The sequence below is a fragment of the Eleutherodactylus coqui genome, chromosome 11, assembly GCF_035609145.1.
Source record: "Eleutherodactylus coqui strain aEleCoq1 chromosome 11, aEleCoq1.hap1, whole genome shotgun sequence".
NCBI lineage: Eukaryota > Metazoa > Chordata > Amphibia > Anura > Eleutherodactylidae > Eleutherodactylus > Eleutherodactylus coqui.
In genome coordinates, this window is record NC_089847.1 from 75,662,512 (window position 1) to 75,806,690 (window position 144,179).

General features: G+C 44.9%; 1 protein-coding gene across 2 annotated transcripts; it reads left to right on the forward strand.

Annotated features, from left to right (window-relative positions):
- The first annotated feature begins 14,548 nt into the window (after positions 1-14,548).
- On the forward strand, positions 14,549-75,397 carry CTCF (CCCTC-binding factor). Of its 2 annotated transcripts, XM_066582655.1 has the most exons (12): positions 14,550-14,681; positions 43,603-43,766; positions 53,258-54,038; positions 60,946-61,116; positions 61,529-61,662; positions 62,220-62,340; positions 64,445-64,594; positions 67,402-67,562; positions 68,931-69,113; positions 69,831-69,978; positions 72,340-72,519; positions 73,959-75,397. In XM_066582655.1, exons 3-12 carry the CDS (start codon positions 53,267-53,269, stop codon positions 74,141-74,143), a joined length of 2,205 nt encoding a protein of 734 aa, XP_066438752.1. In that variant the 5' UTR covers positions 14,550-14,681; positions 43,603-43,766; positions 53,258-53,266; the 3' UTR covers positions 74,144-75,397. The 2 variants fall into 2 exon arrangements, with proteins under 2 accessions (XP_066438753.1, XP_066438752.1); XM_066582656.1 differs by lacking the exon at positions 43,603-43,766 and having other exon boundaries at positions 14,549-14,681.
- The last annotated feature ends 68,782 nt before the right edge of the window (positions 75,398-144,179 follow it).

Here is a 144,179-nt window from a genome sequence, read left to right on the forward strand (position 1 = left end):
AGTATGGTTAACTTAGCAGCCCAAGCAAAGATGAAAAAATAACTATTACAGGAAAAAGGGCAAAAAAAAAACGGGAATTTTTCTTACCGATAATCCCCTTTCTTCAAGGCATCATGACAGCATACACCTGGAGGTTGCTCACCTGCTGACTTGATGGGACAGGAAGAGGCAGAACATAAAAGGCACCTCCCCTCCACCAAACACCAGTGCGTTCCAAATAACCACAGTGACAGTATACTTAACCAGAAGGTGTGTTTTTATTGGCACCACACACCTTAGACCAAGAAATCATAAGCATACACATTACCTCATGTGTTAGATAAACAAGGGTAACCGTGTTGATGCCTTCAAGAAAGGGAATTATCGGTAAGAAAAATTCCCGTTTTCCCTCCGACATCACGAGAGCATACACCTGGAGGAATACCAAATAACTGGCATGGGCTTTTTTAGGGAGGGATTATTGCTTGAAGCACCTTCCTCCCGAAGGTTGCATCCTCACTGGATTTTAATGTCCAGCCTATAAGGTTTAATAAATGTATGACTAGAAGTCCACGTGGCTACGTTACAAATCTGTTCGATTGAGGCCAGGAAAATGCCACCGCCCAAGTAGAGTGGGCTTTCAAACCCTCTGGGGGAGGAATGCCCTTGGCCTTGTAAGCCTCCTGGATGGCTCTTCTGAGCCACCTGGCTATTGAATCTCTACAAGTGGCCTTCCCTTTGGCCTGCCCCTGAAACTGAATGAAAGTTTGTCAGTCTTTCTGCAACTTTCCGTTGCCTCAAGGTACGCTAGTGCAGCTCTTTTAACGTCAAGATTATGGAGCCTCTGTCTAAATTTTAAAAACGAAAAGGAGCAAAGGCTGGAATGACTATTGGCTGGCCTCCGTGGAAGTCTGACAAGACTTTGGGTTGGAGGGAAGGGTCTAAGGAGAATACGATCTCATCGGGGTGCATAGTCATATATGGGGCCCTTTGCGAAAGGGCCTGGATTTCACCCACGCACATAGCTGACATAACTGCCACAGGGTGGGCTACCTTGTACATCAGCAAGGCGACGGATAGGTTTTTAGTAGGTGCAAACGGGAAGGGGGGGGGGGGGAAGAGAAAAAAAAAAAAAATTCGCCGAAGGCCTGAAGGACTATAGTCAGATCCCAGGGGGGGGGGGGGGGGGGGGGGGGGGGGGGGGGGAGGCGCCGTAAGCCTTAAAAATGGATGCAGTCTACTCGCCCTTCTAGGAAATTTCCTGATCCCCTTGTGCTCAGCAAGCGCGAGATCAAAGAACGCCCTCAAAGCCACTACTTGGGCTTTGAGGGAATTTGGACTCAACCCTTTATCCAGGCCTGCCTGGACGAAATTTAAAATTTTTACGAATGTCTGATTGGATGTTCTGACCCATCCATTCTGAGAATTTTTTCCCAACTTTGGAATAAATCTTTTCCGTCGAGGGCATAAGGCTCTCGCAATTAGTGGAAACCCCATTAGATGATAGACCCTTTTCTAAGAATTTTACCCGTTCAAGATCCAGGCTGTAAGCCTGAACTTGTGAACCTCCGGGTAGAGAAGAGGACCCTGCAGCAATAGGTCCAGTCTTGGCGGAAGATGGAGAGGCTCTCCCACTGACAGATCTCAGGAGAGGAAACCAAGGTCTTTTGGGCCAATAAGGCGCTACTAAAGTTACTGACAGCCTTGGCCGCAGTAATTTTCTTAGGAGGAGCGGAATCAGGGGTAAAGGGGAAAAAGCGTAAGCGAAGTCCCAAACCCAGGGGTGAGAGGGGGCGCCCGTGCCTAAGGCTTGTTTCTCCGAGTCTCGGGAAAAGGGAAGACGGCACTTGGTATTTGCGCTTCACGTAAACAAAACTATTTCGAGTACCCCCTATTTGTCCCGAGTAGGCTAAACACTTCGGGATGGAGTCCCCACTCTCCTGCGTCCACTTTCTTCCTGCTTAGAAAGCCCGCGGCTGAATTCTCGGCTCCTTTTATATGGAAGGCCGACAGTGACGTAGTTGTGAGTTCCGCCCATTGAAGGATCCTCCCCGCCAAATGCTGAAGTAGAGGATTCCTGGTGGTACCCTGGTGGCGAATGAGTGGAACTGCCATCATGTTATCGGAGAAGATCCTCACATGCTTCATCCCTAAACGGTTTGCAGGCTACGTCGGGTTTCCCAAAGCTCATTACGTTCTTTAACGTTAGATAACCTGGATCTCTCATGAGGGTCCTATGTACCCTGTATATGGCCACCTTCAAAGGTGACCCCTCACCCTCTGGCGCTGGCATCCGATATCGCGGGGTCCCCATTGAAAGGTTGTCTGAGGACAACTGCCAGCGGAGTGAAGATCTAGCCCTAGTGGAAATAGGGATTTTCCTGTCAAGTGAGGACTGACTTGTCCCCATTCTGGAGGATAAGTGTCTAGAGATCACAGCTGTCGAACTGCGCCCAGGGAACCACTCCAATGCATGAAGTCATTATCCCCAGGATCCGCATCGCCCCTTATTGAAACTGTAGATTTTTTATATAGAGCAGAACATTCTCTAGATTGAGCTGTTTCCTTAGAGGAGGAAGGGACGGACATTGGAGACAAAAATCCAAAATGACTCCCAGGAATTTTTTCCTGGTGTCCAGATCCATGTTGGATTTCAAATCATAAGTGATCCAGCTCAGACCCTTAGATAACTGAAGCGTGGACCCCAAGTGTGACCTCAGAATAGTGAGGGAATCTGCCACCAGCAGGCAACCATCTACTGAGCTATGCCCCCTTTCAGATGGGTGACGATGATAATCCCGCGATTGTGCAGAAAGGCTACCATTTCAGTCACCCCTTTGGAAAAGATCCGTGGAGCAGAGGAGATTGCAAAGGGAAGGCGCCATTCTCAGCGCAAATTTAGGAACTTTTTGTGAGTTGACATAATTGGGGATGTGATAATACTCATCCTTTACGTCAATCGTAGCCATACTGTTATCCCTACCAATCAGGGGGGTTGCGGTTCTGATAGTCTCCATCGGTGGGAGCCATCTGGTTGGGAGCCAGAAAGAGAGGGGAGTAAAACCCTTTCCCCCCCATTCCCTCTTAGGGATGGGGATAACTGCACCGAGATCCAGTATGATCTGTTCACCCTTAAGTAGAGCCTGCTCTAGGGTTGGTGACTGGATGACTGCCGCGGCGGAACCAGAAGCCCGTACTTGGACCCAGGCCCACACAGTCCCCCGAGGTTAAAATGAATCTATTTGGAGGGCGGGATTCTAGCTCAATCTTGTACCCCTCCGCCACCAGGCCTGCACTTGTGGGATCGATTCCTATCCTTAGGATCGTTTCCCAGCGTGTGGTAGGCACCGTCAGTAGCTATGTTTCTCCAACTAGTGCACAACTAAACTAATCTTCTGCTCACCAGGCATGAAGATGCAGGTTGAGGGACAACAGTAAGAGCCTTACCCCTTCCTCCGGTCTTTCCTTTCCCCACGTACGTTGTAGACGAGGGACATGGAATGAAGGCGCTTTTTGCGGAGTCTGATGACTAGCTGCCCCGCGGGCTCCGAAGCGGACCATAGAAGCTAACCCAGTCAAACCGCCATAGAGGGAGCCACCAAGGTGGCCGCAATATTAGCTTTATAATGAGACTGGACATGGACCAAGCCTTACGCATGGTCATGTCTACTTTGTTGTCCATGGAGTCCTTTAAGTGGGACGTATCCTCAGAGATGGTACCCAGTTCTTTTAGACACCATAGAGATAGCTGTGTCAACATTTGGCATCTCCTCAAGGATAGCCACTTCATTGTCTGCAAATAAAGGACGCTCCGAAAATTCTTTAGAAATTAACGGAGCTTGATCCACACAATTCCAATCATTAAGGATTAATTGTTTAAGTGTGGCGTTTACAGGGAATGTAGATTTACGTTGTGGAAGCAGACTTGCAACATGACGTCCTGCACAGTGCAAGGTTTCTCTGTTAGTGTTTTTTCGAAAACGAGATTTTTTCTCCCCCTGCGACACTTCCCCTAGATCGAATTCTTCCACCATGTCAGAGTCGGACTCTAACACTGCCGGAGCAGACCTTCTTGTGGCCCCTAAGGGCCCTGGTTGGAGGTCCGAGAGGTAGGACTGTTTCTTCACGGACAACCGACTGGATTTCGGACATGGGGGAAGATTTTTCTACCTGCAGAATTTTCACTGAGCAGGAAGCGCATAATGTTTTAGAATAGGAGTCGTCAAGTTTTGCTAAGCATACTGGACGCTTTTTACTTCTCCTCCTAGCCTCCCTAGGTTTTTGAGTATCCCTGTCGTACATGACAAGGGAGAGCTCTGTTAGTAAGGGAAGTGTAGTGCAGGTGTCTGTAGGTTGGCCCACAGGACCACGTACAGTTTGGAGATTCTCTGGGTCCTCTTTTGGCCGACATCCTGCGCTTGTGGGATCCATTCCTGTCCTTAGAATTGATTCCCAGTGTGAAAAGAAAAAACACCAGCCGACTTCTCCTGGTGCAGGGGCTTTAAATTTTCAATCTGGCGCCAAGCCGCGCCAGGCCACGCCCCCTTTGTGTGCTCCATCGAGGCCACGCCCTCCTGCGGAGCGTCTGGCGTCACACTACAGCCGGGACCCAGAGATGGCGGCCGCCGCCTGGTTGACGGCCGTGGTGGTGCCGGAAAGTCCGTCCTTGGACCCAGGCCCACGCAGTCCCCGGTTCACACCCAGATGAGGTACTTCCCACTGGGGCAACCGGGGCTGCCAGTAGATGATATCTTAGAGATGGCGGCCGCCGCCTGGTTGACGGCCGCGGTGGTGCCGGAAAGCCCGTCCTTGGACCCAGGCCCACGCAGTCCCCAGTTAGCTCCCAGATGAGGTACTTCCCACTGGGGCAACCAGGGCTGCCAGAAGAGATGCCGCCGCTCACCGGTAAGTCATGGAACCTCCGGCATGGGACAGCATCGCTGGAGCTCTGCCGCTGCTGTCCTGGACAGGAAAAGCACTGGTGTTTGGTGGAGGGGAGGTGCCTTTTATGTTCTGCCTCTTCCTGTCCCATCAGGTCAGCAGGTGAGCAACCTCCAGGTGTATGCTGTCATGATGTCGGAGGGAAAGAGAGATTCTATTTTGGATCCCAAAGATATGGTCGTTAAGGTGTCAGGGTAAAATTCTAAGTACAGCACCAATCAGGCCCACCCCACTTGCCCCGCTGCCGGCGGTAAGAAGAAAACACCACACGGAGGTCTGGTATCGTTCCTCACACGGGGACATGACTGCGCTTCGCCTTTATTACAGATTACATGAGATCTTATACCCTTTGGTCTCATCACTAGCAATGGGTGATGGGCTCATTGGCTAAAATTCACAGCATAACCATATATGGGAAGTCCGGATTTCCGGCCTGAGACAGTGAAAGTTCAGATGCATAGTTGAACATCTTGATATGGCGCTTCTGGGAAAACGGCCAAGTACACGCGGCCTTCGTCTGGTTCTTCTTTGCTGTACATTTTGTCTTCGCCTGGCAAGGCCTTTGGAATATCTGATGTAAGGCGACATATAAGTTTTTCTCATTTTAGCTTTGAATAGAACTTGCATACAGGTATAAAAGCATAAAGAACATATGGCAATATATACATATACCCTCACAAAGGGGCAAAGAGAGGCTATTACGCAAGCAATCTTTTGATAGGTTTATCTATCTGTTTTCCCCTTGCTGTTTTTCCACAAAGAAGAAAAAATTTCTTTGAAAAGTATGGCTCTGCTGCGGCACCTGCCAGCTTCAGATAGTCTTCTAGCTATGAGGGCCACAGGCACACTACGCGTGCCACCAGGTGGCTACTATAATGGTTTCTAGAAGCCTACATGCAGTCTTCTTCCGATTTTTATGGAAGCTTGCCAGCCTTTTACAAAGCTGCTCCTTTCCACTTTAGCTGTTGAATCTGTGACTCTAGTATCACAGATATCAGTTCTACTAGCTGAATCTTTGTATAATATTTTCCCTTTAGTGTAGAAAGTAAGGAACTGCCGCCCTCAGGGTGCTTATAAATACGGGCTCTTATTTGCTGGTCTAGAAGGACCCGGCTGGGGTTAGAGACTAGTTCTCTGACCGTCTGGCGGAGATTACTTTAGCTCCGCCATGACTAGTCTTCCCGCAGCCTTGAGTATGGATTTCCATCATACAAAAAAAAAAAGCCAGACAGGTGATTGCTATTATATCAATCATATACCATAAGTTTCTATTCCAGAGACCTATTCACCATGGCTTTGCTGTGGAGCTTCATCCTGCAACAGCAGGCGATTGCCATTATATCAATCATATACCATGTGTTTCTGTTCCAGAGAACTACTTACCATGGTTTTGCTATGAAGTTTCATCCTGCAACAAACAGGTGATTACCATTATATCAATCATATACCATGGGTTTCTGTTCCAGAGAACTACTCACCATGGCTCTGCTATGGAGCTTCAGCCTACAATAACAGGTGATTGCCATTATATCAATCATATACTATGTTTCTGTTCCAGAGAACTACTCACCATGGCTTTGCTGTGGAGTTTCGTCCTGCAGCAAACAGGTAATTGCCATTATATCAATCATATACCATGACATTCTGTTTCAGAGAACTATTTACCATGGCTTTACTATGGAGTTTCATCTTGCAATAGCAGGTGATTGCCATTATATCATATACTATGAGTTTCTGTTTCAGGGAACTACTCACTATGGCTTTACTATGGAGTTTCATCCTGCAATAGCAGGTGATTACCATTATATCATATACAATGTGTTTTCTGTTTCAGAGAACTATTTACCATGGCTTTACTATGGAGTTTCATCCTGCGATAGCAGGTGACTGCCATTATATCATATACCATGTGTTTCTGTTTCAGAGAACTACTCACCATGGTTTTACTATGGAGTTTCATCCTGCAATAGCAGGTGATTGCCATTATATTGATCATATACCATGAGTTTGTAGATTTCCCCTGCTTCCTCCATGCTGTCCATAGCATTAGGAGGAGATGCAGCGCTTGAATCCCGTAGGAAACATTCAAATCCTCTACTTTGAATTTGGCGCGCTGATGCCACTAGAGTGCATCCATCATCACACACAGTGCAGCTCTGCATCCCCTCGGAGTCAGCTGCTAGTCACCGGGACCTAGGCGCAGGATGCAGAAGCATTTGCCGCAGTTCCCATATCTTCATGGGGACGCTGCCGCAGCGTGCGTCTATTTGCATATGATGCGGCGCCGTGTCATCACTGGGAGCCGGCCGCCGCTTTTCTTAGGTTTTGTTGCTCATCTTTAACTATTTTTGTAGTGCAGTCTGAGCAAAAGGGTCTCTTAGCGTTATCGTCCATTTTTTTGACGCACACCTTTTTATCCTCTTTTTTTCCCTGTTTAGTTTTTAATGCTTCCTCCTATAAGGAGAAGCCATTACTAATACCAGGTGTGAAAGCCATACTCACAAAAATGTTCCCATTTTTTTTTTGTCCAGGTGGACTACTTACGGTTGAACAATCCCTTTTTCTCCCTCAGCGCTGTCCATGCAGAAAAAGGAGCCTGGGAACCATGAAGGAGGATTTTTCCGAATGGAATTTTAAATTTGGCGCCTTTATGCACCAGCGCTGACGTCTGGCGTCATCGAGCACGACGCGGCGCAGCTCCATGCCCGGAAGCCGGCCGCCGGGGAACAGGAGCGCAGAGAAGGCGCACCTGCCGCTCCCTCCCCTCCGATGGTGCCGACGTCCGGATGGAGCCGTAGAACTGCCTCCCCCGGCCGGATACCCCGCGCCCTGGGGAGTAGCGCTATGCAGCCCGCAGCCTCCATCCACAGCACGGAGAACTCCCTCCTGTGTCCGTTTGGGACAGGAAGACACTGGAGTCAAGCGGTGGGAGGTGGCCTTTTAAAGAACTCCTCTTCCTGTCCCAAGGATCACAGGCGGAGCAACCTCCATGTGTGCTGTCAGGATGGACGAGATGGAAAAATTGACTCCCAATAAATAATCCCCTCCCCCCATCCTTTTTGGCATTCCCTAAGTCTTAAATAAAATCAATAATGTAAACTGTGTGTTATGTCCGATGACAGGGGTAATTAAGGAGGCCCGGTTGGGATGGCCACATGTGGCAATAAAATCGGTATCCCTCCTCCTCTCATTTTTTAGGGGGATATTTTAAGAAAATTGTAGATCAATGTATCAGTTAATTGTTTTTCTATTAGATAGTAGACTAGAAAAATATAGCATAATGCTAGTATAAGTAGTGAAGGGGTTAAACAAAACTTTTTCTATACCACTGCATAGTAGACAGACAGAAGAGAAGAGTCTCCCATACCCCCCTTGAATTCCTTTTCACTGAATTCATAACGGTTTCATTGTATGTTACAGTTACACCTCGAAAGGTGTAAAGGCCCATTTAGACAACGATAATCGCTCAAAAGATGTCGCTCAAGCGACTTGAGCGAACATCGTTGTTTCATTTACAGTGCAAGATGATCGCTCAAGATGAGGGATCACCTTGCACTGCCAGCGAAGGATGCAGAAGACAAGCAGTGTTCACGCTTGTCTTCTGCATACAGCTTTTCCCCCGGTCCAAGCGCCCAGCTGTTATACAGCCAAGCGTTCGGAGCGGAGGATGCAGAAGACAAGCGGGGTGTCCCCGCTTGCCTTATGCATCCAGCTGGTCCCCTGCTCCGAGCACCCGGCTGTTATACAGCAGAGCGCCCGGAGCAGAGGATGGAGAAGACAAGCGGGGTGTCCCTGCTTGTCTTCTGCATCCAGATGTTTTCTGCACGGAGCGCCAAGCTGTTATACAGCCGAGCGCTCCGTGCCAGGTATGGAGAACAAAGCTGGACCGCTCTGTTCTTCCTACCCCGCCTGTCATCAGGGAGCGGGATACAGCTGAAACAATAGTATCAGCTGTATTCCTGATAAGGCTCATTGACGTCTTTCAGTAGGCTGAAAGACGACGATTAGCGACGGGGTAACGAAAACGGCACAATGTCAGTATAGTGTACGGTACATATGTAGAACTGAAGGCATATGTTTATCCTTGTCTATAGTTCTACATATGTTCAGTACGCTGTAAAATTCTCTTGTCTTTTATTGTGAAAATTTCAATAAAAATTGATTTAAAACAATGTCAGTGCAGTTACACACAACAATCATCACTCAAAAGACGGCTTTTGAGCGATAATCGTTGTGTCTAAATGAGACTTTACTTAAGCTACAACTAAAATGTTTAACATATCATGTATTCTTAATAATCTTGGTGGTAGATACTTCTCCTGTGATATCATTTATAGTATATAAACCACATACACCTTAGAATAAATTAGAAATCATTTGATACCGCAACAAGGCTGGTGTGATTTGTATTTCTCACGTTCTCGGGACTTCTTGTAAATTATGTATTACAGGTAGCAATCTGAATAATGTGGAATTTGCTTGCGGATCCCAGCTGTGAGCCTGGCCGTGACCCTGCATACAGCCACATAATGTAATGCGCAGAACTGCGTAATCACACAGGCGGTCATGCGTAGTACACCTTTTTTTTTTTATTTTCCGTGCAATGTAGCCCGTACACAATTTAGCTGCGTATGGGCTACGGGTATATCCACAGCCATGGAGCACAATGGGTTTTATGTCACGGATATCCGCGGTAAAATACAACATGCTGTGTTCTGTTTTCTGCGAGTGGATTACGTTATGAACCGCTAATGTGAGCGGCATTGTATAATCCAATGCATTTGATTGTTCCGCAGATTACCGCGGATCAAACGCATGTGGAATCCGCAATTTCAATCCGGTCGTGTAAGACTGGCCTAAGGTAGATCGCTACCTTTTTATCTTGGGACTGAGGACCACTCATTGCTCCAGGCTGTCGGCGACCGTTGGTTTCCGGAAGCAAGAAGATTTTAAATTTCCTGGGCTTCCTGACTCGTGCGCATGTGTCCGGCATTTTGCTGACGGGCACATGAACAGAAGTCGGGGAAGGTCCGTGGAGGAGTATTGTATCGGGGTTCAAATGTGGAGGTCTCCGGTAAGAAGTTTCATCTCCTCTCACCAATCGCATTGGTGAGGGAAGATGAAACTTACACTTTAAAAAAAAAAAAACTTTTACGTGATTGCCATTATTCATTGGATAACAGTGATCACGTGACCAGGTACCACATACCACGGCCCCCCATGACATCCACAGGATCTCGGCAAATTTGTTAGCGAGGAGCAGGGAGATTTTTAATTTCCTGGGAAATCCTTGACTTTTGCGCATTCGAGCGCCATTATGCAGACAAGCATATACGCCGAAGCTGGGAAAGGTCCAAGGGAGCGTAGCAAGCTTGAAATATAAGACCTACTCTGAACACAAGTCCTAGCTGCAGTAAAAAAAAATATATAAATATATAAAAATAAAAAGTTTAAAAAGTTAAAGTTTTATCTCCCCTTATGGATCGTATCTGGTGAGATGAAATTACATAACTAAGGTCCCCGGATTTGTCTTACAATGGGATCTATATCCGCAATCCTTACCCTGGCTTTGGCGCATGCGCCCGTCGGCAAAATGTCAGACGCATGCGCAAAAGTTGAGTATTACCCAGGGAATTTTAAATCTCTCTGCTCTTGGCTACCAAAGGTAGTCGACAGCATGGAGATTTCATGGGGGACCGCGGTGAGCGGTTCCTGGTCACGATTGCTGTTATCCAATGAATAACGGCAATCATATAAAAGTTAAAAAAAAAGAAGTTTCATCTCCCCTCACGATACGATCAGTGAGAGATCAAACTTCTTACCGGAGGCCTCCATATTTAAACCCCGACGCGATCATCCTCCACGGACTTTCCCCCGATTCTGCACATGCGCCCGTTGGCAAAATGCCAGACACATGCGCAGGAGCCAGGGAGGGCCTGGGGAATTTTAAAATCGTCTTACTCTCGGCTATCAAAGGTAGCCAAGAGCCTGGAGCCTGGAGCAGTAACCGGTGGCCTTGTTAAGCGGGTCCTAGTCACATGATAAAAAAGTAGCAACCTACCTTAGGCTGGTCTCATGACTGGATAGGAATTACGGATTCCACATGCGTTTGATCCGTGGTAATACCCGAATCAATCAAATGCATTGGAGTACGCAATTCCGCTCACATTAGCAGGTTGGAATTACATAATCCACTAACAGAAAACAGCATGCAGCATATTCTATTTTACAGCGGATATTCGCAACATAGAGCCCATTGAGCTCAATAGTCGTGGATATACCCACAGCCCATTCGCAATTACATTATGTACAGGTTACTGGTACCCACATCATCGCTAAGCGACGGCACAGGAAATACAAACAAAAAAGGTGTACTGCACACGAACGCCTGTGTGAGTACGCAGTTATGTGCAGTAAATTACGCTGCCGCAGGCAGGGCCACAGCCGCAATACGCTGCTCTCCTCCGCAAGCGGATTCCACACACAGCCATGTGAACCCAGTGTTATTCAGGACGCTATCAGTAATACGTAATTTACAAGAAGCCCCGGGAATGAGAAGTTAATTACATAGGGGTGCACTTACTTTTGCAATTAGTATTGAATAATCAAATTGTGACCCCTTTACTTTTCCCATTTAGGACCTAAAAAATGCTCCTGCCAAATTTCATGTTGTACGACATCTGGAAGTTAGAGAATTAGATATGGTACATTACACAGGGTGCCAATACATTTGCACTTAGCATTGAATTTACAAGTTGTGACCACTTTAGTTTTCCTATTTAGGATCTAAAGAATGATTATGCCAAATTTAATCTTTGTACAACATCGGAAAACTACATTACACAGGGGTGCTAATACTTTTGCACTTAGCATTGAATCATCAAGTTGTGACCCATTTACTTTTCCAATTTAGGACCCAAAGAATAGTCGTGCCAAATTTCATGTTTGTACGACATTGGGAAGTTAGAGAATTAGATTGAGTACATTACACAGGGGCGCCAATACTTTTGCACTTAACCGAAAAGTTACATTACACAGGGGTGCACTTACTTTTGCAATTAGCATCGAATAATCGAGTTGTGACCACTTTACTTTTCCTATTTAGGACCTAACAAATGCTCCTACCAAATTTTATTTTTGGTATGACTTCGGGAAGTTGGAGAATTAGTGGATGGATATATATATATATATATATATATATATATATATATATATATATATATATATATATATAAAAAATAAAATGCCAAAAAGGATGAGGGGTAGATTGTTTTAGGAAGTCCATTTTTTTCTGCACAAGTGAACAATCGGGCCTGGAATTTATTCAGTTTTGAAATCCAATGGGTGTTCCCTGCGTTATATTATATGTCCTATAAGTATGTACAGTATGTTTGCAGTTGAAAATGTGAAAAAAATGACAAGTTTTTTCAAAATGTTCCCAATTTTGGCGCTTTTAATATATACAAATTCTGTCTATTTTTACCGCCTAAATGAAGTACAACATGTGGCGAAAAAATAATGTCAGGATCACTTGGACATGCAAAACCTTTACGGAGTTATTCTATGTTAAAGTGACATGTCGGATTTCCACAATTTGGCTATGGGGCTAAGGCGCAAGCAGGCTTGGTCACTAAGGCCTCATGTCCACGGGCAAAAGAAGAATTAAAATCCGCAGCGGATTTTAACTCTTCTCCCGCACGCGGATCCGCACCCCATAGGGATGCATTGACCACCCGCGGGTAGATATAAATACCCGCGGATGGTCAATAAAAGTGAATAAAAAAAAATACAAATATGGAGCATGAAAAAAAATGGACATGCTCCATTTTCGTGCGGGTCTCCCGCGAGGACGGCTCTCGCAGGCTTCTATTGAAGCCTATCAAAGCCGTCCGGATCCGCGTGAGACCTAAAATAAGAATAAACTTACCCGCAGTGGACCGTGCAGATCTTCTCTTCCTCCCGGCCGGATCTTCTTTCTTCGGCCCGGCAGATGTGCCCGCCGCTGGCGTGCTGAGCACATCCGCCGGCCGAAGTAAGAAGATCCGGCCGCGAAGAAGAGAAGATCTGCCCGGTCCACTGCGGGTAACTTAATTCTTATTTTCAGTCCTCACGTCCGCGGGGGCAGGAGGGACCCGCTCCGGATTCTCCATGGAGAATCCGTAGCGGGCCTGATTTTCCCCGTGGACATGAGGCCTAAGGGGTTAAGTGAACTATTCTTCTGCCAGTAGTTAACCTAAACATTACAGAATCTAGACCACCACAACAGAATTAAATTAAGCGACTTTGCCAAAAAACCTTTTTTTTTTAAACAAACTTTACTCTCAGATAGAAAACAACTTGGATTATTTTGAGAAACGAGCTTCTTTGTTTCTGTCGATCACCCAATCATCTTCACATCTTTAGCGTATGAACTGCAGTCAATTAACAAGGAAAAGGAATCTCGGTGATACGGGTGAAAAAAGCACCGTCTTGACGCTTAGCAAGTCAGAAAACTTCATGACAATAAACAAAAATGCATGACGATCATTAAATTCCACGACATTCCAGGTTTCCCATGATGCGTATGAACCCTAATCCAGAGTGCGCCCAGGGTACGCACCTGATCGGGGTTTCCACTGCATGTGGTTAGGGCACCACGAACCTGGTCCAAGGTTCTAGTCAAGGCCTTGATTTCACACGAGCGTCTGCGCATTTACGCTACGTTTTTGTGGCATGGACATTGCATGTTTTGCTGTACTTTTTGCACACAGCTGCGTGCACGGACGCTCTCCGCCGTAGACATGGCCAACTAGTTTCAGGACTTCTTTTTCCCTGTGCAAAAAGAAAATAGAACATGTAGCTTGTTTTTTAGGCTCCGGCTGCGAGAATTCTCGCAGCGGGACCCAAGCCCCTGCAGAGAGAAGCGTACTCACCCGCTTCTGCGGCTCCAGCTGTTTGATGTGCCGGCTGCTGGCGCAGACTGGAGCCGGCGAGTGACATTTCTGTGTGGGGCTCTGCAGACAAATCACGTCCGTCTGCCTAGGATTGCGTTTCCTATGGCAGCGCCCACGGGCGGAAATTCCGCGGGAAGCAGCACCTGTTCATTTGACCGCATTTATGCACGTTTTAAAGTTCGAGCAAAAAAATTAAATGTCGGCATGCCCTATTCGCAGGCGCAAGTAGCACATATACATGGCGGGGTCAGATATATCAGATAGCACATAGATGGCATGTACACCCCCCAGCAACTACATGGTCCATGCTGCCTACATGTTAGACCCCGCAGCAGCCCTGGGATCAGTAGAGCACTATACACACAATGCATACACACTTCTGCTGCTGCTCACTGGCATGGTATCTCCTGAAGCCGCACTATGAAGCCTACAGCTCCATCTGCTTAACAGCCCTTCCCCAGCTGGCGCCCGCCGCAGTTACCACACGTCCTCCACAACGTCACCACGTCGCCTTTCAAATTTGGCGCTCAAACCCCTCAGCCGCCTCACAGCAGTAACTTCTCTCCCCAGTCCCTGGGCGATTATGTAAATTCCCCTCTGTTGCTGTCTGAAACTACAACTCCCAGAATCCTCTCCGGCTCCGCCTCAACTACGCATGCTCTCTAACTGATTATTCCGCCATTTTGTGAAGCAGGGGTTGAGAGATTAAACCGTGAGCTGGTTATCGTCTGGCGCCTCCGTTCTGCTCTAGGTCGGTTTTTCTCGGTCTGGATTATTCCAATCTGTCCAGAAAGCAGAAAAAAACAGAGAAAAAGCTGCTCTAGGGAGGTAAGGAGAGCGAGAAACGCGATTTTGCAGGAGCTTTCTCCGGCCTCTAGGTGTCACGATGGGGCTCCGGTCCGGGCGGCGGATGGGGGTGTTTGTCTCCCTCTATCGTTATTTGTATTTTTGTCAAAATGTCTGCAGCCCGGGCCTAAGGACATAATCAGTGCAGCAGCGTGGGGCGCTGTGCTGCCGCCTGGGCTGGGCTGCCGCTCGGCGCGCTCTGGGCCTGACCTCCATTTTCCCTTCGGCTGCCTTTCTCCTGTTTTGCTCCGTGCAGCCAGCTTTAGCCGCAGCGCTGGGAGGACGCGCCGGCCGCAGACAGCTCGTTATGGCGAGGACTCCGCTCGCCGCTGATAGGACTGTGTGCTCGGCGGGCTTCCCGCGTCTTCTACGCTGCCGGCCGGCGGCTCTTACCGCCCTCAATGTATGAGGGGGAACCCTGCCTGTGGTACCGCGCGGCCCGCATCATCTACCGTCTCTAGCGCTACCGCCGCCTGGTAGACGGCGAGCTGCGTACGGGACTAACGGCGCCGGCATGAGGGGCGGGAGAGGCGCCGGGGTGCGCTCGGGCTGAGAGCCGCTGTCCGGCCGGTGTCAGCCGGGGTTCTTAGGAGATAATATTCCCGCGCACAGCGGCCAATCACAGCGCAGCTCTCACTCTCTCAGCAGTTGGAGCCATGAAAGCTGCGCTCTGATTGGTTGCTATGGGCAACACATGATTTCGTGTGGCGTTTGCTCTGTGTCCGGGCCGCTATTATTGTAGCTCGCTGCTGGAATTCTATGCATACGTTTGTGTTTGCATCTTAAACTGCTGCAGATTGACCTGCTTCCGCCGTGGATCCACACACGGATTTACCCCCTGCGACTGGAAAAATCTGCCTGCAGAATTTTGACGTGTTTCCACCTCAAAAAGTGATTTGCTGCCATTACTTCACGCTGAAATAAGGATTTTCAGATTGATGGGGCTAAATCAGCGTGCGGCTCCGCAGCAGAAAGACGTGGATTTCATATGGAAAACTCTATGGTGACGGTGTGAACGCAGCCTTGTACGGCCTGGCGACGTCTATACCCGCTTCTGTGCTGCGAAGAGCCGTGGAAAGGAAATGTGCGTTCAATACAATACAGCTGGAAACTGTATATTTGTATAACCGTGTAGCTTCACCCCCCCCCTTCCCCCCTCACTGCAAACTTATTCCAAAAATGCTTATCTGAAAAAGGGGGAAAAAATACTTTTTTGGCACAAATGGTCATAGTAGCTGAGCTGGAGGGGCAGTCGGTGGTCTGTCAGGCGCTGGTCATGTGACAGATCCGGTGACCAGGAGAGCGCAGCTGTGACTGATGCCTGAGCTGCAGGAGTATCCGTTCATGTGGATGTACCCTAGGGCCTCATGTCCACAGGGTTAAAATCTGCAGCGTTTTTCCCGCACGCGGATCCGCTCCCCATAGGGATGCATTGGACACCCGCTGGTAGATAAATACCTGCGGATGTCATTTTTCCCTTCAGGTGTGGATCTGCGTGCGGGAAAAAATCCGGACATGCTCCATTTTAGTGCGGGTCTCCCGCAGGCTTCTATTGATGCCTATGGAAGCCGTCCGGATCCGCGGAACACCCATACCATAATTAAAACTCGCCTGTCCTGGACGCTGCAGGTCTCCCTTCCTTCCCGTCCGGTTCTTCTTTCTTCGGACCGGCGCATGTGCGCGGCACGCTGCTGGTGTGCTGAGCACATCTGCTGGGCCAAAGAAAGAAGATCCGGGAAGGAAGGAAGAACTGCAGCGTCCCGAGAGGTGAGTCTATTATTTTTTTGGCCTCATGTCCGCGGGGCAGGACGGATTCTCCATGAAGAATCCGCGGCGGGCCTGCTTTTACCCATGGCCTACAAAGTTTGGCACCCGACACGTCTCGTGGCACACCTGTCCTCCGCTTTCACATGGGCAAGAGAACCGCGTGAGACTCGTGTTGTGAGACGCATGAATGAGCCCGTTCTTCTGTATAGGGGTCATACACATGTGATGTTTCCCCGGGAAACCAATCGCACCGCGTTCTATTTGTGTGCGCTATCGCATCTCCCGCTGTTGTTAGGGGGGCCGGTGGCAGCATCGCACCACCTGCTAGGTGCAAACAACGACAGAAACCACGCGTTCCTATGCTGCGGCGGAGGATCGCTATTTCCCTGAAGTGAGGCGGGTTTTATTTAGATAAACTCCTCATATCGGCAAAATTGCATGTTGGCGACTGCATTATTGGGCTGGGATTCGCGGATGGATATCGCACGCGCCTGTGTGATAGTCTAATGTAAGGTGTGTAACACAGGCTGCTGGTTGTTGTACTCGCTGCTGCCCTCACTCTAGTTTTGGGCTACGGTCACTGATGTGGCATCTCCTCCAGAAGCTATGCAACATCTTACATTCTACGCCGGGCATAAGGCTTGGATTGCCCAAACTCCATATGTCTTCTAGGAAGCGTTGTCAGAAGTTGTACTGATGTGTGCTTTAATAAAGAGTGAATGTTTAACCCCGGTGTAACCCACATGTATATTAGGATCACTACAGGCTGTGTGCTCCTCCTTGACTAATAACACTGCTGGGAGGAGTAGGCTCGGTGTAGTGTCATCTGTAGACCCTGCTGGGGCTTTACTGCTCCAGTCACATTAGCCTTGTACAAGGTTGCATAGGCCGCACCAGTGAAATTGCTTTTTGGGAGGCCAGATCCTGGAAACCTTATCTGTTCCCCTTTTTTGTAGGCCTCACGTGTATTTTGGCACACAAAACAGATCATCAGTACGGTGCAAAAGTTTTGTGGGGGGGAGCAAAGTAAGAGCTTTCCAAACTAGAAGTGTTAGGCTGCCTGTCCACGGGAGGATTTGAATTGCGTTTCTCCACTCGCGGCCGGCAATATGCAGCATGCCTCAAATTTACTGCGATTCTCCACGGTCAGCCTATCAGATGGCTGACAGCGGAGATCCGTCTGCCGGCTCCTGCTCCCGGGCGACGGAGGTTCGCCGCAGGATACCCCAACGCCCGTGAACAGGCAGCCTTAAAGGCTCTTTTTAGTTTAGTTTTTTTTTTTTTGTCAATTAACAAAACGAATCAACGGAAGAGAAATGTAAATCGCACCTATATTTGATGCGACCACCGTTTGCCTTCAATAAAGCATCCATTCTTATACGTACACTTGTATAGTTTTTGAAGGAATTTAGCACCTCACACATCTGTGGATGTAGGTGCTCAAATCCTTCTGTCTTCATGTAATCCCAGACTCACTTGATGAGATCAGGGCTCTGTTGGGGCCATGTTATCTCCAGAATTCCCTTTTCTTCTTTAAGCGGGAGTATCTAATGGGATAGTATATTTGGGGTTTTTGGCCTGCTGCAGAATCAATTTGGAGTCGGACACCTTCTATTTTTGTGGAGGAGGAGGAGGAGGAGGAGGAGGAGGGGGGGGGGGGGGGAGAATCTTATTTTGCAGTATTTTTTTTATTCCTATACCTGCCCAGAATTACTACATACTGTGTATGGGCTCTTTCCCACGGATGGATTTCCACCGTGTTGCCCGCATCTATTAGGTTCTATTGAACCTAATAGCTCAGTGCTCACGGTGCGGAATTCCATCGCGGAATTCCGCGCCGTGAAATCACCCGACCTCACCCGCGGCGTGCTCTATTTGCCGCGGGTGTACGCGCGGCCGGCTTCCATTGCAGTCAATGGAAGCCGTCCGTCACGCTATCTTCCACTGTAGCACAGCGGAAGATAGCGGGAAACCGCTTCCCCGCCAGCCGCGTCATGTGACGCTGTGGGCGTGTCATATGACGCGGCCTGGCTCGTCACACGCTCTTTTGCACATGCGCGCCGAAGCATCATGCGGGACGGAAGACGCTGGATCCGGTGGTAAGTATTGGGGTCTCTCGGGGCGCTGTGACAGGCTTTGCCGCGGAATTCCGCGGTGGAGCCCGTCATGGCCGTGGGAAGCCGGCGTGTGTGTGTGTATTTTTTTTTTTCTAAAACTTTACATTGTGTTTAAAAAAGGAAAAAAAGCACCTAGAAGTCACAATTGAATGACACTTTCTCTGTGTGATTGTAGCTTTGATGTGAGTGATTACAATATCGGAACAGATGTAATTTATTGCAGAAAACTGAACACTTGAAGGGAGGCTCTAGTACCCTGTTGTACCGCCTCTAGCTTGGATACAATGTGAGATACAGCAGGCATGGAGGCTCTAGTACCCTGTTGTACCGCCTCTAGCTTGGATACAATGTGAGATACAGCAGGCATGGAGGCTCTAGTACCCTGTTGTACCGCCTCTAGCTTGGATACAAGATGTGATACAGGCGAGCATGGAGGCTCTAGAATAAGCCAAAAAAGAAATATAGGCTCACCTCACCAGCGGTATCTTCCAGTGTTGCAGGGAGATCTGAGATTCAACAGGAGCTCCGTCCTCAAGCAGCCAACGGCAAACGGCTAAATTCCATATAAATAAAAATAGAAGTGGAGAGGAGCTGCTACCGTTAAAAAAAAATTTCATTCTTTATTAAGTAAAAAAAGCATACAGCTCACAGGTTCGCGCTGAACGCGTTTCGGCTATAGTAGCCTTTATCAACAACCTGGAGGCTCTAGAACCCTGTTGGGCCGCCTCTAGCTTAGATACAAGATGTGATACAGGTGGGCATGGAGGCTCTAGTAAGCGCTGCGGAATATGTTGGCGCTATACAAATAAAGATTATTATTATTAGTACCCTGTTGTCCGCCTCTAGCTTGGATACAAGATGTGATACAGGCGGGCATAGAGGCACACAGGTTCCATATGGTGTCCTGCCTCATATTGGTCCACATTTGCTGTAACTGAGCCTCTAGATCGTGCAAATTCGTAGCCTGTCAAAGTTGGTGTCCCAGATGGTCCCATACATGTTCTATTGGTGATAAATCTGGTGACGGGCAGCCACAGAAGTGACAATGTTGTGGGGACATTCCTATGACACCCTTGTGTGTGCGGCCGAACATTATCCTGCTGCCTCTTGGAAGCTGCCATGAGGGGGACACACGTGGCTACAGGATTTCCTGAACATATCGCTGAGCTGTCATTGTTCCTCATACCACTACTAGGGGTGACCGACTGTCATGTGCGATGGCCAATAATTTATGCTGTTGCCCTGTTCAAATGGGTGGGGGGGGGGGATTCATATTCATAGTACTGGGCTCCTCATATGGAGAAGAGAGGCCTTATGGGCCCCCTAAGGCTCCTGGGCCCAGGTGCAAGCGCATCCTATATAGTTATACCAGTGGTGTTTAAACTGCCTGACAAGGGAACGAGCCAGCGCTGATTTCTATGCCATTTGAATGATAAACAAGAACCTCATGATTCTCATTGTCTTCCCGTCGTTACCTGTGTTTAAACTAAATGATCGCTCAGTGTACACACAGATTGTCATAGAGCCCTGGTTTGCTCCGGACTTCCATTAGTTTTGCTGGGACTGCCGAGGATAGTTCAGACTTGTGAAAACCCCTCTGAAAATACACTATTAAGGGTATGTTCAGACTTTTCGGAATTGGTGCATATTTTCCGCTGTGAAAAATATGCACCAAAAACCGTGTCTTTATTGTATCTTCACTATTGGTGTGGATCCACAGCAAACTCCACTCCTTCAATTAAAGGGTAAAATCAGCTGCATATTCACATCAAAATCCACACCAATATTCTACATGCGAACATGCTTTAAAGGGGCACCCCTGACCTTCCACAGAGGTTTTTGGGTTTTTTTCTTACACCATTCCAGTGGAATGTATTTTTATTTTGAGTATTGGGAATGACCTTTTTAAACTTGTGAATTCAGACTTACAGGAAAACAAATTAAAGCTCATTGTTCAGCAGCTGGTAAGTCTGACGGATTGTTGGAGTGTGCAAAGTGATGTGAATTTGGCCTTGGAGAGTGACTGGACAACAGATATCCCACCCTCATGTCTCCTAGACCAGTGGTTCTTCACCTTTTGCAGCCCAGCACCCCATTTAGGTATTGGGATGGTGCCCAGCCCCCTCCAAGCCTTACTAGTTTAAACCCAGTCCAAGTTTACCTTGTTTACAAAGTTAAAAGTACAAATTAAAATACTGAATACATTTTTTGGAAAGTTTGATGTTTAACAGATTAGCATTAATTGTGAAAACATTTCTCTAAAAATTACCAAAGAAGTATTTTAGTCAGCTAAATTTTAGCTGTTAAAATGTAGGTGCTAAATATTCAAAACAGGTTAATTGTGGATACAATAATAGGTTTTACTGCAGAAGATAATTTTATTTTGTGGAAGCAAGCAATAATACCATCCTTAATTATCGATCGATAATGCAAGATGCACCTTAATGGTCAGAAAACTAATTAAGGTGCAAGAACAATAAAATTCGACTAATAATAATATTTGCCACAATCAATCTGTGTCATTAATGGCTGCCTTGGGCTGATGAGCGGATGCCAATTTCGCGATATCTGGTTCTATCTTCGTCAACCGCAGTCTCAAGTCGCTCCTTACACATCTGAAGTTTGTTTCTCGCTTTTGTTAGGAGCTGCTGAAGCCCCTCTCCACTAAGTACTTGGATGGAAAAACTTAACGCGGGCAACTTAACTTCCTGCCATAGGATAGGAATTGTTCAATTTCAGCCAAAAACATTCATATTCACATTGTTGGAAAAGTGCTTGGGCTTCACTATCGTGTTTCAAGTCGATCAACTGCTCTTGTAATCTGGGATGAACTTCTCCTGTGTCTGCTGAAAGTGGATTGAGTACCCACGTTGGTATTTCAAGGGTACATAGATTATGAAAGCTAGTTTGCATGTCTCCTTTGACTTGTTTGAGATGTGAGCAAAAAACCTCTAAGTCTGCATCTTGAAGTTTGTCTCCGTCTTTGTGTGCAATTTCTTGAAGACTCTGAAACTTGCGTTGACTCAGGTTTTTGGTATGAAAGAAGAGATTATATAACTTTAGCCTTAATGGAATTCATTTTGTCTCCTTGTAGCTTTGTGTTGACCTCCTTGAGTTTGTCAAATACTCTGTTTCCCTGAAAATAAGACAGGGTCTTATATTGATTTTTTTTTTTTTTTTTGCTGCAAAAGATTTAACATTTTTACATGTATAGCTACCTGGGCACTATTTCAATTGACTCTCTTCATTAACCGTAAATGGGGCCTAATTTTGGAGGTCTTATAGTTAAAGCAACCTCAGAAATCCAGAAAAATCATTCTGCATCCTCAGATTCTGAAAAATCATGCTAGGGCTTATTTTCAGCAAAACTGGATATGTCTGCGAGAAAGGCCAACGTCAAGATGTCTTAGTTCGATTGCATCACAAAGACTTGGGTCAATCGGCCAAAGAAACTCGACTGTCAAAACGTTATTTTTATATAGAGGAGCCTTTCATGTCGGTTACATTTTTTGGTAAACAGTTTCTCCATTACCTCTTCAATCTGATTAATGAAACAAACGTAAGCTGGCAGCAATGCTTCACTGTCTCTAACCGTTGACTTGTCAATCTGCATTACAAATTCTGTGTTCTTTAACACGTCCAAAAGCGTTTCTTCCACATCAGCAGCCGTCTAATCAATACGTCTTGAAACAGTGTCATTACTCAAAGGAATTGACTTCACCATGGCACACTAGTCAGGCCCCAGCATAGTACTGACAATCTCTAACTGCGGGTAACACAAGTGTTTCCCCGTTAGTATGTGATTTGCCACATTGCGCTGTTAATAAAGAGACTTTATAGGAAGCAAGGAGGCCTTTGTCAGTATTGAGAGCAGATTTTCCAAATAGCTTGCCTGTGGTGGTGCGGATTTTGATGCGGAAATGCTGTGGCGCTGACTTGCAGCATTTCCACTATATGTGACCGTACCCTTAGGCCGCCTGCAGACGAGCGGGTCGGATCCGGCAGCGAGAAATCTCGCCGCGCGATCCGACCCCAGAGCCTGCAGGGGCGAGCGCGTACTCACCCGCGCCTGGCGGCCCCGGCTCTTTGATGTGCCGGCTGCCGCGCAGCCGGCGCATGCGCAGACCGGAGCCGGCGGCCAGGTGAGTGCGTGCTCCGCACAAAATTAGAACATGCCGCGGTTTGTTTGCCGCGCGAGATTTCGCGCGGCCAAACCGCGGCCGTCTGCATAGGAGTGCGTATTGTAATGCACTCCTATGCAGACTTTCAGCGGCGGAAATCCCGCGGGAAATCCCGCGGCGGGATTTCCGCTCGTCTGCAGGCGGCCTTAAAGTGGTTATAAATGTGATCACTTATGGCCCTTTTACATGGGTTGACAGTCGGTAAACAACTGCACTGTTGCTGACATCACCACTAAAGGCCCATTTAGACACAATGATTATCGCTCAAACGCCGTCACAGCGTTGAACGGCAGCGGAGCACACCCAGGAGACTACTGTCAGCGGGTCCAGCTGATCGGGGGGACAGGAAAAGTACGTGTGGGGCGGGGGTGAGTCTGCCAGCAGGGCTGGCTGATCGGAGGGAGGGGAGGGGGGCAGGAGCTGCAGGTGTGGGGGGTGCGTGCCAGGGCTGAAGACTCACACGGCTGACAGTCTGCTCACTTTCATACTGCAGGAGCCGCTGTCCTAGTACTATGCCAACTGTCTGGCTGCTGCAGTTGGGCCTTGTCTGGTGCATGATGTCGTCTTCGGTAACCTGTGTGCCTGGCGTTGGCCCTTGTTTCCTAGGCGCCTCAGGACTTGCTCCAGCAGCTGGTGAGGGCGCTCCCTTGTCAGTGAGACAGGAGCACTGCAGCCAATCCACAGCTGTGGGGGATCCCCTATCAGTGAGCCAGGCCTACCCATTTCTCCACCACTAGTTCTGGTGGAGACAAGATACACCAGTACCTATGTCAAAAGTATTGAACAACTTATCCCTTCCATTAATGTGGTGGGGGTGAGGTTGATGAGCCAAGTAAATGGGGAAAGACTTGAGGCTTTTCCAGTCTATCTGATTAGTAGCAAAGAGATGTGTCCTTACAACAATGATTACAGCCCACGATACCTTCAATTCCTAATGGTAAGAGACCGCTTAAAAGACTGATGCAACTAGAGCCGATACAGATACAGCACAGTAAGGATCGATGGACCAAACCCTTTTACTAAGTGGAAGGCCTTTTATACAGCTCAGTAGTGAGGAGAGAGGGCAGTTAAGCAGGTTGCTTGGTTACTGGACACCCACTTTTCAATTGGACCACTTTTGTGAAAATCGTAAATATATATATGCCCCTCCGTGGACGCTGGCATACAGTGCTGCAGCCAATGATAGGCTGCAGTGTCATGTTCTTGACCTCCTAGTATCATGACGCTAAAGATGTGAGTGCCTATATCAGTAGTGCAGCCTTTCATTGGCTGCTCAGGTGGTCATCTGATTTCGTATGGCATAATCTGTCACTGGAAGCTTTGAGGCTCGAGCGATCGATCTCAGCGTTTGTGGAGAGGTAAATATCTGTTTATTTTCACACAGGGTGTCCTATTGAAAAGGGGTTGTTCAGTAATCGGACAACCCCGTTATTGTTGCCTTTCACTCTTATGGTATGGTATTTGAGAAGTATGAGGGACACTGTGTAGATTAAGGGTATTTCAGTGTGCCAGTTGATGAAACTAATGATATAGGTTTCTCAGGTCACATTACGTTGTGTTTTGTTAAGGTGAACTTGATGTTTCTGTGGAATGTTGGTTCCTCCTTTCTGGCTAGGGGCCTGCGAGAACTCTTCCTTGCTGCTGGTTTTTGTTAGTGTTTAATCCCTCAGTTTTGTCTGGCATGTCTCTGGTTTAATAAAAGAAATTAAGATCATTAATAAAAAAAAATTATTGGTCAGTTGGGGTCCCACTGCTGAGACCCCCACTCATTGCTAGAACGAGGGGGCTGCATTACTTACCTGAGCAGTGTGGTCTTGCTGCTTTTCAACTTCTGGCAGTTGAAGTCTTATCTGCATAGGTTGTAGAAAGTTCCATACGCTCCTATGCAACCTTCTTCAACTGCTGGAAGTAGCCCAAAATCTGCAATATCAGTCAAGGAGACGCAGCACTCGGGTGAGCACTGCAGGTATTAGTGTATCTTGACGCCACCGGAAGCTAGGGGGTTTGACGGGGAACGCCCCTCTCACACCCCCAGCTCCCGATAGGGTGAAAAGATGTAGGTGCCAGCTGCACACTGTTCATTGCGTCTTGCCGGCAGTGGTGGCTTAGGGTGAGGCTTACTTTTCCATGTAGCCTTACAATAGCATATGCAAAAAAAAACAAACCCCTCAACGTAAGGTAACAGGGCCGGCAAAAAGCAATGTAGAGCGTGCACGTGTGACTCTTAGCACTGCTTGTTTGTTTTGGGTCCCGCCCGCAGGGAGGAGGAGGACTGATTAACAGACGGCGGCTGCCTCTTCCTTTCAGGCGAGCGGCTACCTGCTGCGAACATCATGGACCCTATGTGCTCCCTTAGGGAAGCTTCCCCTGCGCAGAACCTAATGGCCATGTGTCGCCGCTGACCATGCTGCAGCGGTCCCGCGGCGCACTCTAATCCCTGCTCTGCTGCAGCAGTGTGCGTCCGCCCGGCTGTCAGTGTCTTTCCACCGGCGCCGGGCTGTCCCTGCTGCGGCCATTATTAGTACGTGAGATGGTGCGCTCCACTACTGGGCTGCAGGACATCCGGACTACTTAGAGAATGTGTCGGCACCGTCGCTGAGGATCCTGCTCCGGTCCCACATCGCACTCCCATGCTTCCCCCGGGTCTGACAGTGCCACCTGCCGCCACAATGCCCTCCCTGCTGCGCCCGGCCTCAGTAACTTGCATGGTCGAGGGGGACCAGCAATAGTGTGCTGCAGGATAAGGTGCCTCACTGCTTAGTAGCCCCAGCAGCGGCCGGCACTGCATGCCTTTTGCACACCTTTCTTTAGCCTTTCAGGACCTACTGACTTGGCAGCTGTGCAACCAGTCAGGGACAGGGGGCGTTACCCCCTGTCAATCTTGACTCCACCAGGACTTCCTGGTGGCGTCAAGATACACTAATACCAGCACTGCAACCCCCTTAAGTCACTTGAAAGTGTAGTTAAAAATTGTTTTCGAAATGTAAAAATTTGGCACCTACTTTTTTTTTTTTTTTAAGCTTAAAGGGGTTGTCCCGCGAAAGCAAGTGGGTCTATACACTTCTGTATGGCCATATTAATACACTTTGTAATGTACATTGTGCATTAATTATGAGCCATACAGAAGTTATTCACTTACCTGTTCCGTTGCTAGCGTCCCCGTCTCCATGGTGCCGTCTAATTTCAGCGTCTAATCGCCCGATTAGACGCGCTTGCGCAGTCCGGTCTTCTCCCTTCCGAATGGGGCCGCTCGTGCCGGAGAGCTGCTCCTTGTAGCTCCGCCCCGTCACGTGTGCCGATTCCAGCCAATCAGGAGGCTGGAATCGGCAATGGAGCGCACAGAGCCCACGGTGCATCGTGGGTGAAGATCCCGGCGGCCATCTTACTAAGGTAAGTAAGAAGTCGCGGGAGCGCGGGGATTCGGGTAAGTGCTGGACGGTTTTTTTTTTTTACCCCTGCATCGGGTTTGTCTCGCGCCGAACGGGGGGGGGGGGGCTATTGAAAAAAAAACAAAAAAAACGTTTCGGCGCGGGACAACCCCTTTAACCCATTCCCGCTGCAGGGCGTAAGTTTACGTCCTGGGAGCGGGGTACTTCCCGCAACAGGGTGTAAACTTACGTCCTGGAGATAGTGCGGGATCACATATGATCCAGCGCTATCCCGCAGCGGGAGCCGGCTGTCAGTCACAGCCGGCGTCTCGCTGCAACAGTGGGGGGACATCGGAGATGCGCCCACCACTGTTAACCCCTTCCCTGCCGCGATCTAAGTAGATCGCGGCAGGGAAAGAGTTCACAGAGGGTGCGCGGCTCCCTCTGTGTCTCCGGCCGGAACTCGCGATGTCATCGCGAGAGCCCGGCCTGTCACCATGGCAACAGGACGCCAGACACTGGCGTCCTGTATTGCCTATGCCTGAGATCGCTGTATGAGCGATAAGGCATGGGAGAGCAGTAGCTCTGCCATGCCTTATGACAGCGATCATCAGGGCAGTGATTAAAGTCCCTCAGAGGGACACAAACAGTGTAAAAAAAAGAAAGATTTAAAAAATGAATTAAAAAAAGAGTAAAAAAACAATTTTTTTATGCTTTTTCTCAGATTAGCATAAAAAAAGGTAAAAAAAAAAATAAAACCCCACATACAACCCCTCATGGAGAAACGATTGCTAAGATCAAGTGAGCTTGATTTTTAGGGTGCCCCACACCCATTTACATGCACCGATTATCGCTAAAACGATCGCCGATAAGCGAAGTTTTAGTGATAATCGTCAAGTGTAAATAGGCCTTAATGCTAGAAGTCTGACCAATCAAGTAGACAAACTGGAAGTAGAAGAAAACTATAGTGGGAGTAACAGAGACCTGGATAGATGAAAGCTGTGACTGGGCGGTAAACTTGAAGAGTTAAGGCCCGTTTACACCAGCCGATGATCGTTTTAGCGATAATGTGTGCATGTAAATGTGCGCCCATCATCCGCTTTTTGGGCCCTGCTAGCTGATGGTTAAATTCAAGCTGACCTAAAAATCGTCCCTCACGTTTATCAGTGGTTCTCCACGGGGAGTGCTGATAGCATAGTTTCCCCGTGGAGAACAAAGGATCTGAGCTCAGATAATAGCCTTGGGCTGTTAGCTGCATTCAGTGAAGACTTCATTTGCACACCTTATTGGTACTTACCTAATAGTTTATGCGAAATGCTTGCTCAAGTCTGCTCAGAACGGATTATAAAAACCGGAAAGGTGGAGGAGTTTGTCTTTATGTAAAATCCTGTTTGAAGCCCACATTACAGGAAGATATGTGAGGGAGATGAACATGTAGAGATACATTGAGGGAAAAACAAGGAAAGCGGAGTTCTATCAGCTTAGAGCTCTCACACCGACCGCTTTTTTACGTTGATTTGCACGGCATCCTGAGCGCCGCAATAATTGCGGTACATTACTCCCATCCAATATTAAAAAGCCTACAAGCTTTTTCTTGCACCACACTTTGACCCCTTTGTGTGACCTTTGGATGATTTTGGTGTCATTAGATTTGGTACATCCTCACCACTGCTGTAAAATGATAAAATTTGATACATTTACTGACCTGTCAGGCAAGGTCAAAGTTCCTATGTTAAGTCTAGCGTTGCTAAGTGACGTTCATATCAAGTGTTTACCAGTTTGACTGTTGACATGTCGCCAAAATGTGGAAGACCAAGCCATTCAAGGGGTACGATCAGATTGAAGTTGGTACACTGAAAATGTAGTTTGTCCTGAATTCCTTGCCAATTAAAATAATCACTTAAAACATTTACAGCCATCTTCCTAAAACTTTATGTTCGCATAGTGAACATCAGGTTAACCTAGTGGATTTCAATGGGGCCTCGCAGACCTGCGTTTGAATGCAGCGTTTTTAATGCTATTTTCTATCAGGTCTGTTGTATTTTTGCGCTTTTTAACGCACCTCATCACAATGATGGGGCGCATTAAAAAGGACTGATTTCTGAACGCATGTGTGACAGTGGCCTTAACCTTACAATAAGAGCACAGACAATAAATGGGAAACCTCTTAAATACTTACTGTGAGTGGTTCATACCTTACAAGAATAAATGTTTTTCTCCTATTCCTAACCCTATGTGGCTCAATAACAGATGTAAAAGGAGCAATAAAGAGCAAACGTTTAAACTACTAAAACAAGAAGTCAGCAAAGAAGCACTAAACTTATAAAGGAGAAAAATTATGTAAAAATCAGATAAAAGCAGCAAAGATGGAGACAGACATTGCTAAAAAGAGAAAAACTAGCCCTAAACTATTTAACTATATTAAAGGGGTTTTCCAGTGAGAATACTACTGATGATCTATCCTCAAAATAGGTCATCAATAGTTGATCAGCTAGGGTTTGTCGCTCTGGTCCCTGACCTCTCAGCTGAGCTGGCGCATGCTATAAGCGCTGCAAATACAGAGGTCTGGGCTGAAGCAGCAGAAGTCTTTGCGCCGGCCTCTGTGTAGTGACCGTCACTTGTAACTGCAGGCACGGCTCTCATTGAAATTAATGTAAGCTGTGCCTGCAGTTACAAGCGCCAGCCACTAGACAGAGGTCCGCGTGAAGACTTCAGCTCCGACCTCTGTATTTGGGGCGCTGATAGCATGCACCCGCTCAGCTGATCGGTCGGAGTCCCGAGCAACAGACCCCAACTGATCAACTATTAATGGCCTATCCTGAGGATAGTTGATCAATATTATTTTACATTGAAAACCCCTTTTAATAGTAAAAAGATTAATACTGAGTGGCCCTTTTAATAAATAATGTAGGAGAAATTGTAGAGTGTGATGAGGAAAACAAGTTATCAAATCTATAAAATGAAATGTCAGATGAGATGCAGAGTGATAAAGTACACTCTCTCCACTAAATGTCACCAGTCTTACCCAGGTAAAAGTGCAGTCTTAGGCCGCCTGCAGACGAGCGGGTCGGATCCGGCAGCGAGAATTCTCGCCGCGGGACCCGACCTGAGAGCCTGCAGAGACGAGCGCGTACTCGCCCGCGCCTGGCGGCCCCGGCTCTTTCATCAGCCGGCGCATGCGCAGACCGGAGCCGGCGGCCGGGTGAGTGCGTGCCCCGCACAAAAATAGGACATGCCGTGGTTTGTTTGCCGCGCGAGATTTCGCGCGGCTAAACCGCGGCCATCTGCATAGGAGTGCGTATTGTAATGCACTCCTATGCAAACTTTCAGTGGCAGAAATCCCGCGGGAAATACCGCCGCGGGATTTCCGCCCGTGTGCAGGCGGCCTTAAAAAGATTAAAATGGACAAATTGCTGGTTCCCAGTTGCATACACCCCTGGGTTTTAAGGGCATTAAGTGATGTGATGGACTGTAACTTATTTTTATGTGAAGGGGACTCTATAGTTACTGGCTCTGTTCCATTATATTCACGCATTACCAGTGTGGTGCTAATATTCAAAAAGGGGCTAAAAAGTGAACCATGAAATAACAGGCCAGTAAGTCTTCTATTGTGGGTTAAATGTTTGAAGGGTTTCTAAGAGATGCTATCCTGGAGGACCTCAATGAAAATAGCTCTATAACTCAATATCGGCATGGGTTTATAAGCGATCGCTCCTGACCAACCAACGTGATCAGCTTCTACTAGGAGTAAGTTCTAGACCGGGAAGAGTCATTGGATCTTGTGTATCTGGACTTTTCCTAAGCATTTGATACCATGCCGGATAAAAGGTTGGTATATAAAATGAGAATACTTGGTCTGGGTGAGAATGTGTGTAAGTAACTGGTCAGTGATAGAAAGCAGAGGGTGGTTATAAATGGTACATGCACTGATTGGGTCACCGCTACTAGCGGAGTACCACAGGGGGCAGTATTGGGCCCTATTCTTTTTAATATATTTATTAATGACTTGGTAGGAGGATTGTGCAGTAACACAATGTCTTTACAAACTATGTAAAGAAATTAACACGAGAGAACGTAAAGCAGTTGTAAGAGTATTTAGATAAGCTGGAGGCTTGGGCAGAAAAGTAGCAAATAAGGTTTAAGGCTGCTTTCACACGGGTGACAGCACTACAAACCGCATGTATGTGAAGCCCATGCTTTCCAGTGGGTTCTTTCACATTAGCTATGTTTTGTAGGCTGCTACATTGCAAGAATACAAAATTGTGGCATGATCTATACAGCCATAATTTGTGGCGCTTTTTTTGTTTTGTCTTTTTTTTCTTGTAGCCCGTGTTTCCCTATGGAGCCTCTTTGTTCATCGCATAGCATGAACTCTCAATGCAATTTTGGCATTAGAAACTATTAACTTTCTCCTGACAAAATCGCACAATTTTATGGTTTATGAAAATCGCAGGTAGCAGCCACTGCACTACAAAATCATGCGTACATAGCAGTAATATCGCAGTGATTTTGTAGCAGCGATATCGCTGTCGCCCGTGTGGAAGAGGCCTTAACACTAATAAATGTAAGTTTCTGCACATAGGCAGGGGGAATATATGTCACCATTACACACTGAATGGGAAACACTAACATGGAAAAGGACTTAAAGGGGTTGTCCCGCGCCGAAACGGTTTTTTTTTTTTATTCAATAGGCCCCCCGTTCGGCGCGAGACAAACCCAATGCGTGTGTTAAAAAAAAAAAAAGCGGATAGTACTTACCCGAATCCCCGCGCTGCGGCGACTTCTTCCTTACCTTGCTAAGATGGCCGCCGGGATCTTCACCCACGGTGGACCGCAGGTCTTCTCCCATGGTGCACCGTGGGCTCTGTGCGTTCCATTGCCGATTCCAGCCTCCTGATTGGCTGGAATCGGCACACGTGACGGGGCGGAGCTACGAGGAGCAGCTCTCCGGCACGAGCGGCCCCATTCACCAGGGAGAAGACCGGACTGCGCAAGCGCGTCTAATCGGGCGATTAGATGCTGAAATTAGACGGCTCCATGGAGACGAGGACGCTAGCAACGGAACAGGTAAGTGAATAACTTCTGTATGGCTCATATTTAATGCACGATGTATATTACAAAGTGCATTAATATGGCCATACAGAAGTGTATACCCCCACTTGCTTTCGCGGGACAACCCCTTTAATTGGAGCAACCAGTGTCAGACAGCTGCTGCCAAGGGCAAATGGGATCATAGAGTGCCCTCTGATTGGGAAAATTGGCTGTTTCCTCATTAAGGTTCTCTTTACCCCCCACCCCCTTCTCCCTCCTCTGGATCAACATTAGGGTTTAATAGGCTGAACTGGATGGGCATAGTAACATGGTATGTAAGGCTGAAAAAAGATCTGTTTTAGGCCGCCTGCACACGGGCGGAAATCCCGCGGCGGGATTTCCCACGGGATTTCCGCCGCTCAAAGCCTGCATAGGAGTGCATTACAATACGCACTCCTATGCAGACGGCCGCGCGAAATGTCGCGCGGCAAACAAACCGCGGCATGTCCTATTTTTGTGCGGGGCTCGCAGAGATACGTCACTCACCCGGCCGCCCGCTCCGGTCTGCGCATGCGCCGGCAGCCGGCACATGAAAGAGCCGGGCGCGGGTGAGTACGCGCTCGTCTCTGCAGGCGCTCAGGTCGGGTCCCGCGGCGAGAATTCTCGCCGCCGGATCCGACCCACTCGTCTGCAGGCGGCCTTAAGTGCAGTGAAATGGAAATAAAACTCAATTGGGGCACCTGTATTTATGCTGTACATACGGTAGCAAAAATTACATAACTTTATTCTGTTAGTACAATCATGACTATGCCAAAGTTTGTATTTATTTTTACTCCTTTTAAAGAATCTCTAGGGGGGAAAAAATGTTGCCATCCTGTGACTACCATAACTTTATTTTTGGTTTATGCAGCTGTGTGAAGTTTTGGGTTCTTGCAGATCGACCTATATTTTCTAATACCATGTTAGTCCATGCGATTGGAGTTCTCTGATCGCTGCTGCTGTAGTCAGGCATCCGCTATCAGGCAGCCAAAATCCGCTGTGTGGAGAGGGCTCAGCTCCCAAGCCGCCACCATACAAACCCTGCACATATACAGCTTGTCGCCAAGAGGTTAAAGGGGTTTTGTCATTGAAAAAAAAAATTCTTTACTCGCCTATTCCTCCACAAGCAGTCTCCTTACTGCATCTTGTCCTCCCTGAGCTTCTGCAGTGCCCCTGGTCTTGTCACCTCCTGCTGGCTGGCTTGTTATGGAGCCGGAATCCCTTACATTCTTCCCGAGGCCAGTGAAGGTCACATCCCTTCACTGGCTAGGAAAGAATGCTGATCTATTGCAGAGATGGCACGCATGAGCAGTCTCTGCAATAGCTCGGCACACCCCGTGCTGGGCTGTGAACTGTGATGTAAAGTACATTGCCGGGCAGGAAGGAGACAGCCTGTGAATGTACATAACGTCACAGGAAGCAAATGAATCTGCCAGCTGGAGGTGAGGTGAAGTTCTGGTAAGAAGACTGACGGGGGAGAAATGGGTAAGTATAGAATTTTTTTTTTTTTTTTTTTTGCCTTGACAGAACCCCTTTAACTACATATGCTGACTGCAATCACAATTCCTCCACCTGCATTTTGCAAAAAAGTAACTCTGCATGCAACTGTATACGGTGATGCTTAAGTGTCTAGTTACATTTTTTTTAATGTTTTTAAAAGAAAATCGTACCACCATGTATTTTTCAAAATTAAACTTTCATCTGCGAACTGGCTGTTTACTGTGAATGGAATTGGTCTGGTCGTAATCTGCTTTGTCTCTATTCACTGTGCAATATGTAAAAGCGCAGGAGCGAACAAGCACCCTACAGTCCCGTGAAAAAGCGGCTTTACAGCCCACATGGCATCGGGAAGTGTTAATGCTTACTGACGTCTCACTAGTGCTGAACCCAGAATCCTCCGCCTGGTTTTATTTCACAACGTTGTGGCCTACTGTACTTCATAGGGGTGTTGTGCTTTCTGCAGAGTGGAAGGCAGTTCGGGCTTAGTGCATAACATGACGGCATTTACAGTGAGCAGTCATGGTAAATCCAGACTTTAAAAAAACGTGAAACTACATTGCTCAGTGGATTAGAAATAAAGTAATTCCATAGAATAAAGTCATAATGTAGTTTGGCTAATAGGAAAGCATATGCATGAGGCACAGTGTGAAATCCGATTTCATGTACAGAGACCGCGCACAGTACATTAGATCGGTAATATACTACAAATAGAAGGTACTGGGACAATGGCCATCAAATCAAGTAAAAGGGTGTCAACTCACAGAGGCCAGATCTTTCAGGAGAACCTCTGTGCTATACATGTTTGTAGGGCAGGAATGAGTGCATACTGCTTATCCCACTGGATTAGAGTAGGAGTATGATTGAGTGTCTGGCTAATAGCCTCATCTAAAATAGGCACTCGTGCAGAAGCATTTGTTGGACTTGGGACAGATGTGGAAGGTCAAATATATGAACTTTGTGGGGGTCAGGGATATAAGTGAGCCCACCTGTCATACCCTTAAAGAAATTACCTGAGCTCAGAAGCCCAGGATCTGAGGTCACTGCCTAATGAGGTGGTAAAAAGGGTAGTATTGTACCTTGACGCCACCGGAAGCTAGGGGGATTTGACAGGAGGAACACCCCCAGCTCCCGATTGGGTCAATCCGTAAAGGTCCTAGCAGGACAGTGTGCATAGATTTGTCCCACCACTGCTGCTGTAGCCTTAGACTGAAGGTTACTATACTTCTTAGGCTTACATTAGAATCTGTAAATGCTGCGATGTTACCGCACCAACATTCCAGCATTTACATGTCATTATGTAAGGCTAAGTAGTCTAGTTATCCCTCAGGCTAAGGCTGCGGAGCTGGGACTAAATCTATGCAGACACTGCAGCCTGTGTGCTCAGTCCTGCCCCTCATTAGTGTCATGCTTGCTTACGCGGACGGCCGCTCACTTCTCCTTCCCGTCTGGCATTTGTGGCATGCCTGCTCCGCGCCCGCCCGCTGACCTCTCCGTCCCTGACGCCGCTTCACGTCTCCATCACAGCTAGCGCCTGTCATCTCTGTTCCGCCGGCCTCATCAATTGGTCGGTGATGGGCGCTCGCGGGAAACCACTGTGACTTCCGTACAGTCAGATGTGGTGAGAGGGTTCCGTGTCTAGGCCGCCGGGTAAGGCACTCGGTCCTGGGGGATCGTGGCTGCAGCACAGGCGCCGGCCGCTCTATGCCTTTTGTATCACTTTTTTTGTGTCCTTGCAGGACCTGCAGGCCAAGACACTGTGCAGCCAATCAGCATCAGGGGGTGTCACCCCCCCCCTATCAATCTTGGCTCCACCAGGACAAAATTGTCTGTCTGAACAGTATCTAGCTAAACTTGCTGTAGACAAGCATGCCTGGTGTAGAATATGTAATTGCATAAGCTGTTATGGGTAAGGGGTGCCTTCACACCGGCAATAAAATAAATTGCGAGTGAGTGAAAACGCAAAATTATGAAACCCGTGCTCTTCAATAGTTTCCTTCACATTTGCAATGTGTTCACTAGTGATGTTGCGAGAGAAAAAAATTGCAGCGTGCCCTACCTTTCTGCATTTTGCAGTTTATCTCCCATGTTTCTGCCTCCTTTTTATCGCATCGCAAAGCATTAACATGCGTTTTTAACATTAGTCCTGTTGACTTTCACGTAAAAGCACGCAAATGTACAAGAATCGCAAGTGGCAGCAATGTTACGAGAAAAGCAACGCTGACACTCATTGTGGGGAAAAGTGTTTTTTTTGTTTTGTTTTTTTCCCTCCTTCTGGCAATGTCTCGATCGGCCAACAACTGTAGATCTATGGGGATCTGCTGTCCAGAATCCCTACGAGTTGGCTATCTTCTGAGTTCGGTGCCTTTGGGCTCAGAGTTGATTTCTGTGGGATCTTGGCAGCTTAGTTTCCCCTGCAATGGCCAGGTTTGGTATTGCAGGCCAAGTTGCCATTGAAGTAAATGGGAATTTTGCCTATAATGTGAAATCTGGCCACTGCAGTGAGAACAGAGCTGTCTGTTTCCTGCAGAAATTGGCTTTGTGCATGAACACACTGGCCCAGAAAACGGCAGATTAAGTAAAGGTCCTGGGCAGTGGAGACCAACCAGTCAACTATTGGTGGCCTATTTTGCGGCTAGGCGCATTAATAGTTTGCAACTAGATCATCTGAAGTGACCACCTAGTCCTGGTGAAACAAACATTACTGTACAACTTTTCTGTCCACCTGATGTACATTGTAGTCTAAGACACTCCATATGAGCAGCACTTGCCAATCAAAGCAGTGTGTAGTGTCTTAGGCCGCCTGCACACGGGTGGAAATCCCGCAGGATTTCTGCCACTGAAAGCCTGCATAGGAGTGCATTACAATACGCACTCCTATGCAGACAGCCGCGGTTTGGCCTCGCGGGAAACAAATTGCAGCATGTCCTACCCGGCTCCGGTCTGCGCATGCGCCGGCACATGAAAGAGCCGGGGGCGCGGGTGAGTACGCGCTCGTCCCTACAGGCGGTCGGGTCCCGCGGCGAGAATTCTCGCCGCCGGATCCGACCCGCTCGTCTGCAGGTGGCCTTAGACTTAATGCTGCATACTTAGGCGCAATTTATATGAGGTTGTTAGAGAAGCTGTGTGGCCATCTTTGTCCAGGCATGGAGGGTTGCTTTAAATTAATGCCTGCTAAACCTAACTTAGCAGAAGGTATTAAGGAGGGAAAACTAATCCTTCAACTCCTGAAATATTTTAAGGCTAGTAGAGGATACTATTTGGCCCAGTTAGAAAATACCATACGTCTGAAACGGGTAATACATTGGAAAGGTGAAATTTAGGCAGTGTTTTTTCACCATAGTGGAGTTTACAGATGAAATTCAGGATCCCCAAATTGAGTCTAGGTCCTGGCCCATTCTTGTCTAGCCTGTCAGGAGGTTATTGGTACTCTGTGCTTGTTAGGGAGAGTTGTTACTCTACCTTTTACCTAGTATTGCGTGTATATGGATAGAGTGATGGGCTGGCAACAATATATACACTACTGGTCAAATGTTTTTGAACACCAACTTTTTCCAATTATTTTTGACATTAACACATTTCAAGTCCTGCAAACATGAAGAGGTTCAAAACGAAGTTAAAAACAAAAAATATGAAACTTTTTAACCTGAAATGCAACAATAGTCTGAATTTATGGTTTTAACCAAAATGGCTTTTTTCAGGGAACACATCAGGGACAGCATAGAAGGCAAATTGTTTTGAAATTGGATGCATACTATTCCTAGGGGTGTCTCCACTTTTGTAGATTACTTTCAAACCTTCTAATTCTATATATAGCCGGTGTTGGAATAGACTGCATTACAACACCCAGTAGGGCAGGATTTGGACTGTTTGGGTTTTTTTTTCTGCTCCTTGGGACCGAGCACATTGCCATCATAATGGCAAAAAAACCAAACCTGATTTTTATTACTGTAAAATCCATTTTTCTACTCCATTGGTGGACACAACAAGACATTGGGAATAACTGCTCAGAAGAGGCGGACACGAAGTACAAAAGACTGTTACTCCCACCAGCTATGTTCCTCCTGCAGACAGAGCTAAATCAGTTTGTACTTTAGTAGGAGAAATACAAATTAACATGACCTGAAATACAGACCGTAATAAGGGAACAAGGGTGCTGTGTAGGATTCAGAAAAGACTAAGGATCCCTGCTGGAAAGAAAACCAGAGCCCATGAAAAGGGAGTTATTGGGTGGGTACTGTGTCCCCTCCTACAGGCGAGAAATGGATTTAACAGTAGCAAACTGTTTTCTCATTTGTCGTTGGGGGACATGGCAAAGACTTTGGGCCATTCCAGAGCAGTACCCAAGGGGTGGGTAAAAGATGAGTGTGGTTGGTATGCTGGCACCTGCTTACCCATGTGACCAGAAAGGATAGCATTATGTAGAACATAGAAAAAATGCTAAGCCTTGGAAGTGCCCTTATGGCCCAGGTGGCCGAAGACCTTGTCATTCCATTAGAGCAGAGTTTCTCAACTCCAGTCATCAGGAACCCCCAGCAGGTCATGTTTTCAGGATTTCCTCAGTGTTGCACAGGTGATGCTGGAGGAGTTAAGAAACACTGCATTAGAGCGATGGCATTTGTCAGTTGACATCTACCAAGACTGATGCCCTTGGCCTTCAGTTGGTATGCCCTGCCAAAAATCAGATGAAGGCAAACAGGAGAACAGTACACTGGAACATAGAAGAAGATGGGATTACTTTAGAGTGGGAGGGGAGGCCGGGCGGATTATGTATGCAAGCAGCTTTCTGAAAAACATTACAGCTCAGATTAAAGTACCAAGAAAACCCGTAGACCCTGTAGAAGGCATCTACGGTATGAGCCATGCCTTGCAGAGGATATCTGAGAGAAGGGACAAAACTCTACCTACGAGAATGCTGAAGGGCAGGCAGAAAAACCAAAGCAGCAAAAGTACAGTTTCATCTGTCCTGCTAATGGCCAGAGCAAGTCAAGATTATGGTAGAATTGAATGTTAAAAATGGCCTGCTATTTCTCAAGAGAAGAGCTCACCCTCTGAGCTACGTCTGATCTTGATTGCAAATGTTGACCATCTAGTCTACTCCTATCATATAGCAGGATACTGGACAACTCTGATGTGACCATGACTTCATCGGTGGTTCTTGGATTACCTAGTTGGGCCATTAGTGTAGCATCGTTCAGACTCAGACAAGCAAGAAAAGGGCAGTGGGGTGATGTGGTAGAAGGAAGACTTAGTTGCAGGATGATTGGGATGGAATTTGGTGGGGGGGATTGTGCCTTGAGGACAACATGTCAAATGATAACTGTTGAAAGGAACCAGACTCCTTGACCTAAATACTGAGGCATTAGAGAATAATGTTTTTTGTTTGTATAGTGCCAACTTGTTCTGCTGCACTTTCAGGTAATTTATTTATTACACCCCCCACCACCACCACCGAGCTGGGTACTCCTTTTACAGACCTCGGAAAGATGGAAGGCTGAGCCGACCTTGAGCCAGCTACCTGAACCAGGCGGTGATTGAACTTGCAACCTTCAGGTCATGCGCGAGCATTTCTGCTGCCTTAGGGTGCATTCACACGAACGTATATCTGCTCGGTTTTCACGCCGAGCCGATATACGTCGTCCTCGTGTGCAGGGGGGGGGGGGGAGGCTGGAAGAGCCCAGGAGCAGGAACTGAGCTCCCGCCCCCTCTCTGCTTCCTCTCCGCCCCTCTGCACGATTTGCAATGGGGAGAGGCGGGACGGGGCGGGACTAATTCACGGCACTTAGCCCCGCCCCCGTCTCGCCGCCTCTCATTGCAAATAGTGCAGAGGGGCGGAGAGGGGGTGGGGAGGAGGTAGAGGGGGGGGCGGGAGCTCAGTTACTGCTCCTGGGCTCTTCCAGCCTCCCCCCCCCCCCCCCCCCCCCCCTGCACATGAGGACAACGTAGATCGGCTCGGCGTGAAAACCGAGCCGATATACGTTCGTGTGAGTGCACCCTCAGGGTTACTCTGCGTCACACAAGGCAATGCACCTACCAGTCAAGATATTTAGTAGAGCCTAGCTATCCAGAGGAGGGACAACACTCATTGGACTTCACATAACAGCCACCAGTAACAAAACGGTGACGATAATAATCGCTCAGTGTGAATGCGAACAAAGCACTCACTTGTCGTTTGATTGTTTAAGCTCACTTTTCAGTCAGCTTAAAACCTTGTTGGCTCGCTGGCTTCTCGTTTCATGTCAACGCCCAGTGCTTCCCATAGGCGGTGAAGCGCTGAGTGAGAAGCCAGCAGCAAGTCTTTCTGTGTAAACGCTCTGCACGAGCGCTGACTACCTTACTGATGAGGTCAGCGCTTATGCAGTCCTTTTCCCGACTGTTGGCCCGTGTAAAAGAGCCTTTACGGAGAACAATCACATTTGGCTATTTAGTTGCTGATGACAGAAATATATGATTTACTGTGGGCTGCTTAGGCCTCATGTCCATGGGAGCCTGTGCCCCTAGCAAGAGGACATTACTTACCAGTGGGGATCCACTGCATGGCTTTGCGGATCTTTCGTCTTCCCCTCTATGGATGTGGGCGGGCCACAGTGGAGTGGAGATTTTTTTTTTTCTTCCTGCGGCATGTCTGCAGTGTCAGCAAAACCAATCCACATGCTTAAATTATTTTGCGGGCGCCCATGTTTCCACAAATCAAACCCACCCGTGGACATGAGGCCTTAGTGTCGTCAATGCACGGCGCAATAAGGGAGGGCAGTCTCTCACCAGGCGAACATATTAATCAGAAGGCCTTAAGCATCTTCAACTGGTGCTACCCAGACAAGCCTGTTAAAGCCCCGCAGGAAACTGTTAGCGTGGCATTAAAGGGGTTGTCTCGCGCCGAAACGGGGTTTTTTTTTTTCCCCCATAGGCCCCCCGTTCGGCGCAGGACAACCCCAATGGATGTGTTAAAAAAAAAAAAACACATATTACCCGAATCCCCGCTCTGTGACGTCTTCCTTCTTCCTTCACCAAGATGGCTGCCGGGATCTTCACCCACGATGCACCGCGGGTCCTTTCCCATGGTGCACCGTGGACTCTGTGCGGTCCATTGCCGATTCCAGCCTCCTGATTGGCTGGAATCGGCACACGTGATGGGGCGGAGCTACGATGACCAGCTCTCCGGCACGAGCGGCCCCATTCACCAGGAAGAAGACCGCACAGCGCAAGCGCGTCTAAAAACGCCAGAAGAAAGCGAAATTAGACGGATCCATGGCGATGGGGACGCTAGCAACGGAGCAGGTAAGTGAATAACTTCTGTATGGCTCATATTTACTACACGATGTACATTACAAAGTGCATTAATATGGCCATACAGAAGTGTATAACCCCACTTGATTTCGCGAGATAACCCCTTTAAGTCAAGCCTTTCCTGGCATAGACTCATAGAATGGTAGAGTTGGAAGGGACCCCCCAGGGCCATCTGTTCTAACCCCCTGCTCAGTGTAGGAGTCACTAAATCATCCTAGAGACAGTAGCAAGGCTGTGCAGCCTTGGCTACTAGGTAACCGACAATTTCCAGAGCCTAGTGCAGATATTCTGACTATAGAGGAAATCAATAGTTGGTTAATATGTCATGTGTATGACCTGAACAACATCTGCGGTCACACACACCTCTGGAGGGGAGTAATAGGCATATGCTACACTAGCCATAACTACTGTTCTGTGGGAGAGGTTACTGTATGCTGGCTGCAACAGAATAACCAGGTCAAAGTTAAGCAGCAGAAGTAGAACCTGTTCTGCAGAAGGAGGAAATGAGCAGTCTGCTTCTCCTAAGATATTGTTTGATATCGGACCATGATAAAATCATGTTAAATATGGGCTAGTTTTCAAAAATACTCAAATACATCCAAGACTGATAGTAATGTACAATAATGCTTTTATGGAAGAAATCTGAAACTACGTGATGTCTGTCCAACTGTTATCATGGTTTATAGACTCTAGCTGCCACACGGTTATCTGTCCTATGGAATGTAGTACTGTGTCAGATACAGCACATAGTAATGCAGATAATACTCCATAGTTGATGTAATATCACTGCCTGTTGCTAGCAACCATGTCCTACAGAGTCTAGCAGTAATACAGATGCCCATTGTATGAAGGTGGTATGTCACTGGCAGATACTTAAAGGGGTTGTCCCGCGAAACAAAGTTGGGGTATACACTTCTGTATGGCCATATTAATGCACTTTGTAATGTACATTGTGCATTAATTATGAGCCATACAGAAGTTATTCACTTACCTGTTCCGTTGCTAGCGTCCTCGTCTCCATGGTGCCGTCTAATTTTCAGCGTCTAATCGCCCGATTAGAGGCGCTTGCGCAGTCCGGTCTTCTTCCTTTCTGAATGGGGCCGCTCGTGCCGGAGAGCGGCTCCTCGTAGCTCCGCCCCGTCACGTGTGCCGATTCCAGCCAATCAGGAGGCTGGAATCGGCAATGGACCGCATGGTGCACCGTGGGTGAAGATCCCGGCGGCCATCTTACTTAGGTAAGTAAGAAGTCGCCGGAGCGTGGGGATTCGGGTAAGTACTGGCCGTTTTTTTTTGTTTTTTTTTTATTCCTGCATCGGGTTTGTCTCGCGCCGAACGGGGGGGCTATTGGGAAAAAAAAAGAAAAAAAACGTTTCGGCGCGGGACAACCCCTTTAAAGCTCTATGTAATTGGATGTCTAGCAGTCATGCATTGATTACCCCTATGGATGAGGAATGGGGCGGCATTTGCTTGCAATCACTGCATAATAATTTCAGACACGCAATCTAGGAGTAATGTCATTCTTCCTTCCCTGGAGGAGGCAGTGAGGCTGCTTGACGCTTGCATTCATTTCTGTATCAGGCATGATAGGCAGAGTAGCAAAAATAAGTACTTCTGTAAAAAGCGGTAACAAGGCAGCCTGACACTTGTAGTCACTCCATGTCAAGTACAGAGTTCAGTGTTAACGAAAGTGTTCCTCCTGTGGAGGGGATAGTGAGGCTTCCTTACTGGTCCATGCCCTACAGAATCATGTCAACTGCCGCGTCTACTTTAGAAGGTATGATAATATGGCGGCCTAATAGCTGCATTTAGTATCATGACGAACACCGCATTCAGCTGTCGTGTAATGACGTGGAAGTTGAGGGAGTTAAGTGCATACCATGACTGCATAATCAGGATTGATAGTGTCACAGCACTAGTTATTCCTTTGGATGGGTTAATGAGGTGGATAGTGCTTGTCATAACTGCAGTCATAAGAGCTATGGGATGTCGCCAGTCTAGGATTATTTCTCTTATGGAAGGGGGTAATGAGGCAGATATTTGCCATCACTGCATAATCTGCCTCATAGAGGCTCGCAGTATTGTAACGTCTCCTCTAATGGAAGGGGGCAATAAGGCATGCTTGACTCTTACCATAACTGCGCGATCTGTCTAATACATAGGCTCGTAGTTACTCCTATGGAAGAGGGGTAATAAGACAGATGCAAGCTAATGCAGTGTAGCCATAACAGGCGTAGTCTCACTGTGCAGCAATTACTCCTCCTACAGGTAAAGTACACCTGTAGTACCTTCACAGCATGCTCATCACAGCAGCACCTCTGTCCTAAGACAGCGGCTTTTCTCACTGAAGCATTAATTATGGATGGCTTTCCCCCTCCCATGTACTGCATTTACCTCGAGGGGGGGGCTAGACATGGGATTGAAATGAAGAGTTGTATCGGAATGGATTTTTTTTTCCCCACAGTTTTCGAAAATTACCTTCAAAATTCTGTATCATATCAGGTTTGTTTTACAAATGTGAAAATTACAAAAAAACGTAATTTTCTATTTTTAATGACCTTCATGTATGACAACGTTTGTAATGTGTGAAAAATACAAACATACCTAACATTTACCACTTGGCTCCCCTTTAAATTTCCTCTTTTTGGATTTTCTTTGGTATTCGTCTGTATAGTCTCTCCAACATCCAACAATATTCGGCCATCATGTGTGTGGTCCACTTTCCCTGTTATTTCTTTTCCATCACTTTAATATCCTGATAAAAGCGCTCGCCATGTTCTTCCGTAAAATCACCAAGATTGTCAGGAAAGTCGTTTAAATGAGCATGAAGATGTGAACTTTGACGCTCCTGTTACAACCAAGCAGTTTATAGGACTCCAACATCTCGTCAACTAAAATGGTGTAATTTGCAGCCTTACTGTTCCCTAAAGTTTTCTGCCACATTTCTGAATGCAGTCAATGCTTGCAATTCACACTCACTCATGGTTTTTTCGAATGTTGTCCGCCATTAATTTTTGTATCTGTGGGCCTATAAAAATGTCAGCATTGATTTTTTTATTTCTTTCCCTAGAAGTGATTGATTGGAATCTTAACACTAAGGTACTGAAAGCATTTACTGTTCCTGCCGTTTTGAATCTCCTCACTCACTGTCTAGGTGTTCTCCCTAAGGAGAAAAGATAGCGTTTCTGACCCCTGTCCCAGGCCTCTCACTAGCAAAGCCAGACTCCTACTGCACACTGAGGAAGGGCAAATACCCTGAAACAGCTGTTTATACAAGCCTTGTAACAATGACTTGGAATTAAAAAAACAGAGCCAGACTCCATGTACAAAGAGTCTGACTTTGGCTTGAAGGAATGCTGCCTTACAAATAGATGTCACTGTGGAGGTATTATTCCATTTCCCTTATTTGCATATTACCCAGAGGAGCATAAATGTCCTTCTGAGTCTTCTCGCTCAGTCTATATGCTCTCCCTAAGAAGAAAAGATAGTGTTTCTGATTTGCTTAAAGCTGTCATAAGTTGCTTCATTAAGCCTGGTCTTATGTGTAACAGTAGCAGCAGTATTTTCAAAGGATCAACCAGTGGAAGTGAAACAATGTTTTTTTTTTCTTTTCTGCCAGGTGTGAAGGTACTTCTGAATGGCCACTGCTTCCAAACCCATTCATACAAAAAGCAAGTAAATTTGGTGCAGCCTGCTTGTCGGCCGAGAAATATTGCAATCGCCTTGAAATCCCCGCACGCAGGCTATTAATGACGCTTGTACTGCACACTTTCTAGCAGAAATGTAAGGTTTTCGTATGTCTCTTTCATAGTGACAGAATGTGCTACTGGAATGGATGGATGTTAGTATTGTGTAATAAAACACCTTTTAAACTGGATTTGCTGGTATCTATGAACAACCTCCACTCTCCTGAATTGTAATTAATGTTGTAGTGTTTCATAACTGCCGGAATGTCTCGATAATATACCAAACCGTCTTCCTCAGCAAAAAATCCTAAAGCAATTCTGCTTCTTGGTGTCCGTACCAAGAGAATCTTGTATTGGGACACAGTAAATTCTTTTCATGAAGTCCTGATCCTGGGGTCTAATTTAGACACAACAATTATCAATCAAAAGATGTATTTTGAGCGATAATCGTTGTGTGCATTTACAGGGCAAGGTGATCACTCAAACGTTGAGCGATCACCTTGCGCTCCGAGAGGGGGATGCAGAAGACAGCCGGGGCCGCTTGTCTTCTGCATCCAGCTGTTCTTTGCTCAGAGCGCCCGGCTGTTCTGCATCCTCCGCTCGGCTTTATAAGACAAGTGGGGCCGCTTGTCCTCTGCATCCAGCTGTTCTCTGCTCGGAGTGCTTGGCTGTTATATAGCCGAGCGGGGCATGCAGAACATATATGGACTGCTATGTTCTTCATACCCTGCCTGTGTTCAGGGAGCGGGATACAGCTGAAACAATAGCATGCTGAAATACAACTATCAGCGACAGCTTAACGAAAACTGATGTTGGTGCAGTTACACACGATATTGCTCAAAATACGGCTTTTGAGCGATAATCGTTGTCTAAAATGGGCCTTAAGAACTCTGATGCGTCTTAAGGTAAATTCAGATCACAATTTAATTCAGTTGATGCTGGGTAAATCTCACTGGGGTCTCATCCTCCATATTGTCTGGTTGATACATCTCATGACTTGTATCACCATCTGAATTGATGTCTGTTGGGGACTTGACATTAGACAGGGTTGTATCCATCAATTCCTGAATGGATTCACTATAGGGCACTTGTGTCATGGCAGATGGCATATTGGGATACACAATGTTCCACTTACTGGTACTGGTATAGCCCACAATCTTCACTGTGCAGAAGTAGCAGTCGTCACTGTGACTTCTTGGCTCGCGCCACACCTTGGGTACACCGAATGGCATTGATTCCCTTTTTCTACTTTTCCAGTTCCTCAGCCCCTCCACACAGCACGCGTTGTTCTGATCTGCTAGTTTAATCCCGAAGTATTGAAAATGAGCATTTTTCACGAAAGGCATAATAGTTTGCCTTTGTTTTCCTGTCGTATAACAGCCACATGTAGCAAAATATGTCTGGATGATTGACACAACTACATGAAGCCATTGTACACGGCACGAAGAAACAAGCGAAGGGTCACTATAAAGAAGGGAGAGTTGGCGTGAGGTATGAGTCCTACCGGAGTGCCAAGTTTACCTTCATGTTTGGAGTTTGTGAGTGCGGCAAATCTTGATGCGATACAGACAAATCAATTTCATTTTCGTAATCAGTTATGTATTTGTTTATCTATTTCTTGCACCTTTATTCTATCTCTCCAGAGAACATTTTCACAAGTTACAAACGTCATATATCCGTGTCATTAACCCCTTAGTGACCACCCTATAGTGTTTTTATGTCCTGCAGCTGCAGGACGTGTATGGAGGGAGGTAGCGCCGCTATCTCCCTCCATACAGCGCGGGCGTCAGCTGTTTATTACAGCTGACAGCCGCGCTCAGCCGATCGCGGCTATTAACCCTTTAAATGCCGCTGTCAATTCTGACAGCGGCATTTAAATCCCCTGAACGCTGTTTGGGGGTCCCGCACGGCCCCCCTGCGGTGAGATCGGGGGATCCGTGCAGGTGTCATGGCAGCCGGGGGCCTAATGAATGGCCCCAGGGCTGCCTTAGCAGACTGCCTATCAAGCCATCCACACAGGGTGGCTTGAAAGACTGCCTGTAAAAAAGCAGTATGATGTAATGCTATAGCAGTAAGTCATACTGCAGGAGCGATCAAAGCATCGCATGTTAAAGTCCCCCAGGGGGACTTCAAAGTAAAGTGAAAAAAAGATCAAAGTTTTTTTAAATTGTAAAAAAAAAAAGTTATAAAAGTTTAAATCACCCTCCTTTTGCCATATCAATTACTAAAAAATCTAAATCATAAAATAAAAATATGTATTTGGTATCGCCGCGTCCGTAAAAGTCCGATCTATCAAAGTAGTGCATTATTTTTCCTGCACGGTGAGCGTCATCCGGAAAAAAAAAAAACCCGCCAGAAATACACTTTTTTTGTTACCCTGTCTTCCAGAAAAAATGCAATAAAAAGCGATCAAAAAGTTGTATATATTCCAAATTGATACTATCGGAAACTACAGGACATCCCGCAAAAATTGAGCCTTTGTACAACTACGTCGACAAAAAAATAAGTTATTGCGCGCACAAAATGACCGCAGAAAATAATTGAAAAAAATTAAATATCTTAAAAAAACATACAAGTACTACAGCAAAAAAAACACTATAGAAGTTTGGTATCGTAGTAATCGTACTGACCCATAGAATAAAAATATCAGGTCGTTTTTGTTGGTTTGTGCGCCGTAGAAGCAGGACGCACCGAAAGATGGTGGAATGTCGTTTTTTCCCCCCATTTCTCTCCTCTAAGAATTTTTTAAAAGTTTTTCAGTACATTATATGGTACAATAAATAGTGCCATTGAAAAATACAACTCGTCCCGCAAAAAACAAGCCCTCATACAGCGACGTCGATGGATAAATAAAGGAGCTACGATTTTTTTTAAAGGGAGTAGGAAAAAACAAAAATGGGGGAAAAAAGCCCGGTCACTAAGGGGTTAAATTAGGTTTGGGGGGGGGAGGGGTGTTTTTTTTTTTGGTTTTTTTTTTTAATTTTCACATTTTCATGTTTTGTGAAAAAAATCTGACGTGATACGAAAATTTGAAGATCGTTTTTGGAATCTGCGGAAAAAATCAATTACAATACACCTCTTTTGGAACAATCTTTCAGTGTACACACAGCATATGCTTAGGCATTACCTCTATGGCTAATGCATGACGGCAGTAAAGGTTACCATGGTCCTTTTTATACCCTGAGGACGTGAGGGCTGACAAACTTGGCCAGTGACACTCTGGCACTCGGTGTGTTGCTGACTGGTCCTGTCTGAGGGCTTCCTATGTCCTTTGATGCTGGGGCCTGCAGAATTGGGAGATGGGGGAGGAACACCACTAAGGACAGACCATCAGCATAGGGAGATCTGAGACTCTGATGACTGGTTCTCTGTGAAGACCTACTGTGGCTGCTCCTATGGACATGGCTTAGGCCAGTCTCACACGAGTGGATTCCAAAATCGCCGTCCGCATGTATGGATACGCAGGCATTGACTTTCAAGGTGTCACTCGCACTTGGGTGTAGGAACTGTGGATTCTGCGAGCGGAAGAAAAATAGTAGCATGATTTATTTTACAGCAGTTTCTGCATGTCTGCACTCAATTATCTCTGATCCACAGTGCATATGCAATTAATGTTGTGTATGGGACAGACTTGTACGCACGTTGCTAGGAGACCAGATAACAAACGGTATAAAGAAAACAGAAATTTGTGGGCAGACAATGCAGGACAGAGTCTGGGGGGCATCACACCATCCAGCCTGCATCCTCTGCTTATTTTTCTGCGCTCTTCCTCTAGGAGAATAAATGTGTTTTAGTTTTAAAGTGGTTTATACTACTTCCATAATAAGCCAGCCGAGCCCAGAGAGCAGTATCCGGGTCTGAAGTCTCAGAACATCTCTAACCACAACAGGGGAATATCTCCTGGGCGGATAGACAGGTGTTTCCAGGGGGTTGGGCTACTTACTGATGTCATTCCTTGCTTGTGTTTGTTCTTCCACGCGGACAATACGCTGTCATACGCAGTACATTCGTGTGGAAAACCGCAACCATACGCAATATTTTCGCGATCATTTTGCATGTCTTCCACTGCTGATATCCGCATGCGGAATCCGAACTGCTTGATTGAGCCCGGTCTTGGGAAGGCTGTTGGGCACAGGAAGATCTGGGACTCTGTCTCAGATAACTAGTTCTCTGCAGAAGGCTTCTGTGAGAGCAGTTAGCTGGGGAGGTCAGACTTTGTGCTGAGGGGGGTAGAGCATGACATGACTTGTGTATTTCAGGGAGGAAGTCCCCATCCTCTATATCCTGTGTAGGACTTAAATTACAAGTGCATGGCTGGTGCTGCTAGCTGTGAAAAGAGGGGCAGGAGAGAACTCCCTAACCCCGTTACAGGTGTTGGAGGAAGATTGGGGAGCTGCCCAGGAAACGGAAGACCCCAAAAAACGCTGCCACCCCCAGTGTTTGCGGTCATTGGACCCGATTCATGAATTATGAATACAATCTTCGAAGAATATGGTTTCCTGTTAACACGGATGAGGTTCACTAATTAACTTAAAGTTTAATTCTCAAATAGCAGTGCCTTTTTACAGAAAAATACAAAAATGATATTACAAGATAATCAGCAAGAGATTTTCATAATTCCTAAATTACATTTTTTCTTTGTCTCGAGCGAACGACCTTTGTTAACTTTTGGAGCCAAAAGTTATTCGTTCTGGCTAAAACCAGCTACAGAAGGGGGAGGAGAACTCGCTGGCTCTTGAAGGGCCAATTCCTGTGGTTATCTCCTACGGTAAACATTCCCTAGCTCTGGTCCAGCAAGGCCTATAGGACATAAGAGAACCCCTGGGGGAGTGTAACAGCCTTTGCTGAACTCTACTTCAAAGGTATTTAAGCACTCCGCTTTCCTGAATGCTTAAAAGCATTTAACTCTTCCACCTACAAGCTACACCGCAGTGTTGCAAAACCACGTGGGACTGAGGTAGTCGCGTCCCCCTGCATGGCCTGACATAACAAAGGATGCTGAGATGCACACAGAATGTCTCACAGGCTACAGCCTCCACATCACAATATATATCTCTCTGGTATTTATCTCATCTAGTAAGAGCAAATTCAAGGGGAAAGGATGTCACTCCACTTTACTAGTGTCCTGAACGGCAGCTGATTGATACTGGACAGCTGGGGGGACACTTTAATGGTGGATGTAATACAAAGAAATCAATAGTTGTCCTATTGTAAACTATTGATGGCCTATTTTTTTGCTATCTGTAACAAATTTGCAGGAGTCTAATATGTGGGACCCTCACTGATTAGCTGTTTCCTGGCTGGTGTGCTCCTGCATTGAGCTGGTTTCTGCAGGAAGCAGACAGCTCTGTTCCTACTATAGTGGCCTGGCTTGGTATTACAGGCAACGCTTTCATTAATTTCAATAGGAAATTCTAAACCATTAATGGCCTATATGCAGGATTACCTTCTTTTAAAGGGGCAGTCTACATTTAAACACAAATTTAAAAAAAACAAACTTAAAACAAGCTGTTCATGCCATAAAATAAAGCAATAATCTCCTTCTCCCTAAGTAAACAAAGTAGCCAGACAAAGGAAGTCAGGTTACTGCCGCAGCATTGCCATTTGTGACACTGTGGCATTTGGTTGCAATGGTCAGTTGACTTCTGCTGCCAGTTCAGGCTGGGAAGGCCACACGACAAAGCACTCAAACATTGTGTGGTGTACCTGTACGAGTTGCTGTATTAGTAATAACTATGGGTTTATGCATATCTGTAGAGGAGAGCCAGCATCTTTTCATATTTATCCCTATGTTCAAAGACAGGCTGGCTCCAGTAAAAGATCTGATGATTAGTGGCTTCCTTGTAAGCCTCCCGAAACCGTAGATGTATATGTAGGCAACGCACAGCTTTACTTAGTCTTTACTAGGGAAAAGGCCAATCCAGTATGGGTTCGACTAGATTAAAGGCCCTTTTACACAGGCCGACAGTCTTTTAAACGACTGCACTGGCTCGTGCAGAGCAATTTAAACAGAAAGACTTGCCGCTGGCTCATTGGCTTCTCATCACCTCTGTGCAGTCAGCACCCCATCTTTCAAAAAAATTAATTTCATAAGTTCTGGATGCACCCCAAAAGAGTTCTAGAGTTCCCAATTAATTTTAAAAATAGTTCTAGCGAATTAAGCAAAAAAAATCAACAAATGTATCTCTGGGGTGCTAACTTCCAAAAATGATATTACTAAATCAGTGAGAACTTTGTAAATATGGGTTCTAGAGCTTCGAGCATTCAGAGTTTTATTCAGAACTCTTGAGGTGCTACCCAGAACTCTTACAATATCGCGGGATTTCCCCAAAAAATAATTTTTACACAACTGAAATTTTTCGATCTGGGATCTAAAAATCAGCGAGAACATTGTAAATATGGGTTCAAGAGCTTCGAGCATTGAGAGTTTTCTTCAGAACTCTTGAGGTGCTACCCAGAACTCTTATAAGATTGCGGGATTTCCCCCAAAAATTTACACATAACTAATTTTTTGATCTGGGTAGCACCTCAAGAGTTCTGAAGAAAACTCTTAATGCTCGAAGCTCTAGAACCCATATTTACACCGTTCTTGCTGATTTTTAGATGCCGGATCAAAAAATTTCAGTTATGTGTAAAAATTATTTTTTGGGGAAATCCCGCGATTTTATAACCGTTCTGGGTAGCACCTCAAGAGTTCTGAAGAAAACTCTTAATGCTTGAAGCTCTTGAACCCATATTTACAATGTTCTCGCTGATTTTTAGATCCCAGATTGAAAAATTTCAGTTATGTGGGGGGAAATCCCGCGATTTTTTTTATTTTTTAAGAGTTCTGGATAGCCCCTTAAGAGTTCTGAAGAAAACTCCTAATGCTCGAAGCTGTAGAACCCATATTTACAACGTTCTTGCTGATTTTTAGATGCCGGATCAAAAAATTTCAGTTATGTGTAAAAAAAAATTTGGGGGAAATCCCGCGATTTTATAAGAGTTCTGGGTAGCACCTCAAGAGTTCTGAAGGAAACTCTTAATACTCAAAGCTCTAGAACCCATATTTACAAAGTTTTCACTGATTTAGTAATATCATTTTTGGAAGTTAGCACCCCAGAGATACATTTGTTGTTTTTTTTTTTTTTTTTTTTTTTTTGCTTAATTCGCTAGAACTATTTTAAAAATTAATTGGGAACTCTAGAACTCTTTTGGGGTGCATCCAGAACTTATGAAAATTAACTTTTTTGAAAGATGGGGTGCTGACTGCACAGAGGTCTTCTCGTCCGCTTCTCACTCAGCGCTTCCCATAGATGGGAAGCATTTACACAAAACGTGAAGCCCCCGAACCAGCAAGGTTTTATTTAAGCTGACTGAAAGGTCAACTTAAAGGGGTTGTCTCGCGAAATCAAGTGGGGTTATACACTTCTGTATGGCCATATTAATGCACTTTGTAATATACATCGTGCATTAAATATGAGCCATACAGAAGTTATTCACTTACCTGCTCCGTTGCTGGCGTCCCCGTCGCCTTGGCTACGTCTAATTCTGATGTATTCTTGCTTTTTTAGACGCGCTTGCGCTGTGCGGTCTTCTCCCTTCGGCTCCGCTCGGCAGCATCGGCGTTTTGGCTCCGCCCCCTTGTACACGTCATCACGTAGCTCCGCCCCATGACGTGGCCGGTTCCAGCCTCCTGATTGGCTGGAATCGGCATGTGACGGGGCGGGGCTACGCGATGACGCGTACAAGGGGCGGAGCCAGAACGCTGATGCTGCCGAGCGGAGCCGAAGGGAGAAGACCGCACAGCGCAAGCGCGTCTAAAAAAGCAAGAAGAAATCAGAATTAGACGGAGCCATGGCGACGGGGACGCCAGCAACGGAGCAGGTAAGTGAATAACTTCTGTATGGCTCATATTTAATGCACGATGTATATTACAAAGTGCATTAATATGGCCATACAGAAGTGTATAACCCCACTTGATTTCGCGAGACAACCCCTTTAAACAAAGTTAGTGAATCCTGCCCTGAGCAGGGGGTTGGACCAGATGACCCTGCAGGTCCCTTCCAACTCTACTATTCCATGAAGAAGTGAGCATTTTTCTCCCCCCACCGCATTCTCTTAACGATTCTCACTTAAATTCGTTGGGTTGAATGAAATTTGAGCGATTTAATCAATATGCGTAAATGGGCCTTAAGAGTTACCCTTAATCTTATCAACTGGGACAAAGTCCTGCAAAAATAAGCATACAGACTATGAATGGGAAATTTTTAAAGCATATTCTTAAATGCTCACTTGGAGCGGTTCATAACTTACAGGAATAAAAGCAGATAAAGGCAGCAAAGGGAGACACTCATTGTCAAAGAGTACAATTGACCTTAATTTGTTCTTTAAATTTGGAACTTTTTTTATTTGAATATTTAAAATGTTTAGCCTTTTAAAAACCTGTCGGAAAAATTGAGAGGATAAAGTGGAGAAAGCAAATCTATTAAATGGTGGAGAAAAACTGGTCACAGAGGATGATGAAATGTCAGATGAGATGCAGAGTGATAAAGTAAACTCTCCACTAAATGTCACCAGTCTAAATGTCACATGGTTTTATATTTAAAGGGAACTTGTCACCTCCTTACAGTGCCATAAACAAGTCATTTGTTTTTTTTTGTTTTTTTTTTAATAATTGCCCGCGCCCTGTTTTCTACAATGTCCCCCTACTAAAGGTCATACAGTGCACAAAAATCGGATGTTTCAGAGTCCTGAGGACACGTTCTCGCAAGTCCGCCATGTATATTTCTTGGGTGTGGAATCTTTAAAGGCGGACACCTTGGGAACCAAAAAACGAGTGTGTATTTAAAGACCAAAAAGGTCTCAACCAGCTCCCTGTCACCTTCCCTAATCGCTCTAACTTGGTTTATGGTGCTGTAGAGAGGTGACAGGTTCCCTTTTAAGGACTTTATAGTGACTGGGTCTGTTCCACTGGATTGATAAATGTGGTGCTGATATTCAAAATGTGAACCCTTAAAACTACAGGATGGTAACTCTTCTGTTGTGGGTAAAATGTTTGAAGGGTTTGAGGTACTCCAGGATGCTATCCTGGAGTACCTCAAGGAAGATGGCTGTATAACTCCGTATCGGCACAGGTTTATGAGGAGTTGCTCCTGTCCAACCTGATCAGCTTTTACGTGGAGGTAAGTTCTAGACTGGACCGGGGAGAGTCACTGGATCTTATCTCGGCTTTTACAAAGCATTTGGTAGTGTCGTGTAAAAGGTTGGTAAATTTGAGAATGCTTGGCCTGGAGGGAAATGTGTGTAAGTAACTGACAAGAGTGGAAAGCAGTGTTTATTAGTGGTACCTACACAGATTGCGTCGCCATCACTAGTGGGGTACTACAGGGATTATTACCGGGCCGTATTTTTAATATATTAACAACCTTGTAGGATTGTACAGTAAATGTCAATATTTACAGATGAGGATTAACATTGAGAAATGTAAAGTTATGTGCATGGGCAGAGGAAGTACATGTCACTTTTACACCGTTGTACATATGCACATAATGCCATCAATGTCTCCACTTGGTTTTTGTTTCATCTGAGTTTTCTTTTCCCCTCTAGTTTGTTACGATGGAAGGAGAGATGGCAGAAGCCATTGTTGAAGATTCTGAATCGTTCATGAAAAGAAAAGAAACAAAGACTTATCAGAGACGTAGAGAGGGTGGTGCGGACGAAGATGGCTGCGTTATGGTGCAGAGTCAGACAGATGTGAATGACGTGTCTAGTGATGTTAATAGCAATGTGCAGATGGTTATGATGGAGCAGCTGGATTCTACAATACTACAGATGAAAACTGAAGTTATGGAAGGTGTAGTTCCCCAAGAAGGCGATTCTACAGTGGATGATACACAGATTATAACCTTGCAAGTCGTAAATATGGAGGAGCAGCCAATTAATTTAGGAGAACTCCAGCTTGTTCAGGTCCCAGTAGCTGTTCCTGTTGCTGCTACATCTGTGGGGGAACTTCATGCAGCATATGATAATGAGGTGACCAAAGAGGGTCTGACAGAAGGAGAGCCTATGATCTGTCACACGCTGCCCCTTCCAGAGGGTTTCCAAGTTGTTAAGGTTGGAGCAAATGGTGAAGTGGAAACACTAGAACAAGCAGAACTTCAATCACAAGATGAATCGTGGCCAAAGGATCCAGAGTACGCACCACCCATCAAAAAAACTAAAAAAATAAAGAAAAGTAAACTGCGCTACACAGAAGAAGGCAAAGATGTTGACGTTTCAGTTTATGACTTTGAAGAGGAGCAACAGGAAGGACTGCTCTCTGAAGTAAATGCAGAAAAAGTAGTTGGAAACATGAAGCCGCCTAAACCAACAAAAATTAAAAAGAAAGGTGCTGTAATTTTAATTTATGCTCTTTTTTTATTATTACAAAGTAAAACACCAGAGTCAAAGGAATGTTATGTTTTTCAACAGTTTTGTTTTTTTTTTTTTTTACTAAAGTTCTAACTAATGCTGTACTATGTTAAAACTAATGTCACAATTATAATGTACCTCCAATACACTAATTATACACAAAGCACACAGATTAATGGGTCTATTTAATCTGTCCAAGTTTCATACTTGTAGCTAATCTGATGTGTATAGTGTGGTGATTTAAAGGGGATATTCCAGGACCTCCTAACTTTTTTTTTAATTTATTTTTTTTATTTCCTTTTGAGGGCCAACAAAGTGCTGACCATAGGCTAGCGACCCAAGTTGGTATTGCAGGCATGGCCAACCTGAGCCACTGTGTTGTGGTTGGCGCTTTTGGCTTCCTGCAGTGACAGCGGTCTCGGTAATCAGTTTACAAGTGGGGATACCAGCTGTGGGTCCCCGCTGATCATCTATTGATCACTTGTAGGTCATCAATTTAAAAAGACAACCCAAAGTCCCGGAATACCCCTTTTAAGGTCTCCTCCCCAGTTTAGTAGTGTAATGGCTTAAATGGGTTGTACCAAGGTGGTATCCCTTGCCTATATGCCCTGTTATGCCTTAGAACATCATAGTGGGGTCACTTGTTTGGGACACCCCTCTTTCAAGAACGGAAAGCAGTTCAGTTAGGGTGGCTACCATCCTAGCAGACCACCTGCTGACCTGGTACAGGAAGGCGTTTCATGTAAATAGCTTCCTGTAATACTTTTTCCCTATAGCAGTTGCTGCAGGGAAATATTATGCTGGCCACAGCTTTCCATGTCAAAATCTGCTTTTTGCAGTGGGTGCTGAGAGCAGGACTCTGAGCGATCGGCTGATTTACCATAGCCCTGCATTCTCCAGCATTGTGCATATTGGTAATAAGCCATTAGGGAATTACATTGTTGGCACTTGCCTTATACTTGTACATTTAAACATGCATTGCTTAAAGGGGTTGTCCCGCGCCGAAACGTTTTTTTTTTCAACCCCCCCCCCCCGTTCGGCGCGAGACAACCCCGATGCAGGGACTTAAAAAAAAAACCCGCACAGCGCTTACCTGAATCCCCGCGCTCCGGTGACTTCTTACTTACCGGTTGAAGATGGCCGCCGGGATCTTCTCCCTCGGTGGACCGCAGGGCTTCTGTGCGGTCCATTGCCGATTCCAGCCTCCTGATTGGCTGGAATCGGCACGTGACGGGGCGGAGCTACACGGAGCTGGCATCCTGCACGAGCGGCCCCATTGAGAACAGAAGAAGACCCGGACTGCGCAAGCGCGGCTAATTTGGCCATTAGACGGCGAAAATTAGTCGGCTCCATGGAAACGAGGACGCTAGCAACGGAGCAGGTAAGTGAAAACCTTCTTATAACTTCTGTATGGCTCATAATTAATGCACAATGTATATTACAAAGTGCATTAATATGGCCATACAGAAGTGTATAGACCCGCTTGCTGCCGCGGGACAACCCCTTTAATTTTTAAAGTACTACCCCTTCAGTTGAGTGGATTTGCAGGGCTGTTGCATGGTGAAGCCCATCTACGCCACCACAAGCCGGATATACTGTTAATTTCCAGCATTCTGATTTTTCGTTAACCACCCCAGTGTCACAGAGCACTTCTCATTTATATATGCTATTATGCCTAATATAAATTTTTCATTTAGCACCTTAGTGGCCAGCCATGTGACTTCAAGGACTGTCATCAAGGGGCCTTGGGTTAGGCTGCTGTACCACCATAGTTGCATAGTCTGAAGCTGGCACAGGAGGCCTGGGCTGGCAAGAGCTGGAGCTTGCTGTACGAACAGCTGGTCTCCTTATCGAATTGCTGGGAGTGGTGAAAGCTCTTATCCGGACTGTTTAACCTCTCACACACTGGAGTCAAAAATGACCTTGGCATGCAAGTGGCTTAGAGGGCTCCCTGCAGTTGTTGGGTTGCTATGGTAACTGAAGGCTTGATCAAGGCCTCCAGGTCTGTTATGTACGACAGCCTATAAGAAAGCTGTTAAAGGCATACTACATAAGTAGTGCAGTATTTGCATCATCAAATTCCCTTGAGAGACAAAGTGTGTGGTTAAATTCCACACAATCCGCTTTTATGGAAATAATAAAATACACTTAATAGGTATCACTACGTTCGTAATCACCCAAACTATAAAAATGTAGTTTTCCCCAGTATTAATAAAGTAAACATTAAAGGTCAGAATTGCTGTTTTCGTTCATTCTCCTCCCAAAAAACAGAGAAAAAAAATTGAGGACTTGCCTGTTGTGGGCGGCCCGACCTTCCTGGCAGACGGTCACACCTGTGGTCCCCGTAGACCTGATGCAAAAACATGAGTAACAAGAACACAAACTTCATCGCAAAAGGGTGTATAGAATTGTGTCAAATGAACAAAACTGGTACGTACTTAAAGGGTGAGGGGGGGGCTGAGATGCCCGGACCCCTTATAATCCCCCTTATAATCGGTGTTATAAGGTCTTGGTTGGTTTTCCAGGAATCACTTGATCAGGTGAAAACTGCCAAAAACGGACAGTGCAATGTGTTTTGGAGTATAGTTCTCCCTTCTCAAGCACATAAAACTACTGAGGTAATATATCGAGAGAGGTTGCGTGAGGGATGGCTGTAATCGCTTTGGTGAGAAACATGGCACCCAAACTTGTTTTACTGTAAGGACGCCAACATCAAGCGTGCAGCACATTGACCTGATGCGTGCGCATCGATGGTGGGCGCAACCACACTATTAATATTTTAGATGTACTTTGATTTGAACAAGACAAACCATGCACTAAAACCAAAAAATAGTCCAAATAACATTCTAAAAACTTAATACGAAAAAGTAAAGGTGAAGGTAAAAACAACCAGAATCTAAACTGATTGTTATGCAAATTATATGAAATGATAAATTGGATCTGGGGTATTGGGTTTAAATAGAAATAAAAATATAAGTGAAGTCATATATACAAAGGGAGTCCTATATGAAAAGGGACCCTCGCATTATAATATAGATAATATGATAAAAGGTATAAACTGTGTAGTAAAATAAAATCATTTCATATAGACTAGCCAGGAGATATTGGGAAAAAAACAAGTTAAAAAATAATATAAAACCTTTTAAAAAATTATAAGTGTTATAATTGTAAAGACATTTTATATATAAAACCCGTAAAACACAATTGAGAGTAAACCTAATGAGATTGAGAAAATGATGAAAGGTAAAAAATAAAATGAGATCGCGGGGTGCCATGCGGTTGCCATAGCAGCCGGGGACCCTCTGAAAGCCTCCAGGTCTGCAATAGCAGATTGCCTATCAAGCCATACCTGGTGGTATGGCTCGATAGACTGCCTGTGAGATCACAGTATAATTTAATAAACTTTTTTTAAACTCCTTTTCTCCCCTCCCCCTCTCCTTTGTGTAACTTGCTGTGCTACATTGTTTGCGGAACTCCTTTTAGAGTTTTGGAAACGCCATAGCCAAGCTGCCTATTAGATTGGTAATTCCATCAGGGTTGTGTATAGCCGAGATGCGAACACTCCTTTTAAAAACAACTTAAACTGGTTTTCTAGGCACAGCTTTCACTGATGTTAATGGGAACTTAGCACTGGTAACTGCAGACGATCTGTTGCTGCTCAGTACACTGTTTTCAGGTACCCACTGTCAGCGTCAGCAACTGATCATCTGATGTCCCAAGTGGCTCATTATTAAGAATTACCTAAAAATAACACCTTTTATAAAGATGTCTGATTTGAAATTCACTCTTTAAATTCTGGAGCCAAATTATTTAAAACCAACACAAATGGGCGCCTGCTCTCCCCGGCGCTGCAGACTATCGATTCTTCCAGTCTCCGTTGACAGCAAAAGTCAGGTGACCGCTGCCTGCCAGTTGCGAGGTCACAGGGTCACCGTTCTGAACTCCTGACATCTCAGTGACCTTGTGGACTCTTAGCCCTCATGTCCATGGGCAGGTCGGATACTGAGTGCGGGAGCACACAGCGAAATCTGACCCTGCATACCTGTGCAGGCAGGCAGCAAAGTCTGTGCAGACCGATATACTTACACAAAAAAAATCTCCTGATTTAATTGCGGACTGGCCGCATATCGGACGGCTTCCACTGACGTCAATGGAAGCAGTTCGTGCCGGAACTGTACTGAAATGGAGCATGCTGCGATTATTTTTCTCCCGGACCGAAAGGTCCGCAGTTCAAATTCTCATGCTTTCATTTGTGGATGCCCATTATTAACTATGGGTGGCTTGATTTGTGGATCTCCTGTTCGGGTGTCCCACGCAGATTCAGCAAATCAAATCTGCCCGTGGACATTGGGCCTTAAAGGGGTTGTCCCGCGCCGAAACGTTTTTTTTTTGTTTTTTTTTTCAATAGCCCCCCCGTTCGGCGCAAGACCCCGATGCATGTTATATTAAAAAAAAAAAACCGTCCAGTACTTACCCGAATCCCCGCGCTCCGGCGACTTCTTACTTACCTTAGTAAGATGGCCGCCGGGATCCTCACCCACGATGCACCGCGGGTCTTCTCCCATGGTGCACCATGGGCTCTGTGCGCTCCATTGCCGATTCCAGCCTCCTGATTGGCTGCAATCGGCACACGTGACGGGGCGGAGCTACAAGGAGCAGCTCTCCGGCACGAGCGGCCCCATTCGGAAGGGAGAAGACCGGACTGCGCAAGCGCGCCTAATCGGGCGATTAGCCGCTGAAATTAGACGGCACCATGGAGACGAGGACGCTAGCAACGGAACAGGTAAGGGAATAACTTCTGTATGGCTCATAATTAATGCACAATGTACATTACAAAGTGCATTAATATGGCCATACAGAAGTGTATAACCCCACTTGCTTTCGCGGGACAACCCCTTTAATTGGCAGGCAATGGTTACCTGACCTTCGCTGTCCACAGACCAGGAGAATCATGGGGCTGCAGCACTGGATCGCAAGGAATAAGAAGGGTAAATGCCAGTTTGTTTTATTATTTTAACCCCTTAGTAACAGTCCCATAGTGTTTTTACGCCCTGTGGCTGCAGGACGTGTATGGAGGGCTGCTATCTCCTTCCATACATTGCAGGTGTCAGCTGTTTCTTACAGCTGACACCTGCGGGCAACAGCCCTGACAAACCACGCAGCCGATCGGGGCTGTTAACTCTCTCTAAATGTCGCTGTCAATTCTGATATTTAAATCCCCCGAACCATGATGAGATTGCAGGGAGCCATGCTGGTGTCTTGGTAGCCGGGGGCCTTCTTAAAAAAAAAAAAAAAAAAGGCCCAAGGGCTGTCTTAGCAGTATGCCTATCAAGCCATCCCTGTGGGGTGGCCTGATGGGCTGCCTGTCAGATTGCAGTATGATGGTCACCTAGGAGGACTAAAAGAAAATGTAAAAATAACAACAACTTGGTTTTACTCATTTTAATAAAGGGGGAAAAAAAGTAATCGTTAAAAACAAAAAACATTTTGCCATACTTACAATAAAATATAAAAAAAACAAAAATGCATATTTTTTGTTGCTGCGTCCATAATAGTCCGATCTATCAAAGTGACTCGTTATTTACCCTGCACAGTGAACGTTGTCCGGGGGAAGGGGGGAGCCAAAAATGCCCTTTTTTTTTTTTTTAAATTGCCCTGTCGACAAGAAAAAACGTAATAAAAAGCAATCGAAAAGTCATATATTCAAAAGTGGTGGCAATGGAAACTACAGGACGTACCGCACAACATGAGCCCTCACACAACTACGTCGATGGGAAAAATAAGTTATTGTGCGCAGAAGTTAGAAACAAAATTTTTGGTATCGTAGTAATTGTACAGACCCATAGAATAAAATTATCATGGCATAATGTAGTTTTTTTTTTTGTTTGTTTTTTTTAAAATTATTTTCACATTAATCTCCACTTAGAATTTTTAAAAAGTGTCTCAGTACATAAAATTGTACCTTAAATGGCAATATTGAAAAATGCAACTCGTCCAGCAAAAAACAAACCCTCGTATAGCTAGATCAATGGATTAATAAGAGTTACAATTTTAAAAAAAAAGAAAGAAAAAACGAAAATGGGGGGGAAAAGCTGTCACTAAAGGGTTAAGTGATTTGGCTCTAAATGTAAAACTTCAAACTAAATAAACCTCTATAAAATTCTGTAGTTTTCATGCTGACCACTAAGCCCTAATCGTCTTGACTCTTCCAGTTGCATAGAGAGAACATTTAAGCAGGCATCTTTATCACAGGCTGGATTACAATGAAAGGTAACCTCTATAATTTGTCTATGGCTGCTACTATCTCTAATTGCTTAGAACTGCAGCTTGGAAGATGGCAGCCCCCGTAGTCATGTAAAGAAAATGGGATAGAAAGAATGTACTCAAAATAAAAACTATTAAGTGAAAGCTTTCCTTTTTCTGTCTGGTTGAGCAGAGCCTGCTCATGTTGCAGCGATCGGAGGTAAATCTGACAAACTGCTTTAAATGTCCTGACTGAGGGAGGAGCTTCCTTCTGTGCTCTGATTTGGCCCACCTGCAACGAGGGACAAGTAACTCGACCTGATGATAACCCGTATACAGATCACACAGCCCAGAACCTATTGGACAGTGCTCTATATACTGGATGCCCCTTTTTTAGGTTTGGTGTTTTGTATTCGAGATGGCTGAACAGCCAAGTCACCGCTGCTGTCAGTGTGGGCAGACGAGTGGCTCTAAAGGAGCAGGCGATTAGGAAGTACTATCTTATGACTTGGGAGCATCTCTCCTCTACAGTAATCATTTGCCAACAGGAGTTATCTTTACCACAAAGAACTACATTGCTAAGTTGGGCTAAAACTATATTTTTCATTTAACTTTTTTTTCTTTTTTTTTTAATCTTTCAGGTGTAAAGAAGACTTTCCAATGTGAACTTTGTAGCTATACCTGTCCTAGACGTTCAAACCTTGATCGTCATATGAAGAGTCATACTGATGAACGACCTCACAAATGCCACTTATGTGGGCGAGCTTTTAGAACGGTTACTTTGCTTAGAAACCATCTCAACACCCATACAGGTTAGCTTTAATCATGTGGATGATATATACTTCTCTTTACATTATTCAGGTCTATGCTGCCCAAACTGGCAGTCTTTATAAATAACAACAAAATGGAATGTCTGAGCTGAGAAGCAAATGTAATTGCTGGCAGTAAGAAAGGTTTGGTACCACTAGACAGTACTTGGAGCAATAACCCGCTTTTCTGTTGGCTGATATGGCATCAAACTATCAAACTCTTTCTTGTGACAAATTCTAAAACAACTCATTATTAAAATTGCTACTGCTCTAGTTACTTTGCCCAGTTTTATGTTTTAAACAGAATTACTTCCCCTTTTTTTTCTATTTAAGAGAAAGTATCTTATTGGTTTATGTTTCTGTACAGAACTTTCCAGTGATGTCCTTTTCATACTCTTTATGTTCATTTTATTAGGTACTAGGCCTCATAAGTGCCCAGACTGTGACATGGCCTTTGTGACAAGTGGCGAATTGGTCCGACACCGTCGTTACAAACATACTCACGAGAAACCTTTTAAATGTTCCATGTGTGATTATGCCAGTGTTGAAGTAAGTTGCTTTTTCAATTGGACAAAAAAACAACAACTTTCCACTGCTAATTAAAAACAGCAGAAAATGCAGTGATGTCTTTAAAATGTGTAAGCTGCAGCAACACACATACACCACCACCATGTGTGCTAAAAACAGAATTTGCTCTAAAAGAAATATATGGGTGAATTCACATGTAGTGGAAAACATCGCTGCAGCCAAATCTGCATGTCTTGGGTCCCTTTTACACAGGAAAACTGACGGGTGGTTAAGTGCATGATTGTCAATCAATTGCGGCAAAAGAAGGCGGATTAAAAAATAATTCTGTATTGTGTATAACTGACGGCTCGCCGTGCGTGCCATCAGCAGTACAGAAGAAAAAACAGCACTTATACATGGATGGCAGCTGCAGGCAGGGTCTGATTCCACATGCGGACCCCGACCAGCCCGTGTGCATTCAGCCTTATGCTTTTTTATGACCCACTTCTGGGTTTAGCTAAACAAAATAATTGTAATGCATTGTGGCCTTATAATTACGATTAAAAATGACATGGTTTTTGTCCTTTTTTTTTGATTAGGTAAGCAAGCTGAAGAGACATATCCGTTCTCATACTGGGGAGCGTCCTTTTCAATGCAGTTTGTGCAGTTACGCCAGCAGAGACACCTACAAACTGAAGCGACATATGAGAACTCATTCAGGTATTTTTGCTTCCCCCCCCCCCCCCCCCCCCCACCCCACCACCACCAATCCCTTTCTATTTTGCACGTAACACTGTGGCTTGATGCCTTTTCGGCCTTGGTCTTAGAGCAATGTGTTTTCAAAGCTGATTTTCCCACTCAGTAGGCTGATTTTGCAAAATGCTGAGTGGTTGTGTGGAAAACTGCCTGTTATACACTGATCAGCCATAACATTTAAACCATTTACCTAATGTTGTGCAGGTGACGGTTGTGCTGCCAAGGTTGCTCTGAACTTTCATGGCATGGGCTTCTTTTGACCTGAAACATTACGCGTTGTCTAGTACAAAGCCATCAGCAGCGAATCCTTAAAAGAAACTCTATTTCTTTTACAAAAATCCCAGCAATTTCCTCCTCTCAGCCCTGCTTTCACTTCAATGCTATTTTCTTCTTATGAATTCTCATCTTAAATCAACCTCTAAATGTTCTGCATTCCCTATACATGTTCAACCCCTGACTGTCCTGTGTCTGGCTGGTTTATTGTTCCTTTCAAGTCCTCTAATAGGTGAAATGGTGCCTCCATAGATCAGACTTGCTTCTTCCAGCATGTTTTCACAGATGCTCAATTGAATTGAGTTCTGGGAATTCGGTGGCACAGAACACACTTGAACTGTCATGTTCCTCAAACCATACATAAAACAAAACCATTTTTGCAATTTGTCAGGGTGCGATAGTCTGAAAGGACAGTGCCGTTGTGCACTACTTTTCTTGGAAGTCATGTGTTTGGACCGTAAGCAATGTTTAGGAAGGTGGTGCATGTCAAAATGACATCCACATGAATGATAGTTGCAAGGTTTCTCAGCACCATATTGTCCAGCAGCATCACTGCCAGCTTGCTTTCTTTTTAGTGCCATCTCTTCCCTGGGTAAGCAATGCACATGCAACTAGACATCCACATGATCTACACTATAATGTTCAGTAGATTATGCAGTTTTTATTGATCCTTGACCCTTTCTCAGCACTTTGTGTTACAGAAGCTCTTCTGTTGCATTGGACCACATGAGCTAGCCTTCACTTCCCTCTTGCATCAGTGAGACTTGGGCGCCCTTATTCTTGTTGCTGGTTCTCCAGTTGTCCTTTCTTGAGCCATCTTACAAGACCCTGTATTATGGCTGACTGATATATATCCTCTTTGTGCCTGCAATAAAATGCAAAAGCGTGTTGCTTTCTGTTATGGCACGTGCTTTTGAATGCCATAAGTTAGTTTCTTTAAAAGTTCCACTTTTGGGACACTCCGTTGTCAGGAGTTTGGAGGACAAAAGGACCTAAAATCATTAATCCAGGAAGGAGGAAACTATATATTATGGATGGTGTAAGAGCTTGGCATTTCACAATTCCCCAAACTCCAATCTCAAGAACTAAATGCATAGATCACCCCTTTCGTACTCCTTTCTGGCATGCCAGACAAGGTGTCAAGGGACCCTGTTCTGATATATTGTGGACCCAGAGATGGCGACACAATGCAAAGTTATTTCTTGCCCATCCCTGCTCCTGAGCTGTATGCAACTCTCCTGTCACTTAATCTACATGTAATCAGTCACAAATGGACAAGAATCTCTCTACCCACATGGTTGGGGGGGCTGCATAGTATTGCATCACGGGCAGCATGTGGCCCCCAGGCCACAGCTTGTGCACACCTGATGGAGAATGTAGCAATAAGAGTTTAACATAGTTAGGACACTTTTTCTGAGGTAAGATGTGGACCAAGAGCTCACTTTTTCATGATACATCATCCAAGATCTTATTGAAAAAATGATGGAGAAAGTAATTAAAGACCTGAAGCTCCTATTTCAAGCTGAGGAGCGCCAGGCAAGTTTCACAAGACAGTTAAGGATTTTTAGTCGTATTTTTTTTTTTTTTAACTTAAAATTGCAAGAGAAACTAACTTTTTTTCTTGATGTATAAAAGTCAGCATAATTAGTTGTATAATACCTAAAACATTGTGTATTCTTCCAAGTTACCTGATGAGGAAAAAATCATTGAATTACTGTCTCACGGGCTAGGACTCTTGTATCTCGATTTTGATACTCTTTGCTAGTGTTCTGAAAATCTTTAATATCTTTTCTAGGTGAAAAGCCATACGAATGCTATATTTGTCATGCACGTTTTACCCAAAGTGGAACGATGAAAATGCATATATTACAGAAGCATACTGAGAACGTTGCTAAATTTCACTGTCCGCACTGTGATACAGTTATTGCGAGGAAAAGTGACTTGGGTAAGTTTAGGCACTTAAGCCCGACTGTGTGCTTTAGCTGGTCTTGACTGAACGCTGTAAAGGATCCATTTCAGCAATGGTCTCTTTATACTTCATGCAAGGGGTAAAAAATCTTATATATATTTTGTTTGTCTTCCTCTTGGGGACCTGTGCATATACAGTGGCATCTGTTGCAGGCATATGTCTGGTAACAGTTCCTGAGGCGTCTTGTCAAAGATGGTGTAACCTTCTGTGGTTCATTCTTGACACTCAGTCTAATGGCTGCAGACATGCGCTAAAAGAGTGTTGTCCAGTTAAGAAAACACTTTTTTTTTTTTTTTTTAAACATCTTCAGTGCTTTTAAAATTTAATAAGCATAGTTAAAAAAAAAATTTAACAAAAAGTTACTTGCCCAGTCTCAGGCCTGGCAATCCAGTGCATCAGGTCAGTGATTCTTCTGATGTTTGTGGAATGGACACCACATGCCTGCAGCGTCACCGTTCTGAACTCCTGGTATCGTGGTGCCCAGGATTTGAGATGCCAGGAGAACAGACAGTGACACTGCGGCAGTGAGGTGACTTGCCCTGACGTGCTCTTCCACAATCGCTGGCAGGACTGGTGAGTACTGCCGTTTTCCTTTTAAAACGGCTATTGTAGTAATGCTGCCTGGTAACTGGGCAGTCCCTTTAATAAAATTAAAATAAATCCAGAGTGGAAAAATTCTTTCCCTGCAAACCTCTTATGAGAACGAACACCGCTTGGATGATGGCAAATGTGGCGACACGTGCAATGAAAATACTATGTTGATCCTGTGCGGTGAACTAGAATTGTGAGAAAATATCTTTATTAACCCCTTCACGACCAAGGACGTACCGGTACGTCCTGTGGCCGCGGGGTATGTATGAATAGAGGTTGCGATGCAACCTCTCTTCATACAGTGTGGGCGTCAGCTGTTTATAACAGCTGACACCCGCGGGCAATAGCCACGAGCGGCCGCGCGGCCGATCGCGACTATTAACCATTTAAATGCCGCTGTCAATTCTGACAGCGGCATTTAAATCCCCCGAACGATGTTCGGGGGTCCCGCACGGCCCCCCCGCAGTGAGATCGGGGGAGCCGTGCAGGTGTCATGGCAGCCGGGGGCCTAATGAAAGGCCCCAGGGCTGCCTTAACAGACTGCCTATGAAGCCATCCACACAGGGTGGCTTGAAAGACCGCCTGTAAAAAAGCAGTATGATGTAATGCTATAGCATTACGTCATACTGCAGGAGCGATCAAAGCATCGCATCTTAAAGTCCCCCAGGGGGACTTCAAAGTAATTAAAAAAAACTTTATTGATTGTTTTTTTTACATTTGAAAAAAAAAAAAAAAGTTGTAAAAGTTTAAATCACCCCCCTTTTGTCATATCTATTATTAAAAAATCTAAATAATAAATAAAAAAATATGTATTTGGTATCGCCACGTCCGAACTATCAAAGTAGCGCATTATTTTTCCCGCACGGTGAACGTCATCCGAAAAAAAAAATAAAGAACGCCAGAAATGCACTTTTTTAGTTACCCTGTCTCCCAGAAAAAATGCAACAAAAAGCGATCAAAAAGTCGTATGTATTCCAAAATGGTACCAACGTAAACTACAGGACATCCCGCAAAAAGTGAGACCTTGCTCAACTACGTCGACGCAAAAATAAAAAAGTTATTGCGCGCACAAAATGACCGCAGGAAATAATTGAAAAAAATGTAATGTCTTTGAAAAAAAAAGAGTATAGTGAAAAAAAAACTATACAAGTTTGGTATCCTAGTAATCGTACCGACCCATAGAATAAAGTTATGTCTTTTTTTTGTTGCCGTTTGTGCGCCGTAAAAACAAGACGCACTAAAAGATGGCGAAATGTCGTTTTTTTCCCATTTTACTCCACTTAGACTTTTTAAAAAGTTTTTCAGTACATTATATGGTACTTTAAATAGCACTATTGAAAAATACAACTCGTCCCGCAAAAAACAAGCCCTCATACAGCGACGTCGATGGATAAATAAAGGAGTTACGATTTTTTTTAAAGGGGGGAGGAAAAAACGAAAATGGAAACAGAAAAATGGCCGCGTCATTAAGGGGTTAAACACATGAGTCAGATGGTACAATATATTTGCTAAACCAGCAATTTTCATGGCTCTTACTGGCATACTAGACATTAGCAGAATTTTTCAATAGCCTTCAAGTTTTTATTTTATTCTTAGTGCATCTAATTTAAAATATTTCCTGGTAAACAACATTACGATGAAGTTTGGTACTGGGTAAACATGGAAAATTAGCTCAGCACCCCACACCTGTGAAAAGTACATTTTTCTTGCACATAGCAACCAATCGCAGCATAGCTTTTATTTTACCTCAGCAGTATAAGAAATAAAAGGTCTTTGTTGCCCATAACAGCCAATCACAACACTACTTCCTTTTTAGGCAGCTTTTATAAGAGTGTGTGCTGGGTTACTTCTATTGCCATCCAGTTGATTTGGTGATTGAGTGTGAGGCGTAGTGGTCACTATAGTTACATAATGCAAACACAGGAGGACACAGTTATTTTGATAAGACTGCACCACATTTGTCATATGTGAGTGTATTAAATATTCCACTATGCAAATGTTACAATAACCAAAGGAGCACATTTAAGCAAAATATTGCATACTCTGAGCTTAAAAACACAAGCTCTGCAATGCTCTAAGTGTATGAAGCAACTCTGCTATTCTGAGATTAAATATTTCAAAGTAAGCTTGGCCATCTCGTTTTAAATTTTTGCACTTTTTTTAATTGTGTCCTTAATACTTCTTGATTTAAGGTGTTCATCTACGTAAACAGCATTCCTTCATTGAGCAAGGCAAGAAGTGCCGCTATTGTGATACAGTCTTCCATGAGCGTTATGCTCTCATTCAGCACCAAAAGTCTCACAAAAACGAAAAAAGATTCAAATGCGACCAGTGTGAATATGCTTGCAGACAGGTAACTTGTTTGATTACATGTGGTATGTAACATAATTTTAATCAATGTGCAGCAAAGGTTCCTAGGTTCAAATCTGACTGAGGGCAATATGTGTATGGGGTCTTTATTCTTCCCATGTTTTGTGTTCATTTCCTCCCACACTCCCATATATGTTAGTGCTGCGGAATAAATTGGCACTATACAAATAAAGATTAAGAGCTTAAACTGCTAACAAAACATTTTCTAGCAGATCTTTTTCTCTTTTGCTTCAACCAATATCACTACTTTCAAATGGCAAACAAGTACTATACTGTCTTGTGTGTTTTTACATGAGGATCCTCTCAGAATCCTTCCTCAGGCAAATGACAGACTTGGATGGGGCATACATAAATACAAATGTAAACACATGAAAAGGCACAGAAATCTGAAACGAATATGTACCAGACAAGATGATCCTACACTGAGCAGGGGGGGCTGTGACCCGATGACCCTGCTCACAGGATACAAATCCCCAACACACAGCAGGGCTAGAAGATCCTGGGGACATTCACATGTTCCACGTCCAATGTTGTGTACCTGATACGGTGTGGGGAATGTCCTGTTGGGAGCATTTATGTTGGAGAAACAGGGCAAAAACTGAGAGCAAGGATATGATCTCATCGCCACACAATTAGAGAGGGAACGACTGAACTACCTATGGTAAATCTTTTCTAGTCACAGACACAGCATGGAACAGATGAGTTATCATACTGTAGTGCAACTTTAAGTCACAGCATCACAGAACAATTTGGGAGTGTACATTTACGATCATTATTTCAAGAATGGACTGAACCTCAGAGCAGTGTTCTTGTATCAGTAAAGAATATGAAAGGTCTGAAGGAGGTCAGGAGGGGTGTCCTAGTGGAGGGCACCCCTGGGGTGTGCGTGTGGAGAAGAGTCTTTTCCAAAGGAATGGGCACCTAGAAGGGGTGCTTTTCCCAATCATTGCTTTAAAGGCTTAGGAAAATTCATACATTGATTTGAAGGAATGCTGCCATCCAATAGATGGCGCTGCAGAGGTATTGTTTCATTTTCCTTATTTGCAGGTCTGAAGGAGAGCGGACACAGGCCTGTGAACTCCTAGCACCAATGTAGAGATTATGAAGCTGCCACATTCCTTGCTAGTGGGCTAATTAAATATTTACACTTCTGCTCATCTTGTCTGGTACATATTAGTCTCAGATTTCTGTGCCTTTTTCGTGTGTGCATTTGTATTTCAATTAAATTCAATTTGACCTGAACTCCACTCGAGGAAATGGGGGAGAGGATATTATAAAGTTAATTTGCTTGAATTGAATTATGATACAATTGTTACCTTAGGAATCTTATTATACTATTTGTTTAATTCAGGAGCGCCACATGATAATGCATAAACGTACCCATACTGGTGAGAAACCATATGCGTGTAGCCATTGTGACAAAACGTTCCGTCAGAAGCAGCTTCTGGACATGCATTTCAAGAGATACCACGATCCTAGCTTTGTTCCGGCTGCGTTTGTGTGTTCGAAGTGTGGGAAAACCTTTACGCGAAGGGTAAGCTGTTTTCTATCGAAATTAACGTTCCCCCTTTTTAGAGGAAAACAAAAGGATCCAGCATCCATGAAACAGAAGAGTCACATTCTTAAGCTTCTAACTGCTTGAGCATTAAATTCTCCTTTACAGAGTTGGGCCGCCTGCAGATGGGCGGAAATTCCCGCTGAATTTCTGCCCCTCAAAGCTGCCATAGGATTGCGTTAACAAACACAATCCTATACAGACAGCCGCGATTTGGCCGCGCAAAACGTGGCATGCTCTATTTCTGTGCGGGTCTCTGCGACACCCGCACAGAAACGTCACTCACCGGCCTCCGCTCTGCGCATGCGCCGGCAGCCGGCACATGAAAGAGCCGGGGCTGCGGGAGCAGGTGAGTGTCACGCTGCTCTCTGCAGACACTTGGGTCGGGTCCCGCTGCAAGAATTCTCGCAGCCGGATCCGACCCGGCTGTCTGCAGGCGGCCTTATTCTATGTTAAAATGACACATGTCAGATTTCCAAATTTTTGGCTTGGGCATTAAGGTGCAAAGAGGCTTGTTCACTTATGGGTTAAGAGGAGACCTTTTTCTTTAATAAGGAAGTGAAGAAAATTTGTAATATAAGTGTTAGTTTGATGAAATAATTACGAAAATTGCTTTAGTTTAAAGCACATTTTTTGTTTAAAATTTTAGCTATGTAAATACAGTAATGGCCATTTCTAAACTTTTGTTTCCCTCAGAATACAATGTCACGGCATGCAGATAATTGCACCGGCCCTGATGGTACAGATGGAGAGAATGGAGGACATGGTGAAGTAGTGCATAAAAAAGGGAAGCGTGGACGCAAAAGGAAGATGCGCTCCAAAAAAGAGGGATCAACTGATAGTGGTAAGAATTGGCAAGTTAATCAAAAGTATATAACAGGTTAAACCCCTTTGTAACACAACATGACATACAGTTACATCCTGGTGGCTCAGGGTTTGCATGTAGTAGCCAATTCCACTCCATACAATGCAGGTGTTGGCTAACTAACAGCTGGCGCCTGCCCACAATACCTGCAATAAGTGTTAACACTGATAGTCTGTTAATCCTTTTAATGCCCCAATCAGTATTCCAGGGTCTTGAGCCATCGCCAGCTCCCAGGGCTGATATACTGTAATATGCTGTATAATGCAACAGTATGGTATTGCATTTTACTCTGAGCGTTAAAATAATCCAAAGTTCAAATTCCCTATATTAGAAAGCATAAAGGGTATCAAAAATGTATTCCCCCACCCCACCCCCTTATGCGTTCATAAAAGTCCTGTCTATCAAAGTCGTTTGTACTCCAAAAATGGTACCAATAGAAACTACAGAAAGTTCCGCAAAACAGCTTTCACACATCTGTCAAAGGAAAACTTAAAAGGTATGAATGTCCGAAGATGGCGGCAGAAAATAATTTTAAAGAACATCATCTTTGGGGAAAAATTAAAAAAATTAAAGTGGTAATTATACCAAATTTAGATTTTAAATTTTTTATCAGCTAACATACTGACCCATGGAATATTGTTGTTTTTTTTTGTTTTTGTTTTTGTTTTTTTGCAGCAGTGTACACTGTAAAAACAAGATTGCCCACCCCTCCTCCCCCACCCATCAATTCCCAAAGGTGGTGGAATTTCTTTGGGTGGATTAACCCCTTAAGGACATGGCCTATTTTGGTGTTGAGGACCAAACGATTTTTGGTATTTTTTTCATCTCCATTTTTCAACAGCCATAACTTTTTATTTATTTTTTTTTCCGTCGACGCGGACGTATAAGGGCTTGTTTTTTGCGTGGCAAACTGTAGTTTTATTGGTACCATTTTTGGTTAGATAGACTATATTGTAAAACTTCTATTTATTTATTTTTTTTAATAATCGTAGGGAGAGAAAACGCATCAATTCTGTGGTTTTATTTTTTTTTTTGTTAGAGCGTTTATTATGCAGCATAAATGACACGATCCATTTTTTTTCTGCGGGACAGTACGGTTACAACGATACCAAAATTTTTTAGGTTTTTCCACAATAAAAGCCCTTTTTTAAGAAATGTATTGTTTTTTTCTAAACTCACTGCATTCCTAGTCCTATAACTTTTTTTTTTTTTCCACGGACGGAGCTCTGAGGGCTTATTTTTTGCGAGATGAGCTGTAGTTTTTATTGCTACCATTTGGGGTACACATTTTTTTAATCACTTTTATTGCGTTTTTTGGGAGGCAAAATGCTATAAATTATCATTTTGTCTCAGTTTTTTTTTTTTTTACGCTTTTGGCCGTGCAGGATAAAAAGCATGTTGAATTTATTGTACACGTCGTTACAGACACGTCGATACCAAATATGTGGCTGCTTTTTTTTTTGTTTTGTTTTTATGCTAATATGTAAAAAAAAAAGTTAAAACCGTTTATGCTTTTTTCTTTTTTGTACTTTATTTTTCTCTTCTTTTTACACAATCTGTGTCCCTCTGAGGGACTTGCACAGCAGCACTGAATATTGCTACGATAAGGCATGGCAGGACTTCTCTCCTGCCATGCCTTATCGCTTACTACAGCGATCTTGGGTACTGGCAATACAGGACGCCGGTATCTGGGGTACTGGCAATACAGGGCGCCAGTATCTGGCGTCCTGTTGCCATAGCAATCAGCCAGGCTCTCGCGATGTTATCGCAAGAGCCGGCTAGTCACAGAGGAAGCGCGCTCCCTCTGTGAACCCTTTTTCTGCCGTGATCTACTTAGATCGTGGCAGGGAAGGGGTTAACAGCGGGTGGGCGCATCTCCAATGCCCCCCGCTGCTATTATCTCGTGCTATCCCTATGACTTAAGGGTAGTCATATTGCATGAAGTAACCTGCTCCCATGACGTACCCTTACGTCATGGGGAGGGAAGGGGTTAAAAAAAAAAAAACCTTTTAAAGTGACGAGGGGGGGGGGGGGGGGGGGGGAGCTTGTGGGTCACGTCCATTAAGAGTTAATTAAGTAGGGATTTTAAAAGATCTTTGTTGAATAAAACTAAATCTTTGCACCCAATTATAAAATTCGCTTGTCAAATGGGACCAAGATTCTGGACAGCTTGTCCTGTATCCTTAGTGGAAAGGTTTGCAGACCATCTGTGATCTTCAGACCCAGATATTCACAGATCACACCTTTTGACCAGTCATGACTTTTGGCAGATGCACTTTATTGGTTTTCATTTACAAATTACTTGGTGCTGAAGGTTTTATTCTGATTTTGTATTTTTAGAGGATAATGCAGATCCAGATTTGGATGATGAAGAGGATGAGGAAGAGGATGATGAAATTCCTGTTGTTGAGATAGAACCAGACCTTGAGCATGACCCAGAACAGCCACTAACTGCACTATCACCACCTGCTAAGAAGCGCAGAGGAAGGCCACCAGGAAAAGCCAACCAGCCAAAACAAAGTATGTATATTCAGTTATTCTGTTACCAAAAGACCTGGCAACAAATATACACACAGTTCATTGCACTAGTTTATATTTATACAGGCATTGACAAGTCTTGGGCCAGGGCTAGGAACCAGCTCTTGAATTTTAATGCCATTGCTGGTTAATTATGGCCTGGTTCACAATAACCATGATGCTTCTTGGAGACTCCAGCAGAGCTGTGAGAAGACTTGTAGACTGTCATCCACAGCTAAGCTTACCACTCTAGAACTGTATTAAGATGGCTCTATATTTGGGTTGTGTGCTGCCATATATTCCACGGACAGCACATGGCCCCATAATGAACGGAGTCTATTCACATGACTGCTTTTCCACACAGACCATTTGTCGGTGTGAAAAGAATCATTGCGTGTCCTACACATGTTTCCACAGACCAGAATTGCAAGTGCAGTGTGTGGGATCTGAGACTGTCGGACAGCCTGGGGATGGAGGTTTTTGTTTTTTTCCGGCTGTAATCAGAACGCTGTATGAAAGTTGTGCCCAAGAATTGTGATTCGCTGAAGAATGTGTTTTTGATTTATTTAAAATAAGATGGGTTTTTGGTTAGTAAAAGTGTAAAATGGTTTATGCTAGCAAGAATTGGCATGTAAAAGTGCAGTTACGTTCTTGGTGTGTGGGGTTAGTATTGAGGGGATTGGGAGCCAATCCCTCTCCATGCAATGCGAGTGCTGGCTGTTTGTTACAGCTGACAGTGAACAGCTCTCGCGCTGATTGTGGATGTTAATTAACACTTTAAATGCCACTGTTATTTCTGACCGCAGCATTTAAATGCTCTAACCGGTGTTTGGGAGTCCCAAGCCACCTCCCCAATAAGATCACATGGTGCTGTTCAGTTGCCATGACAGTTGGGAGGTCTTCTGGGAGCTCCATGCCTGCCATTGCAGATTTCCTATAGCCATACTTCTGACATGATTTGATAAGGCCGTCTGTCAGATCGTGGCATAATGTAATACTATGTTAATAATTGTACTGCAGGAGCGATCAAATAATTGCAAGTTCTAGTCCTCTCTCGGGTCCAAAAATGTAATGTTAAAAAAAATTCCCCTACATTTATAATCAAATCAAAAATGAAACCTAACATACTTGGTATCAATGCGATCATAAGTTTGTTCCAAAGTAACACATTAGTTATTTTGCGCTGAGAACGTAGTTGAGTAAAAAAAAAAAGTCACAATTGTGCTTTTTTGATCACCATGTACCAATAAAAGTGGAGAGGAAAACAAAAATGGCAAAAAAAGCTGAGTGCTTATTGGGTTAAGTGACTGCAAGCTTGCAACCTCCAGTGAGACTATATCTCTTCACACTCAGACTATTGATTCCTTTGAACAGAGAATTGCTGTTTTGCTGGACTTTAAAACTTCATGATGTCTCAATAGTAATATATATTGTTTTTACAGCTTCAACCGTTATTCAAGTGGAGGATCAAAGTACAGGAGCAATTGAAAACCTTATAGTACAAGTAAAGAAAGAAACTGACATGGAAGCGGACGTAGTAGTAGATGCTCCACCAACTGCTCCAACAGTTGAAGCTCCAAATGGAGATCTCACTGCAGAAATGATTTTCAGCACAATGGACCGGTGATAACTGAAAGATTTATTGCCTTCTGATTGAACTGGCCCGGGCTGTGTTTAAATGGCTCACTTCTATTTTATGTGAATTTTTTTTTGTTAACTTTTGCTTTCAGTATATTTTAAGGACTTTTAAAAACCCGTAAGGGGAAAAGTGGTTATGCACATTGGCCAAGGATGCTGTCTTCAGTGTCTGAAAACGTGAAATCATGGACTCAGAAGTTGTATGTAGTGTTGATGGCATTTTAGAGATTTCATTAAAGGAAAAGTGACTAATTTCATAGTTGCTTATTTTTATGTATTGGCCTTGAGATCTTATGTAAGGGTCTTTCTCAATTTAAAAAAAGGAAATAGCTTGTTCTCTTATTAGATCCTTTCAATTTTAAAGTGGTAATAGGCATATGTAAAAAGGTAAATGTCAAATGCAAATGGACTGACAAATGTCAGCTATTTTGCGTAAACTGTTTTCATTAGGGGACATTGAATTCTGTTTGCATTGAAGAAAACTTAAATTCTTGTTAGTTCTACATTTTTATTGTAAAAAAAAAATTATGGCTTAAACCATTGTTCCCAGAAGTACAACTGATTGCAAAACATGGATGTCCATCATTAGAGTATATATATAGCATGCTTAAATGTTTATTTCAACTTTCTTTTCCAGACTATGGCTTTGTTGTGCAACACATGATTCTGTAAATAACTTTTTTACATTTAATCTTTTCTATCAAGAAGTTTAAATAACTGTGGAAAGAAGTAGTCAGATTAATTTTAATTGCTGACATGGGAAGATTAAATCTACATTAATGTTCTTGGAATATAAAATTTTGCAAATCTCAACCAGTATCCTCAAATACTAAATGTTGTAGTTTGTGTCGTCTTCTCCATTTCCCATATTATTCTTGACAATGTTTAATTACATACATTTTTGACACAAAGTTCTTTTACACTTTTCTCTTTATATACTTCATAGGATTCATGCATAATATATATTACATCATGTTAAGATTAAACTCCATTCCTTTTGCCTGTAATTTAATTTTCACTATATGTACTTCTTTTCAATAGATATGTGTTTAGATTTTGAAAAGTCTGATCTTTTGTTCATGGGTTTCCTTAATTAATTTTATAACCTTCTGTCCTGTGATATTCATTTTTTAAGAGGCCAACATGGATTCATTGTTAAAATATTGTGATGGGCAAAAAAGTAGGCTTTTTTCAAATGCGAATGTACTACTGTACAGCTAATAAAAATGTAGGATTACTTTGCCTGATGGTTTCTTTGATTGTATGTACAGTGGTGTGTTTTTTTTGTTTGTTTTGGTTTTCTCTTACAGATAAGTCTTTTAAGCAGTCATGTCCTTGTGCCAGCAAGCCCAGCTGTGGAACTTTGCTGCCATGTTCCTGCTGAGTTCAACAATGCATATCTCCCCTCCCACCCCTGGTAAAGGCTCTTCATAAGGTGCATTTAGACACAGAGATGCAATCATTTTGCATAATCTACTAATTGGTATTAATTCCTATTAGTACCAATTAGTGGCCTGTGAGCTGCCAGGAGCTGTATTCAGGAAACAGACCATCCTCTGTCCTCTGAATAAATTTTGTTCTGCCTGCGGGGCTGATAGCTGAGACCATGCAATCAGCTGATATCAGCGATCCGCTGAAGAGCACAGCGTGTGGTCCGTCTAATCAGCTGTTCAGTTCGGCTTGAAATCATTCCTTCAGCACAAGTCCATCATTAGGCAGAAAACTTAAAGATGTAGCGCACAAAAGATGGCTTTTGAGCGATAATTGTTGAAACTAAATGCCCATTTAGACACCGTTCCGAGAGCTGTGACTGTCAGGAGGGGGTGGTCCCAACTGCTTACTGTCAATTGGTGATGTCAGATTTGATGGACTACAATGCAACTGTATTGAAAAATATATAACTTCAAGAAAAATTATCTGATTTAAAAAAAAAAAAAAAAACCGTGAATGGTGGGAACTGCTCAGCTGACAAACTCACACTGGAACTAAGAGGATCCCATATGAGGAAAAGGGAGGGAGTAAAGGTAAGAGACACTATTGGAGTCAGCAGCCCTGCTGACATGAGGACATGACTGGCCCATTTAAAAAAAAACAAAAAACTGCCCTCGTAGATCTGACAGGGTGGTAAGAAACCGGCAAGTGAAGGGGGTAAATTGGGACCAATCATTTAATTTCAATTAATTTTCTATTTGCATTCCAAGGGCCATAACGTTTCATTGACAGCCATATGAGGGCTTGTTTTTTGCAGGACAAGTTGTACTTTTGATGGTGTCCATTTTGGGTATATATAATGTATTGCATAACTTTAGTTAAAAAAAAATTTGTAGGGAGATTGGCAGATTCCCCCCCCCCCCCCCCCCCTCCCATTTTTTGAATTTAATTGTTACGGCATGCAGTATAAATGCGACAAAATTATTCTGAATCAACACTATTCCAGCGGTACCGAGCTTTATACCTCTTTGCTTTTTTTTGTAAATTTAAAACATTTGTTGTTTTTTTTTTTTTTAAGGTTTGCTTTTGTGTCGCCACATTCCAAGAGCAGTATTAATTAAATTTTCCCATTGCCAGAGCCCTAGAAGGCCTTGTTTTTTACCGGATAAACTCTAGTCTTTATTTATTAATTTTTTTTTAGGAACATTTAACATTTTGATCACTTTTTTTTATTCAGTTTTTTTTTCTAGGGGCAAGATTTAAAAAAATGCCAGAATCACAGATTTTGTTAATTTTTCACTGTGTTCTCTGAGCAGTATAATTTTTTTTTTTTTTTTTTTTTTAACAGCTGTGTAAGGGTTTTTATTTTGCAGTTGTATATTGTGTATATATATTATTTGTTTTGTACTTTTTATTAGTACCATTTATTGGTCTGTGCAGAATTTTGATCCCTTTCTATTCCGTTTTTTGTATGGTGAGATGGGCTAAATTAGCTGTTTTTGCCACATATTTATTTCTTTTTTCCCCATGCTGTGCACCCTGCAGATTAACTGTTTCCCGCTCCAGGACGTAAATTTACAGTAAAAAGATCAAATTAAATTAATAGTAAGAGGAAAAAAAGTTATAAAAGCTTAAAGGGGTTGTCCCGCGAAAGCAAGTGGGGATATACACTTCTGTATGGCCATATTAATGCACTTTGTAATGTACATTGTGCATTAATTATGAGCCATACAGAAGTTATTCACTTACCTGTTCCGTTGCTAGCGTCCTCGTCTCCATGGTGCCGTCTAATTTTCAGCGTCTAATCTCCCAATTAGACGCGCTTGCGCAGTCCGGTCTTCTCTGTGTTGAATGGGGCGCTCGTGCTGGAGAGCTGCTCCTCGTAGCTCCGCCCCGTCACGTGTGCCGATTCCAGCCAATCAGGAGGCTGGAATCGGCAATGGAACGCACAGAAGACCTGCGGTCCACCGAGGGTGAAGATCCCGGCGGCCATCTTCACAAGGTAAGTAAGAAGTCACCGGAGTGCGGGGATTCGGGTACTACCCGTTTTTTTGTTTTTTTTTTATCCCTGCATCGGGTTTGTCTCGCGCCGAACGGGGGGGGGGGGGGGCTATTGAAAAAAAAAAAAAACCCGTTTCGGCGCGGGACAACCCCTTTTAAATCATCCTCCCTTTGCAATATCTATAATAATCTAAATCCTAAAAGAAAAATACATATTTCCAATCTATCAAAGTAGCCCATTATTTACACCACATGATGAACGCAGTCTGAAAAAAAGACATTGTCCTCTTTCAGTGTGTTCTGTTTCTAAGGCGCACAAAGTGCAACAAAAATGACATGATAACTTTCTTGTATGGGTCAGTATAATTATTACGATACCAATCTGGTATAGTGTGTGTTTTTGTTTTTGGTTTTTGGTTTTTTTTGCTGTAGTACCTGTATTTTTTTTTCAGACATTTCATTTAAAAAAAATTATTTTCTGCAGCACCTTCTGCACGCAATAACTTTATTTTTCCGTCGACGTAGTTGTGCCAGGGCTTATTTTTTGCAGGATGACCTGTAGTTTACGTTAGTACTAATTTGGAATACCATACAACTTTTTGAGCGCTTTTTTCATTGCCTTTTTTTTCTGGGAGACAAGGCAACTGAAAATAGCAGCAGAAATGCAGTTTTGCTTTTTTTTCCGTTTTACTCAACTTAGAATTTTGTAAAAGTGTTTCAGTACATTATATGGTACTTTAAATACATTAGTACATTGAAAAATACAACTCAATGCAAAAAAAAGCAAGCAATGACGTTGATGAACAAAGGAGTTATGATTCTTTTAAAAGGGGGGGGGGAATGAAAGAGGGGGCGCTGTCTTTAAGGGGTTAAATAATGTACTAACTTCATTTCCTGGGTCATTACGAATGCAGGCATACCACATGTATAATTTGTTTATAAAAAATTAAAAAGTAAAGGGAGATGGCTGGTGTTTGGCTTTTTTTTTTGGGGGGGGGGGGGTCCCCTTTCAGGGGACTTCCACAGCAACCCATCAAGGACTCCCTGATCACATTGCAGAGGTCCAATGGTGACAGCCCCTTACATGCTGCAGTGTTCGCTGTTTTTTTGCTGTAAGAGCTGGTGCCTGGCTATCCTCTGACAGAGGGAGCCCTCTCCCTTTGTCAGCCCTTTACATCCTGGGGTTGCACAGACCATGGCATGTAAAGGGTTAAACAGCAAGCTCAGAGGTTTTCTTCGTTCTCCACTGTAAAAGCTGCCCGCCTATCCTCTGACAGCCGATCACCAGCTCTCCCTGCCACGGGGACCATCAGCCAGCTTCTGACAAGCTGATTGTCTCCATGGCAACCTGTAAACAAAGCAGTGCGGGAGTTTTTAAAAAGCCAAAAGTCCTGCACTGTTCTCTGTGTGTCTGTGCAGGCAGAGCACAAGGCCACAGCTTATGGCATTGTGCTCTGCCGGTCCTATAGTGAAACAGCCCGGAAGATTTCCAGGCTATATCACTATAGGCAGTCGAACTCGTCCTAGAAAATCTCCGGGCGTGCCACTGCAGCAGCTAAGGCAGTCTGCCACTAGATGTAATGCTTTGGCAATGTAGCACTCAAAATTGTACACAGTGAACCAATTACAACTCCTCTCTGTCAAACAGGTAGAGATTGTAACTGTGGTCGCATGCCCATCATGCAAGCGGCATGACTGCAACACTAATACTTCTGGGGGGGGGGGGGGGGGTATTTAGGCCAAGAAGTGCAATAATTGTAACAGTGCTCCTTTTGAATGGGAGAGTTTCCTGAAGTGCCATCCTATGAGCACCTCAAAGCAAGCCAGTCACAATTCATGTATATTTCAGTAAATACTGATTCTCCAGCATTGTAAACTTCATAAGAATTACGTTGTTACATGTTTTAAAAATTTTAGACTGATTTAAATCCGCTAGTCAAATTAATGTAGTGCTGACCGTACCAGTTTATAGAGAGATCTCCAATTGGTCATACATTTTATACATTTCTACATTAAATGATGAACACCACAATGCAAAATTCTAGAGTGCTGAAATGTCCTCAATCTCTTAGGCCTCCCTCAAACAGGTGTTAGCAGAAAGCAGCGGTTTTTAACGTTGCGTTAACTGTGGTTTTTAGCAGCGTTGGCATGCATTTTGCCAGCGGTTTAAGCTGCGTTACTCACCTAGCAGGTGCCACTGGGTTCCACACGCTGGCTGCTGGTGCTCTGGCCATTAATGAGTGCTGATAAACCATTTGGTGCTGGGGATTGAAATCCCTGCTCTGGCACAAGATTGCTCTGATTGGCGGCGTTCTATGCACCAATTGGCTCAATGAATGGGTGCAGCCATTTTTTGTTTTCTGTCCTGTCCTGAAAACCTAAATATAGATCCAATAGAAGCCCCAGACTTTTCTTTCCATCTGGAAATTGTAGCATTCAGTTTGCAGATCTTGCAAATCAAATCTGCCCCATTGGACATTGGGCCTATGCATTTTTTAAATTAAATCAGTGGTGGTGCTGATTGGAGCTGTTCTAGGTGGGTGTTTGCTATAACCCCCCCACCCCCCGTGCTGCTAAGGGGTAAACTGCATATGTTGTAAAGCCTATTTAGACGCAACAATTCTTGCTCAAAAGACTGCTTTTGAGCGATTAGGCCTCCTTCACATGGGCGACAAAGTCGCGCGATTTTGTAGCATTCCTACGATGCTACAAATCGCATGTATGAGAAGCCCATGGTTTCCTACGGGTTCCTTCACACATGTTACAAAACGACACACAAACCTCGCAGGTCCGGCGATATGCCCGCGACACGCTAGGTTTTGTAACCCATGTTTCTCTATGGAGCCTTCCTCTGTTGCATCGCACGAAAAGGCGGTTTGCATGCGGTGCTGTGCAACTTTGACAGTAGCAGGTGATACAAAGTCGCGTGATTTTGTAGCGTCACTTGCAACTTTGTAGCGCTACAAAATCGCGGTATTGCGAGAAAATCGCAGCTACATCATACAGTGCAGCGATGCAATATCGCTGCGATTTTCTCGCGGCGATGCGGTGTCGCCCGTGTGAAGTAGGCCCAAATCATTGGGTCTAAACGTACGCCCATGATGCACTGTTTGTGCATTGCTCATGTCTAGGTAGCTAGAAATTAGCCTTATCAGTGCCACCCACTGATATAATTCTTTCAGCTACTATCCTGCTGACAGTTCTCAGCGGGATACCAGCTAAAAAAAAAAAAACGTTGCAAGCAGCTGCATTGCTCTCTGAGCTATCGCGGCAGTATCCCCCTCTGCCTGCATTAACTCTTGAGCAGCTAATTTGCTACTTAATGCTTATGCAAAGATGATTGCTTAAAACTCTCTCAAACTCGTTTGAGCAATCCTCGTTCTGTGTAAAATGGGCCTATGGCTTGTGGGAGGAACTATTTTTGATCAAGGTCTTTTAGCACCTTCCCACTCTAGGATGTATATGTATGCCCTGGGTGGGAGGTAGTTCACATGAAGTGATTTTATTTTTACCTCATACAGTTGGCACCGGTTCAGGAGCTGAGCCCATGTTATCTGCAGCTGGAGTTGGCTGTGACTGACAGCTGGCGTTCTGCTGTTACCTTGGGGATTTGCGATAACACTGGAACCCTTGCACCAGTGATTCCCAGGTAGGGTGCCGCGGCTCTCTGGCTAGAAATCACGTCATTGCTACTCTTGTATGGCACTGGTGTATCTTAACGCCACAGAAAGTGTGGGTAGTACTAAGATACAGGCCGTTAACACCCCCAGCACCGTATAGGCTGGTTTTGCAGCCCTGTCTTGCCCCTAGAAACTCATTGCCCGCTATGTTAGCTGCAGACACCCGCAAACCCAGCAGACCGCGTCCTAGGCACAGCGCGGTGGGGAAACACTTCTATGACAGCAGCGTCGCAGTGAGGAGCATCAGCGCTGCAGTCACCAGCGGAGGACGAAGCAGTAATCGGCGACAGCAACATGGTCGGCGGACAGGTGACAGCGTTGAAGTCATTTCTGGTCATTGTGCAAGCAACGTGGCTGGGGGCAGGGTAACGGCGCTGGACAGCAGCCTCAAGGGAACAGTCAGCGGGGAAGACGGGAGGTGGGGGCCCAGGACAGCTTTCAGCAATATGTGGCAGCAACCTCTGGGACACAGCACAGGACTGCAAGGAGGCGGTAAGTATACGGGTTGGGGGGGGGGGGGTGTTAATATTTTTGCTGGGGTTACTGTGGGGTTAATATATTACTACTGGGGCTGCAATAGGGGATCACCTATTACTGCCAGGGCCACCAATGTAGGGGGTCGCAATAATTACAAGTGGAGCCAGCAATATAGGGGGATTAGTTGTGGAATTTATAGTAGCTGTAGCAGCAAGGTGGATGAGATTTTTAAAATCATCCACACGGCATGGAAACAATCTGTTCAAAACCCATGTGGTGCAGGATTTAATTCCGCAGCATGTTCATTTTAAGTATAATGTATATCAATAACCGATCCAGCCCTCTTCCCTGTGTTTTTTTTAAACAGCCCTGTCCTTTTTATAACGATGGAGGTAAAAATCATATGTTGTAATAAGCCACGCCTCTGACAACACCATAGCCATACTCCCATTTGGTTGGGATGCCGCTCCTTAAAGTTTTTTTTACCCAGGGGTATCCCAAGGTTGGGAAACCCTGCCTTACACGTTGCTATTGATATTGACCCGTGGCATGTATGGAGACAGAGCTCCCTCTGTGATGTCATTAGCCCTTTGCCTTGAAAGCATGGAGGTGCCTAAGAGTGTCCTCGTTTTCCATGGCTTACAGGCTAATGATTGCCGATGAGAATGTGCAATCTTACAATTGTTCAGTGTATTAAGTCTCCTAACATAACATCGCATGACATAATTGAAAGAAAATTGACAATACTTTTTTTGTACAGTCTTCCCTTAACCCCCTTAGTAACCAAGCCTGTTTGCACTTTAATGACCAAGCCAAATTTTGGAAGTCTGACATGTCACTTTAACATAGAATAACTCCGTTAAGGTTTTGCATATCTAAGTGATTCTGACATTGGTTTTTTTGCCACATAGTGTACTTCATTTAGGTGGTAAAAATAGGCCAATAAAATTTGTACATATTTATTAAAAGCGTCAAAATTGCAAACTTTTTTAAAAAATTGTCTTTTCACATTTTCAATTGCGGCATAAATTATGTGCAAACATACTGTACAAATTTTAGATAAGATCTATTTCCATCTGTTTACATTATTCTGGATGCACATTTGTAAAACTTTTTCAAACTTAAGTCTTTTTAACAATATAGGAGATGTAAAAATTTAACATTGAATTATCAACATTTTGAAGAACACTTTGCCATCCTGGCTTGGTGCAGGAAAATAAAGGCTCATAGGCATCAGAATGATTCTCCACAAATGACCCGATTAAAAAAAATAAACCTCTTAATATATTCAGGGGGTGTCATGAGTATTTTGACCCCACATTTTTTGGGGGGGACTTAAAGCAATTTGGAGGGTGAAAATTTATTATTTTTGCAAAGTTGTCATTTTAAAAGGCAGGTTTTTTTTCTAAAGTGCACAGGAAAATGATTTACACCTCAAAATGGATGGTTCTGCTGTGTTCAGAAACATACCCATTGTGGCCCTAATCTGATGTCTGTATGCGCAACGGGCCCAAACTGAAAGGAGCAGCCGATGGCTTTCAGAACAGACATTTTGTTTAAAGGTTATTAAGGCCCCATCGCCCACTTGTAGAACCCTTGAGTGGTCAAAACAATGAAGAACCCCGACAAATGACCCCATTTTAAACACCAAAAAATCAGAGAGGTGAAAGAAAAAATAAGGACATTATTCATTGAAAAGGAAGCCAGTACTGCAACACCTGATAGACTGCAGGCCAGGCTCAATCGCCGTAGACCCTAGTAGAATGCAGTGAGCCATACGATAATTTAGAGGAGCTCCTTGTATAATGCAGACTAATAATGCAAGCCACTCCCTCAACCCAGCCCAGATTGGGGAGGAGTGACTACGCACCCCAGATGAATTTGTTAAAGGGTCTAGTTTTTAAAATGGGGTCATTTTATGGGGGTTCTCCATCGTTTTGGCCAGTCAAGGGCTCTACAAGTGTGCAATAAGGACTAAAAAACCTTTTGGCAAACTGTTCTGAAAGCCACCGGCTGTTCCTTTCAGTTTGGGCCCGTTGCACATACAGACATAAATCCTCATTTTCATGTGCACTATAGGAAAAAAAAATGTCTTTGCAAAAATATGAAATTTTAAAGATATTATTTTAGTTTTTCTCCTCTAAATTGCATTAATTCCTGAAAAAAAAACCTGTGGGGTCAATTGTAAGAAGAATTTATGTGTTTATCAAGGAGAAGACAATCCCAGAGCTCGTGCAAAAAGTCTGGGACGCAGAAGAAATACAAATCACACCAGCCTTGTTGCAGTATCAAGTGATTTCTAATTTATTCTAAAGTGTATGTGGTTTATATACCACTAGCTTACCCGTCGCGCGTTGCTGCGAAGACAGACAGACATACATTCATTTGTTTTTATATATCTAGATAACAACCAATCACAGCGCAGCTTTCATGTTACCTCAGTGGTATAATATATAACAACCAATCACAGCGCAGCTTTCATGTTACTTTAGCAGTATAAAATATAACAACCAATCACAGCGCAGCTTTCATGTTACCTCAGCAGTAAGAGAAATAACAACCAATCACAGCGCAACTTTTATTCTGCCTCAGCAATATAAAAAATAGCAACCAATCACAGCGCAGCTTTCATGTTACCTCTGCGGTATTATATATAGCAACCAATCACAGCACAGCTTTCATGTTACCTCAGTGGTATAATATATAACAACGAATCGCAGCACAGCTTTCATGCAACCTCAGTAGTATAAGAAGTAGCCACCAATCACAGCACAGCTTTCATGTTACCTCAGCAGTATAAGAAATAGCAACGAAATCACAGTGGTATAGAAATCTATATAATTTTTAGAGACCCTTCACAGATATAGATATTTAAAATTTAATAACTTTTATTAATAAATACTAAGAACATGGGCTCACAAATAACACTTACAGACGATACGCAAAAGAACAAGTAACACACATATGAAAAGGATCAGCCCTAGTTAGGGATCGTGTGGGGTAATGTGTCTCCCAGGAGTAATAGAGGGAGTAAGTACCGCTCATAGATGTAGGGACCGGGTAAGGGTTCCAATAGTTAACAAAGAGAAAAGATTTTTTGCCCCCTTTTCTGTGTCCGAAACTAGAGGATAGATGTTTGAGGACTGGTGCGGTACATGAATTGATACCCACTTAAAACACGATATTATTTAGCATGTTGATGATGCTTAAAACAATTTTCAATGAGTACTCAGTTCTAGCACATTATTGTTGACATATAAGCATGTGCTAGAAGCATGGACTCATTATGCATCAGCAGTGCTGAACAAGAGAGGCTCAGAAAGCTCGCTTAAAACACGATATCGTTTTGCATATTGATGATGCTTGAGATTTTCAATAGGTGCTCAGTTCCAGCACACTTCTGTTGACACATATGAAGGTGCTAGGAACATGGGCTCATTGCGCATCAATGATGCTGAACAAGAAAGGCTCAGAAGGCTCAAGGTTCAGAAGGCTCGACGCGTTTCCCTGTCCTGATAAAGGGCAGTTCCTCAGGAGCGCGGGTGATTATCACCCATTAATTCGTGTATCTAAATAGTCATAGAGCAGTAGAGCAAGATTGTTACTCAATCAGGACGTTAACAACGATTTGGTCCTGTTTGAGTGGTGCCACTTATTCGATATTTCCGTAAAATTACGGTCCCCACTTCGAGATTGCCATTTCCGACGCGGTATCTTAAATTAGTGCCGCTGCCGGATTTTGTTTTAAATGGTCTTTTTAATTCGATTCTGGCATATAAAGTGATCTATACCAATATCACTTCAGGTATGTCAAGTGGCACCTCAAGGTAGCGGAAGACAGCCTCAGATCTCGCTTAGTCGCCCGCTACTAGAGTGTTGCCTGATAGTGACCCCCTGAAAGTACCCTGCTAGGTCTGTCAAATTTCTCAGGTCGATACAGATTAGTGCCCGTTTATTTGGCACATCGAGTACTCTGTCCGACTTTGTTATATCAGAACGCTTCCCTATAATTCCTATGCCCCCCTTCTACCACAGTTGGTATATATCCAATCCGTGTGTATTAGGGAAAATGCCCTTAGAAACGGATGGCACAGGAGAAAAAAGCAGTATATGTCCCAGAAGAAGGACAAGTTAGCTCAGAAAGGGGAGCAGGTTATTCTAATTACAATCGGGGAAAGATGCCCCGATTGTGCTTCGTTCAGAAAAGCAGAGAAAGACAGAACCCCTTAGATGTCAGTCCAAGCTGGATTAGACCGGGGTGTAAAGCAGGGACAGAGTGGAAGAAGTGGCGCCTGCGGCTCTGATGGTGAGCGGCCGGCTATGAAGTGCTGAGGCTTCTGACAGTGCTTAAAAGGAGATGTAGCTCCTCCTCTAGGGGAGGAGTTATATGATCCAGCCTATTGGGGTGGTACCAACTATCTTAGGGAACGCCCACCTGGAGATGATGCCCGGTTATGGTATTTATATACCTCGAAACGGTGCAATAACTGGGCGGTCCAGCAGACCCTTCTTTACAAGTTTATAATCCCCCATCCGATCGCAATGGATGTCTGTGCGATCCACTGCTGAGGTGGCCGTGTAGTAGCTTCCGCGTTCCACAGTGGAACGCATGGCGCACCGTGTGATAACGTCACCACGCAGCGTGCCTTCTCATTGGATAGAAGACCGGGATGGACCAAGTTTGATGGAGACTTCCGCGTTCCACAGTGGAACGCATGACGTGCCACGTGATGACGTCATCACGTAGGGTGCTTCCTTATTGGATAGTATAGTGAGATGGGTGGAGCTTGGTATCGGGGGTCAGATATGCTGCAGTGCAGTGGTTTCATCGCGAAAGAGATCACTCACAGATGGCAGGAGCCACTAGCCCTTGTCTTATTATGGCGTCTGCCGCATTAAGGAATAATTGCGCGGCGCATCATATGGAGGGGCTATATGTCAGGTATAGGTGTATCTCATACGACAATCGCACGTCATCAATTGGGGCGTTGCCCCAGGATGACAGTGGGACGTGAGTGAAGGCGTGGCCTTGGACCTAGCCCAGCCCTTCCCAGGGGCTCGTATGATAAACTATATATAGAGATGACCTCGATCTACTTGCTGTCAGAGATGTAGACAGCATCGGCCTCTACTTTAATAAAAGTACAACTGGGACCCCTCAGGCTATCTTGTGGTGCATGATTTCATAATGACCAAATAAAAAGGATTTGTTTATTGCCCTAAAGAATATAGGGGGAAGAAAACTTTAGAAGTTAGGTATCCAGGTCTGCAGTTGTCTATTCTGTCATTAGCACTCTATTTGGATCAAAGTGTCATGCATAAGTCATGTTATATCCAAGATATTAGATTGATAGTGTAAAAGATAGGTCAGATTATGCTTTTGTGGTGCCGGAAGAGGTTATATGATATGCAGACGTATATCTGTAGGATGATACCTAGAGAAAAGTTTGTTTATATTCTTTCAAACATACATCCATGTTAAGGGATATTCTCATTAACATAGGAGAATTATCATGATTATTTAGCCGAAGGGAAAAAAAGATCTTTTGGAAGCTATAGAAAGCAATTAAAGCTTAGTGTCGCATTTAGACCTTCTGGTTTTAGCGTGTTTAGTCTAAATATCCAGTTGGCCTCTTTTTATAGCAATTTTTTATCGATATCACCTCGTCTTGCATTTGTCCGTAAGATCTCAATTCCCTGGAATTTTAAGTCTTTAAGTTCACCATGATGAACATCCCGAAAGTGATCCGCTAGTGGGGTAGATTCCCCACGTTGAATATTGCCAACATGCCCCAGGATACGACGCCGGAACTCCTGTATGGTCTTTCCGACGTAGTTCCTGGGGCACAGGCAAGAGGCCATGTACACCACGTTGCGGGTTCTACAGCCACTTGACATACCTGAAGTGATATTGGTATAGATCACTTTATATGCCAGAATCGAATTAAAAAGACCATTTAAAACAAAATCCGGCAGCAGCACTAATTTAAGATACCGCGTCGGAAATGGCAATCTCGAGGTGTGGACTGTAATTTTACGGAAATATCGAATAAGTGGCACCACTCAAACAGGACCAAATCGTTGTTAACGTCCTGATTGAGTAACAATCTTGCTCTACTGCTCTATGACTATTTAGATACACGAATTAATGGGTGATAATCACCCGCGCTCCTGAGGAACTGCCCTTTATCAGGACAGGGAAACGCGTCGAGCCTTCTGAACCTTGAGCCTTCTGAGCCTTTCTTGTTCAGCATCATTGATGCGCAATGAGCCCATGTTCCTAGCACCTTCATATGTGTCAACAGAAGTGTGCTGGAACTGAGCACCTATTGAAAATCTCAAGCATCATCAATATGCAAAACGATATCGTGTTTTAAGCGAGCTTTCTGAGCCTCTCTTGTTCAGCACTGCTGATGCATAATGAGTCCATGCTTCTAGCACATGCTTATATGTCAACAATAATGTGCTAGAACTGAGTACTCATTGAAAATTGTTTTAAGCATCATCAACATGCTAAATAATATCGTGTTTTAAGTGGGTATCAATTCATGTACCGCACCAGTCCTCAAACATCTATCCTCTAGTTTCGGACACAGAAAAGGGGGCAAAAAATCTTTTCTCTTTGTTAACTATTGGAACCCTTACCCGGTCCCTACATCTATGAGCGGTACTTACTCCCTCTATTACTCCTGGGAGACACATTACCCCACACGATCCCTAACTAGGGCTGATCCTTTTCATATGTGTGTTACTTGTTCTTTTGCGTATCGTCTGTAAGTGTTATTTGTGAGCCCATGTTCTTAGTATTTATTAATAAAAGTTATTAAATTTTAAATATCTATATCTGTGAAGGATAAGAAATAGCAACCAATCACAGCACAGCTTTCATTTTACCTCAGCATTCTCAATATCCAGCAATTGTCTTGCGAAACGTTCGGCGGATGCATCATTTTCTGGTTGAACACTCATCCCGTTGCTCGTAATGCCTTTTGCTTTCGTGCTTGAGGTGGAAATCAAACGATCTTTGTCTGGGGGGCATAACTGTCGACGATGCTCGCACGCGCGCCACCTATCGTAGGATAGTTGTACTATGCCAGTAACCTTCCAAGGAGTGTACTCAACAACTTCCCAAAGTCTCATGGCAATTGGATGAATGGTGTAGTAATGCATAAAGGACAGATAGACATACATTCATTTATATATATATATCAGGAAGTGAGAGAATTAGATTCCGTACGTAAAATTTGGATGCTAATTGTTTTGCGCTTAGAATTGAATAATCGACTTGGGACCCATTAGCTTTTCCTATTTATGACATATTCAATGCCCGTGCCAAATTTCATGTTTCTATGTGAGAAAATTACATTCCGTACGTAAAATTTGGACGCTAAATATTTTGCGCTAGAATTGAATAATCGAGTTGGGACCTATTAGCGTTTCCTATTTATGACATATTCAATGCCCGTGCCAAATTTCATGTTTCTATGTGAGAAAATTACATTCCGTACGTAAAATTTGGACGCTAATTATTTGGCGTATAGAATTGAATAATCAAGTTGGGACCCATTAGCTTTTCCTATTTATGACATAATCAATGCTCCTGCCAAATTTCACGTTTCTATGACATTGGGAAGCGAGAAAATTAGATTCCGTACGTAAAATTTGGACGCTAATTCTTTGGCGCTTAGAATTGAATAATCGAGTTGGGACCCATTACCTTTTCCTATTTATGACATAATCAATGCTCGTGCCAAATTTCACGTTTCTATGACATTGGGAAGCTTCCTCAGGCCAGAAGCTTTATTACCAGAAGGTCTGGGTTTACACTTCAAGACTAAGTACGTAATTATTTCATATAAAAGTATTACCTTGATCCGTATATATAAATAGTTATTCCACCAATTGTATTCGAAATTAGGCTTGCCCCCAAAAGAATCTTGGCCTTGATTTATTATCCAATTGATGCTTCTTTCTTCATATAAAAATTATTGTCCATCATAATATTAAATCTTACTTATCGAAATGTCAATCAGTTCTTTGGAGCAATCCTCTGGTACAATCAGAACACACTGGAATCAAAATGTCACACTTTATAATCAAAGTGAAATGGCGCTTTCTTCGTTGAACTTTTACCCATCACTTGTCATACAGAGGTGGTCACCTGACGCAGTGTGTCATGTTGTTCTTCATCATCTTGTATATTTTGGAACATAGTTTTGGTGATGGAAGTGTCATTAAGGTTGTGTAGCAGTCTTCGGATACATGGAATACAACAGCAACCACAGAGTACAACAATGGAGGCAAATAATGACACAGAGACTAGTGTGGAGTATATGACGTGTTACCAGTGTCCGAACAAGCTTTCAACCAGTCCCTGAATTGATAGTCTATGCCAGAGTTCTCAGCTAGTTCATTTGATAATGCATTTAAGCCTTCCAGTGCTCGGGTACCACTACCATTTGGTGCCATGTTATTAGTAATGAAAATACAACAATATCCTCCAATCATTTTACAAACTCCACCTTTTTCTGCTAGCAACATATCAAGAGCCATTCTATTTCGCCATGCAATAAGTGAGGTAGATCCTAGTTGTTCCGCTAGGGCCCTGATTGCATCACTTGTATAATTAACAAATCTCTGGATAAAAATGTAGACTAGATTAACATACTATAACCAACACTGTTGCCCACAATGCAAGAAAAGACTTAAACCTCCTGCAGCCATCTGATTTCTTGCCTTATACTCGTCCGGTACCCCCCTTGGGACCCTGATTGCGTCAATGTAAACAATGGCGTCAAAGGAACCTTTGGGAGAGGTGTTCCTAGTTCTCCAGACACGGCCCTCGCTATTGCTCTCTGAGGTTATGAGGGGCACAGGCATTATTAGCTGCACAATCCCCACCAAGACACGCACCCTGCACCTGTTTTAGCGACGTGTCACCACACAACCACCACTCGTCTGCACGTGCTCTTTGTTACTCAGGCCGTATCCCAGAAAACAGCGTGCCCTTTGCGGTTCACCTCTCTGCACAGTATCCCTCAGGCAGTCTCCCATAGTTTGCCTTGGTCCCATTACCAGGTAGTGTAAAGCAAGTATAATCCCAGGATCGGAGACAACAGCAGGTATTTGGTCCCTGCCCACTGGTGGAAACAGCAAACTCAAGTGATCCATGTTATACATTATCTGTGGGGTGTAGGTAGAGTTAAGAAGCTTAATCACACTTTTTACATTCATCACAGCTTGAACCTTGACCACATGGATGGATGAAAGTAAATGACAAGTCTTTCTATTATTAAAAACTATATAATTTTCTACACACAATGATGACTGCATAGCATAAAAATTCAGACAACTACTACTATTACTCGAATCATCTGCAGAGTCGCTTGATCCTCCAACCTAAACAACCCCCCTCCCAACCCCTCTGGAATTTCTCTTATCAAGGAGAGGTGAGGAAGGAAGATAAACAAAGCTTTAACTGTTTCTTGACTCCTACAGCTAACTGCAGTATCCTTGTAAAACCCGAGTGTTCCTATTAAGGGAAAAGTATTACATTATCAACAACTTATTTTTTTTCCCTTTCACTGCAAACCAATCACAGAACTGACTTGTACACAAATAACAGCAAGAATGTACGTTTCCTAGTGACACAAGTTTATACTAAACTTCATTCATTAAGATGATACCTGGAAGGGAGGGGAGGGTCATCTTCATTAGAAAATGTACCATATCACACCTAGTTGTTCAATATATCATTGGATACAGAAAAGAAATTCCCTTATAGCCTGCAGACACGCAATAATTCCTTGTGTCTGGTAAGCTAAAATGCAAAAAGAAACAAGAACCTCTGAGGGGCTAAGAAGAGTAGGTGATCAATTATTATAACTGGTCTCATATAGCGGAAGGGGATAGTCGCTATGCAAGTGATGTAGTGGTGCTAGATAGTCCCTAAAATATTATCCGCAATGGGTGACCCTCCCATCCCTTCCGGGGATTCCCAGTGTGTATACTAGTTTGAAGTCCTGTACTAAATTAGTACTTGATGTTGTACTGGTTCTTTGTTACTCCATTAGTTTTCAATGCACTAATTCTGTGCTAGTTTTCTATTGCTGTACTGGTAATGTACTCATTCTTACTGTAGATTATACAGTGGTTCAACGAGTTTCTACTCTAACACAGTTTCATCAGGAACCAAGCTAATAGATTAGATAGATTCTATAAAAGAGCCTTTATTTAGTTTTGCAAAGGATCAATAGGGCTGAATTGGTGACTAGTAGAGATGAGCGAACGTACTCGTCCGAGCTTGATGCTCGTTCGAGTATTAGGGTACTCGAGATGCTCGTTACTCGAGACGAGCACCACGCGGTGTTCGAGTCACTTTCATTTTCTTTCCTGAGAAATTTGCGCCCTTTTCTGGCCAATAGAAACACAGGGAAGGCATTACAACTTCCTCCTGTGAAGTTCCAGCCCCATCCCACCCCCCTGCAGTGAGTGGCTGGCGAGATCAAGTGACGCCGGAGTACTTAAATCTGCCACGCCTGCGGCTCGCCACAGACACACACTAAGAGAGATCAGGGAAAGTGCTGTTGCTGCTGTTGCTGTTATAGGGACAGTGTTAGCGTCTTCAAGAACCACAACGGTCCTTCTTAGGGCCACATCTGACCGTATGCAGTACTGTTGAGGCTGCTTTTAGCAGTTTTGCACAATTTTTTTTTTTTTGTATATCGGGCGTGCAGACCATAGCGTCCTCAGTCTGCAGTCATTTTACAGAGTATAGTGGCAGTACTGCTGAGGCAGGGACAGTGGTACAGGGAAAGAGATATACTGGCTATATAGGCAGTGGGCTTTTAAAAAAAAAAATTGTAAAAAAAAATCTTTGGGCTGCCTGTGACCATGTTCAGTTTACTGCGTGTCTGCTGGGGGTAGTAGTCGCTAACTATTACCCAGCTAGGTGTTACTGCAGCCTTGCGCATAATTTTTTCTGGCTGCACTGTGCTTTCAATAACCACAGTCATCCTCCAACAGGGAAATCCATATACAGGCTATATAGGCAGTGGGCTTTTTCCCAAAAATTGGTAAAAAAAAATACTATATTTGGGCTGCCTGTGACCGCCTTCAGTTTACTGTGTGTGTGCTGGGGGGTAGTAGTCGCTCATTAATACCCAACCTTGCGCATAATTTTTTCTGGCTGCACTGTGCTTTCAATAACCACAGTCATCCTCCAACAGGGAAATCCATATACAGGCTATAAAGGCAGTGGGGTTTTTCCCAAAAATTGGTAAAAAAATACTATATTTGGGCTGCCTGTGACCGTCTTCAGTTTACTGCGTGTGTGCTGGGGGTAGTAGTCGCTGATTAATACCAAGCCTTGCGCATACTTTTTTCTGGCTGCACTGTGCTTTCAATAACCACAGTCATCCTCCAACAGAGAAATCCATATACTGGCTATATCACAGGCAGTGGGCTTTTTCCCAAAAATTGGAAAAAAATACTATATTTGGGCTGCCTGTGACCGTCTTCAGTTTACTGCGTGTGTGCTGGGGGTAGTAGTCACTCATTATTACCCAGCTAAGCGTTACAGCAGGCTTGCGCGTAATTGTTTCCTGGCTCTGCTGTGCGTTCCGTAAGCGAAGTCAGCCTCCAACCACAGGCCAATAAGCGGCACATTTAATTACAGCGTTCTGTTTCTGCTCTACTCGTAATACACCATGCTGAGGGGTAGGGGTAGGCCTAGAGGACGTGGACGGGGGCGAGGACGCGGAGGCCCAAGTCAGGGTGTGGGTACAGGCCGAGCTCCTGGTCCAGGTGTATCGCAGCCGACTGCTGCGGGATTAGGAGAGAGGTAGGTTTCTGGGGTCCCCAGATTCATCGCAATTAATGGGTCCACGCGGTAGACCTTTATTAGAAACTGAGCAGTGTGAGCGGGTCCTGTCGTGGATGGCAGAAAGTGCATCCAGCAATCTATCGACCACCCAGTCTTCTACGCCGTCGACTGCTGCAACTCTGAATCCTCTGGCTACTGCTCCTCCTTCCTCCCGGCCTCCTCACTCCATGAAAATGACACATTCTGAGGAGCAGGCAGACTCCCATGAACTGTTCTCGGGCCCCTGCCCAGATCGGGCAGCAATGGTTCCTCTCCCACCGGAGGAGTTTGTCGTGACCGATGCCCAACCTTTGGAAAGTTCCCGGGGGCTGAGGCTGGGGACCTCCGGCAACTGTCTCAAGAGCTTTCAGTGGGTGAGGAGGATGATGATGATGAGACACAGTTGTCTATCAGTGAGGTAGTAGTAAGGGCAGTAAGTCCGAGGGAGGAGCGCACAGAGGATTCGGAGGAAGAGCAGCAGGACGATGAGGTGACTGACCCCACCTGATTTGCTAAGCCTACTGAGGACAGGTCTTCAGAGGGGGAGGCAAGTGCAGCAGCAGGGCAGGTTGGAAGAGGCAGTGCGGTGGCCAGGGGTAGAGGCAGGGCCAGACCGAATAATCCACCAACTGTTTCCCAAAGCGCCCCCTCACGCCATGCCACCCTGCAGAGGCCGAGGTGCACAAAGGTGGGGCAGTTTTTCACTGAGAGTGCAGACGACCGACGAACTGTGGTGTGCAAGGTTTGTCGCGCCAAGATCAGCGGGGGAGCCACCACCACCAGCATGCGCAGGCATATGATGGCCAAGCACCCCACAAGGTGGGACGAAGGCCATTCACCACCTCCGGTTTGCACCACTGCCTCTCCCCCTGTGCCCCAACCTGCCACTGAGATCCAACCCCCCTCTCAGGACACAGGCACGACCGTCTCCCGGCCTGCACCCACACCCTCACCTCCGATGTCCACGGCTCCATCCAGCAATGTCTCTCAGCGCAGCGTCCAGCCGTCGCTAGTGCAACTGTTTGAGCGCAAGCGCAAGTACCCGCACGCTCAAGCGTTAAACGTACACAGCGCCAAATTGATCAGCCTGAAGATGCTGGCGTATAGGCTTGTGGAAACGGAGGCTTTCAAAAAGATGATGGTGGCGGCAGCCCCGCGCTACTCGGTTCCCAGTCGCCACTACTTTTCCCGATGTGCCGTCCCAGCCCTGCACGACCACGTCTCCCGCAACATTGTACGCGCCCTCAGCAACGCGGTTACTGGCAAGGTCCACTTAACAACGGACACGTGGACAAGCACAGGCGGGCAGGGCCACTATATCTCCCTGACGGCACATTGGGTGAATTTAGTGGAGGCTGGGACCGAGTCAGAGCCTGGGACCGCTCACGTCCTACCCACACCCAGAATTGCGGGCCCCAGCTCGCTGCTGGTATCTGCAGCGGTGTATGCTTCCTCCACTAAACCACCCTCCTCCTCCTCCTACGCAACCTCTGTCTCGCAATCAAGGTGTGTCAGCAGCACGTCGCCAGCAGTCGGTGTCGCACGGCGTGGCAGCACAGCGGTGGGCAAGCGTCAGCAGGCCGTGCTGAAACTACTCAACTCAGGAGAGAAGAGGCACACGGCCCACGAACTGCTGCCGGGTCTGACAGAGCAGACCAACCGCTGGCTTTCGCCGCTGAGCCTCCAACCGGGCATGGTCGTGTGTGACAACGGCCATAACTTGGTGGCGGCTCTGCAGCTCGGCAGCCTCACATACATGCCATGCCTGGCCCACGTCTTTAATTTGGTGGTTCAGTGGTTTCTGAAAAGCTACCCACACTTGTCAGACCTGCTCGGAAAGGTGCGCCGGGTCAGCGCACATTTCCACAAGTCCAACACGGACGCTGCCACCCTGCGCACCCTGCAACATCAATTTAATCTGCCAGTGCATCGACTGCTGTGCGACGTGCCCAAACGGTGGAACTCTACGCTCCACATGTTGGCCAGGCTCTATGAGCAGCGTAGAGCTATAGTGGAATACCAACTCCAACACGGGCGGCATAGTGGGAGTCAGCCTCCTCAATTCTTTACAGAAGAGTGGGCCTGGTTGGTAGACATCTGCCAGGTCCTTGGAAACTTTGAGGAGTCTACCCAGATGGTGAGCGGCGATGCTGCAATCATTAGCGTCACCATTCCTCTGCTATGCCTCTTGAGAAGTTCCCTGCAAAGCATAAAGGCAGACGCTTTGCGCTCGGAAACGGAGGCTGGGGAAGACAGTATGTCGCTGGATAGTCAGAGCACCTTCATGTCTATATCTCAGCGCATTGAGGAGGAGGAAGAGGAGGTGGAGGAGCCTGAGGAGGAGCAGGGGGAAGAGACAGCCGGGCCCACAGCTGAGGGTACCCATGCTGCTTGCCTGTCATCCTTTCAGCGTGTATGGCCTGAGGAGGAGGAGGAGGAGGATCCTGAAAATGATCTTCCTAGTGAGGACAGCCATGTGTTGCGTTCAGGTACCCTGGCACACATGGCTGACTTCATGTTAGGATGCGTTTCTCGTGACCCTCGCGTTAGACGTATTCTGGCCACTACTGATTACTGGATGTACACACTGCTCGACCCACGGTATAAGGAGAACCTTTCCACTCTCATACCCGAAGAGGAAAGGAGTTCGAGAGTGATGCTATACCACAGGACTCTGGTGGACAAACATGGTAAAATTCCCATCCGACAGCGCTAGTGGCAGTAGGCGCAGTTCCAAGGGCCAGGTAGCAGGGGAGGCGTGGAGATCAGGCAGCATGTACAGCGCGGGCAGGGGAACACTCTCCAAGGCCTTTGCCAGCTTCATGGCTCCCCAGCAAGACTGTGTCACCGCTCCCCAGTCAAGGCTGAGTCGGCGGGAGCACTGTAAAAAGATGGTGAGGGAGTGCGTAGCCGATCGCACGACCGTCCTCCGTGACGCCTCTGCTCCGTACAACTACTGGGTGTCGAAGCTGGACACGTGGCCTGAACTCGCGCTGTATGCCCTGGAGGTGTTGGCTTGCCCTGCGGCTAGCGTCTTGTCAGAGAGGGTGTTTAGTGCGGCTGGGGGAATCATCACGGATAAGCGTACCCGCCTGTCAACTGACAGTGCCGACAGGCTTACACTCATAAAGATGAACAAAGCCTGGATTTCCCCAGACTTCTCTTCTCCACCAGCGGACAGCAGCGGTACCTAAACAATATGTAGGCTGCACCCGCGGATGGAAGCATCGTTCTCTATCACCATAAAAAACGGGGAACGTTTAGCTTCATCAATCTGTGTATTATATTCATCGTCCTCCTCCTGCTCCTCCTCCTGAAACCTCACGTAACCACGCCGAACGGGCAATTTTTCTTAGGCCCACAAGGCTCAGTCATATGACTTTTGTAAGCAATGTTTATACGTTTCAATTCTCATTAAAGCGTTGAAACTTGCACCTGAACCAATTTTTATTTTAACTGGGCTGCCTCCAGGCCTAGTTACAAATTAAGCCACAGTAACCAAAGCGATTAATGGGTTCCACCTGCCCTCGTGGTTGGGCATGGGCAATTTTTCTGAGGTACATTAGTACTGTTGGTACACCAATTTTTTTGGGCCCTCACCTACAGTGTAATCCTAGTAATTTTTATGGGCTTCGCCTGCACTCATGGTACAGCAAGGTGTGTGGGGTTGGCCTACACTTTTGCTACATAAATGTAACTGGGGCCTTGTCTATACTGCAACTACTGAAATGTGAAAGACTGTTATCTCCCTAAACTGCTGCAACGGGAATGTTATTGTGGCCTGTCTTGACTGCTACTACTACTGAAATGGAACTAATACTGTGCTCCCCCTATACTGCTGCTAGTGATATGTTACTGGGGCCTGTCTAGACTGCAACTACTACTGAAATGGAACTAATACTGTGCTCCCCCTATACTGCTGCTAGTGATATGTTACTGGGGCCTGTCCAGACTGCTACTACTACTGAAATGGAACTAATACTGTGCTCCCCCTATACTGCTGCTAGTGATATATTACTGGGGCTGTCTAGACTGCTACTACTACTGAAATGGAACTAATACTGTGCTCCCCCTATACTGCTGCTTTGGAATTGTTACTGGGGCCTGTCTTGACTGCTACTATTACTGAAATGGGCGGTTGGGCAGCATGTTACCCAGGAGAAGTGGCAGCAGAGTGTCATGCAGGCAGTGATTGTGCTTTGTTGGAGGTAGTGTGGTGCTTAGCTAAGGTATGCCTTGCTAATGAGGGCTTTTCAGAAGTAAAAATTGTTGGTGGCGGGGGGGGGGCACTCTTGCCGCTGTTGTGGCTTAATAGTGGGACCTGGGAACTTGAGATGCAGCCCAACATGTAGCCCCTCGCCTGCCCTATCCATTTCTGTGTCGTTCCTATGAGGGTTAAATTTCTAAGTGCAGCACCAATCCGGCCCACCCCACTTGCCCCGTTGCTGGCCGTAAGAAGAGACACCACACACAGGAGTCTGGTCTAGCTCCTCACACGGGAGAAAAAACTGCGCACTTTATTACAGATTACATGAGATCTTATACCCTCTGCCCTCTCACCACTAAGGGGTGATGGGCTTATAACCATATATGGGCAGTCCGGATTTGCGGACTGAGACAGTGAAAATCATATAACAGTCATGTACATTTGAACATCTTGATATGGGCTTCTGGGAAAACAGCCAAGTACATGCGTCCTTGCGTCTGGTTCGGTGGTTTTCTCTGAATTTCCAGGACATCTCTTGCAAAGCCTTGGCATATCTGATGTAAGGCGAAGTATTAAAGTTTTTTCTCATTTGGAATTGAATAAAACTTGCATATAGGTATAAAAGTATAAAGAACATATGGCAATATATATATATACCCTCACAAACCCCCCTAAAAAACTTAATATGGAGATCAAGCATCAGACCTTGCACTCTTCCTCGGTCGTCTCTCCCTTGCGTCAGGGTTTCTCCACTGCCCGTAAGTCCCTACTCCTAAAAGGGAGGGATCCCTACCTCACCTCAGAAGGAGGCCATGGATTCCCTGGGCTTATTTCCGGGCATCCACACCCTCTATCTGTACAAGTTAACACCCCACAGGGTGTGCCCTCGCCGGAACCTAAGGTCTTCTGCACTTTCCCTAGGCAAATGGGATGTCCACTGACAGTCCATCTTATGAGACTGAGGCAGACACAGTACTAGTCCATCTCTCCATTCTTCTGGTAACATACGTGGTTGGCATTATCGGAACTGGCTCTTCATCTTTTTCAAACAAGGGAAATTTTGGTCATATTAAAGGGATAATACACAAACAGGAAATTACATACCCCACCTCTTTCTGCTAAAATCATATCCACGGCCACTCTATTTTGGAACGCCATGGATGCAGTGGGCCCTAACTGGTCAGCTAACCCTTGCAAAGCATCTCTGGTGTAGTTTACAAACCTCTGCTAATTGGAATAGATATAATTCATCTAATCTACATTATTATTAACAGTGACAGGAGCAAATAAGGACTCAAAACCTGCTTTAACCTGATTTCTAGAATTAAATTCATCTGGCACCCCCCTTGGCACTCCTATTGTATCTACGTATATGTGTGGATCAAAGTTACCACCTGGAGCGTCAACTTCTCTCTTAGCAGGATGCAGTGTTGGATTCTCATCCTCAGTGTAGTCTTCATATTGCACATTTCATTGTATTAATTTGTTCTGAAACAGGGGGCTAGTGTACAGTAGTCAAAGGTGTGTGTTAGAGGAATTGTACCACATTATAGCATTTAAAGGATATGCAGGATCATTAGTTTTTTCAGTGCGAAGTGTGGATCCAAGTGGGTTTTCCCTCAAGCTTGACTGCAGTTGGGGCGGTGAACAACATCTGGTAAGGACCTTTAAACCGGGTTTCTCACTCAACTTTTTCCACATAGACCCTGTCACCTGGTTTTAGATAGTGACACTCATCTGTCGGACCTGGGATAAAAGCAGAGACTGCAGAATGGATTACTAACAATTCCTTGGAGAGGCTCATGACAAAATTAACAAGAAAATCATTCCCCAAACTCATCTACTGTGGTATGTATCCTCCTAAGGAAAAAAGAAACTAATAGAAAGACACTCAATTCAAAATTTACCCGTTTCCTCTATTGTCTTTTGTATCTACTTTCCCCCTACTCCGCGGACGGTAGGGTGTATGAAAAGCCTGGAATATACCCAAAACAGACATGATGTGTTGCATTATTTCACCTGTGAAGTGTGTACCTTTGTTTGACTCAATCACTTCCGATACCCCATATCTGCGGATTACCTCATTCATGAGCTTCTGTGCGGTTACCTGCTTATTTACTTTGGTAACAGGGTAGGTCTCCAACCTGAAAAACATTAACATCAACAACAAGCACATATTCATGCTTCCCAACAAGTAGGAGCTGAGTGTAGCCAATTTGCAATCCCTGAAATGGGTAGAGTGGCCCCGGCAAGTGTGATGTGGCAAATTTTACTTCTGCCCTGTTGCTTACGGCAAAGATCATGCAAAACTGGACAAATGATGCAGCAGCTACAGAAAACCAAGGAGCCACCCGTCCTCGTTCAAGCGTCGTCATCATTACTGCTTTAAGAGGTGCGTCTTTTCGTGCGTCAGCTGGGCCATTATGAGGCACAGGGACTATGGTAAGCAAGTTCTGTTGACTGTTCACCATACGCCGTCCCTTTTTAGTCCATTTGTAGTTTTAGTCAAAGTGCAAAGTTATAATCAAAGTCCAAGATTTTTATCAAAGTTCAAGTTATTGTTAAATTCTTCTTTTCTTCTTTCTTCCACGGCTTGAGGGCCGCTGCCTTTGCTGTGTGGTCTGTGATGGCGTTGCCTCTCGCTTCTCTGGTGTAGGAATTGGTGTGAGCTTTCCACCTTGTCAGGTAGAAGTAGGGTCTCCATGAGACTGCACTGCTGCAACATTTTTAATTGGCTGTCCTGCTGTGGTAAAAAACTGTCTGGCCTTCCATGTTGGGCCGTAATCATGAGCTATGCCAAATGCATACCGGGAGTCAGTGTAAATGTTTGCCGTCTTACCTGTGGCCACTCCACACGCCTCCGTGAGTGCTTTTAGTTCCGCTTCTTGTACTGCGACATGCGGAGACATTCTGCTTTTTAGGACATCTTGTTGTGTAACCACCGTATATCCAGTGTGGAGTCGTCAATCACCCTGGGTACCATCTATAAAAAACAACTCAAAATATGCATTATTAACAAGGGCTTTCAGTAACTTTTTTAAAACTTAAATTTTCTTGTTGCATTACTGCTAGACAATCAGGCTGGTATTTTATTTCAAAAAGATCAGAACCTTGTTGCAAAAAATTTAAAAATTTAAAAATGGCTTGCAAAAAATTTAAAAATGGCTGATTTGCAATACCTAAAATGGCTGACTTGCAATACCTAGATCACCTATGCCTTCTCCTCCCCCCCTTTAAACCAGGGTACTCAATTGGAACAAGAGCACCCGGTTTCAAGGTAGTATAACATTGTAAAAAGATTTGATGGATGCAGATAAGGCCTGTAAGATGTTAGCACCAATAACAGACATGAGTTACATCGGGACAGAAAAATCTACAAAACATCTACTAATATTTGAAATGTGATATCCCTTTAAGTGAATTCATTATTAGTCTGTTCCTGCCTGCAATATCTTTATCAAATTTCAGACAGGAGAAAAAAAACAAAACAAAAAAACTAGCTGCTCAAAATTCTCACCCCTCCCTTGTGGACAAGAGGGATGAAACATTATTACGTACTATTACATCATATAGCTCCACCCCTTCGATATTGGCACATTGCGTCCGTCTTCTCAACTCCATTTCAGCTTAACCGTCCACATCTCAACCAAGCAAAGTCCCATGCATGGGGTAGGACTTTTACCCCCAGTCAATTTCCACATCACACATTCCACCGCAGCTTGAACACGGGTCACTAACTCTCATCCATCCATTCTCTCAAGTCTGCTCCGTCACCCCCCTTTAAAGGTGTACCAGTCCATACAGATGCACGGACAAAAAAAGTTTGGCAAACATACATACATCAGTTGAAAAACACAGAGGTGAGTGCTATCATTTTATAAAGTACATGATTCTATTGAGATGAGATTGTGAATGAGCGCTATCTTTGACAAATTATGTGAAAAAGTTTGCTGAGTGACTGAAATATTCTATATTTCTTATCTACTGAAGCTATTATATGCTGTATTAAACGCTGAAGTGTTTTAGAATCTGTGACCCTGAATTTGGAGTGAATTCTGAAAGCCCCCACCCTTTTTTAAAACATGTCTTATCTCTCCGCGACTATGAAACACATACTGAAATAAGTTTTAGCTTAAACTATTGAAAAAACATTTGAAATAATAATTAACACATATGCTGGGACCTTGCAACATTCATTTTCAACCCCTGTATAAGTAAGAATATACATTAGAAATTACTATATTTCCCTGCCTACTAAGACAGTATAACTAATTAAATTCATTTCAATTCATTGCAAGCAAGCCAAGATATTAACCAAGGTTGTTATTACATTTTCTCTCTCGCTGTTATCTTCCTGACCTTGGAGACTGAACACAAGCTCACAGCTACATGTCAACAGACTCTTCTCCCCTAAAAGCAAGCTGTTAACTATTTGCACTACAGTATATATATATATACACACATATATCCACCTAGTATGGATTATACATTATCTATTATCTATCTTGTATTATACACTTTTTTTTCTTTCTTTGCCAACAAATCACGTGCATTGTACTTCTCTCCCCTACCTAACTGCCAATATAACCTTCAATAGACACTCTCCTGACGCCCTCTTGATCACTTACTGTACTTTTCAACATTTCACTTACGGACACTTTCTTAAACAAATAATGTGTACATACGTAACTTACTCTGACTGTCTCTCTCTCTGCTTCTAGCAAACCTTGATCTTCCAAGGCACCTCTGGGTCCTAAAGACCTCCTCCCAGACACCATTTTGTAATCTGCCATGCGGGTCGGTGTCACACATTTTCATACAAGTTTTCTTACATTCTACAGATTCATCCACACGGCGGCAGCCCTTGAGGGGCTCTGTCTTCTTTAATAAGATCTTACGCATATTACAACAACAATAATAATAATAATAACACGCTCCATAGAGTGCATCCCTCTTAATTCCAAATTGTCAGCCCCTTATATACCGGCAAAACAACCGAGGACATCTTCTTCCATGGAACCAGTCCCATAAAAATGCATCTCTCTGAAATCAAATCGTTAGCCCCATATATAAGACAAAACAACCGAGAGTCCCTATTTCTATGAGACTTCTCATAGAGTGCGTCTCCTCCTCAGCTAAACCATTAACTAACTAAACTAAACCCGAGGGTCCCTTCTTCTATGAGACAAAATAAAAAGTAAGAGAAAAAAATTCTGCAGATACAACAAACAATCTAACAATCTCCACTATCGCTAAAACGCTACGGACTTCAAAGTACAAATAAACTACAGACTAATTTCTGGGTGAGCCATTGGTGCGCATATCACGGTCAGTGGTCCATGACGGCAAACCCGGAGCCCACACGAGTTACCGTGTAGAACTCTTAACCCAATCCGTCCGGTCACAAACCACAGATAGTCAGTCCTGCTGCAAGACTCTCAGCGTAAAACACAACATAAATATATGTCTGTCTTACCTGGAGTTCTAAGTGAGTTGATCAGGCTCGGTTTGCAGTAGGACGGTTTCTCAGTAGCGTGGATCCGGGTGAATTGCGCTGTAAGCTCCGATTTTACCGCCGCACGTTCGGGCGCCATTTATGAGGGTTAAATTTCTAAGTGCAGCACCAATCCGGCCCACCCCACTTGCCCCGTTGCCGGCCGTAAGAAGAGACACCACACACAGGAGTCTGGTCTAGCTCCTCACACGGGAGAAAAAACTGCGCACTTTATTACAGATTACATGAGATCTTATACCCTCTGCCCTCTCACCACTAAGGGGTGATGGGCTTATAACCATATATGGGCAGTCCGGATTTGCGGACTGAGACAGTGAAAATCATATAACAGTCATGTACATTTGAACATCTTGATATGGGCTTCTGGGAAAACAGCCGAGTACATGCGTCCTTGCGTCTGGTTCGGTGGTTTTCTCTGAATTTCTAGGACATCTCTTGCAAAGCCTTGGCATATCTGATGTAAGGCGAAGTATTAAAGTTTTTTCTCATTTGGAATTGAATAAAACTTGCATATAGGTATAAAAGTATAAAGAACATATGGCAATATATATATATACCCTCACAGTTCCCATCACTTTCTTGAATTTCCCAGATTTTCACAAATGAAAACCTTAGCGGAGCATAGGTCCCATACAAAAATGCTCGGGTCGCCCATTGACTTCAATGGGGTTCGTTACTCGAAACGAACCCTCAAGCATCGCGGGAAGTTCGACTCGAGTAACGAGCACCCGAGCATTTTGGTGCTCGCTCATCTCTAGTGACTAGCTCTGGTTCAGTAACTATCAGTTAAAGAATAGGTTTTATCTAGTTCCAATCTATCCCAAATCCTCCCAGCACCACAAAATAAAAAATTTCAGCAGCATCACCAGCCTTAAAGGTAGTCTGGAGACGAATAACCAGGGTGTTGCTCAGTCTGTTCTTAAAAGCCCTGGTTCAATTCCCCCTCCTGGGGGGTGTATTGCATCCCAGGCCAATCAGATGGTGCACCTAAATCAGCCCACCCGTAACTGGGTGGTGGCCATTCGATCATAAACAGGTACTCCTGTCCATGGGTGTGCAATCCCCGCTCATTTATACACTAGCTGTGCTGTCGCTAGGTGGTATATTGACATCATAAAGCTCTGAATTGCGTCATAGAGGGGTGTGCCAGATTTCACTCTTTCAATAACCACATCAAGGCTAGATAGCGTATAGACATTGGAATGTGGCGCTCAAGCGTCACATCAAGGAGGGGCCTGTCTAAACTAATTCGTACACCAGTCAAGGATGAATGGTTGAGAGTCAGTGAAAGTGTACGACTCAATACTGCTGGTGCAGCATAAATTCTGGGCTGGACACGTAGTCCGAAGTTTCAACAGTCTAAGTATATCTATGGGTACACGAACCCCCTCTGGCAGCCGCAACAGGAATTGATAATATTAACCCCTTAACGACCAGCCCATAGTGTTTTTACGTCCTGCCCAAGTGGGCTATATTCTCTGAGGATGTAAAAACATGCGTCATGCAGAGAATAAAGCCCCGTGGGCTATGGACGTGACAGCTCCATGCTGTCGGTGCCTGCAGGTAGCCGACAGCATGGAGCTGTCATCCTGGGCTGCGGGCAGTCCCCCCCCCCCCCCCCCCGCATTGCGATTGGCACTATCCAATGGATAGCGCCGATCGCAAAAAAGTAAATAAAAGTGCTCTTGAAGGTAGCCGGGAACCAGGAGATGTCCCCGGGGACCGCGGCGAGCGGTCCCCAGACCCGCGATCGCCGCTATCCAGTGGATAGCGGCGATCGCGAAAAAGTTTGAAAAAAGTAAAAATCAGCTTAATTTCACTTCCCCTCATGGATCGGATCCATGAGGGGAGGTGAAAATACTCACCCCCGGTCCTCAGCGGCGTCTCGTTCTTCCGGGACCTGAGTCCCCTTCTGCGCATGCGCGCCCGATGATTGACATTGGGCGCGTGCACAGAGGGGCTCAGGACCCGGGAAATTTAAAATCTTTCTGCTCCTGACTGCCATGTGTAGTCAGGAGCAGAGGGATATCCCTGCAGAGATGATCTTTGTTATCCAATGGATAGCAGTGATCATTTAAAGTAAAAAAAAGTGTAAAAAAGTAATTAAAAAAAAGGGTAAAAAAGTTAAAAAAAAGTTTAAAAAGTAAAAAAAAAAAATTTAAAACGCTTACATTTCATCTCCCCTCACGGATCATATCGCGGCCGTTGCCAAAGCGGCAGACGCATGCGCAAAAGCCGTGGATTGCCAGGATAACTTAAATTCTCCCTGCTCTTGGCTACAAAACTTAGCCGAGAGCCTGGAGATTTCACGGGGGGCCGCGGTGAGCGGTTCCTGATCACGTGTTTGCTGTTATCCATTGAATAACGGCGGTCACGTAAAAGTTAAAAAAAAAAAAAGTTCGTTTCATCTCCCCTCACCGATGCGATCGGTGAGAGGAGATGAAACTTTTTACCGGAGGCCTCCATATTTGCACCCTGGCGCGATCTTCCTCCGTGAACTCTCCCAGATTCTGTGCATGCGACCGCCAGCAAAACACCGGACACATGCGCAGGAGTCGGGGAGCCCAGGAAACTTAAAATCTCCTTGCTCTCAGTGACCAACGGTCGCCGAGAGCCTGGAGGAGTGACGGGTGGCCTCGTTGAGCGGTCCCCGGTCACGTGATAAAAAGGTAGCGATCTACCTTTGGCCGGTCTCACATGACCGGATACGAATTACGGATTCCGCATGCGTTTGATTAGCGGTAATACGCAGATCAATCGCATTGGATTACACAATTCCGCTCACATTAGCGGGTTGGAATTGTGTAATCCACTCGCAGAAAAGAGAATGCAGCAGGTTCTATTTTACCGCGGATATCCGCAACATAGAGCCCATTGTGCTCCATGGTCGTGGATATACCCGCAGCCCATACGCAACTACGTTGTATACGGGCTGCGGGTACCCGTGTCATCGCTAAGTGACGGTGCGGAAATACAAACAAAAAAAAAGTACTGCGCATGACCGCCCGTGTAAGTACGCAGTTATGCGCAGTACATTATGCAGCCGTACACAGGGTCACAGCCGGGCTCACAGCTGGGATCTGCTGGGGGCCTCCGCAAGCGGATTCCACCTACGGCTGTGTGAGCCCGGCGTTATTCAGACCGCTACCTGTAATACGTAATTTACAAGAAGCCCCGGGAACGCTCGCCTTCATGCAGTTCCAGGAGCAGCTTGTTGAGCGCCTTCTGTGTGAGACCGCCGCACTGCAGCAAGATTACAAAGCCTCACAGAGCGCCACTTTTTACACCCCATCCCCGCCGCTGAGGTCACGAAATACCCCCAAGCGAGAGAGGAGGGGGATTACCCGGTTTTCTTGCCCCATGTGCCCAACCCAACCAGCCTCCGTAATTACCCTTGTCTTCGGACCTAAAACGCGGTTTATATTATCACTTTTATCTAATATTTAGGGAATGCCAAAAAATGGGGATGACGGGGGAGGAGGGGGTATTTTTAGGAAGTCAATTTGTTTTCCGTATAAGTGGGCAATGGGGCCTGGAATTTATTCAGTTGTACCCTGAAATCCAGCAGGCATTCCCTCCATTATAGGCCTAGCCATGTGTCCTGTAATTAGTTTAGGGCCACAATGGGTATGTTTCTGAACACGGGACAAATGGGGGTATCCATTTTGGGGTGAACGTCTTCATTCCTATGTGTGCTGTACAAAAAAAACTGTTTTTAAATTGACAAAATTGCCAATAAAATAAAAATCGTAATTTTTTCCTTCTGCTTTGCTTAGATTCAGTCAAATACTGTGGGGTCAAAATACGCAGTACACCCCTAGATGACATTGTTAAGGGGTCTAGTTTTCAAAATTGGATCATTTGTGGGGGTTCTTTTTCGTTTTGGCTGCTCAATGTCTCTACAAGTGGGCAAGGGGGCCTGGAAGTTATTCAGTGTGTACCCTGAAATCCAACGGGTGCTCCTTCCATTATAGGCCTAGCCATGTTTCCTTTAAGTACATTAGGGCCACAATGGGTAAATTTCTGAACACGAGACAAACAGGGGTACCCATTTTGGGGTGAACATCTTCATTCCTATGTACACTGTTCAAAAAAACCTGTTTTTAAATCGACAAAATTGCCCAAAAAAATGAAAATCGTAATTTTTTTCCTTCTGCTTGGCTTAGATTTATTCAAAAACTGTGAAGTCAAAAATGTCATTGTACCCCTAGATAAATTCGGTAAGAGGTCTACTTTTCAAAATGGGGTGACTTGTGGGGGTTCTCCATCGTTTTGGTCACTCAAGGGCTCTACAAGTGGGCAATGGGGACTAAATCTCCTTCAAGCAAAATTTCTGTTCTGAAAGCCACCGGTTGCTCCTTTCATTTTGGGCCCCATTGTGCATACAGACTTAATACTAGGGCCACAATGGGTATATTTCTGAACACGGGACAAACGGGGGTACCCATTTTGGGGTGAACGTCTTCATTCCTATGTACATTGTACAAAAAAAACTGTTTTTAAATCGACACAATTGGCAAAAAAATGAAAATCGTAATTTTTTCCTTCTGCTTGGCTTAGATTCATTCAAAAACTGTGAAGTCAAAAAAGTCCTCGTACCCCTAGATAAATTCGTTAAGGGGTCTACTTTTCAAAATGTGGTCACTTGTGGGGGTTCTCCATCATTTTGGTCACTCAATGGCTCTACAAGTGTGCAATAGGGCCTAAATCTCCTTCAAGCAAAATTTCTCTTCCGAAAGCCACCGGTTGCTCCTTTCATTTTGGGCCCCATTGTGCATACAGACTTAATACTAGGGCCACAATGGGTATATTTCTGAACACGGGACAAACGGGGGTACCCATTTTGGGGTGAACGTCTTTGTTCCTATGTACATTGTACAAAAAAAACTGTTTTTAAATTGACACAATTGGCAAAAAAATGAAAATCGTAATTTTTTCCTTCTGCTTGGCTTAGATTCATTCAAAAACTGTGAAATCAAAAAAGTCCTCGTACCCCTAGATGAATTCGTTAAGGGGTCTACTTTTCAAAATGGGGTCACTTGTGGGGGTTCTCCATCATTTTGGTCACTCAATGGCTCTACAAGTGTGCAATAGGGCCTAAATCTCCTTCAAGCAAAATTTCTCTTCCGAAAGCCACCGGTTGCTCCTTTCATTTTGGGCCCCATTGTGCATACAGACGTAATACTAGGGCCACAATGGGTATGTTTCTGAGCACAGGACAAACAGGGGTATTCATTCTGGGGTGCAAATCCTCATTTTCATGTGTACCATAGAAAAAAGTCCTGTGTTTAAAATGACATATTTGCAAGAATATGAAATTTTAGTTTTTCTCTTCTAAATTGCATTGACTCCTGAAAAAAAACTGTGGGGTTAAAATACTCATGACACCCCTCAATGAATACGTTAAGGGGTGTAGTTTTTAAAATGGGGTCACTTGTGGGGGTATCTATCATTTTGACTCCTATGAGCCTTTGGAATCTTGGCTTGATGTAGGAAAACAAAGTGTTCCTCAAAATGCTGAAAAGTAATGTTACATTTGTACGTCTCCTAAATGGTTAAAAAAAAACACGAAAGTTTTTCCAATGTGCGCCCAAAATAGAGTAGACGGATGGAAATATTTATCTTAGCAAAAATTTCTATATTATGTTTGCACATATTTGAGATATTGCAGTTGGAAATGTGAAAAAATTACGATTTTTTCAAAATTTTCCCAATTTTGGCGCTTTTAATAAATAAACACAAATTCTATCAGTCTTTTTTTTCCGCCCAAATGAAGTACAACATGTGGTGAAAAAACAATGTCAGAATCGCTTGGATATGCAAAACCTTTCTGGTGTTTTTCCATGTTAAAGTGACACATGTCAGATTTGCAAAATTTGGCCTGGTCATTAAGGCACAAACAGGCTTGGTCACTAAGGGGTTAATGATAACTGTATCCTTGAAAGTTCACACATTCAGTAGTAATGAGGTTCATTAAGTCATGATACAGCATTTATACTCCTTAATATCCTTTACTCCTAGTTCTAAAATGTCAATACAAATATTATCAAACCGGGAGCCAAAAAGTATCAATCATTTACCTATTCCTACACTGCCATTGTCTTGCTGTCACATATGTCAGTAGATACACCATACAAATTGTGCCAGATAGTGATCAAGGACCACTGGAGGCATCAGATATCCTTATGCACAAGATTATGACACTGTTCCAAAGCAGAATTTAAAGAGTACACAAAAAATAGCATTACGGTGGATTCTTCTCATGAAGAGCACTTAACCCGTGATCAACTCACTCTATTTATCAAAAGCTGATCTTCCTGTCAATCTCCTCAGGGAAAACTATTGAAAGACAAGACTTTGTTCAACCCTCTCGGTTGTACACAGTCTATCCTAAAAATCCATTCTACCTCCTTCTGCATGATTCGTTTGTCTATATTAGCATGACGGCCAAAGCTTTTGATGGATTTAATGCCTTGCAATTTAATAAGACCTGGATCCCTCTTATGAAATAGTCGCATATGATTGCAGAGGGGTGTGTTATCTCCTCGTCGTATGTTACCAATATGTGCTAGAATGTGTCTTCTGAACTGCTGTGTCGTCTTATCCATGTAGTTCTTAGGACATGGGCAAGTGGCAATGTAAACCAAGTTGGAACTACGGCAGTTCAGGAATTCTCGATTCATGTAGGCGATCCCTGTGTGGGCACTTTTAAAGGCTCCCCTTTTCTTAATGCAACCACATGCACGGGAGTCAGAGAAAGAAAGTACCCACAGGTTGATATTTATTAAGCCGCTTGGATGGTTGCAGTGGTTTCAGGTGGCTCTTTACTATTCGGTCCGTGATGTTACGACCTCTTCTAAAAGTCAGCAGTGGGACCTCCGGAAGGAGTCTCTTCAAATCCTCATCCTCTTGTAGAATTTCCCAGTATTTATTGAGTAGCTGTGTAGTACCCCACTATCAAATGTGCCTACGATTCTTAAGGTCTTATCTGAATCTTGCTTGCATGGAACCAAAAGATCCCATCTAGTTTGCTTCTCTGCAAATTCAAAAGCTCCATGAATGATGGTGTTGGGGTATCCTCTCTGGGTGAATCTATCATGCAGTTTACAACTTTCCGATCTGAAGTCCTCAATCTTGGAACAGTTCGTCCTCAACCGTAAAAATTGGCCTATGGGAATTCCTCTTTTCACAAGAGAGGAGACTGTTAGCGGCTGTTGGTTTACGGAACAAGGTTGATGTGAGGGTACCATTTGCAGTTTTACTGATGCCAATATCTAGGAAGGCAATTGCATCTTCCTGAATTTCTGCCATAATCCTCAAATTGATAGTCTTCCTATTGAGATGTGCAACAAAAGGCAAGAAACTCATCTTTTGTTCCAGACCATAACAAAAAAATATCATCAATGAAGCGTAACCAAATTAATATGTTGCCTGTCCAGCCAACATTAGCCTCAGTAAAGACAAATCATTCCTCCCACCAGTCCAGGAATAAATTAGTGTACGATCGGGCACAAGGGCTCCCCATCGCCGTACCCCTAAGCTGGTGGAAGAAATGGCCATTGAAGATGAAATAATTTCGTAGAAGTAGAAAGGACAACAGATTAATGGTGAATTGATTATGCATGCTAAATGCATTGCCTCTCAGTTTTAAAAAAAAAAGCAGATAGCTTCAAGCCCCTGTTGTGGGGGATGAAACGGTATAGTCCCTCGACATCGAGGCTTGGGAGAAAGATATGGGGATTCACAAGTAGACCGTCAATCTGATGTATCACGAGGCAGTGCACTCACGAAAGGCCGTAGTATTCTATCAAGATAAATTCTAGCATTTAAGTCAAACAGTCCACCCCAGAGATTATTGATATCCCCTTTAAGGGCTCCAGGCCCTTATGAACCTTTAGTAGACAATAGAAGGTTGCTATTTTTGGGTAAGTAGGTGTCAAACTCATATTCAGAGAAGCCAATACAGTTAGTTTCCTTCACTCGCATAAGAGATTTTAGACTATTGCAGAAGGTAGCAGTCAGGTCTGATGTGAGCACCTGATAGGTATCTTTATCATCCAGAAGCTGCATACACATTGTAATGTATTTTTCTCTGTTCATATACGAGACCAGTTGTAATAATTGATCACCTACTCTTCTTAGCCCCTCAGAGGGGTTCTTGTTTCTTTTTGCATTTTAGCTTATCAGACACAAGGAATTATTCCGTGTCTGCAGGCTATAAGGGAATTTCTTTTCTGTAGCCAATGACATATTGAACACCTAGGTGTGATATGGTACATTTTTATGTCTGTTAGTCCAAGTCCAGGCGATTTTGGTTTTATATTTATTAATTAACAAAATGTAATGCAGTAGCATTGATCAGATTTATCAGGGCAGCTGAGATTACTCACCCCGGTCCTCCCTGATGTCCGGCGGTAATCTGGTCCTCCGGAACTAGACGTATGATGTTACGTGCATGCGCAGGCGGCCTGGAGCCCAGGCAAATGTGAAATCTCCGGGCTCACGGCACCTGAAGGTAGCCAAAAGGCAGGAGATGTCACCTGGGAACGCGGTAAGATGTCCCCCCGCCCGTGATCGCCGACCTGCAGCGGGCTTCTGCACATGCGCCGATGTGGCACGCATGCGTAAAAAGCCAAAGAGCCCTGCAAATTTAAAATCTGCCTGCACCCAGCTGTCAAAGATAGCCAAGTACAGGGAGATGTGACCGGGGACCACTGTATCAATTGGATAACAGTGATCATGGAAAGTTGAGACTTTTTAAACTTTTTATTTTTACTTCTTTTATCTCCCCTTACGATCGGATCCGTGAAGGGAGATGAAATTGCAAAACTAAGGTCCCTTTTTACCAGAGACCACTGTATTTGAACCCTGACGCGATCCTCCTCTGTGGACCTTCCTGGCTTCTGTGCATTCGACTGCCAGCAAAATGCCAGATACATTTGCAGGAGTCGGGGAGCCTGGGAAATTTAAAATCTCCTTGCTCCCGGCAACCAAAGGTCGCTATTAGTCTGGAGCAGTGACCAGAGGCCTCGTTGAGTGGTCCCGGTCACATGATAAAAAAGAAGCAATCTACCTTAGGCTGGTCTCACACGACCGGATAGGAATTACGGATTCTGCATGCATCAGATCCGCAGTAATACACGGCTCAATCAAATGCATTGGATTACACAATTCCACTCATAGCAGGTTGGAATTACGTAATCCACTCGCAGAAAACAGAATGCAGCATGTTCTATTTTACCGTGGATATGTGCAACATAGAGCCCATTGTGCTCCATGGTCGCAGACATACCTGCAGCCCATACGCAACTACATTGTGTATGGGCTGCGGGTACCCACTTCATCGCTAAGCAATGGCACGGGAAATACAAACAAAATACGGTGTACTGTGCATGACCGCCTGTGTGAGTACGCAGTTATGCACAGTACAAGGCCGTTCACAGCACCACGGCCAGGCTCACAGCTGGGATCCGCCCCGGGTCTCCGCAAGTGGATTCCACATACGGCTGTGTGAGCCCGCCATTATTCAGATTGCTACTTGTAATACATAATTTACGAGACGCCTTAAGGATTGCTCGCCTTCTGCAGCTCCAGGAGCAGCTTGTTGAGCACCTTCTGTGTAAGACCGCCACTCCTCAGCAAGCTTACGATGCCTAACAGAGCGCCACTTTTTACACCCCATTCCTGCCGCTGAGGTCACAAAATACCTCCCAAAAAGCATTGGTGGAGAACGGATGCCCGATTTTATTGCCCAATGTGCCCTACTCAACCAGGCCCCCGTAATTACCCCTGTCTTCAGACATACCACACCGTTTACATTATTACTTTTATCTAAGATTTGGGGAACGCCAAAAAGGGAGCGAAGGGGGGAGATTATTTTTAGGGAGTCAATTTTTTTCTGCACAAGTGAGCAATGGGGCCTGGAATTTATTCAGTTGTGCCCTGAAATCCAACGGGTGTTCCCTCCATTATAGGCCTAGCCATGTGTCCTGTAACTAGATTGGGGCTACAATGGGTATGTTTCTGAACACGGGACAAACAGGGGGTATCCATTTTAGGGTGCAAGTCTTCATTTATATCTGTGCTGTACAAAAAAACTGTTTTTAAATTTACACAATTCTCAAAAAATGATGGAGAACCCCCATAAATGACCCTATTTTGAAAACTAGACCCCTTATCAAATTTATCTAGGTACGTACTGTGTATTTTTACCCTACAGTTTATGAATTGCCAAAAAAAGAGAATCGTAATTTTTTTCTACCGCTTTGCTTAGATTCATTCATAAACTGTAGGGTAAAAATACGCAGTTAGCACGTAGATAAATTCATTAAAGGGTCTAGCTTTCAAAATGGGGTCATTTGTGGGGGTTCTCCATCGTTTTGGCCGCTCAAGGGCTCTACAAGTGGGCAATGGGGCCTAAATTGCCTTCATGTAAAATTTCTGTTCTGAAAGACACCGGCTGCTCCTTTCGGTTTGGGCCCCATTGTGCATACGGACATAAGATTAGGGCCACAATAGGTATGTTTCTGAACACAGGACAAACAGGGGTATCCATTTTGGGGTGTAAATCCTCATTTTCATGTGCACTATAGAAAAAAAACCTGTTTTTTAAAATGACATATTTGCAAAGATATCAAATTTTATTTTTTTCCCCACTAAATCACATTAAATCCGGAGAAAAAAAACTGTGATGTAAAAATACTCATGACACCCCTCAGTGAATACATTAAAGGGTGTAGTTTTTAAAATGGGGTAATTTTGGGAGGTATCTATTATTCTGAGCTCTATGAGCCTTTGCAATCTTGGCTTGGTGTAGGAAAACAAAATGTTCCTTAAAATGTTGTTAATGTTAAATTTGTATGTCTCCTAAATGGTTAAAAAAACTAAAGTTTTTTCAATGCGCTTCCAGAATAAAGTAAACAGATGGAAATATATATCTTATCAAAAATTTGTACACTATGTTTGCACATATTTGACATATTGCAGTTGAAAACTTTCCCAATTTTGGCGCTTTTAATAAATATGCATAAATTCTATTTTTACCCACTAAATGAAGTAAAAATGGTGAAAAAGCAATGTCAGAATCACTTAGAATAGCTCCGTAAAGGTTTTGCATATCCACGTTAAAGTGACACATGTCAGATTTCCAAAATTTGGCTCGGTCACTAAGGTGCAAACAGGCTTCTTCACTAAGGGGTTAAAATTAGAGATGAGCGAGCACCAAAATGCTCGGGTGCTCGTTGCTCGAGTCGAACTTTTCACGATGCTCGAGAGCTCATTTCAAGTAACGAACCCCATTGAAGTCAATGGGAGACTCGAGCATTTTTGTATATGACCGATGCTCCGCATAGGTTTTCACATGTGAAACTCCGGAAAACATCCGAAAGTCATGGAAACACCACAGAAACAGATAGGGAAGGGCAAGGGCAGCAGGCAGGGCTGCATCTCAGGCTCCTAGGTCCCACTATTAAGCCACAATGGGGGCAAGAGTCTGCCCCGCCCCCCCCCCCCCCACCTAACAATTTTTACTTCGGACAAACCCTCATTAGCAAGCAAGGCACACCTTAGCTAAGCACCACATTGCCTGCAACCAAGCACAATCACTGCCTGCGGGTCACACCGCTGCCTCTTCTCCAGGGTTACATGCTGCTCAACACCCCACACGACCCAGCGTCCACAGCGCACACAAAAGTTTCCCTGCGCAGCCTTCAGCTGCCCTCATGTAGCACGCTCGCTTCATAGCTACACCACCTGCATGTCTATTTCTAAGTGCGTCTGCGATGAGGAGGAACCGGAGGCACACACTGCAGAGGGTTGGCAGGGCCAGGCAGCGACCCTCTTTGAAAGGGGTGGGCAATAGCCCACAATGCTGTTGAGAATCAATGATAAATTGATGTACGATCATCATTCCAATCCCGTGCCACCTCTGTCGCAAAATTGTCACGAGCCGCAAATGTGGGCATAAAGGAAGCCAGCCCAGCACTTCTACACATCTCCACAATGCTGCTATAGTCTGTGTGGGAAGTATGTGAGCGGGCCCTGGGTCAGGCTCGGTCCCAGCAAACACCTTGTGTGGCCCAAGGTGCCGCGAGTGACATAGCAATGGGGAATCCATGTGTCCACACACTACTCCTTCTGTTTGGGTGCTGGATACTTCATAGACTACGCAAGGGGAAAGCCATCTGCACTCTGCACCCTACCCAAGTCAGTCAGTGACTTTGTGCCAGGTAAAACACCACGATGGGAAGTCTGTGTGCACCCACAGCATAGGCGAGTCCAAGGAACCCAAAGACAGTATTAAATATGAAGAAATCACAGTGCCCAAACATGGCAGACTTTCACTGCGCCGAGGACATAGGCCTCTGCACAAACCCTCAGCAATCACAGACATAGAGCGGACTCCAATGCTAGCGCAGCAGTGAACGTCTCATTTGTGCAGTATCGCTCCTCTTGTTTGGCCCAAACCAGTGCACCAGATAACTGTGGTAACGCGAGAGAAAATACATGTTGGCCTCGGCCCACAATTCATGCCCTAGTCAGTCAGTGCTTTTGGTCCAGATAGGTAAAACACCGCGATAAGAAGACTTTGTGTAGCAGAAGTATAGGCAGAACCCAGTAACATTTCTGTAGTAACAGTATAGGCAGACCCCAGTAAAATTTCTGTAGCAGAAGTATTGGCAGACCCCAGTAACATTTCTGTAGCAGAAGTATAGGCAGACCCCTGTAACATTTCTGTAGCAAGAGTATACCCCTGAAACATTGGTGTACCATTAGTATAGGCGAGGGCCAGAAAAATTAGTGTACCAAGAGTACAAGTGTACCTCTGAAAAATTTATCAACCAAGAGGGCAGGTGAAATCCAGAAATATTTTTTAAAGATACAGCTCGCTGTTGCTTAATTTGCAACAGAGCCTGGAGGCAGCCCAGTGAAAAAAATTGGTTTCTGGTAAAGTATCAATACTTTTGTAAGAAAATTGTAAGCAGAGCGTTTTGGGCCGCAGAAAAATTGACAGTTCAGCGTGATGACATGTTGTTTCAGGAGGAGGAGGAGGAGGAGGAGGAGGAGGAGGATGACTAATATCAGAGAGTGATTGACAAAGCTAATTTCCCCTTTTTTTCCGGTGATAGAGAATGCTTATTTATCCGGGTGCAGCAAAAAGAATCTTTAGGTACCGTTGCTTTCCGTGGTGGAAAAATCAGGGGAAATCCAGGCTTTGTTCATCTTTATGGGTGTAAGCATGTCGGCACTGGCAGTTGACAGGCGGGTACGCTTATCCGTTATGATTCCCCCAGCTGCACTAAACACCCTCTCTGACAAGACGCTAGCGGCAGGGCAAGCCAGCACCTCCAGGGCATACAGCGCAAGTTCGTGCCACGTGTCCAGCTTTGACACCCAATAGTTGTATGGAGCACCAACGTAGGATGGTGGTACGATCGGCTACGTACTCCCTCACCATCTTTTTACAGTGCTCCCTCCAACTTAGCCTTGACTGGGGAGTGGAGACACAGTGTTGCTGGGGAGCCATAAAGCAGGCAAGAGCCTTGGAAAAGTGTTCCCCTGCTGCGCTGTACATGCTGCCTGATCTCCGCGCCTCCCCTGCTACTTGGCCCTCGGAACTGCGCCTTCTGCCGCTAGCGCTGTCAGATGAGAAGTTTCGCATTCCTCTTTGGGAATGAGAGTGGAAAGGTTCTCCTTGTACCGTGGGTCGAGAAGGATGTACACCCAGTAATCCGTGTTGGCCAGAATGCGTCTAACGCGAGGGTCACGAGAATGGCAGCCTAACATTAAGTTAGCCATGTGTGCCAGGGTGCCAGTACGCAAGACATGGCTGTTCTCACTAGGAAGATGACTTTCAGGATTTTCCTTCTCCTCCACAGCCCATACACGCTGAACACATGAGAGGCAAGCAGCATGGGTACCCTCTGCAGTGTGCCCAGCTGTCTTTTCCCCCTCCTCCTGCTCCTCCTCCTCCTCCTCCAAAACGCGCCGAGATATAGACATGAGGGATGAGGGTGGTCTGGCTATCAAGCGACATACTGTCATCCCCCGTTTCCTGTTCCAACCGCAAAGCGTTGGCCTTTATGCCTTGCAGCGAACTTCTCAGCAGGCATAGCAGCAGGATGGTAATGCTAATGATTGCAGCGTCGCCACTCACCATCTGGGTAGACTCCTCAAACTTTCCGAGGACCTGGCAGATGTCCGCCATCCAGGCCCACTCCTCGGTAAAGAATTGGGGAGGCTGACTACCACTACGCCGCCCATGTTGGAGTTAGTATTTCACTATTGCTCTACGCTGCTTATAGAGCCTGGCCAACATATGCAGTGTAGAATTCCACTGCGTGGGCACGTCGCACAGCAGTCGGTGCTCTGGCAGATTAAACAGATGTTGCAGTGTCCTCAGGGTGGCAGCATCCGTGGTGGACTTGCGGAAATGTGCACAGACGCGGCGCACCTTGCCGAGCAGGTCAGACAAGTGAGGGTAGTTTTTCAGAAACCGCTGAACCACCAGATTGAAGACGTGGGCCAGGAGTGTGTGAGGCTGTCGAGCTGCCGAGCCGCCACCAGGTTACAGCCGTTGTCACACACAACCATGCCCGGTTGGAGGCTCGGCGGTGAAAGCCAGGTTGGTCTGAAGGTCGGTCTGCTCTGTCAGACCCTGCATCAGTTCGGGGGCCGTGTGTCTCTCGTCACCTAAGCTGAGTAGTTTCAGCACGGCCTGCTGACGCTTGCCCACCGCTGTGCTGCCACGCCACACCGACTGCTGGCAACGTGCTGCTCACACTTCTTAATTGAGAGGTAGAGGTTGAGTAGTAGGAGGAGGAGGGGGAGGGTTTAGAGGAGGTGGCATAGACCGCCGCAGATACCAGCACCGAGGTAGGACCCGCTATTCTGGGTGTGGGTAGGACGTGAGCGGTCCCAGGCTCTGACTCTGTCCCAGCCTCCACTAAATTCACCCAATGTGCCATCAGGGAGATAGAGTGGCCCTGCCCGTCAGTACTTGTCCACGTGTCCGTGGTTAAGTGGACCTTCCCAGTAACCGCGTTGGTGAGGGCACGATTTATGTTGCGGGAGACGTGCTGGTGTAGGACTGGGATGGCACACTGGGGAAAATAGTGGCAACTGGGGACTGAGTAGCGCGGGACCGCCGCCGCCATCATGTTTTTGAAAGCCTCCGTTTCCACAAGCCTGCACAGAAGCATCTCCAGACTGATTAATTTGGCAATGTGCACGTTTAAAGCTTGTGCGTGCGGGTGCATGGCGGCATATTTGCGCTTTCGCTCCAACGCTTGTGCTAGCGACGGCTGAACGCTGCACTGAGAGACATTGCTGGATCAGGTCGAGGACAGTGGAGGTGAGGGTGTGGGTGCAGGCCGGGAGGCGCTCGTGCCTATGTCCTGAGAGGGGGGTTGGATCTGAGTGGCAGATTGGGGCACAGGGGAAGAGGCAGTGGTGTGACCTGGAGGCGGTGAACGGCCTTCGTCCCACCTTGTGGGGTGCTTGGCCATCATATGCCTGCGCATGCTGGTGGTGGTGAGGCTGGTAGTGGTGGCTCCCCGGCTGATCTTGGTGCGACACAAGTTGCACACCACTGTTCGTCGGTCGTTTGCACTCTCACTGAAAAACATCCACACCTTTGAACACCTAGCCCTCTGCACGGAGGCTTGGCGCGAGGGTGTGCTTTGGGAAACAGTTGGGGGATTCTTCGGTCTGGCCCTGCCTCTACCCCTGGCCACCCCACTGCTCTTCAAACCTGTCCTGCTGCTGCACTTGCCTCCCCCTCTGAAGACCTGTCCTCAGTAGGCTTAGCAAGTCAGGTGGGGTCAGTCACCTCATCGTCCAGCTGCTCTTCCTCCGAATCCTCTGTGCGCTCCTCCCTCGGACTTACTACCCTTACTACTATCTCACTGATAGACAACTGTGTCTCATCATCATCATCCTCCTCACCCACTGAAAGCTCTTGAGACAGTTGCTGGAAGTTCCCAGCCTCATCACCCGGACCCCGGGAACTTTCCAAAGGTTGGGCATCGGTCACGACAAACTCCTCAGGTGAGAGAGGAACCATTTTTTCCCACTCAAGGCAGGGACCCGAGAACAGTTCCTGTGAGTCTGCCTGCTCATCAGAATATGTCATTTTCATGGAGTGAGGAGGAGCAGCAGCCAGAGGATTCAGAGTTGCAGTCCCTAAGCCAGGAGTAGTGGACTGCGTAGAAGACTGGGTGGCCGATACATTGCTGGATGCATTTTCTGCCATCCACGACAGGACCTGCTCACACTGCTCTGTTTGTAATAAAGGTCTACCACGTGGACCCATAAATTGTGATATGAAGCTAGGGACCCTAGAAACTTGCCTCTCTCCTAATCCCGCAGCAACCGGCTGTGATTCACCTGGACCCGGAACTCGGCCTGTGCCCACACCCTCACTTGGACGTCTGCGTCCACGTCCTCGACCCTTACCCCTGCTCCTTATCATGGCGGATTACGAATAGAGCAGGGGCCAAATAAATTACCCCACTGTACAGCACTGACAACTGGGCCTTAATTCACCGCTCCCAGAGACTTGTAGATAGCAGAGGCTGTAAGCTGTGATTAGGAAAAAAGGAACCCGCTGTCTTGCACTGATACCTAGGAGTAATTTACTGCTCGCAGAGACTTGTAGATTATAGAGGCTGTGTGGAGTGGGAGAAGACTGTAAAGCCAGTGGATAGTGCTGGTAACTGCGGCGATCTCAACCCCATCAACGGAAATGGTATTGTGAGACGCTCTGCACAGCGGCTGAGCTGAAATACTTTGCAGTGGCTCCGGTAATATTACAGTACTGTTTAGTGCAATGTGAAAAACAGAAAATTAACCAGCGCTCCGGTGCTTTGGAAAATGGCAGATGATGCAAGGTAGTGCAAACGAGGTGTATATGATGTGGATGTTTACTTACTTCGCAGGGGTGCTAGTGGTTAAGCACCCCTGAATCCAAGGTAGCAGGCAGAATTCAGAAGGTATATATAGTAATTCCTTTTTATTGCGACGCGTTTCGGCCGTTATATCGGCCTTTCTCAAGCAGTACTGTTTAGTGGTGAGACCGTTGTCTAATTCACTGCAGACACAGAACGGTATTAATAAGTTAGGTTGCAGCTGCAGACTAGAAATTATTTGCGTGCACTTTCACGCTGAGAGCGGTATTTTAACGCACACTCCAGGCAGAAAAAAATGTTACGGAAGGCTGCAAACAGGCCTAGCTGCGTACAACTAAAATGCAAGGACTACAACTCCCAGCAGCCACCCAGTAAAATACACACGGTCAGATGCGGCCCAACGAAGGAGCTTTTGTTTTTTTTGGACACAGGATAGAGGCTGTATAGGGTATATCACTTTCCCTGTAAAGGTGGCTGCGGCAGTACGCTGTTGGTCTAATTCACTGCAGACACAGAATGGTATAAATAAGTATGGAATTATTTGCGTACACTTTCACGCTGAGAGCGGTATTTTAACGCGCACTCCAGCCAGAAAAAAATATTACGGAAGGCTGCAAAACAGGCATAGCTGCGTACAACTAAAATGCAAGCACTACAACTCCCAGCAGCCACCCAGTAAAATGCAGACGGTCAGATGTAGCCCTAGGAAGGACCGTTGGGGTTCTTGAAGACAGGATCCTACAGTACTACTTTCCCTATCTCAGCAGCACTTTCCCTATACTCTGTATAATAGACTGCAGACTGAGAACGCTATAGCTGTAATGGCCTGCACAGCCTGAGATGAAAAAAAAAATTGTGCAAAACTGCTCCCAGCCAGCCACAACAGTAATGCACATGGTCAGATGTGGCCCTAAGGAGGACCGTTGGGGTTCTTAAGGACAGGATCCTCCACTAACACTTTCCCTATAGCAGCAGCAGCAGCAGCACTTTCCCTAATCTCTTCCAGTGTGTGTCTGAGGTGAGCCACGGGCGGGACCGCTTTAAATACTTGGCGGTCATTTGATCTCACCAGCCACTCACTGCAGGGGGGTGGGATAGGGCTAGAACGTCACAGAAGGAAGTGGTAATGCCTTCCCTGCATGTCTATTGGCCAGAAAATGACGCTAAACATGCGGGAAAGAAAATGGAATTGACTCGAGTACCACGTGGTGTTCGTCTCGAGTAACGAGCATCTCGAGCACCCTAATGCTTGAACGAGCATCAAGCTCGGACGAGTGTGCTCGCTCATCTCTAGTTAAAATAGTTTGTTAATAAAAAGTGCCTTGTTATTTTATAATGTTTGACTCTGCTGCGATTCTTGTTTTGGTATAGTATGTTTTGTTTCACAGCTATTTACTGTTGGTCTAATTATAGGTGTTATGTTTTGAAATCCTAGCTAAGACCGCATGCACACGGCTGAGCCGGATTTCGCATGCGGGAGCCTACAGCGGAATCCAACCCTGACAGCAGCTGGCGTCCACACGTACCTGGCTTCTTCTTTTCATCTGTACTGTGGATGGTCGCGGTGAGGCACCGTCAGACATGTGCAGTACAGATTTTTCTTTTTTGTGTAGGTTTACCGCACTCTCACTATGCAAGGACACAGAATCCGTGACCTGTCCACAATGTTAATTGCGAACAGATAGCGGGACGGACAGCATCCATTGATTTCAATAGAAGTTGTCCACGCAGAATCTGTGCAAAAATAGAACATGCTGCGATTTTTTCCTCTGCTCACAGAAATGACAGTTGGTTTCCATGAGTGTGCAGGAAAAAAAAGATTTCCCATAGCATGCCATGAACGATATTTGCTGTGGATCCACAGTGCGAACGCCTGCTGCGGATTTAGTAGCAAAAATTTGTTTGCGTGCAGCCGGTCTAAGTGAATGAGTTTGTAATTTTTTTTGTCTACATGGAGTTGAAAATATCAGCTGTGTAATTGTCCTTATGTCTTGTGGATTTCAGGATGGTTTATCAACTTCTCAGCAGAAATTCTACAGTTGACATTCTGAAGCATATTTGTCCTGTGTGCACATAGGCTTAATGTGATTTCTTCACTGTGAAACAGAGATGCATAAAATAGGTGGAGTTAGCCTGCAGCACATGCCTTCCTGCATTCAGCAAGCTCATTTCACTTTACACTTAACGTTACCATAGGTGTGGTAGCATCTTACAGAAAAGAGCATGCAGGCCTTCAGCTATGAGTTACAAGGTATGTGCTTCTCACGTTAAGGTTACATAACTGTGCTATGCGATAGTCTGTGTTTATCATTATAAATCTGTTTTAGGAGGTTTAAAAAGGTTAGATTAAATAAAAAATTGAAAAATCAGTCTTATCTGTAAGATGGAGGAGGTTTGCTCTGGGTCGGCTTTTCTTCACAAAAAATTAATTCAGAATCTAACAATATAAAGTACAAAATTCATAAAATTTTTTACAATACATAGATTGTCTTTTGCTCTAAACCTCTTGTTTACTCTCTAGTAGTGTCTCATCTGGAAGCATGCGCGGTTTATGTTAGGATAAGCAAAATAACACTTAACTATACATATGGCGGGTCACTAAACTGACCCCCATTTTTTGCATGCATAATTAAATAGGCAGATCACTAAGGTGATTCTCCAAGCAAATACATTTATTGCCTATCTTTAGGACAGGCAATTTATGTTTATTCAGTGGGGGCCAACCTTTGAGAAGTACATTGATCAGTACAATAATACATGAGGACAACCAGTGAGTAAAACTAGTCAGCTTCCTGATGTGTAAATCATTACTAGAAGTGTTCTGCACTTTTCACATTCTACATCCCAGATAATCACAGTGGTTTTAAATGACACTTTTCTGGTCTGATTCCCTACCAGAGTTTTAAGTCACATTCATACAATAGTCTATCAGGATTTGTAGTATGTCCCAGAAAAAAAAAAAACCCTCAAAATGTAGGAACAGTTCAAGATTAAGAAAAGCTCTTCAGAGTAAGTGTGTGATCTTACTGAAAAAAAAACGAGTGGTTGTTTTATCACTTTGAAGTCCTTAAATATTGTGGAGTTGCTATATGTTATGTGGACCTGGAAGGTGGTATTGGTTATCGATTTGCACACTACCCCCTAAAATAAGTAAGCTTCTCCTTTTTTAATCCTAGTTGTGTGGGGTGTTTTAATGGAGTAAATAATTCCCTGAGCAATGTTTTTTTTATATTTCTTCACCATAAGATGTATTGATGTATTCTACCCTGGGTAGATATCCTAACTCGCAATTTCAAGAGACAACCTAAAGAGCCTTAGACCACTGGCAATTCTGCCCACTGCATAATCTCTAACATCTGCAGCCCCTATTTGATGAACACCACAACTGGTATTGATTGTTGTGCCAAATGGGTTAAAGGGTCAACAATCAGTTTACTCTTCTGAAGCAGTCTCAGTGTGAGGACATGATGACAAACACAATTTGCACATTAATACTGGAATATCATTGAGAGTTATACTTGTATGTAACTACAGTGTAACATGCACAATACTCCTGAAGAGAAATATTAGAACTACTGAACTTTGCGAAGCTGTGACGTTCAGTACAGCAATTTTTTTTGCATGGTTTTGTAACTGTGCACAAAGCTAGATTTACACGGGACAACTGTTGGAGACTGCTGGTCATCTTTTCCGGCAGCCCGCCTCCATACACTGTAAACAGTCAGTCATTCATAGATTACAGAGGCTGATAATCGCTTGGGTTTTATTTCAGCTAAAACGAAGCAACGCTGATATGTGAGCGATTTGTCGCTCAGTACCCTGTCAGTGGCCGCTTGAATTTGCTGTTTCCAACAATTATTATGGCAATAATTGCTCCTTGTAAAAGCACCTAAAGGGGTTTTCCAGGTAAATACTATTGATCACCTATCCCCTCAGGATCAGAGGCATATCTTGAAGCTTCAGGGCCTCAATGCAAAATCTGTAACAGGATCCCCAACTATAATGCTTTATTCATAGTACTGGGCTCCCTGTATGGAGAAGAAAGGCCTTATATGCCTCTTAAGCCTCCTGGGTCCGGGTGCAACTGCATCCCCTATAGCTACGCCCCTGCTCAGGATAGGTCATCAATAGTTGATCGGCTAGGATCCATTGCTCGGGACACTGACCGATCAGCTGAGTGTATTTGCTGTGCTGACAGCATGCGCACAGAGGTCGTAGCTGAAGCAGAAGTCTCCGCGATGACCTCTGTGTAGTGGCTGGCACTTGTAATAGCAGAAACAGTTCCCATTGATTTCAATACGAGCCGTGCCTGCAGTTACAAGCACCGGCCACTATACGGAGGTCAGCGCAGAGGCTTCTGCTCAGACCTCTGTGTATTTGGAGCGCAAGTCTCCGCCCCGACATCCCATGTAGTGGTCGGCACTTGTAACTGCAGACACGGCTATTATTGAAGTCAATGGGAGCCATGCCTGCAGTTACAAGCACTGGCCACTACACAGAGCTCGGTGTGGAGACTTCCGCTCCGACCTCTGAATTTGCGGCACTGACAGCATTCACCTGCTCAGCTGATTGGCCGGGGCTTGAGCGGCAGACCATGGCCGATTAACTATTGATGACCTTTCCTGAGGATAGGTCATCAATAGTATTTCACTGGAAAACCTTTTTAAGACAATTTTGAAAATGTTGTACGACATGCAAAAAGAGCTGGAGGCTTTTTAGATGTGACATACAATATGAATGTTCTATGCAGTTACTGCTCATTAGAAAAATGTGCCTCATATTTTCATTGATGCATGTATTACATCTGTAGTCAGAGCTGGACTGGAATTAAAAAGCAGCTCTGACACACAAACCCCACCAGCCCACATACAAAATTGCCTTCATTACGGAAAAATAGCAGTGCACCGTTTGCTGCAGTGAATTTTTCCTTACTTTGTCATGCCTCTTACCACTTAAAATGTTTTTCTCTTATTGTTTTTACAAATACTCGAAACAACAATATATCACTGAAGTGATTTATAGTGCTGTTTGAAGCACATTTGTGAAAATGATAAAGTGGCGAACCCTACAAATATTGGAACATATAAACATCTTATCACACGATGAGGAAAAAGTGTACGCTAGCACTATACAAGTACCAATATATAGCCAATAATATCGCCATAGACCATAAACATAGAGTGGTCAAATACTGTAACTGAGCAAAACATACTAGGCAAAGGCCAATATTACTACTATAGAAGTCCTAAATAAAATCACCGTATAGTGACTGAATAATACTAGTATGTTGTTAATGGAAAAAAAAGCACTATACAATTCCCAATATTACATTGACCATAGTAGTTGAATTCAGCTCTACACAATACAATTATATTTTGTGACTTACAGGTGGCATCCTCTCAGACTGAAATGGTTCACTTTTCCCATCTTTTCCTTCTGTTCCAGACAACTGTGAAGATTTCTCCTTGCCACTATTTGTGTCTGCAAAAATTGTATCACAAAACATCATTTGTTCCGTGCTTTTTCAGCACCCCAATAATCTTTTACCAACTTATACAAACTCTGCATTCTGCTGCTACCCCCTCTACCGCTGCTGTGTGGCACGGTGCTCTCAAACTATGCGCTTCAGAAATTAGGAAGTCACAGACTGTATGGCATTAGTTTTTTTGTTATAACATTAAAGGGGTTGTCTCACGCCGAAATGGTTTTTTTTTTATTCAATAGGCCCCCCGTTCGGCGCGAGACAAACCCAAGGGATGGGTTAAAAAAAAAAAGAAGTTTATTACTTACCCGAATCCCCGCGCTGCGGCGACTTCTTTCTTCCTTTACCAAGATGGCCGCCGGGATCTTCACCCACGATGCACCGCGGGTCTTCTCCCATGGTGCACCGTGGGCTCTGTGCGGTCCATTGCCGTTTCCAGCCTCCTGATTGGCTGGAATCGGCACACGTGACGGGGCGGAGCTACGAGGACCAGCTCTCCGGCACGAGCGGCCCCATTCACCAGGGAGAATACCGGACTGCGCAAGCGCGTCTAAAAACGCCAGAAGACAGCGAATTTAGACGGATCCATGGCGACGGGGACACTAGCAACGGAGCAGGTAAGTGAATAACTTCTGTATGGCTCATAATTAATGCACAATGTATATTACAAAGTGCATTAATATGGCCATACAGAAGTGCTGAACCCCACTTGATTTCACGAGACAACCCCAACAATAGTGACTGATAGTGCCCAATATTGTGCACCAGAGGTTAACAGTGAACCATACATCTTGTGAATTCCAAACAGTAATAGTGCTCTTCTTAGTGCACCACACTATAACAGTGCCTCCCTTGTGTTCCCATATAGTATTAATACCTTTTTGTACTTCCAATACCCACGATAGTTCACTTCATAAGGGAAGAATGCCCTTTGTGTATCCCTAGACAATAATTCCCTCTGCATGACCCCTAAGCAGTGATAATGCCCCTTGAAAGTAATAATGCCTGTACCTTTTTAAAGCTAATAATGCTCCTCAGTGCCCGCTTTCACAGAAAAGAGCAATAATGCCCCTCATTGCCCCCTTACACAGTAATAGTGCTCTTTAAACAGTGAGTGGCCCCATAGCAAATCCTTTATACAGTAATAGTGCCCTTCAGTGCGCCCCTTCAACAGTAATTGTGGCTGCCTCAGCCAACCACCTCCTCCAAACTGTAGTAGTTTCCCAGGAAAAAAAGAAAAAAAAGAAAAAGAAGAAAGCCAATAAGTTAGGGGCAGCTTAACGATACTCCAAATGGAAAAAAGGTGTTGAGTGCACAGTTAAAGGGGTTGTCCCGCGGCAGCAAGTGAGTCTATACACTTCTGTATGGCCATAATAATGCACTTTGTAATGTACATTGTGCATTAATTATGAGCCATACAGAAGTTATAAAAAGTTTTTTACTTACCTGCTCCGTTGCTAGCGTCCTCGTTCCCATGGAGCCGACTAATTTTCGCCCTCCGATGGCCAAATTAGCCGCGCTTGCGCAGTCCGGGTCTTCTGCTCTCTTCAATGGAGCCGCTCGTGCATAATGCCGGCTCCGTGTAGCTCCGCCCCGTCACGTGCCGATTCCAGCCAATCAGGAGGCTGGAATCGGCAATGGACCGCACAGAAGAGCTGCGGTCCACGGAGGGAGCAGACCCCGGCGGCCATCTTCAGCAGGTAAGTATGAAGACGCCGGACCGCCGGGATTCAGGTAAGCGCTGAGCGGTTTGTTTTTTTAACCCCTGCATCGGGGTTGTCTCGCGCCGAACGGGGGGGGGGGTTAAAAAAAAAAAAAAAAAACCCGTTTCGGCGCGGGACAACCCCTTTAAGTGCGGTATCCACACATTTGAAAAAGACTAACAATGGAATAAATATAACCACCTCTCAAAGCGCCTTATAAATTGTTTTGTACATTTTACTTAAAATTAAAGTATAAAATATGAATTTATATTTTTTTGTTTTTAAACAATTAATAATCATCTCCTCAATCTCTGTCACGAGGCCTTTGTGGTAGACTCAGCACATAACCATACAGTATGAACCACATATGCTGAAAACCACTAACGTTAAGAAACCACCATAACATTTCTTTATAGGCTCATCCCACTATGAACCACCTACACAATGATAAATCTAAATATGGTAAAAAAGTCACTGTACTACACAAAGCTCCAAATAAAAGCTCTTTCAAATACTTGTGCAACTGATGCATGGAATTAATGGCTGTCCAGTAGATTTGGACTGTCCGTATTAGAGGCTAGTCATTCTCAGCTCCCACTCATAAGTACAAGAACACTCTGAGCTAATTTGGTAGGACTATTCATATAACAATTCATTTGTCATATATAATCTTTCAATAGATGTCAATCTGATTTAAACTAAAGTTACCAAACTGCTACGATCAGCAGCTTGAGCTGGAAACACAATAGGTCCCAGCAGACCAGGGACTAGTGAGTGCACATGTACAGCAAGGCCAGAGATGTCAACTGACGGTGTGCCAGGATGCATGTAACAGAGTAATCATCACAGAACGCTATTTAGATCCGGCGGGTACTCAAGCCATAGGTGTCTATGCATGAGACACCACTGATTGATTAGAGTTGGAAGGGACCTCCAGAGTCATCTGGTCCACCCTCTGCTTAGTGCAGGATTCGCTAAATCATCCCAGACAGATTTCTGTCCAGCCTTTGTTTGAACACTTCCATTTAAGAACTCACCACCTCCTATGGTAACCTGTTTCACTCATTGATCACCCTCAAGGTCAGAAAGTTTTTTTTCTAATATCTAATTTGTGTCTTCTCCCTTTCAGTTTCATCCCTTTGCTTCTAGTCATTTCTTGTGCAAATGAGAATAGGGCTGATCCCTCTGCACTGTGACAGAGCTTCAGATATTTGTAGACCGCTATTAAGTCTCCTCTCGCCCTTCTTTTTTGCAAGCTAAACATTCCCAGATCCTTTAACCGTTCCTCATAGGACATGATTTGCAGACCACTCACCATCTTGGTAACTCTTCTCTGAACTTGCTCTGGTTTGTCTATGTCTTTATTTTAAAGTGTAGGTTTTAAGTAAAAACAGTTATGCGCTCGTGGAAAGAGCAACAGGGGTAAGTCAAATGCAAGTGCTGTCCATCCCGTAAGAGACGGAAAGCATAAATAACAGAATAAAATGGCACTTACTCCGAAGGAGGGGGGTGTATGAAACAAGAAGCCCCCTCCTCTGTGTGCCGACTCCTCAAAGTCCTCTCCGTCGCCGATGGAAATCGCGAGAACCAAGTTGATTAGTCCATATGTTGAAATAGGCTTGAAAAAGGTGCATACTGCACCGAAACGCGTTGCCTTTCTGTAAACCTGTTTTTATTATATTAAAACTGGACTAATCAACTTGGTCTGACTAAAGAAGAGTAGAGGGGGATAATCCCTCCTCCGAACCATTTATAAAACGTTGAACACTGGGCCTAGGAGAGAGCCTTGTGGTACCTCACTTGATATATTCTTCCACTTGGATGTGCAGCCATTTATGACCACTCTTTGATCACTCAGCCAGTTGTGAATTTACCTAACAGTTGCCTTGTCAATCCCATATTTAGTCATTTTTTTCAATAAGTATGGTATGAGATATTTTGTCAAATGCTTTACTAAAATCAAGATATACTATATCCACTGCATTTCCCTGATCAACCCAGTCGGTGATTCGGTCATAGAAGTAAATTAGATTTGTCTGGCTTGACTTGCTTGTTACAAACCCATGCTGGCTTTAGGTAATTACTCCATTTTTCTCCAAGTACTTTCATAGATGCTGCTTAATAATTTGTTCCCGGTATAGAAGTCAGGCCTGATGAGTTATTAGGGTTTTTTTCAGTCTAAAAATACAACAAAATTTACCATTCAGCAGTCACTGTGGTAAATCTGGCACATTTTAACATTGTCTGGTCTAAATTTGAACTGTCTAACTATTAGACAGTATGGGCAAATCTGCCCAAATATTAAATTTTTAATGTCAATTTTTTAAATATAGTTTTAACATGACTTTTTTCTACAGTTTTCTTTAGTCCCACTAGGGATCTTGACTGTTGGTCACTGATACAGCACTGTATATAATTTTCTCACACCTATGAATGGTATGTGTCTTCCTCAATTTCGGATCCTCTACCAGAGACCTGAGAGTTTGAGGGTTCTGCGCAGAATCTCAGCTGTTCCTAGTGTTCCTGCTACCAATAGGTCCACTTTGACCTTCACTTTCCTCATCCTTACTAGTTCTTCTTTCATGCCCTGGTACTTCTCCAGCTTCTCATACTCCGTGCTGTTGCGGTCGCTTGGTACTGCTACACCTATCACCGTTATGGTCTTCTGGTCCAGATAGTTGGCCAGTAGCTGTTTGCCCATCTGTATCTGGAAGTCCCCAAGGATCTTAGCCCTGTTATTCTCCACAATGTTCTGCAGATTGTACAGTCTCTGGGTGTTGGACTTGGAGTGGAACCTCTGTACATTGTAAGGAGCTTCTGGGTTTTCACATCAGCAGCCTTCATGTCTCCTTTTGGCCAGCTCACTATCAGTATGGTATCTGATGACTTGCAAGGTGTACATGTTGATTCCCTTGTTCTTTCCATTGAGCTTGTTCTTTAGCAACAGCCAAGTACCTCCAAAGAGTAAGACAGGTCCTATCTTCCTTGCCTCTTCATCCTGATTCCCATGAGATTGTGGGATACCAAGGTACTTGTATCTGGTCTGAATGTCTGCCATGTGCCCTGCTGGTAATTCCATCCCATTAGTCTTTAACAGTTTTACATGTCTTTACTACCATCCCGCCACACGTCTCCAGTCCAAATTACATACCAATATCCTCACTGTAAATCTGTGTCTGATGGATCAGTAAGTCGATGTCTCATTCCCTCTTAGCATACAGCTTTATGTCATCTATGTAGAAGAGGTGGCTGGTGGTTGTATCCATATTGGTGGCTGCTACTTGTATCCATATTCAGTCCTTGCAATTATCTGACTGAGGGAGTTCAAGCCTATGTAGAACAGCAACAGGGACAATGCATCACTTTGGTATATGCCACACTTGGTCATTTGTGCTAGCTGTCTTGAGTTGACTTCCAATAGAGTCATTCCATGTCATGTGGTCTAAATCAAGAAAAAGTCCCCACCTTCATATCTCAGATTTTTTTTAAATTTCAAAAGAAATTTCCCAAAGTTTTAGGTTGCTGCAGCTGATGGCTCCTGAGTTGGAACCCCCTGTTTAAGGACGGATGGGGAGGGGGGGGGGGGGGGGGTCTGCAAGTGCGCTCACAACAATGAATAAATGGCATTTTTTTAGCTATTAATAAATTTGGAACTACGTGATTACAAAAGCTAAAAATTGGAAGCCCTGCACCACCTTTTATGCCAAGTTTAACGGTATCATCGTGAACTTTTCAGGTTCCAAAGCAAAATTGAAAACTTTGCTCGAATAGTGCCTCAAAATCTGTCATTCTCCGTGGAAAGAAATTTGGGGCAGGGTTTTGGCCACTCTAGCATCTACCCAAAAGGTGATATAAACCTGATATTTGTATCATGTATTATACTAGTGGTAGTCACTATTCTGGTGAATTTTCAGCTCCTGAAGATCTACAGGCACTTCACAGCAATCCATCAAATATGTCATTGTTTACAAAAACTATAAAAAAGTTACCACTTTTCAAGCTTAATTATAAAAAAAGTCAGCTTAATTTTTTTTCTTACTGATACTACGTGAAAGATATTTTTTTTCTCTATTAGATCAGTAAATTTTCATTTTGCAATGCTATCTATGCTGTTTAGCATGGTATTACCACCTGCAGTGTTATTTGGAATGCCATTAAGCTTCATGTGTGCATAAAAACAGAAATTATAACCACACCATACCGTAACAAAGCACAAACCATGGTGCAAAGAGTTTGAACAGGACTAGAACCTTTTATTTAATATTTATGGCCAAAGTCATGGGGAAAGCAAAGGCAAATTGCCCCTACACAATTGGTATGAAGAACCATCATAGCCAACTGTCAGTGAATTATTCTAACCAATCAAGGTTTGAAAATCTGGAGATTCCTTGAACGCAGTTCAGGGTTGCCAGAGGATCAGACGTTTACAGATTATATTGTTGAATTGTGCGAAACGTAAGGATAATTGTTCAGTGTAATCACTGCTAGTAAGTAAACAATGAATGATAATTTGTTTTTTTATTCATTGTTGATACAGCTAGATCGTTTGTTTTTTAAGCTTTCCTAAATTAAACAGGCAGTACTTCATCTATGAACGACTGCCTTTTTACTGTACATGGAGGCGGGGGAGATCAGAAGCACTCTTGTGTGAAAGCAATTGTCCTGTCTAAAAGGACCCTTCATTTTAGAAATAGCGCTTGGAATGATAGAGAGCTATTCTGTTTATGGTGTTACTGCAACAGTGTGACCAGTCACCTTATCATAGCCGAGGAGGATTTGAGTTTTAAACAGTCACTAGACGTGTAGCAGTACACATAATTCCGAGTTCACACCCCCAACAAGTTTCGGGAATCGTTAGGTACATCTTGTGCAGTAGGGTTGGACCACCGAGTGAGCAATTTGGAATTCTTTTCCTGTGCTACAAAAGCTGAAGGTAGTTTATGACACAGGAGGATTGATTTATTCCAATCTGCCTCTATGATGTCAATTGGCATCTCAATTTACTAGGAACTGGTAAATGAAGGCATCTCAGGGTTAACGTTAATTAGGAGTTAGTTATAGAGGCATGACAGGGTTTGGTCTGGGGGTGATTCTGCCAAAAAGAAAGACTCCAAATCTGTGGGCATCAGTGTGTAGGGGAAACTTTGGAAGCTAACTGTAAAAAGAATGATAACTGCCAATATCTAAGCTAAAACAGGGACGTTAGGAAAAGTCACTTGTAAAGCAATAAAAGACAACAAGGTGGTTTCCCTCACTATTTGGTGTATTCTACCATCGTATATGGCCTTCCAGCCTACAAATTTACTCAGACTGGAAAGCTATATTATAAAAAAGTGGAATTACACTAAGGGTGAAGTCACACGAACGTATATCGGCTCGGTTTTTACGCCGAGCCGATATACGTTGTCCTCCTGTGCAGGGGGTAGGATGGAAGAGCCAGGAGCAGGAACTGAGCTCCCGCCCCCTCTCTGCCTCCTCTCCGCCCCTCTGCACTATTTGCAATGGGAAGAGGTGGGGCGGGGTTAAGTTCTGGGAATTAGCCCCGCCCCCATCCCGCCTCTCCCTATTGCAAATAGTGCAGAGGGGCGGAGAGGAGGCAGAGAGGGGGGCGGGAGGTCAGTTCCTGCTCCTGGCTCTTCCAGCCTCCCCCCTCTGCACACGAGGACAACGTATATCGGCTCGGCGTGAAAACCGAGCCGATATACGTTCGTGGGAATGCACCCTAAAGTGCCATTCTTTTTACAGATCACACCCCTATCCACCTGCAGTGTGGATTTCAAATCCTCAGCACGTCAATTAATGTAGCAGATTTTTAGTACGGATTTCACCTCTTCAAATGAGTGGCTGCAAACTGCACCAAAATTGGCATCACAAATCGCATGTAATATATGTTGATTTTTACATAAATCTGCACCAAAATACACAGATTTTCCATTGCAGAAATTCCACTACTTTATGTTTGGATACACCTTTCGTTTACCGGGTCATAGGAAAGAAAGAGTCTAGTTGACATCACAGATGTAGCCTAAAGGTATGTTTACATGTAACGGAAATGCATTTCTGCAAAAGACCATCTGTGAGGATTTTGACTCAATCAATTGCAATTCCACAGCTGATTTTAGGAGATATTGTGCTCACTCTCACCTCTGAAGTCTTCGTGTTCTCGGCGCTTCCTTACCCGGACACCAGGCAGTCTCAGTGCACAGCGCCACTGGCCACTTCCACATTACCTTATGTGCTGCACTCTGGCCTCCCTGATGCTCAGCATCATCTCTTGGCTGGCTGCACTGGATGCTTTGGCCTGCTAGATCAGGCTGATCCCTTGAAACCTGTGTCTCCACTGCTAAAATCTCTGATCCAACTTTCTGATTCACCCTCCATACACATACTTCCTTTATACACTCTGAGATCCTATTTGTTTCTCCTCCTCAGCCCTGCCCCCTTCTTTGGATTGGATGTTGCAATTGAGTCAGGACTGGTGAGATTCTGACAGGCAATCTAGTATCACTGTGTGCTAGCCCCCCTGATAGCGTGGCCTTGTGGTTTACTTCACCAGTGGTCAGGACGTAAATTTTTTCAACATGAGCCACTCCAAGCCACCATGAAAGTGGGGGCCTAATAGCTACCATGCACTGGTGGAGCTACTGCCATAGCAGATTTGCCAACCTACAACTTGAGATATGAGGATACATTACTGCTCCCAAAGTAGAAACAAATGCGGTACCAGCAGCACAATCCAGAGCACTTCAATAGTGAGGCAACAAATGCATAGTCACCTGGAACCAGAATTCATGTACCTAATCTAGAATCATAGAAGGAAGATGTAACAGGAATCAAGGTGCACAATTTTAAATTCTTTATTCATCTAAAGACATAATAGCAGCAACATTTCAACCAGAAAGTCTGTCTTCCTCTGACCATACGCACCAATAATACCTACATTAGTAAAAATGGTCAAGAAAGCCAAAATTCAATAGAAAAAAAAGAATTCGTTTTTTTTTTAAGTACTGCCTCAAAGTGATGAGCAACCTTTGATCTGTACTGAGGGAGCAACTCATCACTGTGTCCTCCATGCAGAAGTGTTCTCTTGCATTGCTTGGAGGTGGTCAAAATTTTCCTTCGGCATTCTATAAAACAATTGGAAATTCTTTGGATAGCTGAAAAGAAACAAATTGGATCATTACTCATTACTCTTTTATACATGTTGTGAATATGACTTCCTGAAAAATCACTAATTCAAAAAAGGTTACTGATAAGGTTGAGCGAAGTGACCCCTCCTTTTTCATGAATGGTTGTACCCAATAATGGCACTATGTCCCCCACATGCAGGTGGAATAAGAGACAGAGCATATATTGCTGTTAACAATTGTCTACCGGACATCTTAATTAGTGATTTAACTTGAGCAAGCTCTTTAATGTGTGCCAGCTTAAAGTGCCTAATTAAAATTTTTTTCTAAATTCCTGCTTCCAATGTGTAAATGTAGTAAACACTCATACTTGCCTTTCCCAGCTCTCCACGGTGTCCTCTGCTGCAGCTCTGGTCTCCCTTTCTGACACTGTTAACATGCAGCAGCAGCAACCTGTATACGGGATCATCACAGGCTGCAGCAGCCAAACAGACCTCAGTGTTCAAGCGCTGCAGTCTGTGACATCCTGTAAACTGACTGCAGCCTGTTAACACAGACCCAATGCAAAGGATGGAGCTGCGGCACTGGGGAGCAATAAGAATGAGTATACGATTGTTTATTATCTTTACACATGGGAGTTTAGATTTTAAAAAAGGGGGGAAAAAAAAACAAAAAAACAAAAATCGGACAACCCGTTTAACTTGGCACAGTTTCACTAATTTACGAAGTACGTCGTTCAGAACATTGTAGCATAGTTTTGAATACTCTGGCAATTCAGCTTTGCTCTTTGACAACTGTGTCTCGGCTTATTGGCCCTTGCAGAATCCAGCACAGTCCTTTTTAGCACGTAACAATCTCTTTGAAAATTTCAGGCTCTTTACGGCTGGGTTCACGCGGGACGGAACTGCCACGGAATTTCCGGGCGGACTTTCGGACAAAAATCCTATCCACATGCTGTGCATAAGCCACGTGGAAACTGACATGCGGTGTGGGATTAAATCCGCAACATGTCAATTGTATTGCAGTTTTGCTGCAGGCTCTCTTCTCTGTATAGGGAGATTTCTGCAGTGGAATAAAGCAGCTTCAAAACCCACACCAAATGGTGCAGGTTGTGAAGCAGCCTTTCACTGCAAAAATCTTGCAGAATTTCCTTGCGGTCCCGCTGCAGACAATTCACTCAGCTGGATTTCCGTCCGGTGGGAACCCAGGCTAAAAACTTTCACTGGCCCTTTTTCCTAAATGACACAGTCTCGTTATAGACCTGCGAGTAGAGATGAGCGAGCACCAAAGTGCTCGGGTGCTCGTTACTCGGGACAAAATTATCGCGATGCTCGAGGGTTCGTTTCGAGTAACAAACCCCATTGAAGTCAATGGGTGACCCGAGCATTTTTGTATATCGCCGATGCTCGCTAAGGTTTTCATTAGTGAAAATCTGGGCAATTCAAGAAAGTGATGGGAACGACACAGCAACGGATAGGGCAGGCGAGGAGCTACATGCTGGGCTGCATCTCAAGTTCCCAGGTCCCACTATTAAGCCACAATAGCGGCAAGAGTGCCCCCCCTCCCAACAATTTTTACTTCTGAAAAGCCCTCATTAGCAATGCATACCTTAGCTAAGCACCACACTACCTCCAAAAAAGCACAATCACTGCCTGCATGACACTCCGCTGGCACTTCTCCTGGGTTACATGCTGCCCAACCCCCCCCCCCCCCCCCCCCTGCACGACCCAGTGTCCACAGCGCACACCAAAGTGTCCCTGCGCAGCCTTCAGCTGCACTCATGCCACACCACCCTCATGTCTATTTATAAGTGCGTCTGCCATGAGGAGGAACCGCAGGCACACACTGCAGAGGGTTGGCACGGATAGGCAGCGACCCTCTTTAAAAGGGGCGGGGCGATAGCCCACAATGCTATACAGAAGCAATGAGAAATCCAATCCTGTGCCACCTCCATCAGGAGCTGCACATGTGGGCATAGCAATGGGGAACCTATGTGCCACACACTATTCATTCTGTCAAGGTGTCTGCATGCCCCAGTCAGACCGCGGTTTTTGAGAAATAGTCACAGGCAGGTACAACTCCGCAATGGGAATTCCGTGTGCACCCACAGCATGGGTGGCTCCCTGGAACCCACCGGCTGTACATAAATGTATCCCATTGCAGTGCCCATCACAGCTGAGGCAACGTCCGATTAAATGCAGGTGGGCTTCGGCCCACACTGCATGCCCCAGTCAGACTGGGGTTCTTTAGAAGTAGACACATGCAGTTACAACTCCCTGTGGACCCACAGCATGGGTGGCTCCCTGGAACCCACCGGCGGTACATAAATATATCCCATTGCAGTGCCCAACACAGCTGATGTAACATCAGCTTTAATACAGGTGGGCAAAAAATTTATTGGATTACACTGTAGGCGAGGGCCCCAAAAAATTGGTGTACCAACAGTACTAATGTACGTCAGAAAAATTGCCCATGCCCAACCAAGAGGGCAGGTGAAACCCATTAATCGCTTTGGTTAATGTGGCTTAATTTGTAACTAGGCCTGGAGGCAGCCCAGTTAAAATAAAAATTGGTTCAGGTGAAAGTTTCAACGCTTTAATGAGCATTGAAACGTATAAAAATTGTTTACAAAAATTATATGACTGAGCCTTGTGGGCCTAAGAAAAACTGCCCATTCGGCGTGATTACGTCAGGTTTCAGGAGGAGGAGCAGGAGGAGGAGGATGAATATTATACACAGATTGATGAAGCTAAAAGGTCCACGTTTTTGATGGTGATAGAGAACAATGCTTCCATCCGTGGGTGCAGCCTACGTATTGTTTAGGTATCGCTGCTGTCCGCTGGTGGAGAAGAGAAGTCTGGGGAAATCCAGGCTTTGTTCATCTTAATGAGTGTAAGCCTGTCGGCACTGTCGGTTGACAGGCGGGTACGCTTATCTGTGATGATTCCCCCAGCCGCACTAAACACCCTCTCTGACAAGACGCTAGCCGCAGGACAAGCAAGCACCTCCAGGGCATACAGCGCGAGTTCAGGCCACGTGTCCAGCTTCGACACCCAGTAGTTGTAGGGGGCAGAGGCGTCACGGAGGACGGTCGTGCGATCGGCTACGTACTCCCTCACCATCCTTTTACAGTGCTCCCGCCGACTCAGCCTTGACTGGGGAGCGGTGACACAGTCTTGCTGGGGAGCCAGAAAGCTGTCAAAGGCCTTAGAGAGTGTTCCCCTGCCTGTGCTGTACATGCTGCCTGATCTCTGCGCCTCCCCTGCTACCTGGCCCTCGGAACTGCGCCTTCGGCCACTAGCGCTGTCGGATGGGAATTTTACCATCAGTTTGTCCGCCAGGGTCCTGTGGTATAGCATCACTCTCGAACCCCTTTCCTCTTCGGGTATGAGAGTGGAAAGGTTCTCCTTATACCGTGGGTCGAGCAGTGTGTACACCCAGTAATCCGTAGTGGCCAGAATGCGTGTAACGCGAGGGTCACGAGAAAGGCATCCTAACATGAAGTCAGCCATGTGTGCCAGGGTACCTGTACGCAACACATGGCTGTCCTCACTAGGAAGATCACTTTCAGGATCCTCCTTCTCCTCAGGCCATACACGCTGAAAGGATGACAGACAAGCAACATGGGTACCCTCAGCAGTCGGCCAAGCTGTCTCTTCCCCCTCCTCCTCATCCTCCTCATTCTCCTCCTCCTCCTCCTCAACGCGCTGAGATATAGACAGGAGGGTGCTCTGACTATCCAGCGACATACTGTCTTCCCCCGCCTCTGTTTCCGAGCGCAAAGCGTCTGCCTTTATGCTTTACAGGGAACTTCTCAAGAGGCATAGCAGAGGAATGGTGACGCTAATGATTGCAGCATCGCCGCTCACCATCTGGGTAGACTCCTCAAAGTTTCCAAGGACCTGGCAGATGTCTGCCAACCAGGCCCACTCTTCTGTAAAGAATTGAGGAGGCTGACTCCCACTGCGCCGCCCATGTTGGAGTTGGTATTCCACTATAGCTCTACGCTGCTCATAGAGCCTGGCGAACATGTGGAGCGTAGAGTTCCACCGTGTGGGCACGTCGCACAGCAGTCGGTGCACTGGCAGATGAAACTGATGTTGCAGGGTGCGCAGGGTGGCGGCGTCCGTGTGGGACTTGCGGAAATGTGCGCAGAGCTGGCGCACCTTTCCGAGCAGGTCTGACAAGCGTGGGTAGCTTTTCAGAAACCGCTGAACCACCAAATTAAAGACGTGGGCCAGGCATGGCACTGTGCGCTCCTCCCTCGGACTTACTGCCCTTACTACTACCTCACTGATAGACAACTGTGTCTCATCGTCATCGTCCTCCTCACCCACAGAAAGGTCTTGAGACAGTTGCCGGAAGTCCCCAGCCTCATCCCCCGGACCCCGGGAACTTTCAAAAGGTTGGGCATCGGTCACGACAAACTCCTCCAGTGGGAGAGGATTCGGAACCCTTGCTGCCCATTCTGGGCAGGGGCCCGGGAACAGTTCCTGGGAGTCTGCCTGCTCCTCAGAATGTGTCATTGTAATGGAGTGAGGAGGCTGGCAGGAAGGAGGAGCAGCAGCCAGAGGATTCAGAGTTGCAGCAGTGGACGGCGCAGAACTCTGGGTGTTCGATAGATTGCTGGATGCACTTTCTGCCATCCACGACAGGACCTGCTCACACTGCTCATTTTCTAATAAAGGTCTACCGTGTGGACCCATTAATTGTGAGATGAATGTGGGGACGCCAGAAACGTGCCTCTCTCTTAATCCCCAAGCAGGCGGCTGCGATACACCTGGATCAGGAGCTCAGCCTGTGCCCACACCCTGACTTGGGCCTCCGCGTCCTCGCCCGCGTCCACGTCCTCTAGGCCTACCCCTACCTCTCAGCATGGTGTATTACCAGTAGTGCAGAAACAGAACGCTGTAATTAAATGTGCCGCTTATTGGCCTGTGGTTGGAGGCTGACTTCGCTTACGGAATGCACAGCAGAGCCAGGAAAGAATTTTGCGCAAGCCTGCTGTAACACTTAGCTGGCTGCGTATGAATTAGGACAACTACCCCCAGCACAGACCCAGTACACTGAGGACGGTCACAGGCAGCCCAAATAGATTTTTTTCCCCAAATGTTTTTGAAAAGGCCCACTGCCTATATACACTGTATATGTCTTCTCTCTCTGCGTCACCACTACTGGCCCTGGAGTATGTAAAATAACTGCAGACTGTTGCACTGTGGACTGGAATACAGCGGTGATGTAACAGCCAACACAGAGCCAGGAAATAATTTTGCGCAAGCCTGCTGTAACACTTAGCTGGCTGCGTATGAATTAGGACAACTACCCCCAGCACAGACCCAGTACACTGAGGACAGTCACAGGCAGCCCAAATAGATTTTTTTTCCCAAATGTTTTTGGAAAGGCCCACTGCCTATATTCAATAAATATTTCTTCTGTCCCTGCCTCACCACCACTACTGGCCCTGGACTATGTATAATTACTGCAGGGCGCAATGCTCTGCACGACCGATATACAAAAAAAAAAAAATGTGCAACACTGCAAAAAGCAGCCTCCACACTACTGCACACGGTTAGATGTGGCCCTAAGAAGGACCGTTGGGGTTCTTGAAGCCTAAAATACTCCTAACACTCTCCCTATAGCAACTCCAGCAAGACAGCACTTTCCCTGATCTCTGTCAGAACGCATCTGTGGCGAGCCGCGGGAGGGGCCGATTTATATACTCGGGTGACACCTGATCTCGCCAGCCACTCACTGAAGGGGGATGGTATAGGGCTTGAACGTCGCAGAGGGAAGTTGTAATGCCTTCCCTGTCTTTCTATTGGCCAGAAAAGCGCGCTAACGTCTCAGAGATGAAAGTGAAAGTAACTCGAACATCGCGTGGTGCTCGTTTCGAATAACGAGCATCTCGAACACGCTAATACTCGAACGAGTATCAAGCTCGGAAGAGTACGTTCGCTCATCTCTACCTGCTAGCTCTGTATCAATTACTCAATGTCTTTATAGACTCTCAAGCACTTGCAGCTGCTCAGAATCTTACTTACTTAGCAGGTCCAGCCTAACTTTATGAACACTCAACATGGCTCTCAATGGTTAACACTCAGTCTCTTTAGTGAAAGAAACTCTTTATGACTCAGCAATTCCTTTCAGACTCCAAATCAGGTAGTCAGAATAATCCCTGGATCAACAGCCCTTCCTAAGTAATCAATGACTAGAACATGTAATATTGCAGCATCCCGTAAGGTGACCCCAGACACATGAAATACGTTGAGGAGCAGGGAGGGTAAAGTGTTGACTTGTCACGGAGGCACTTATCAGGCTCCTTCCTGGAGGGACACACGTAGCCGAGGCCAGGGCAGCGCTGGGCCTCTTCCAGACACCCCTGGCATGGGGGTGCCCAATAAACAGGGTAACGGGTTCCGATATCCCCCGGCATGACCATCGACGGGGTGAATAAATGAGCCACAGGCAGTTTAATTACCTCAGGTCCCCAGGAACGGTCAGAGCCTGAAAATCACTTTACTGAAAACTTTTTAGCAGTACAAGGCATAAATTCACAAGATATACTAGTGCAGGTAAAACAGAGGATTTGCGGTCAGGGAGTAAATGCAGGAGGACACCGGTCCTGCAGTCCATGTTATCTGTCAGGTACTGCTCCTGGAAGGGGAACAATCCAGAGGAGGAAAGGGGGTAGGGTCACTCCACAGACACTCTGACAGAACAGTACCTCCACTGGCGCTCCCAGACCTCAGAACACGGGGGTGTGTAAGACAAACGATTGCGTACCTCTGCACTAGGCCTTGACAGAACAGACTTGCTCTCTCTTCACTCTCTTTTGGGGATCACTTACAACTGAAACATGATGACACGCATTCCAGGAAAACCTCTCCTCTTCTTCCATCTTCAACACATGAGGGCTGAAGGTGCCCCCATGTGCCTCTGTGTCGTGCCTCCAGATGGCACTTCAGATAGCACTCAAGATGGAAATCCTCTTCCCGCTCTCAAGCACTCACATTTATACCTTCTCTCATACCACGTGACAGGATAGAATTGATACATTCACAGGCAGACAGCTCATATTTTGTAGACATTAACCCATCACACACTGCAACTGTGCAATACACAACAGCATGACAAGACATTTTTGCACAGTGCATCAAGATAAAACATTACATGTATGACATTATCAAGAGGGCCAGGAAAGCTTGCAGTGGGCCACCACAATATTGTTGAAAGGCATCCAGGTCTCTAACATAGTAACATAGTATGTTAGGCTCAGTGAAGACAATGCCCATCTAGTTCAGCCTGTTCGGCTCCCCCCTTGTTGATGCAGAGGAAGGTAAAAAGACACCCAAACGAGGCAAATGCCAATTTAGCTCATTTGGGAGGAAAAAAAATCCTCCCCGACTCAATAATGGCAGTCAGAATAATCCCTGGATCAACTTTTGAGTTCCTACCTAACTCCAAGGCCTGGATCAACAACCCTGCTGGTCACCTAATGTCTATATCCTGTAATATCATAGTGCTCTAAAGATGTCTAGTCCCCTCTTAAACTCCTCTATTGATTTTGCCATCACCACGTTCTCAGGCAGAGAGTTTCACAGTCTCACTGCTCTTACAGTAAAGAACCCCCTTCTGTGTTGGTGATGAAACCTGCTTTCTTCTAGATGTAGCAGATGCCCTCTTGTTACCGTTGCAGTCCTGGTATAAATAGATCATGGGAGAGAGATCCTTGTATTGTTCCCTAATGTATTTATACATAGTTATTTGGTCACCTCTTCACCATCTTTTTTCCAGGGTGAATAATACCAATTTTGATAGGCTCTCTCGGTATTCTGGTCCTTTCATTCCATTTATTAATTTAGTTGCCCTTCTTTGGACCCCCTCAAGCACTGCAAACATCTTTCCTGAGCAGCAGTGTCCAGAACTGTACACAGTATTGCATGTGAGGCCTGACAAGTGCCTTATATAGCCAAAGATTGTTCTCATCCCTTGCCCCATGCCTCTTAATGCACCCCAAGACTTAACTGGAGCAATTAATGCTAGTCAGTCACTGCAAAAGCAAAGTCTACAGTCAACCAGTACACCCAGGTCTTTTTCAACCTCACATTTCCCTAGTAGTACCCCATTTAGTGTATATTGGTGGCATCCATTTCTCCTACCCATGTGCATAACCTTACATTTATCAATGTTAAACTTCATTTGCCATTTTTCAGCCTAAGCTCCCAACTTATCTTGGTCCATTTGTAGCCACATATTCTCCTCCTTTGTATTATCTTGTATAGTTTCATATCATCTGCAAATAGATATTTTATTGTGTAGTCCTTCTGTCAGGTCATTAATATATATTGAACAGAATGGGGCCTAATACTGAACCCTGTGGTACCCCACTAGCGACGGTGGCCCAATCAGAGTACGAACCATTTATTACTACCCTCTGAGCCAGTTCTTTACCCAGATACACATTTTTGCCCAGTCTGAGCTGTCTTATTTTATAGATCAGCCTATTATGCGGCACGGTGTCAAATGCTTTAGAAAAATCGAGATATACAAGATCAATAGACTCTCCCAGGTCCAGCCTAGAAGTTACTTCATTGTAGAAGCTGATCAAATTGGTCTAAAATGATCGACCCCTCTTGAACCCATGCTGATTAGGAGTTATGCCATTTTCCTTGAGGTATTGCAGGATGGCATCTCTCAGAAACCCCTCAAATATTTTTCCCATTGTTGAAGTGAGACTTACCGGCTTGTAGTTACCAGGTTCTCTTTTAGACCCTTTTTTTTTATATTAGGACCACACTGGCAATGCGCCAATCTAGTGGTACAACCCCAGTTTCAATGGTGTCCATAAGTATAAGAAATAGTCTATATCACATTACTTAGTTCCCTTAGAACCATTGGGTATATTCCATCTGGGCCCGGCGATTTGGCGATTTTAATCCTTAACTGGCTCTGCACTTACTCCTGTGTTAGGCATGCAATACTTAGGGGGGGTTCATTTTATTCCCCTGCATCTCTTGTGACATTTCTTTTTCATTCGTAAATACACTTGAGAAAAAAAACATTTCAATAGATTCGCCTTCCCCCCCATTGTCTTCATTTTTCCTGCATTATTTGTTAAAGGGCCCATGCTCTCAATGCAAATCCTTTTACAGTTTATGTAAATTGAATAGTTCAGGGTTCGTTTTGCTCTCTCTAGCAATCAATCTCTGCCTCCTCCTTGCAATTTTGATCTTTTCCTTACGTGAATTGGTCCACCCCCTGTATGTTTTTTGCGCTTCTGTGCTGCCTTTAGTAATTTAAACGCTTTCTGTTTTTTGCTTATTGACTCCTCCTTACAGTCTTGTCTAGCCACATTGGTTTCCTTGTACTTGTAGTTCTTTTATTTTTCAAGGGTATGAACTGCTTACATGAGGTAATTAGGATGTTTTTAAACTTCTCCCATTTGTCATCTGTGCTAATATTTTTGAGGACATTGTCCCAATTAATGTTGCCAAGAGTAATTCTGAGCTGATCAAATTTTGCTTTACTGAAATTTAGTTTTTTCGGTCCCTGATAGGGCTTCCCATTGAATGATAGCTGGAATTTAATTATATTGTGGTCACTATTTCCCAAGTGTTGCTCAACCTGCACCC

Bases quoted from the DNA above. Each gene is read 5' to 3' on its own strand.
- CTCF (XM_066582656.1), top strand. From the start codon at position 53,267: ATGGAAGGAGAGATGGCAGAAGCCATTGTTGAAGATTCTGAATCGTTC. The intron at 54,039-60,945 runs GTGCTGTAATTT...TTAATCTTTCAG, and splicing joins AACAAAAATTAAAAAGAAAG to GTGTAAAGAAGACTTTCCAA. The intron at 69,979-72,339 runs GTAAGAATTGGC...TTGTATTTTTAG, and splicing joins AGAGGGATCAACTGATAGTG to AGGATAATGCAGATCCAGAT.